The sequence below is a fragment of the Amblyraja radiata genome, chromosome 4, assembly GCF_010909765.2.
Source record: "Amblyraja radiata isolate CabotCenter1 chromosome 4, sAmbRad1.1.pri, whole genome shotgun sequence".
Lineage (NCBI taxonomy): Eukaryota > Metazoa > Chordata > Chondrichthyes > Rajiformes > Rajidae > Amblyraja > Amblyraja radiata.
Genome location: NC_045959.1, coordinates 56,751,289 through 56,863,309, shown reverse-complemented (window position 1 = coordinate 56,863,309; position 112,021 = coordinate 56,751,289). Strand labels below are relative to the sequence as shown.

The window sequence follows — 112,021 nt, the reverse complement described above, 5'->3', positions numbered from 1 at the left end:
GTTAATTGGCATCAGTAAAATTGTAAGATGTCCCTAGTGTGTGTAGAAACCCAGAAACCCACACGTCTTTGGGATGTGGGAGGAAACCCACACGGTCACAGGGCAAACGTGCAAACTCCACACAGACAGCACTTGGGTTTTCTTCGGCACTCCAGTTTCTCCCACACCTGAGGTCAGGATTGAACCCGGGTCTCTGGTGCCGTGAGGCAGCAACTGGACTGGTTGTTACACTGTGCGGCGTTGGACCTTCATTAGGTGTCTCTGGGCAATGTATAAACAGGCACAGTCTACAATGTGCTGTTTGTTCCATGTTTGATATTCACAAGGGTTCACATGGATGTGAATTTCAAAGTAATTTCACTGATAATGGGTGGATGGTTGTAAGCTTGACTGAATAAATTGTAGAATTTTTCTATGGCATAGAAAGAGGGTGCAAGTGTGATATCTGGGGTAGATCTTGCCTGTGGTGGAAATGAATTGCCTTCCCTGGAGGCAAGGATGTTGATGGGAACATCAAAGAGAGCTATACAAAATTGTGAGGGCCATATAAAGCAGCGCTGCCAACTCTCACGCATTGAGCGTGAGAATCACCCATTTGGCCAAATTCTCACACTCTCACACTGATCACAAATTTCTCACGCTCTGTCGTGAGAAATCCTGTTATCAACGAAAATTAAAAAATGCCTATTAACTGCATGAGCCGCGGATGTTGGAGAGCTGGGGCTGAGGGAGGGATGGAAGCAGAAGCAGCGGCAGGGGGCAGATGCGGACGGGGAGCCGGGGCTGACGAGTGTTTGCCGGGCTGGTGAGTCGCTCGCTGCAGCTCCGGCCATGGAGCAGCCTCAGTGCAAGAGTCTCGGACCGTCTGAGGCGTCGGAAGCGTTGCGCCGCTGTCGTGAGAGTCTCTGTGCCGAATTCGCCCTGGTGACCGGCATGGATCAGGCTGTGGCTCGGTGCATCATGGAGGACAACCAGTGGCTGCTGGAAGTAAGTACCAAGCACTGGGTAGAAAAACGGTGGAAGATAGTGGCCTTCAAATGGGGGTAGTTGGTGAAAGCATCCTGCTTACCTGCTAGATTTTCACTTACTGTAACTGCAGGAAAAATGTTCCCGATGTTGGGTGAATTCAGAACCAGGGGTCACAGTTTAAAAATAAAGGGGAGGCCATTTAGGACTGAGATGAGGACAAACTTTCTTCACCCAGAAAGTTGTGAATCTGTGGAATTCTCTGCCACAGAAGGCAGTGAAGGCCAATTCAATGTATGTTTTCAAGAGAGAGTTAGATTTAGCTCTTGGGGCTAGCGAAATTAAGGGATATGGGGAAAAAACAGGAAAGGTACAGCCTTTTAGCTGAACAGCCATGACCGCATTGAATGGCAGTGCTGACTCGAAGGGCCGAATGGCCTATTCCTGCACCTATTTTCTATGTTTCTATGCTTGAGTATATAAATATATATTGAGCAATAAAATTTGACCACTTGATTTTGAAGCATTCATGCATGGTGGAGGTATAATGTAGTCATAGAGTGAAACAGTGTGAAAACAGGCCCTTCAGCCCAACTTGCCCACACCCACCAAACATGTCCCAGCTACACTACCTGCTTTTGCTCCATATCCCTCCAAACCTGTCCTATCCATGTATCAGTCTAACTGTTTCTTAAATGTTGGGATAGTCGCTGCCTCAACTACCTCCTCTGGCAGCTTGTTCCATACACCCACCACCCGTTGTGTGGAAAAAGTTATCCCTTAAAAAGTTACCTTGAAAATACTTCAAACAAAAAACATTGAAATCATACTTCTACAATACACTAAAACATGATTTTAATACATCAAATTTGAAAATGTCGCTACCTCCCCTCACTCGGTCACTCCACTCCACTCCCTCGCTGGGTATCCCCAAGGCCAGTGATCAGTGATCGCTGGGCCTCCCCACTTTCAAAAGTGCTCTATGGCCCTTGGTTCAGACAGAGAACACTGCCACATGTGAGCGGGGAACTGAGGCCAGTTGTCCGTGATGTCTGAATCCCAATGCTCAGCGCTTCGTGTTTCGGAGTTGGCTAATGTTATTGATTTGTAATTAGCCTGATTTGTAATTTGTTGACAAAACTGTAATTTATTAATCTGGAATATCCATGGGGAATGGGATAGGTGTAATATTAAAATGACATGCAAGGTGTCAGGCTGTCTGTCACAACATACAGTCCCGATAACCCATTATTTCCTTCAGTTAAATATTGGGAAGGTAGCACTATTGTCATTTGTAACTCAACTATTATGTTTGTTTACCTCATTGGCTATTTCTAGCCCCCCCCCCCCCTCAAATTCCTTTGACAGGTTGAATAGAAATGTTCCCAATCTCATTGTTTTATTAATTGAACACGTAGATGAACATCCTCAAGGAGTGTAATCAGATGGAAATGCTATGTTTAAGAGCTTGTTCAAAGAAGGGGCATATTTTAAAGGAGTGACAGAGATACTTGCAGGGGAATGTGTGAGGAGGTTATTATTTGTCTTTAGTTTTAGCTTGAACCAGGACATCTGAAGATTCGAAGTTTAATATAGTAATTGTGCTGATACTGACTCCAACCAACCACGTAATGAATATCATCCATTCCGGAGGTTTTATTTTTCTGATGCCATTTAAACTTCAATTGGATTTAATTCACTTCAATGTAAAAGTAATTGGGAATGGGGAGCATTGGAATGAAAATTTGTCCTCGGTACATATTAACTGTAATATAATAATGTACAGTGGCTTGCAAAAGTATTCATACCCCTTGAACTTTTCCACATTTTGTCACGTTACAACCACAAACGTAAATGTATTTTATTGGGATTTTATGTGATAGAGCTACACAAAGTGGTGCATAATTGTGAAGTGGAAGGAAAATGATACATGGTTTTCAAATTTTTTTACAAATAAAAAACTGAAAAGTGTGGCATGCAGAAGTATTCAGCCCCCCTGAGTCAATACTTTGTAGAACCACCTTTCGCTGCAATTACAGCTGCAAGTCTTTTGGGGTATGTCTCTACCAGCTTTGCACATCTAGAGACTGAAATTTTTGCCCATTCTTCTTTGCAAAATAGCTCAAGCTCAGTCAGATTGGATGAAGAGCATCTGTGAACAGCAATTTTCAAGTCTTGCCAGAGATTCTCAATTGGATTTAGGTCTGGACTTTGACTGGGCCATTCTAACACATGAATATGCTTTGATCTAAACCATTCCATTGTAGCTCTGGCTGTATGTTTAGGGTCGTTGTCCTGCTGGAAGGTGAACCTCCGCCCCAGTCTCAAGTCTTTTGCAGACTCTAACAGGTTTTCTTCCAAGATTGCCCTGTATTTGGCTCCATCCATCTTCCCATCAACTCTGACCAGCTTCCCTGTCCCTGCTGAAGAAAAGCATCCCCACAGCATGATGCTGCCACCACCATGTTCACAGTGGGAATGGTGTGTTCAGGGTGATGTGCAGTGTTAGTTTTCCACCACACATAGCGTTTTGCATTTAGGCCAATAACTTCAATTTTGGTCTCATCTGACTAGAGCACCTTCCTCCACATGTTTGCTGTGTCCCCCACATGGCTTGTGGCAAACTGCAAACGGGACTTCTTATGGCTTTTTTTCAACAATGGCTTTCTTCTTGCCACTCTTCCATAAAGGCCCGATTTGTGGAGTGCACGATTAATAGTTGTCCTGTGGACAGATTCTCCCACCTGAGCTGTGGATCTCTGCAGCTCCTCCAGAGTTACCATGGCCTTGGCTGCTTCTCTGATCAATGCTCTCCTTGCCCAGCCTGTCAGTTTAGGTGGACGGCCATGTCTTGGTAGGTTTGCAGTTGTGCCATACTCTTTCCATTTTCGGATGATGGATTGAACAGTGCTCCGTGAGATGTTCAAAGCTTGGGATATTTTTTTATAACCTAACCCTGTTTTAAACTTCTCCACAACTTTATCCCTGACCTGTCTGGTGTGTTCCTTGGGCTTCATGATGCTGTTTGTTCACTAATGTTCTCTAACAAACCTCTGAGGCCTTCACAGAACAGCTGTATTTATACTGAGATTAGGTGACTGAGATTTACTAATTAGGTGACTTCTGAAGGCAATTGGTTGCACTGGATTTTATTTAGGGGTATCAGAGTAAAGGGGGCTGAATACTTTTGCACGCCACACTTTTCAGTTTTTTATTTGTAAAAAAATTTGAAAACCATGTATCATTTTCCTTCCACTTCACAATTATGCGCCACTTTGTGTTGGTCTATCACATAAAATCCCAATAAAATACATTTACGTTTGTGGTTGTAACGTCACAAAATGTGGTAAAGTTCAAGGGGTATGAAAACTTTTGCAAGCCACTGTATGCATGTTGATAGGTGCAATCAAAACAAATATATTTTTATCATTATTGTTTGATGAATACCACAGAAAATATGATGCACTCTCAAGATCACATTTAATAGAATAATATTGCTTAAATATATATTGTTATTGGACTTTGCATTTCGGAAAAGTCCCAGCTGAGAGGAAGACAACAAAATACTGAAAATATTGGGGGTGAAAATGACTTCAGGACAGTTTGTTAGGAAAATGAAGGAAATGGTAACAGAATACATACAGCTGAGTGAGTATAATTTTATGGATGAGAAATTGTGTTCAACCAATTGATGACTTCTTTGACAAAGTAACTAGCATGTTAGATAACAAGGAAGCCAATGGATGTAGCAAATTTTGTTCTACATAATTTGGTCCGTGAAGTGCCCCATAAATGATTACCGCATTAGATAAGCACCTATGGACTAGGTTAAGTCCAGGGGGTCAGATATGGGGCTTTATGTGAGGGCCAGATATATTGTCAGTGCTGAGCAGCTAGGAGCAAAGCCAAGTGTGCATCCAGAGTCAAGGTGTGGAATAGTACTAGGTGTGCAGTCAAAGCTGGGACAATGGGAGTGTTCAGCACTGGGAACCTAAGCAGGTAAGCAACTATGATCAAGGTACAATAGGGGGCCAGGTGTAATGCTGGACTCGGGGTCAAAATGAGAGAAGGTCTGGGTCAGGAGTAGTACCAGGTGTGCAGTGAGACCCAGGTTGGTCAACATGGGCCAAGTGTTTGATTATAATCTGATTTCCATACATGAATACACTAAGATCATTCATGCGCTGCATCTGTTGTTCAGAGTCTGGCTCTACTGTGGAATGTAATTAGGAATGTAATTTAGCCTAATCTTATTCATAGCTAATCCAATTTATAGCATAAATATTGCATTCAAGTGTAAGTTAAAAGACTCGCTATTGTATGCACCAGATTGGCCAATTTCAAACTGAAAAATGCAAAAGCGCCGTACCAATGGGAGGGGGGTGTCCCCCCTCCCCCACCCTCCCCCGCTCCTCGGTTGCTATTCTCCTTCGGGCTTGGTCTCCCGCAACTCTCGCAACTCCTCACTCCCAACCCTCACCCAATATGGCAGCCCTGAACGGAACAAAAAACATTTCATGGTAGTGGTGTCATAGACTGATAAGAGTTATAGATTATACAGATTGTAGGCTGACTGGTTAGCACGCTACAAAAGCTTTTCAAAATGTACCTCATGACAAGAAACTAAACTGAAACTAAACTAAACAACCTGATAATAAATAAACAAAACTGATAAACTAAACTAAACCGAGCACAGAAACAGGCCCCTCAGCCCACTTTGTCTATGTTAACCAAGTTGGCATGCTGGGCTCGTCCATGTGCCTGCATTTGGCCAATAGCCCTCTAATAAAGTCAAGGCATTAGTCTTACAGTGAGGATACAAAGTTGCAACATTACAGAACACTAGTTAAGGGCCTGTCCCACTGAACGAGCTAATTCAAGAGCTCTCCCGAGTTAAAAAAAATAATCAAACTCATGGTAAGTACGTAGAATGTACGTAGCGGGTAAGTCGGAGTTTGGGACGTCTCTTAGCGGCTCATAACACTAACGGCAGGTACTCGGGAAACGCGGTAAGCTCGTGAAGATTTTTCAACATGTTGAAAAATGTCCACGTGAGCCCCGAGTACCTACGAGCGGCTATTACCGTAATTCTCCGAGTTCGAATCAGGGGAAACTCGGGAGAACTCTTGAATTACCTCGTACAGTGGGACAGGCCCTTTAGGCTATTGTGCGCAGTTCTGGTTGCCCCACCGTAGGAAGGATGTTACCAAAGGTAGACACAAAGTGCTGGAGTAACTCAGCGGGTCAGGCAGTGTCTCTGGAGAAAAAGGATGGGTGACGTTTGAGGTCTGAACCCTTCTTCAAAGCCATAAACCAGTTATTTTGAGTTCTTTGTTTCTATAGAGAGCATATTGTTATGCTGTTTAGTATAGTTTACAGATCTAACAGGGAACCAGGATCACATGGCATAGTCATAAAGCATGGAAACGGGCCCTTCGGCCCAACTTGCCCACACTAACCAACATGCCCCATCTACAATAGTCCCACTACCTACATTTGGCCCATTCCCTCTAATCCTATCATGTCCATGTACCTGTCTAAATGTTTCTTAAATGTTGCGAGAGCACCTGCCTCAACCAGAAGCTCATTCCATACACCCAGCACCCTTTGTGTGAAAACGTTACTGCTCCGATTCCTATTAAGTCTTTCCCCCTTCACCTTTAACCTATGTCCTCTGTTCCCTTACTCTGGGCAAGAGACTCTGTGCGTCTACCCCATCTATTCCTATCTGATTTTGTACAACTCTATAAGATCAGCCCTCATCCTCTTGCGCTCCCGGGAAGAGAGTGCCAGCCTGCTCAACCTCTCCCTATAGCTCATGATTACGAGTCCTGGCAACACCCTCGTAAATCTTCTTTGAACCCTTTGCAGCCTGACACCATCTTTCGTATGACATGGTGAACAAAACTGTGCGAGGAAACCGGAGTACCTGGACCGAACCCACGCAGTCACAGGGAGAATAATCGAAACTGAACTAAAGAGCGGCACGATCTTGACTATGGGTGCTGTCTGTACGGAGTTTGTACGTTCTCCCCGGGACCGCGTGGGTTTTCTCCGGGTGCTCCAGTTTTGTCCCGCACTCCAAAGGCGTACAGGTTTGTTGGTGAATTGGTTTCGGTAAAATTGTAAATTGTCCCTGGTGTTTGGGATACTGCTAGTGTACGGGGTGATCGCTGGTCGGCGTGGACTCGGTGGGCCGAAGGGCCTGTTTCCATGTTGTGTCTCTCAACTAAACTAAACTAAACTAAACATAGAAAATAGGTGCAGGAGTAGGCCATTCGGCCCTTCTAGCCTGCACCGCCATTCAATATGATCATGGCTGATCATCCAACTCAGTATCCTGTACCTGCCTTCTCTCCATACCCCCTGATCCCTTTCGCCACAAGGGCCATATCTAACTCCCTCTTAAATATAGCCAATGAACTGGCCTCAACTACCTTCTGCGGCAGAGAATTCCAGAGATTCACCACTCTCTGTGTAAAAAATGTTTTTCTCATCTCAGTCCTAAAAGATTTCCCCCTTATCCTTAAACTGTGACCCCTTGTTCTGGACTTCCCCAACATCGGGAACAATCTTCCTGCATCTAGCCTGTCCAACCCCTTAAGAATTTTGTAAGTTTCTATAAGAAACTATAGAAGTTTCTATAAGAAAATTTCAGAAGAAGGGTCTCGACCCAAAATGTCACCTTTTCATGTTCTCCAGAGATGCGGCCTGACCCCCTGAGTTACTACAGCATTTTGTATCTATCTTCGGTGTAAACCAGCATATGCAGTTCCTTCCTACACATAAACTAATCACTTCAGGAACCTTCTTGAACACTTAGTTGGAGGGTTCAGTCACAAATGAGCCACAGGTCGAAGGCTGTCCATAGACCTCAAGCCCCATCTGCTGGCCAGGGAAAGTTACTGCAGACTCACACCGGAGCTAAATTTGCACAAAGACATTTATCTCACAACCCACAGATAGCAATGGAGCCCCAGAATCAGTAGTGGATTAGTATCCACTTTACAAACCTCCTTCTAAGATATTAGACTTTTCATCACAGAAGGTCCATTAAGTTTACTTTAGAGATACCATGTAGAAACAGGCCCTTCGGCCCACTGTGTCCGTGCCGACCAGCGATCACCCCTCACACACTAGGAACAAGTCACAATTTTTTCCAAAGCCAATTAGCCTACAAACTTGTATATCTGGAGTGTGGGAGGAAACCGGAGCATCCAGAGAAAACCCAGGCAGGTCACCGGGAGAAAGTACAAACTCCGTATAGAGAGCACCGCAGTTAGGATCGAACCCAGGCCTCTGGCGCTGTAAAGCAGCAATTCTATCGCTGTGCACTTTAATCCACTTCGCAGCACTTTCTTCAGCCTTTTTAATGCTTTTCCCACTAAATACAATTACCTGCTGCAAGTTTCCACGACATTTATTCCACAGAACAACAAATCGGAATCTCCAGTAAAACAGGCACCTGTGAAGCCCCCTCAGCCATTTTGTGTGCTAGCCTGAAGCAAAGCGCGTGATTGGCCAACTGGCAGACAACTCAATGTTAAACGTGCTTTGATTGGACTAAAAATTACCCGAAAATGTTCAGGTTTTTCTCTAATTTAATAAAAATGTGCAAGTCTTCTTCATGTCGAGTTTCAGGGGTGATTTATATAATTTTCTTTACACAATATGTGAAAATTTCATGTAGTTTGGTGACTTGGGTCATGAAATCCCATTTCTAGACACATTTTTGATGCTCGGCCCACAGCCTAGTAGTTATAGGAGCAGAATTAGTTGCCTGTAGTCAGGATCAAACCAGGTTTTCTGGCACTGTGAGGCAGCAACTATACTGCTGCACCACTGTGCCGCCCGTGCATTGTACCTGCAACATTTGCTTGATGGAGCCATAGAGACGTATAGCATAGACATCAAAGTTAATTTGTTCGTTTAGTTTATTGTCACGTGTACCAAGGTAAAGTGAAAAGCTTTAGGGTCATAGTGACGTATCCCAGACTATCACACAAACCAACCTCCCTTCCATCGACTCCATCTGCACTTCAACACTGCCTCACAAGGCCACCAGCATAATCAAGAACCAGTCTCACCCTGGTAATCCCCTTTTCTCCCCTCTCCTACCAGGCAAGAGGTACAGAAGTGTGAAACCGCACACCTCCAGATTCAGGTGCAGTTTCTTCCCAGCTGTTATTGAGGCAACTGAACCATCCTATCACTAACAAGTGAGCGTTCCTGACCTACTATCGGTCCTGAACTACATTGGAGACCATCGGACTATCTTTACTTGGACATTAGTGGACTTTATCTTGCACTAAGCATTATTCCCATTATCCTGTATCCGTACACTGTGGATGGCTTGATTGTAATCACGTATAGTCTTTCCGCTGACTGGTTAGCACGCAACAAATGCTTTTCACTGTCCCTCTGTACACTTGACAATAAACTAAACTAAACTATGTTAAAGAAACATGCATACTCAATGCACCAGCTATGTGTATTGGCCTAGTATGGATATGTTAACCTTTAATTATTTGTGTATATAATGATAAATGGCAAAAAAAATCATGAGTTTACTGAAAAACAGTCCCGACCCAAAACTTCACCTATCAGGTTCTCCAGAGATATTGCCTGACCTGCTGATTAAAGGGCCTGTCCCATGTCGTGTAATGTACGTAGCAGGTACGTAGGGGCTCGCACGAGTATTTTTTTACTCGTGGACATTTTTCACAGTGTTGGAAAAACGTCACAAGTTTACCGGATTTCCCGAGTACCCATCGTTACTGGTACGAGCCGCTACGTGACATCCACAAGCCCCTACGTACCCGCTACGTACATTACATGAGCTTGAATCGGGGAGAACTCGGGAGAACTCTTGAATTACCTCGTACAGTGGGACAGGCCCTTTACTCCAGCACTTTGTGTATCTCCTTTTGTGTATCTCCAGCATCTACAGTTCTTTGTTGCTGCAGGAGATAACACTTGACTTTAAGAAGATGTCCTTTATCAGATTTATTTTACAACTAGGTTTAACTGTTTTTAGGTTTATTATTGTCACGTGTACCAAGGTACAGCCAAAAGTTTTGTTTTGCATCCAATCAGATCAGATAATAGATAGGGTGGCACAGTGGTAGAGATGCTGCCTCACAGCGCAAGAGATCCGGGTTCGATCCTGACTATGGGTGCTGTCTGTACGGAGCTTGTACGTCCTCTCTGTGACTGCATGAGTATTCGTCGAGTGCTCCAGTCCCACGCTCCAAAGATGTACAGGTTGGTAGGTTAATTGGCTGCGATAAAATTGTAAATTGTCCCTAGTGTGAAGGTTAGTGCTAGTGTCCGGGTGATCACTGGTCGGCGTGGACTCGGTGGGCCGATTCTGTGCTGTATCTCTACAGACTAAAACCATGCATAAATACAGTCAAGCCAAACTCAATTGTAAATGAGTGATTTAATGGGACCTTGTGTCAAACTTACAATTATAAAGTAAACAATATCCTTACAGCAAAGATAGACACAATATTCTGGAGTTACTCAGCGGGTCAGGCAGCAACTTTGGCTAGAAATGGTATTGAAAGTGGGCATGCAGGTGCAGCAGGCAGTGAAGAAAGCGAATGGTATGTTAGCTTTCATAGCAAAAGGATTTGAGTATAGGAGCAGGGAGGTTCTACTGCAGTTGTACAGGGTCTTGGTGAGACCACACCTGGAGTATTGCGTACAGTTTTGGTCTCCAAATCTGAGGAAGGACATTATTGCCATAGAGGGAGTGCAGAGAAGGTTCACCAGACTGATTCCTGGGATGTCAGGACTGTCTTATGAAGAAAGACTGGATAGACTTGGTTTATACTCTCTAGAATTTAGGAGATTGAGAGGGGATCTTATAGAAACTTACAAAATTCTTAAGGGGTTGGACAGGCTAGATGCAGGAAGATTGCTCCCGATGTTGGGGAAGTCCAGGACAAGGGGTCACAGCTTAAGGATAAGGGGGAAATCCTTTAAAACCGAGATGAGAAAAACTTTTTTCACACAGAGAGTGGTGAATCTCTGGAACTCCCTGCCACAGAGGGTAGTCGAGGCCAGTTCATTGGCTATATTTAAGAGGGAGTTAGATGTGGCCCTTGTGGCTAAGGGGATCAGAGGGTATGGAGAGAAGGCAGGTACGGGATACTGAGTTGGATGATCAGCCATGATCATATTGAATGGCGGTGCAGGCTCGAAGGGCCGAATGGCCTACTCCTGCACCTAATTTCTATGTTTCTATGTTTCTATGAATCATCTGCTGTTACATTTGATCTAAACTAAACTAAACTGGCCTCATATTCAATGGTACTGAGGGCAAAAGGGCAGGTTGGATTATTGTGTCGAAAGGAACTGCAAATGCTGGTATATACTGAAGATAGATACAAAATGCTGGAGCAACTCAGCGGGTCAGGCAACATCTCTGGAGAAAAAGGAAAAGGTAACGTTTCGGGTTGGGACCCTTCTTCATATTGTCATGTATTCCATTCCAAAGTGCTTTCTTTTGCTTCCATTTCTTCAGCCACTAGATGGGAGTATAGAGGTCACAATCAACACCACAGCGATTTAAAGGAACTGCAGATGCTGGAATTTTCTTAAAAGTTAATCGGAATCAGGCCCTTTAACCCACGCTGACCATCCATCACCCTAATGCCATGTTATCCCACTCTCGCATCCATTCCCCACACACTAGGGGGCAAGTTACAGAGGGCCAATTAGCCTAAACACCAGAGGTCAGGGTCGAAGCCAGGTCTCTGGCGCTGTGAGGCAGCAACTCTATCCGCTGTGCCACCGTGCAGTTGTACTTGCGTATGGCTTAATTGTACTCATCCACTCTATCTAGACCGTACATTATTCGATAGTTTTCAATGAGATACCCCCTTCATCAACAAAAGGCTTGGTCATTCTTCTAGACACAATAATCTTAATTCCAGATTTGCTTACACTTTTTACTCTCTCTGATGAGCAGGAGAGAGATTTAAACGTATTACCTCTTGAGGAATGACCTGCGCTTCTAGACAACTAATTGATTCAACATCCCCTCCCCCACCCCTCCCTTCTATAATCAGTCTGAAGAAGCTCCGATTTGAAACGTCGCCTATCCATGTTTTCCAGCGATGCTGCCTGACCCGCTGAGTTACTCCAGCACTTTGTGCTGATTAATATAACCATTGCGTTACTGATTCTTAGGAATATAAAAACAGGGATGTAATGCTGAGGCTTTATAAGGCTGCATTTGGATTATTGTGAGCAGTTTTGGGCCCCATATCTGAGGAAGGATGTGCTGGTGTTGGAGAGGGTCCAGAGGAGGTTTACGAGACTGATCCCGGGGATGATTGGGTTAACATATGATGAGCGTTTGACGGTGCTGGGCCTGTACTCACTGGAGTTTAGTAGGGTGAGGGGGAACCTCATTGAAACTTACTGAATAATGAAAGGCCCGGATAGAATGGATGTGGAGAGGATGTTTCCACTAGTGGGAGAGTCTAGAACCAGAGGCCACAGCCTCAGAATAAAAGGGCGTACCTTTAGAAAGATGAGGAGACATTTCTTTAGAGGGTGGTGAATCGGTGGAATTCATTGCCACAGACGGCTGTGGAGGCCAAGTCAGGCCATTCAGCCCATCGGGTCCACTCTGCCATTCAAACGTGGCTGATCTATCTTTCCCTCTCAATTTCATTCTCCAGCCTTCTCCCCATAACCTGTGACATCCTTACTAACTAACCAAGAATCTGTCTTAATCCGCCTTAAAGATAGCCAATGACAGCCTCCACAGCCGTCTGAGGCGATGAATTCCAGTTCTCCCCTTTGCACGGTACTCGTTAAAGCTCACGGTTGGTGATTTTGGACAATGTCTCCTTGGCCTCGCTCATTATCACAGGAATGTTATGGTCTGCTGCTCCCCAGTTGCATCAGTAGATTTAGTGCATAGGTCCGTGCCTTCACCACTTGGGTCACATTGTTCCTGTCCAGTGAAGCAACATTTTCCTGGATGTGGAATGCTCGGAATGCTTTGTACAACATTCAGTTGGTGACCTGCGTGCCCTCTCCCGTATCCTGCTCCCGATTAGTGTCACTTTACATTATGTTGCCTCTGTACTGCGAGCCTCAACTTCCCTCTCAAACAGGGACTGAAAATCTATGGTAGAGTCACACACACAGTGTTGAAGCAGGCCCTTCGGCCCAACTTGCCTATACCGTCCAACATGTCCCACCTTGCTGCATTTTGTTCATATCCCCCTAAACCTGTCCCACACAAGTACCTGTCCAAATGTTTCTTAAACATCACGATGGTAGTCTGGTTTAGTTTAGTTTGGACTTTAAGCTCATAAGTGATAGGAGAAGAACTAGGCCATTCAGCCCATCAAGTCTACTCTGTCATTCAATCATGGCTGTTCTATCTTCCCCCCTCAATCCCATTCTCCCCAGAGCTCCAGGCACCCGTACCAATCAAAAATCTATCTATCTCTGCCTTAAAGATATTAATTGATAGCCTCCACAGCTGTATGTGGCATAGAATTCTACAGATTCACCACCCTCTGACTAAAGAAATTCCTCCTCATCTTCCTAAAGGAACATCCATTTATTCTGAGGCAATGACCTCTGGTCCTAGACTCTCCCACTAGTGGGTGCATGGAGCTAGTGGGAGTGGCAACATACAGCATGGAAATAGACCCTTCAGCCCACCGAGTCTATGCTGTACACTAGTTCTATCCTACACGCCAGGAACGATTTATCAAAGCCAATTAATGTATTTGTGATTTGGAAGGAAACATGATGCCCAGAACTGAACACAATACTCTAAATGCAGTCCCACCTACGTTTTATACAACTGCAACATGGCCTCCCAACTTCTATACTCAATACTCTGACTGATGAGGGCCAAAGTGCCAAAAGCCTTTTTGACCACCTGATCTACCTGCGACTCGGCCTTCAAGGAACCATGCACCTGCACTCCTAGATCCCTCTGTTCTCAACACTCCCCAGAGGCCTACCATTCACTGTGTAGGTCCTGCCCTTGTTAGACGTCCCAAAATGCAACACCTCACACTTCTCTGTATTAAATTCCATCAACCATTCCTCAGCCCACCTGGCCAATTGATCCAGATCCTGCTGCATTCTTTCACAACCTTCTTCACTATCTGCAAAACCACTCATTTTTGTTTCTTCCTATTGTAGTTGAGTGTGACTTGATTGTATTTATATATACCTGTAGTATTATCTGATCTGATTGGATCTGAGTGCTGGTATTGACATTTAACCTATTTTCTCTGTATGTGACACCCTTTTCATCTCCAACTCCCTCACCTATATCCACCTATCTCTTGCCAGGCCCATTCCTTCTCGCCGGAGATGCTGCCTGTTACTCCAGCATTTTGTGTCTACCTACGATTTAAACCTCCCCGTTGGACTGCAACCTTGTCGTGGTGGGGGAGCTTATGTGTCTCAGTGACCCCCAGAGCTATGCCAGTGGGAGATTCGTCTCCTGTTAGGGTCTCCCATGCTGGACATATCGAAGGGTAGAGGCAAAACGAAGAGCGATCCACTGATCCTCCAGGTTGGGGGTTGAGCACTGGGCTAACAACCCTGTCTCGTGAAACAAATATGTTACGGAAATAGCAACTGAAGGAATCAACACTATTGAGTGGAGAACCTTCGTTGCTGCCCTACACGCCAGGTGGCTTAATAGGCAGTAAGTAAGTAAGTAAGTAAGTTTGATTTAAACCAGCATCTGTAGTACTTTCCTATCTTGCCAGACTTTGTCCCATCCTGACCTCTCTCTTCCAGCTTTCTCCCCCCCCCCCCCCCCCCCCCACTCCATTCAGTCCGAAGATGGGTCCCAACCCAAAATGTCTCCTATCCAGGTTCTCCAGAGATGCTATCGGACCCGCTGAGTTCCTCCAGCACTTTGTGTCTTCTTTTGCACCACTGTGTTGCCAGTTACAAGGATAGATTGTACCTGAAGGTTGAGAGGTGATCTTATAGAGAATGAGGAGAACATGAGGAGAATAGATCAGGTGAATGCACACAGTCTTTTACCCAGACTCTGGGTAATTTGGGGCAATCAAGAACTGGAGGGCAAATGTTTAAGGGGAGAGGGGAAGGTGTTGATTGGGACCTAAGGAGTAACGTTTTCACTTGGATGTGTTGGGTATGTGTGACGAGCTGCCAGAGGAGTTAGTTGAGACAGGTACTGTAACAACGTTTAATAGGCACATGGAAAGGAGAGTTTTGGGCGGATATGGACCAAACACAGGCGAAGATGTTTAGAAGGGATAAGTTGGTCAGCATGGTGGAGTTGGGATGAAGGGCCAGTTTCTGTGTAATACGGCTCTATGAGTGGGGCAGGATTAGCGTAAATGAATGGCTGATGGTCTGAAGATGGGTCTCGATCGAAAACATCACCTATTCCTTTACTCCAGAGATGCTGCCTGACCCGCAGCTGAGTTGCTCCAGCTTTTTGTATCTATCTTTGGTCAACACAGACTCATTGGGCCGAATGGCCTGTTTCTGCACTGTAGAACAGTGAATCCGTGAGTCTTCACTCAACCCATTGCACTTGAGTTTGGATTGATTGTATTTATGCAAAGTGTTATCTGATTTGATTGGATAGCATGCAAAATAAAGCTTTTCGCTATATACACCTCGATACAGGTGACAATAATAAACCTAAATCTAAACTTAATTCACAGCCACCGACTAATCTAGCCAAATCACATTTTCTGTGAAGAAATCGGACTACAAAGGGAAAAACATGTGATAACATGCAAACTCCACACAGGCAGCGGCCGAGGTCAGGATTGAACCCGGGCCTCTGTTTGCTCGACCAGCTGTGCCACTACGCCCCCAATGTGGACCAAACACCCTTCGATCATGTCAACGCATGATTCCATCTCGTTCCTTTCAAGTTGTGCCGCCAAGATTGGGACTGGGCAAGGGTTGAGTTTGTGAAGGGGGCAGATCGTATCTCGTGCTAGTCCTTGGGTAGTACATTAATATTGTCCTTACAATGGATTAATCCGTGTTCAAGGCGTGAAAGAGTTACGGAGTGCTGTACGTTTATAATAGATCAGTTTCCTTGATAGGAACAACGTCGACAACCAAAGTTTCACAAGTCATCTCTCCGTTCCTCCTTCCCTTTGCTAGTCATACAGGCATCAACAGTTCTTCAGTCTTGTCTTTCTTCTTTGCTTCAACGTTAAACCCATCCACGGAACGAGAGCTTCCTGGTGTCACAGCCAGCTCCACACACTCAATGGTTTGGCCCTTTCCCTCTTCCGCATCGGAATATTTATCCCCAGGAGCCTGCGTTGGCCTTAAGGTATCTTTGAAATGGTTCTTCATTTCCTTGTCTGGACAGAAGAGGTACTTGTAGAAGGCAGCTGCCACAACTCCACCCATTGTTGGCCCGACCCAGTAAACCTGAAACAGATAAAGAAAAATAGGAGCTACTCAACAGGGAACAGCGACAAATGACAGTTTTGTTTAATTAACTTTAGAGATACAGCGCGGAAACAGACCCTTCAGCGCACCGTGTCGGCGCCGACCAGCAATCCCCGCACACTAACACTATCCTACACAGACTAGGGTCAATGTACAATTATATCAAGCCAATTAACCTAAAAACCTGTACGTCTTTTGAGAGTGGGAGGAAACCAGAGCACCTGGAGAAAACGCACATGGCCACAGGGAGAACGTACAAACTCCGTACAGACAGCACCCATAGTCAGGATCGAACCTGGGTCTCTGGCGCTGTAAGGTAGCAACTCTACCGCAGCGTCACCATGCCGTTTTCTCAACATTTTCCCCGGAATGCCGGAGGTTGCCCCGGTCACTCCTTCTTCTCCCTTCTCCCATCAGGCAAGAGGTACAGAAGTGCGAAAACCCATACATAAGTTCTAGGAGCAGGATTAGGCCATTCGGCCCATCAAGTCTACATCATCATTCGTTCATGGCTGATCTATCTTCCCTCTCAAACCCATTCTCCTGCCTTCTCCCCATAACCCTGGACATCCGGACTAATCAGAAATCTTCCAATTTCCACCCTAAATATATCCATTGACTTGGCCTCCACAATAAATTCCACAGATTCACCACCCTCTGACTAAAGATATACCTCCTCATCTCCTTTCTAACGGTACATCCTTTTATTCTGAGGCTGTGGCCTCTGGTTCTAGACTCTCCCACTGGTGGAAACATCCTCTCCACATACACTCTATCCAGGCCTTTCACTATCCGGTAAGTTTCAACGATGGACCCCCTCATCCTTCTAAACTCCAGCGAGTACAGGCCCAGAGCTGTCAAACGCTCCTCATGTTATGTTAACCCAATCATTCCTGAGATCGTTCTCATAAACCTCCTCTGGGCCCTCTTCATGCCAAGACCTTCTTCACAGAAACATAGAAACATAGAAAATAGGTGCAGGAGGATGCCATTCGGCCCTTCGAGCCAGCACCACCATTCATTGTGATCATGGCTGATCGTCCCCAATCAATAACCCGTGCCTGCCTTCTCCCCATATCCCTTGACTCCACTAGCCCCTAGAGCTCTATCTAACTCTCTCTTAAATCCATCCAGTGATTTGGACTCCACTGCCCTCTGTGGCAGGGAATTCCATAAATTCACAACTCTCTGGGTGAAAAAGTTTTTTCTCACCTCCGTCTTAAATGACCTCCCCTTTATTCTAAGATATGGGGCCCAAAACTGCTCACAAAATTCCAAATGTGGCCTAACCTCCAGATGCGGGGACAGTTTCTTCCCAGCTGCCATCAGGCAACTGATCAATCCTATCACCACCTCGAGAGCAGTGCTGACCAACCATCTAGCTCATTGGAGACCCTTGGACTATCTTTAATCGGACCCTCGCTCGATCTGTAACTAAACAGTGCAATGATGTTGATTGGGTAGTCTACCAGAGCTACCACTGATAAAACTGGCCAAATGGCCTCCTTCCAAGTTATACCATTCAATGAACCAGATAAAAAGAACATAGAACAGTACAGCAGGAATGGACTTCATGTCGAACATGATGCCAGGATCAACTGCTATCTGCCTGTACATAATCCATATCCCTCCGTTCCCTGCATATCCATGTGCCTATCTAAAAGTCTCTTAAACCTCGCTATTGTATATATTTCAACCACCGCCCCTAAGTGTGAAAACAAGCCCTTCGGCCCAACTTGCCCACACCGACTAAAATATCCCACCTACACTAGTTTCACTTGCCTGCATTTGGCCCATATCCATTTAATCCACCTATACATGTCCTATCCATGTACCTGTCTAATTGCTTCTTAAACATTGCGATAGTGCCTCCCAACGTCTTATATAACTGCAACATGACAGCCCAACTTCTATACTCATTAATCCGACTGATGGAGGCCAATGTGCCAAAAGCCTTTTTGACCATCCCATCTACCTGTGACGCCACCTTCAAGGAACACCTGTCCCATATTTAACATCCTGAAGCTCGCTGTCCCTGTTTAGGGACCGATTTCAGGAACTCCAACCCGCAGGAGTTTCGACTGCCCTGATGAGGGAGCTCGATCACCGGCTGTGGATGGTTCGACTCCCCCGACCGCGGGTGGAAAGGTGGAAAGAAGATAAGACTTTATTGCTTTCCATCACAGTGAGGAACGTGGAGGAGCCGCTGTGGTAGATGATTACATCAATTTTTATGTAGTTGTGTGTCTTGTTGATTTTTTGTTATGACTTTATGGCAAACCAAATTCCTCGTATGTTGCAAAACATACTTGGCTAATAAATTACGAATATGATTATGATTATGATATTCTCTAATTGTGTAATTAATAATTACCCAGTGGTTGGCCCATTTCCCCATAATAACTGCAGGTCCAAACGATCTGGCAGGATTCATGCCGGCACCTGTGTAGTTAATCTGAAACACAAGAGTAAGGTTTGCATGACCTACAAATCAATGGGGACTTAAAGTCCATCTCAACCTTTGTGGTCGGCACAATGGTGCAGCGGGTAGAGCTGCTGCCTCACAGCGCCAGAGAGCCGGGTTCAATCCTGACATCGGGTGCTGTCTGCGTGGAGTTTGCACGTTCTCACAGTGACCGCGTGGGTTTTTTCCAGGTGCTCCGGTTTCCTCCCACATCCCAAAGATGTGCCGGTTTGCAGGTTTTTCTTTGTCCTCTGAAAATTGTCCCACAAGCGAGTGTGTAGGGGTGGATGAGAAAGTGGGATAACATAGAACTAGTGTGAACGGGTAATCGATGGTCGTCATCGGCTCAGTGGACTAAAGGGTCTGTTTCAATGCTGTATATCTAAACTAAACTAAACTAAACTAAAATCGATATTTCAAGGGATGAGAGGGAATCTCATTGAAACTTACCGAATAGTTAAAGGCCTGGATAGAGTGGATGTGAAGAGGATGTTTCCACTAGTGGGAGAGTCTAGGACCAGAGGGCACAGTCCTTGAATAACAGGACTAGGGTTGCCAACTTTCTCACTCCTAAATAAGGGACAAAAGGTCAAAATAAGGGGCAAATTCCCGACGCCAATTCGTTGACTGACTCGGCCCTGGCTGGGTGAATGAGGAGTTAGCCCGGGTGCTGGACTGCACACAAAGCCCAGCTGGCGGGCCAGCTGAGGAGTTTTGGCCTGGGCGCCGGACTTGGCGCCTCTTTAAAACTCCTCAGCTAGCCCACCGGCTGTACTTTGTGTTCTGCTGCACGCAAAGTCCAGCACCCCATCCAACACATGAACTGATGATCGGCCATGAGAAGGAGGGGTGGTGGTGTCAGCGGTAAGCAAAGGTCCGAAGGTCGGACAGCTGGCCGGGCTGCCGACCGACAGGGCCATGGGCGAGGTGCTGCTGCCGCACTCCATGGGCTGCACTACGTCGGGACGGGTGAGGTGGGGCCGGACGCGGCGCTCCCCTCGACCCGAGTAGTAGTAGTCAAATACGGGACAAGAACGGTCCTGGCTAATACGGAACAGTTGGCAACCCTAAACAGTACACACCTTTATAAAGGAGGAGGAATTTTGTTTGTCAGAGGCTGGTGAATCTGTGGAATTCATTGCCACAGGCGGCTGTGGAGGCCGAGTCATTGGGTATTTTTAAAGTGGAGTTTAACAGGTTTTTGATTAGTAAGGGTGTCAAAGGTTTGGGGAAGAAAGCAGGAGAATGGGATTGAGAGGGAAAGATCAATCAGCCATGATTAAATGGTGGCGTAGACTTGATGGGCCAAATGGCCTAATTCTGCTCCAATGACATATGAATTTATGATATTGTACTAACTAAACTAAACTAGTCACAGTGCTTGCTGATACCTCTGTTGACCATAGAGGGCGGTATAGTCTGTGATGACTTGTGTTCAATTTGTGAACACCGTATTTTCATCTGTGATAGACACAGGCAGCATCTCTGGAGAGAAGGGAAGGGTGACCTTTTGGGTCGAGATCCTTCTTCATATTTTCATCTGTGTGTCATTATCATTTGCATTACCTAATGAGTTTCCTATGTAAATGCCGATTTGTTTTAGTTAAGAGATACAGCATGGAAAGAGACCCTTTGGCCCACCTAGTCCACGCTGACCAGCAATCACTCCTTACACGGACAATTTGCATCTTTTACCAAAGCCAAATTAACCTACAAACCTATACGTCTTTGGAGTGTGGAAGGAAATTGGAGCACCCGGAGAAAACCCACGCGGTCACGGGGAGAACCTACAAACTCCGTACAGACAGCACCCTAGTGGGTATGGAGTGGATGAGAAAATGGGATAACGTAGAACTTGTGTGAATGGATGATCGATGGTCGGCGCGGACACAGTGGGCCGAAGGGCCTGTTTCCATGCTGTATCTCTAAACTAAACTAGTTTCTATGCTGTATCTCTGAACTAAAGTAAACTCAAGCTGTATCTAATGATAGACATAAAGTGTTGGGGTAACTCAGCGAGCCGGGCAGCATCTGTGGAGAACATGCACAGGTGATGATAGGATTTTCTTCAGAGAGTCTGAAGAAGGGTCTCAACCCAAAACATCTCCTGTCCATGTTCTCCAGAGATGCTGCTGGACCCCTTGAGTTACTGCAGCACTCCAGTGTCTCCCTTGGATGTAAACCAGCATCTGCAAATCATGAAACTTGTTGCACTTTCCTACTGCAGTTTCTCTTTATTACATTCCAGCTGAATCTAGCAGGGTTCAGGAGACTTCCACTGACTCCATTTACACCTCATCTTGCCTCAGCAAGGCCACCAGCATAATCGAGGGCCAGTCTCACCCTCTCCCTCTTCTCCCCTCTCCCATTAGGCAAGAAGTACGGAACTGTGAAAACGCACTGGGCAAGTGTGAAAACACACCTCCAGATTCAGGGATAATTTCTTCCCAGCTGCTGTCAGGCAATTGAACCAGCCTATCATCAACTAGAGAGCAATCCTTAGTTACTATCTACCTCACTGGAGACCCTCGGACTATCCTTGATCAGAGTTTACTGGACTTTATCTTGCACAACGCTATTCTCTTTATCATGTCTCTGTACACTGTGGACGGCTCGATTGTAATCATGTATTGTCTTTCCGCTGACTGGTTAGCACACAACAAAAGCTTTTCACTGTTCCTCGGTACATGTGACAATGATCTAAACTCAACACTAGCACTATCTGGCACCCTCAGCAATCCACAACAGATTTAATAGGAATCTGAGGGACAACTTTTTAAATTGTCCCTTGTGTGTGTAGGATAGTGCTATAGTGTGCGGGGATAGTGCTATAGTGTGCTATAGTGAGCGCAGACTCTGTGGGCCGAAGGGCCTGTGTCCGCGCAGGATCACTAAACTAAACTAACCTAAACTAGAGAATAGTCCTGAGCTACGATCTACCCCACTGGAGACCCTCAGACTATCTTTGATTGGACTTTAATGGACTCTATCTTCCATTAAACGTTATTCCATTTATCATGTATCTTTACACTGTGCATGGCTCGATTGTAATCATGTATTGGCCTTCCGCTGACTGGAGAGAACGCAATAAAAAGCTAACAATGAACCATTGTACATTTCCTTGATCATCGTCTGCTATGATCTGTCCTTTTCACAGCTTACATGCTCTTTGTACCCTTCCATACCTCTAGTTTCCCTCTCCCCTGATTCTCAGTCTGAAAAAGGGTCTTGACCCAAAATGTCACCCATTGCTTTTCTCCAGGGCTGCTGGTTGACCAGCTGAGTTACTGCGGCATTTAGTGTCAATTTGCGGTGTAGACCGGTGCCTGCAGTTCCTTCTTGCACACAAAGCTTTTCACTGTACCTCGGTACACGTGACAATTAACTAAACTGAGCTGAACTTACGGCAAACATGTGTCCAATGGCGACCGAGAGACCAATGGCCAACGCTGATGAGCCTTTGAGGTCGTCGCGTCTGGAATCGCACGTGGCATAGATGGTAAACAGCAGCTGGAACGTGATGAGCATTTCCACCAACAGCCCGTGGCCAGCGGAGAGGTTCTCGTCAATCTGAAACGGAAAAGAGCAGCGAGCATCACGACTTGCAGCTGAGTCCGCAGGTTCCGGCAGTCTGTAGACGTTAGAGATACAGCACAGAAACAACGAGTCCGCTCCGATTAGCCATCATCCCATACTCTAACACTATCCTACGCACAAGGGACAGTTTACCATTTACCAACGCCAAATAATCTACAAACCTTTAGTTTGAAGACCTTAGTCTGAAGAAGGGTCCCGACCCAAAATGTCACCTATTCCTTTTCTCCAGAAATGTGGCCTGACCCGCTGTGTTACTCCAGCTTTTTATGCCTGTCTTCGGTTTAAGCTAGCATCTGCAGTTCCTTCCTACACATCATTTTTAATCAAGTTTGGTTTGGTTTGGTTTAGTTCGGTTTCGAGATATAGTGCGGAAACTGGCCCTTCTGCCCACCGAGTCCGCACTGACCAGTGAACACCCCGTATGCTCGCACTATCCTTCACACCAGGGACAACTTACAATTATACAGCAGCCAATTAGCCTGCAAACCTGCTTGTCTTTGGAGTGTGGGAAGAAACCAGAGCACCCGGAGAAAACCCACGTGGTCACAGGGAGAAGGTACAAACTCCGTACAAAGAACATTCGTAGTCAGGATTGAACCTGGGTCTCCGGCGCTGTAAGGCAGCGACTCTACTGCTGCGTCACCGTGCCTCCCCAATGCTGGGATACGGATTACGTGCAAGCAGAGATTAGTTTAACTTGGTATCATGTTCGGCACAGACATTGTGAGCCGAAGGGCTAGTTCCCGTGATGTGGCATTCCATGGTCTTAGTTAATATTATTTTTGCCAAAATAAGGTGATGTTCCACAACTCACTGTCTGTGGGAGATGTCAAAATAGTCTATCAGAGACTTCGGATAGGATTGAATCAACCCTCGCAAATAAAGAATTAGCAGGTCCATGGGGAGAACGCAGAGAAGGTGAGAATTGTGAGATTATTCTCTTCCCCTTAGCTCTACCTGTTGGACTTGCGTTTGTAGGAAGGAACCGCAGATGCTGGTTTAAACCGAAGATAGACACAAAAAGCCAGAGTAGCCCATTGTGGACTGTGGGGTAGGTGGTAACGAGTTATAGACAGTGAACCCTAGTCATAGCACTAGTTTCACTGTCGACCTGCTGCGTTTCACTGTCTGTATAACTCGTTATTACCTACCCCACAGCCAACAATGGACCATTGTAGGCTCCACCTTTTGTTGATCATCAGTGCTTTTTGCAAATCTTTCATTCATTTGTTCTATGTACCATCTATATCTCTTGTTTCCCTTTCCCCGACACTCAGTCTGAAGAGGGGTCTCAACCCGAAACGTCAACTATTCCTTTTCTCCAGAGATGCTGCCTGGCCCGCTGAGTTACACCTGCTTTTTGTGTCTATCTTCTAACTTGAGTTTGACTTGATTGTATTTGTCAATAGTATTATCTGATTTGATCGGATAGCAGACGAAACAAAGCTTTTCACTGTACCTCGGTACCTGAATCTAAACCTAAATATTTCATTTTTTTATCCAGATATCGCTCAAGTAACTGCAGGTACTAATTTACAAAAAAAGACACAAAGTGCTGAAGGAACTCAGCGGGTCAGGCCGCAGTTAGATGACATTGTTATGAAGGGTCCTCACTGAAACGCCACCTATCCATGCCCTCCAGAGATGCTACCCGACCCGCTGAGTTACTCCAGCACCTTGTATCTTTTTTTTATAGTACAGTGTATTACTATTTTTGATAGTATTATGCACAATAAATATTTTCCCTGTACCTGTACACGTGACAATAATCAACCAAAACCACAACTTAATCTTAAACCTAATCCTAAAATTGAACGTTGAACCTTATGCCCCTGTCCCACTTTGGAAACCTGAACGGAAACCTCTGGAGACTTTGTGCCCCACCCAAGGTTTCCGTGCGGTTCCCGGAGGTTTTAGTCAATCTCCCTACCTGCTTCCACTACCTGCAACCTCCGTCAACCATCTGCAACCTCCGGGAACCGCACGGAAACCTTGGGTGGGGCGCAAAGTCTCCAGAGGTTTCCGTTCAGGTTTCCTAAATGGGACAGGAGCCTAAGCTTCAACCTAAATCTAAACTATACAAAACTAAACTCAAAGCTGATCCTAAACCTGATCCTAACCCAAACCTAATTCTAAACCTGAATCGAAACCTCACTATAAACCTACTCCTAAAAGTAATCCTAATCCTAAATTAAACCGAAAACCTCATCCCAAACTTATTCTTAAACCTAATCCTAAACCTCACCCTAAATTTCGTGCCAAACCTGACCCTAAACCTAATCCAGAACCTATTCCTGATCCTAATCCTACTTATACTAAAGCTCATCCTAAACCTCAAATCTAATCTTAAACCTAATCCTAAACTTTACCCTAAATCTCGTCCTAAACCTCACACTAAACCTATTCCCGAATCCTAAACCGAATCCTGAACCTCATCTTATACCTCACCCCAAACCTAGCCTTAAACCCAATCCTGCACAGGGATGTTGGTGGCCACGTTGGACCAGATGCTGAGTGTGTGCATTACCGAGGTGACTCCGAGAGTGCCCCTGACGCTGGCAGGGGTGACGAGGTAGAGGATGCCTGCCCCAGCGATGGCGCCCAGGCATTGGGCTAGGATGTAGAAGAAGCCCTTGGCCAGATTGAGATCCCTGGAGCAGACCATGGCGGCAGTCACGGCTGGGTTAAGGTGCCCGCCGCTGATGTGGCCAAAGCCCTGGACCATGGTGGCTATGCTGAAGCCAAAGCATAGGGAGATGAGCAGGACATCCGTGGGTCCCGTCACCCCTCCCCACCCCACGGAGGAGCCGATGCTGAAGAGCACGAAGAAGAGGGTGGCCAAAAACTCGCCCGCTACCGCTCTCCAGAACGCCTTGGTCCAGATGCCTTTGCAAGCCGCCATCACCCCCTTCAGGCTGCACAGTGCCACACGTTTGCTTGAGAGAAGGAAGAGAAGAGGAAGAATTAGGATTCAATGGTGGTTTAGTTTAGTTTAAAGATGCAGCATGGAAACAGGCCCTTCGGTCTACTGAGTCCGTGCCGACCAGCGATCACCCCCTACACTAGCACTATCCCACACACACCAGGGACAATTTATCAATTATACCAAGACAATTAACCTACAAACTTGTACGTCCTTGGAGTGTGAGGGGAAACCGGAGCACCCGGAGAGAACCCACAAAGTCACGGGGAAAACGTACAAACTCCGTACAGACAGCACCTGTAGTCAGGATCGAACCGGGGTCTCTGGCGCTGTAAGATAGCAACTCTACAGCTGTGCCACCACGCTGCACCACTATGTTTTATGATCCTATGTGACAATAAAGTGTGGCACGGTGGAGCAGCGGGAGAGTTGCTGCCTCACAGCGCCAGAGACCCGGGTTCCATCCTGACTACGGATGCTGTCTGTACGGAGTTTGCAGGTTCTTCCCATTAAAAGTAAATTAAATTTCTTTATTTATATAGCACATTTTTAGTCAACTTGCATTGACCCCAAAGTGCTTCACATAATTACATCCACACACACAGGCAAAGGTGGGTGAAGTGTCTTGCCCAAGGACACACACAGGCAAAGGTGGGTGAAGTGTCTTGCCCAAGGACACAACGACAGTATGCACTCCAAGCGGGATTCGAACCGGCTACCTTCCGGTTGCCAGCCGAACACTTAGCCCATTGTGCTATCTGTCGCCATCTGTCGTCCATGACCTGCATGGGTTTTCTCTGGGTGCTCCGGTTTCCTCCCACACCCCAAAGACATACAGGTGTGTAGGTTAATTGGCTTGTTAACATTGTAAATTGTCCCCAGTGTGGAGGGTAGTGCTAGTGAACGCTGGTCGGCACAGACTCGGTGGGCCGAAGGGCCTGTTTCCATGCTGTATCTCTAAACTAAACTAAAAGCTATAGCATGGAAACAGCTCCACAGAAAACAATCCAAATTTGTCCAGAGATAGACACAACATTTTGGAGTAACTCAGCTGGTCAGGCATCATATCTGGAGAAAAGGAATCAGTGATGTTTCGGGTCAGAAGAAGAGTTCCCACCCGAAACATCACCTATTCCTTTTCTCCAGAGATGTTGCCTGACCCCTTGAGTTACTCCATCATTTTGTCCAACTTCAATGTAAACAATTATCGGCAGTTCCTTCCTACACGTACAAAGTTTGTGCATCCTCTCCTTATAACTAATGAGTCAGGCATGTTTATCAGTAACACAATGGTTACATTAGTTTAATTTAAAGTTACAACATGAAAACAGGCCCCTTGGCCTAACCGAGTCCTCCCCAACTATCGATCACCCGTACACACTAGTTCTACCCTACACACTTGTGGCAATTTATCAAAGCCAATTACACGACAAGCCTGTACGTCTTTTGAATGTGGGAGGATACCGGAGTACCAGGAGAAAACCCACGCGGTCACAGGGAGAACGTACAAACTCCGTACAGACAGCGCCCGGGGTCAGGATCGAACCTGGGTCTCTGGCGCTGTGAGGCAGCAACTCTACCGCTGCACCACTGTGCTGTATTTTATTCACACATAAGATTATAAGACAATAAGACACGGTCACACACGGGGCAGTGCACTGGCGCAGCGGTAGATTTGCAGCCTCGCAGCGCCAGAGACCCAGGTTTGATCCTGACCTCGGGTGTTGTCTGTACGGAGTTTGTACGTTTGCCCTGTGACCTCGTGCGTTTTGTCTGGGTGCTCCAGTTTCAATAGTTAACAGTGTCACAGAGTCATACAATCCAGAAATAGACCCTTCGGCCCAATTTGCCAATGCCGACCATCTACACTAGTCCCACCGGCCCGCGTTTGGTTCATATCCCACAAAACCTTTCCTATCCATGTACTTCTCCAAAAGTCTTTTAAATGTTATGATAGTACCTGACTCAACTACCTCCTCCTGCAGTTCCTTCCATACACCCACCACCCTCTGTGTGAAAATGTTGCCCCTCAGTTTCCTATTAAATCTTTCCCCCTCACATTATGGTGGTTGAACAAGAATCTGAATACATTAAGCAAACTGTGCCAGCATTTTGATACTGTCGACTTTACCCTGAAGGATTAAAGCACTTAATGTCAAGAGTCACTCAGTCCTTCTGGAGCCCCGACATTTAGACTTTAGAGATAGAGCATGGAAACAGGCCCTTTGGATCACCCATCACCCCGTATACTAACACTATCCTACACACTAGGGACAATTTACAATTTTACCAAAGCCAATTAATTTACTAACCTGTATGTCTTTGGAGTGTGGGAGGAAACCGGAGCACTCGGACAAAACCCACGCGGTCACAGGGAGACGTACAAGCTCCGTACAGACAGCATCCGTTGTCAGGGTCGAACCCGGGTCTCCGGCTGTGAGGCAGCAACTCTACCTCCTTCGCCACCGTGCCGCCCTGCAGTTTCTGCAGCTTGCAACCCTCCCAAAGTTTGCAAAAGTTAGCAGCTGCCTACATTATGTTCCCTCGTTTGCACCGACTAGTTATCAAATGCACTAAATGACCTTAGTTCAGAGAGGAACGAAAGAGAGTTAAATACCTTGGAGTTGATGGGTGTATGGAGGAGTCTGGAAAGGCGATGGAGAGAGACTGGAAGGAGTGCTGCCGTCCTTGTTGCGAGCCCTGCATGCTCACACTCCTTAATAAGCTGAGAGAGTGAGAGAAAGTGTGTGTGAGAGAGAGAGAGAGAGAGAAAGAGAAAGAGAGAGAGAGAGGGAGCAACAGTAAGCAACCTGTGAATAAATAAGGCGGATCTCACTTACCCTGTGACAAACACTCCCCTGCTCAGGGTCTCTGTGTGTAAAATAACACAGAGTTCTGTTCAAGAGTTACACACACTGCACATACATGATGGGTTTATTATGTGTACTGAGACGGCATAAAAAGCTTTGCAGGCCAAATCATACTATACACGAGTACAGGCACCTCTCGTGTTAGGCAGGTTTAGTTTAGTTTAGAGATACAGCACGGAAACAGGCCCTTCGCCCAGCGAGTCCACGCCGACCAGCGATCCCCACACACTAACACTATCCTACACGCACACGGGACAATTTACAATGAACCCAAGCCAATTAACCTACAAACCTGCGTGTCTTTGGAGTGTGGGAGGAAACCGGAGATCCCGGGGAAAACCCACGCAGGTCACGGGGAGAACCTACAAACTCCACACAGACAGCACCCGTAGTCAGGATGCCATGTCTCCGGCGCTGTGAGGCAGCAACTCAACCGCTGCGCCACTGTGCCGCCCTGTTCTATGCAAGAGATATACACACCACGCACATTATCAGCTTATTATTGTCACGTCTGCTGAGATTCAGTGAAAGGTTTTGCCAGTGAAATCACACCATGCATAAGTACAGGCGCCTCACATTTAGGCGAGTTTTTGAAATAACGAGTTTGGTTTACGCTGACATGGCAGTCACGTATATCTTTTGTTTTTGAATTACGTGCTGCTTTTTAAGCACGATTCCCGTACCATCAGAACAACATGATCGAGCAAGGAGCAAAATACCAGAGCAGCAGAATCTCAGCCCACTCGGCCCATCGAGTCTACTCCGCCATTCAGTCATGGCTGATCTATCTTCCCCTCTCAACCCCATTCTCCTGCCTTCTCCCCGTAACCCCAGACACCCGCACTCATCAAGAAACTGTCAATCTCTGCTTTGAAAAGTGGCCAGGCATCGACTAACGTTCAAGAGGGTTTCCCTCCGAGATGACGGCTATTTTCAGTGTTGCTTGGAAGCCGACACTCTCTGTCGGGCACAGGGGTGACGGGTTACCAAAGAGCGAAACTTGAGGAGCTGTGTTTGGGAAAGTACGTTGAATCATGCAGAACGTGTGAAGCAGAAATGAGTGACGACGAAGCCAGAATACTTACTGCTTTATTTCCACAGTTAGGAGTCTGGATATTTTCTGGTATACTCAACCCTGGAGGGTTTTAAACATGACCTTTGAGTTGGATATTTTCACAATGTGAATACTGACTGGCACTCTGTTTTGGAACATTATATTCTAGCAGTTTCAGGGCCTGTGACCTCCATGCCATGGAAAGGCAAGGGCAGCCCGTGTTTGACAACCCTACCGCTCTCAGTGTCCCCTCCAGCACACACACACCATGACCACTGGCTTCAAAAACAGCTTGACCCCATCAGTCCTTTCAGGTGAAGCAGAGATTCACTTGCACCTCCTCCAACCTCATCTACTGTATCCGCTGTTCCAGGTGTGGACTCCGACATATCGGCGAGACCAAGCACAGACTGGCCAATTGTTTCGCTGAACAGCTCCGCTCAGTCCACCTGGACCTACACCAAACATTTCAACATTCCCATTCCCACACTGGCCACTCTGTCCTGGGCCTCCTCCACTGTCGGAGCGAGGCCAAACACAAATTGGAGGAACAGCACCTCATATTTCGCTTGGGCAGCTTACACCCCAGTGGTACGAGGGTTGATTTCTCTAATTTCAAGTAACCCTCGCATTCCCCCTCTCTCCATCCGTCCCCCACCCTAGTCGGCCTGCCAGTTCCACTGTTCGCATCCATATATCCCTTCGTGATCACCTCTTCCACAGCCAACAATGGACCATTGTGGGCTCCACCTTTCCATGGTCATCAGTGTTGTCTCTGGTTTGTTCTGAATCTTTTCACACTTTTGGTTTCCCTCTCCCCTGACTCTCAATCTGAAGAAGGCTTTCGCCCCCGAAACATCACCTATTCCTTTTCTCCAGAGATGCTGCCTGTCCCGCTGAGTTACTCCAGCACTTTATTTCTTTTTTCCCAGCAACATCAGGTTCTTAAGGTGAGATGGAAAAAATTTGAAAGAGATGTGTGGGGCAAGTTTTTTTACACAGAGGGTTGTGGGTGCCGGGAACAAGCTGACCAGGGTAATGTTGGAATAATGTCGCCAACAACTCTCACCAACTTCTACAGATGCGGCGTAGAAAGCATTTTATCCAGTGGTTTGGGAACAGCTCCATCCAAGACCACAGGAAATTGCAGAGAATTGTGGAAGTAGCCCAGACCATCACACAAACCAACCTCACTTTCATTGAAGAAGGGTTTCGACCTGAAACGTTGCCCATTTCCTTCGCTCCATAGATGCTGCCTCACCCGCTTAGTTTCTCCAGCTTTTTTGTCTATCTCCCTTTCATTAACTCCATTTGTACTACAAGCTGCCTCGGCAAGGCCACCAGCATAATCGAGGAGGAATCGCACCCCACTCATTCCCTCTTCTCCCCTCTCCCATCAGGCACGAGGTACAGAAGTGTGAAAACGCACACCTACAAACTGGAGGAGGCCCAGGACAGTGGTCAGTGTGGGAATGGGGAGTTGAAATGTTTGGCGTAGGTCCAGGCAGACTGAGCTGAGGTGTTCAGCGAATAGTATAGTCTTTTCTTTGACTGGATCGTACGCAACAGAAAGCTTTTCACTGTACCTCGGTACAGGATCCTCTAACAAGGGACATAGAAACATATAAAATTCTTAAAGGATTGGACAGGCTAGATGCAGGAATAATGTTCCTGATGTCCAGAACCAGGGGTCACAGTTTAGGAATAAGGAACAGGCCATTTAGCACTGAGATGAGGAAAAATAATTTCAACCAGAGAGTTGTGAATCTGTGGAATTCTCTGCCACAGAAGGCAGTGGAAGCCAATTCACTGGATGTTTTCAAGAGCGAGTTAGATTTAGCTCTTAGAGCTAAAGGAATCAAGGGATATGGGGAAAAAGCAGGAATAGGGGTACTGATTTTAGATGATCAGCCATGATCATATAGAATGGCGGTGCTGGCTCGAAGGGCCAAATGGCCTACTCCTGCATCTATTTTTCTATGTTCTATGTTTCTATACGTGGCAATTATAAACTAAACTAATCTAAACAAAATTAAAGATGAGATAGTGATGTTCAAGAGGCTTTTGGATAGGCACATGGATATTGAGGGAACTCAGCAAAAAGAACTGAAGATGCTGGTTAATACACAAACGGACACAAAGTAACTCAGCAGGTCAGGCAGCATCTCTGGAGAATACGGAGAGGTGATGTTTAGGGTCGGGACTCTTTTTCAAACTGTCTGTGAGGGTGGGGAAGAAAGCTGGAAAAGGGGAGAGTGGTGAGTCCGAGTTAAAACATGGTCGTAGTGCTGCAGTGGAAGTCACAGTGGGGGAGCAGCGAGAGAGGGTCCCACAGAACTGCCGTCAGAGAGAGGAGAACATCTTCAAAGTAAGCATACCTTGAATGTAGAAACAAAGAACTGCAGATGCTGCTTATTACACAAAAGGACACAAAGCGCTGGAGTAACTCAGTGGGTCGGGTAGCATCACAAACGCTGGAGTAACTCAGTGTGTCGGGAAGCATCACAAAGCGCTGGAGTAACTCAGTGGGTCGGGTAGCATCACAAACGCTGGAGTAACTCAGTGTGTCGGGAAGCATCACAAACGCTGGAGTAACACAACAGGGCAGGCATTAGGGTTAGCGTCAGTGTTGGGTGCCGACCCGAAACATCACAAGTCCATGTTCTCCATGTATTGTTACAGCCATAGAGTCACACAGCGTGGAAACAGGCCCTTCGGCCCAAGTTGCCTACACCGACCAACATGCTTCATCTACACTAGTCCCACCTGCCTACATTTGGTCCATATCCCTCTAAACCTGTCGTATACATGTACCTGTTTAAATGCTTCTTAAACATTGGGATATTCCCAGCCTCAACTACCAGCTCCGGCAACTCGTTTCCTACACCCACCGAACTTTGTGCAAAAAGTTACCCCTTAGGATTCCATTAGATCTTTCCCCCCTCACCTTAAACCTATGTCCTCTGGTTCTCGATCCCCCTACTCTGGGCAAGAGACTCTGCATGTCTACCTGATCTATTCCTCTCATGATCATATACACCTCTGTAAGGTTATCCCTGATTCTCCTGCGCTCCAAGGAATACTGTCCCAGGCCCAGCCTGCTGAACCTCTCTCGATAGCTCAGCCCCTTGAGTCCTGGTAAATCTTCTCTGAATCCTTTCAAGCTTGACTACATCTTTCCTATAACATGGTGACCAGAACCGAACACAATACAATATTCGATGTTCCATGTACCCGATCAGCTCTAGTGTAGCTGAGAATAATGTTATCAAGACACAAGAGACTGCAGATGCTGGATTCTTGAGCTAAACACAAAGTGCTGGAGGAACTCAGCGGGTCAGGCAGCATCTGTGGAAGGGAGTGGACGGGCGACGTTTTGGATCGGCAGTAGGTTACTAACATTTCTTGAATTATGAGCCAACAATGGATAATTCTGTTGTCACAAGCCCAGTTATAGTCATGTAGCATGGAAACAGGCCCTTCGGCCCAACTTGTCCATGCCGACCAAGTGGCACGGAGTGGTGGAGCAGCGGTACAGGACATCGACAGTACAGACATTTTGGACTTGAAGGGTACAAGATGGCGCCTAAAACGTGACGACTCCTATATACCGCATGGGTCAGGCAGCGTCTGTGGAGAAGTTTCTCCAAAGGGCAACACGGTAGCACAGCGGTAGAGTTGCTGCCTCACAGAGACCCATGTTCGATCCTGACTATGGGTACTGTCTGTACAGAGTTTGTACGGATCCCGTGACCGCCTGGGATTTCTCCGGGTACTTTGGTTTCCTCCCACACTCCAACGACATATAGGTTCATAGGTTAATTGGCTTTGGTAAGGATTGTAGATTGTCTCTAGTGGGTAGATTAGTGCTGTAGCATGGGGTGATCGATGGACATCGCGGACGAAGGGCCTGTTTCTGTGTTGTATCCCTGAATGAAACTAAACTAAATCTCTTTGCCAGACGGCTGAGGAAAGTTTTTTAGTTTTAGAGACACAGCACGGAGACGGACCACGCGGCCCACTGCGTCCGCGCCAACCAGCGATCCCCGCACACTAACACTATCCTACACACTAGGGACAAGTTTTTATCAAGCCAATTAGCCTACAAACCCATATATCTTTGGAATGTGCGAGGGAACCGGAGCACCCAGAGAAAACCCGCACGTTCACTGGGAAAACGTGCAAACTCCATGCAGACAGCACCCATGGTCAGGATCGAAATCGGATCTCTGGCACCGATTGTCCGCGGAAGTCCCGATGAGGTTGAGATCAACTGCCTCACCAGGTCTGGGCACATTTTCGGGGAACCTCAGGGGAGGGGGGATAATATGTACGGGGAGATTAGAGGGGTCAGACTTTACTATCTTTAATCATAATCATACTTTATTAGCTAAGTAGGTTTTGCAACATACGAGGAATTTGATTTGCCATACAGTCATACCAATAAAAAGCAACAGAACACACAAAATCCACATTCCTCACTGGGATGCAAGATGAAAAAAAGTTCAATCTCTCCCTTCTTTGTCCTCCAGCAGTCGGGGGCCTCTAAACTTCCATTGATGGGACGATCTTACTCCCGTAGCTGGTGGCGGGCCTCCTCGTCGAGGCGATCAAACTCCTGGATTGGGGGAGAATCTCAGCTCCCCCCGCGCTGGGCGATCTACCCCGGGTCGGGGCTAGTCGAACGTCGTGCGGCTTCTGGAGCTTCGTGACGTCGGTCTCAACCCGAGACTGAGAGCGCTCCTTGATGTTAAAGTCCACAGGGCGCGGTTGGATCGTCGATGCCAGGCAAGGAATCGGCTCCGATGGTAAGTCCACACCATCGCGGTGGGGCTCAAAGTCAGTCCCGAGCAAGGCCTCCAGCTCCATAATCAGACTTTACTGGATTTTATCTAAACGTCACCCCCTTGATCCTGTATCCGTATGCTGTAGACTGATCAATTGTAATCATGTATAGTCTTTTCTTTGACTGCATCGCGCGCAACAAAAGCTTTTCACTACGGTAATACTGAATAATAAACTAAACTAAAATAAATTTAACTAACCAATAGTATTAACATTGATTGCTCCAATTTGAGGTAATCTCTAACAATTCCCTTTCCCTCCCCCTCATCTGTGCTCCACCTGGACTTGCACCTATTTCTCTCCTCCCCCTACATTCCTTCCTCTAGCTTCACAATGCGCAACTCCTCTATGTTTTTGTTCGTCTGTTTTCATCTCTGGCCTTTGTCCAACCATCTGTCTAGCAAACCTTCCCTTGCCTGTATCTGCCTGTTACTTGCCACACTCGATACTTGTTTCCTGACCCGAAACGTCTCCTATCCATGTTCTCCAGAGATGCTGCCTGACCCGCTGAGTTACCCTTGTATCGGTTAGTAAACCAGCATCTGCATTTTATTTTAGCATTTAATCCATATCCTGGTTTAATGAACACCTCACCTGGTATCCCAGTCATTTATCTCTGCGCAGATACAACGAACAGTAGATGGTGGTTTACAAAAAAGCTTGTCCCATTTTCCCATGTTTGGCCCATAATCTCCCTAAACATTTCCTATCCATACCTGTCCAAATGTATTTTAAATGCTTTTATAGTACCTGCCTCAACTATCTCCTCTGGCAGCTCGATCCTTACACCCACCACCCACTGTGTGAAAACGTTGTCCCTTGGTTTTGCACTAAATCTTGTCCCTCTCACCTTACACATGGGTCCTGATGTTTTTGGTTCGCCTATCCCCGTGTAAAAGATGGTGTCTTCACTCTTGGTTCGGCAAATCAAGGCCAGCTGTCGGAATGAAATGATAAAAGATGCCATTTAAACCGTGCGTCTAAATTTCAAGTTTCAGGCCGGCACAGCGGTGCAGCGGTGGACTCGCTGCCTCACGGCGCCAGACACCCAAGGTCGATCCTGACCACAGGTGCTGTCTGTGTGGAGTTTGTACGTTCTCCCTGTGACCACGTGGGTTTTCTCCGGGAGCTCCGGTTTCGTCCCACACTCCAAAGAAATGCAGGTTTGTAGGTTAATTGGCTTTCATAAATTGTCCATAGTGTGCAGTGAAGAAAGCTAATAGAATGTTGGCCTTCATAACAAGAGGATTTCAGTATAGGAGTAAAGAGGTTCTTTTGCAGTTGTATAGGACTCTGGTGAGACCACATCTGGAGTACTGTGTACAGTTTTGGTCTCCTAATTTGAGGAAGGACATCCTTGTGATTGAAGCAGTGCAGCGTAGGTTCATGAGATTGATCCCTGGGATGGCGGGACTGTCATATGAGGAAAGATTGAAAAGACTAGGCTTGTATTCACTGGAGTTTAGAAGGATGAGGGGTTATCTTATAGAAACATATAAAATAGTAAGATTAAACGAGAGCTTACCAGTTTAAAGTTTGATCTGTATTTTATGAGGAGTTACGATGAGGGATTACGTGAAGAACCGGCTCAGTGCGCAGGCGCGGCATACTTCCAAGCAGCGGTGTGGAATCACAGATAGACACAGTTATTTTGAAGTAAACATAGTAAAGATAAGGAGACATCAATTTATTAGTTTGATCCATATAATGAGGGTGGGAGCGGAGGGCACGTAATCCCTCATCGTAACTCCTCATAAAATACAGATCAAACTTCAAACTGGTAAACTCTCGTTTAATCTTACTATTTTACTTCGGAGTCACGTGAGTGACTACGTGAAGATTTCAAAGCTCTGTGATTTCAAACCATGTAACAGTTTCATTTCACTCACTGCCGAAGTTCTTGAGGGAGGAAGTGTTATCGTAATCAACCAATGAGTCTATTTGTAGAAAAAGACAATGGTATTTTTTAAACAATAACAACAAAGAATTAAGTTGCTCCCCTGGGCTTAAATTAAATATTTGCAGTTCATAAATCTTTACTGCAAATAAACCAGGTTTTGCCAACGGCTTATTATAAAATTTCTGAACGGTCTTCCCCCCCCCCACCATCCTGCTGTAGCCAGGATGTGGTCTATAGGCATGTCCGTTCTTTGGCCGTCGACATGGATGCTGCCCTGGTGGAATAAAATTTGTACATGTTAGTGTTTATCCCAGCAGTTTCTAGCACCTGCTTGAGCCATCTCGCAATGGTTTGGCTCGTCACCCGACCATAAGGTTTTTGTGACTGACCCACAAGGCTTTTCATCTCCCTCGAATATTTTGGTTGTGTCTATGTAGGATAGTAGGTGGGTCATGGCACATAACCGTGGTTCTGGTGGGTAAGCCATGACTGGATTAGGTGTTCCTGGTCTGCTCTGTTTGACCAGTCGCTGGATAACGACAGATCTGGTCTGGAGCTGTGATCATGTTGTCCAGTCGCAATAGTGTAGTGACTGGACCCTCTGAGCGGATACAAGTGCCATCAACATGAGCGTCTTTAGTGTAGCTTGCTCGAGGCCGGGGGATCTGGCTGGTGGCCATTCCCTGAGATATGTCAGGACCACACTGATATCCCAAATATGGGTATACCTGGGCTTAGGGCTTGATATTGTAAATGCCCTTCATCAGTTTTACCACCAGTGGATGGGATCCCATCGCCTGTTGTCCTGGCGCTGGTTTGAGATAAGCAGAAAGAGCACTCTGCGCTGTGTTGATGGCACTGTAGCTGATCCCTACATCGTGGTGTAGATAGGCCAGGAACTCCAGTATGTTGGTGGCTGTAGCTGTTGCGTATGTTGTCCCTGTTTCCTGGCAGTACTTCTCCCTTTTTTGATGCTGGTTAAGTACTGCCTCTTAGTGGATGTTCGAAGGGATGCCGACATGGTGGTGATGATTTGTTTGGACAATCCCAGTTCCAGGTAAGGTCTGTTCAAACTTGCAACCTAGGCGTTTAATTTTCTCATGGCATGGGTGTTTAGCTTACCTGGTAGGTAAGTAGCTGATAGCCAAATATGTCTTTCGACACACCATTGCCAAATCATGTTGACCAATTTGTCGCATGATAATGATTTTATGCCACCTATATGGTTAATATAAGCCATCACCGTAGTATTTATCAATTTGAACCGAACATGCAAGTGCTGCATATTAGATACATATGCTTTTAAACCATAAAAGGCGCCCAACATCTCTAGATAGTTAATGCCCAGTGTAAGTAGTAATGATGACTCTAGGTTAGTCCATCTACCACCTGTGCTGGACATGGAGTTAGTCACTCCCCAGCCTTGAGCACTGGCATCTGTTTGAGTAACTAAAGTAGGGTTAGTGATAAAGATAGGGCTGAAACTATGCCAAACGTTTTCTGCCCACCACTGTAGCTTTGATATTGCTTCAGTGGGTAAGTTCATGACACGATCATAGTGACCTGTATGTCGTTTTATTGCCTGTACCTTTGCTCTCTGTAAATTTTTTGATAGTGCAAAGGTCCGAATTGTGTAGCCGGAAATGCTGCTACCATTTCCCCAATTACTCTTGCTACTTGTCGAATAGTTGGTCGCTCGTTGACCATTAAATTGTTGCATGATTGTGCTAATTCAACCATTTTTGCCTTTGGCAAGGTAACAGTCATATGGACTGAGTTAATTGTGAAGCCCAGGTAGTCCATGATAGTGGATGGCTTCAACAGATTTATCTGGATGTAGGACGAACCCCAGAGTTTCGAGGAGCTGTTTTGTAGCTGCTACTGCTGCCACAGCCAATTCCATCGTTTTCCCTACAATCAGAATATCATCCAGATATGCCATGACAATATGTTTTTGTTTTCTTAGTATTGCCATGGCTGGGTTCAATATTTTGGTGAATAATCTTGGGGCTGAAGTTAGCCCATAGGGCAATGCTTTGTACCATCCAGATAAATTTTAGGTATCTGCGATGATCCTTGTATATGGGTACTAGATAGTAAGCATCTTTAAGATAAATGCTTGCCATGAAGTGTCCTTTGGAATTCAGTTGTTTGGCAGTAACATATGTCTCCATTTTGAAATGTATATACTTAACAAATTTGTTTAGTGATGTTAAGTCAATGATGATGCAACAGCCACCATCTTTTTTTGTTTTTTTGTGAATATATTCGATACAAATTCCAAAGGTTCATGTTTGGTCTTTTCGATGACCCCCTTTGTGATAAGTCTCACCAGTTCAGCTTGTCCCTCACGTTTCTCTTTGACGGAGGGAGAAATACCCTTTGGGGCCATTGTTGAACTGGCGGCGTTTTTTTCTGACATGAATTGTATTTTATATCCACTAATGCTGTTGAGTATATACTTGTCACTCGTGACCATACCCCATGCTTCTTTAAACAAGTGTAATCTCCCCCCTGTTAATAAAGCACCCTTATTCTCTATATGCTGGTAGGGACCAGACCCACCTACCTCCATGGTTATTGGCGATTCTGTTTCTTCATTTTCCTGAAGATTTTGTTCTGACGTGCTGGCGATGTTGGGGGGAGGCGCATTTTCCAGAGGGTCCGCTGCGGGCCCTGATCTAAAAAGATCTTTGGGGATAATGTGCGGACCCCAAGCGTTCACCAATCCCATATTGCGGACGTCGACTGGTGGATGCCGTGGGGTGCTGCCGCTTGGGTATCGGAGGTCTTGGTTTGCTCGTCCCGGGGCCTGCCCTCATTAGGCCGAAGGTTTTTGATGCTTCCTCCATCTCCTTCAGTTTTTTATTGAGATCTTTCCCAAATAGCAGCGCGTCCGTCTCCGCAGCTGGGGCTTTATACAAGCCAGCAAATTTGGGATTTCTTATGTTTCCCTCCGGAGATTGTTGATCTCAAATTGTGTGGTACACATTAATGCCAGCACATCCTGCTGGCAGGTATCCATCTCCGTGGTCTCCACGGAACGAGCAAAGGCTGTGATGGCCGACGTCAGGAGCCTTAGGATCCGCTGTAGCTTGAGTTCTTGGGTCCGGATGTGTGACCCCACATGCCCCCAGATTTGGCTGTTGACACTTTTTACTTTGAGGGCCTCACAGTTTTCTGGTGCTGTGTGTTGTTTCAGCACCTCAGCGAGCACCTTTTCCAGTAATGGTTTATTGGATAGATGGTTGATGCTGGCCGCCATTCTTGGTTCCAGCGGTGCTCCAGCCCGTGGGGTTGCTACAAAGCGGTCCATCACACCCAACAGCTCTTCCTGTTCCTGCACCCCTGGCATACTCCCAAATTCGTCCGCCTGCCCCTGTTCCAGACCAGCCCAGCCCTGGTCACCAATGCTAGCCTCCAGTAATGAGGGAGCAGAGGGCAGTGCATGAAACACTGTGGAGGGGGTGCCTGACCTCCCTCCGCGAGAGCGCTCTTTCTGCGCATCTCGCTGGAGCTGCTCCAATAGCTGTTGGATGCAGCTCAGGCAGCTGTCTCTCCTCCATTTAGGTGGAGACATGTCCCCGTCCGATGAATCGGACGCCACCGGCCGGATGCCTGTTCGGATGGCTAGACATCCAGCCCGCAGTTCAGGCACTAGCGGGACTGGGCTCGGCGCGGTGATGGGGATAGCGGAGCGCCCGGTAATTGTTCCTACCGCCTTCTTCTGGAGCTTTTGTGCCTTGTAGTAGCGAGAGCGCCCCTCAAGCAGCGCGTCTCGCAGGCACCTGCTCCGTGAGCCGCTCCAGCGGCTCAGGCGGCTCTCTCTCCCCCCGTGCGGGTGGAGAGACGTCCCGTCCGAAATCGGGAACACCTGCCGGATGCCTCTTCGGGTGGCTATGCATCCAGCCCGCTGCTCAGGTGCTAGCGGGCTGGGCTCGGCACGGTGTCGGGGAATAGAGGAACACCGGGTCGTTCCTACCGCCTTTTGCTGCCCCCCTCCCCGACGGGAAACGTTCCTCCTTGAACGGGGGACAGTTTTGTTCCAGAGCCTTTTTCTCTGCCTGTAAAAACACAAGCAGAAAAAAGGCTCACCTGTAAAAGAAACCCGACCTCAGGGTACTCACCTGACGGTCCGTTTCATTCTGTAGCGGGAGCGCCTAACTCCCGTTGCAGCCGCTGTTGCACTGCTGGCGTAATGCCGCGCCTGCGCACTGAGCGGGTTCTTCACGTAGTCACTCACGTGACTCCGAAGTAAAATTATAAAAGGACTGGACAAGCTAGATGCAGGAAAAATGTTCCTAATGTTGGGTGAGTCCAGAACCAGGGGCCGCAGTCTTAGAATAAAGGGGAGGTCATTTAAGACTGAGGTGAGAAAAAACTTTTTCACCCAAAGAGTTGTGAATTTATGGAATTCCCTGCCATGGAGGGCAGTGGAGGCCAAGTCACTGGATGGATTTAAGAGAGAGTTAGATAGAGCTCTAGGTGCTAGTGGAGTCAAGGGATATGGGGAGAAGGCAGGCACGGGTTATTGATAGGGGATGATCAGCCATGATCACAATGAATGGCGGTGCTGGCTCGAAGAGCCGAATGGCATCCTCCTGCACTTATTTTCTATGTTTCTATGTGCAGTATACAACTAGTGTATGGGGTGATCGATGGTCGCCATGGACTCAGTGGGCCGAAGGAACTAAACTGATCTAAACCCTGTATTCACTGTCTATTTTTGATTCCCCAATCCTGGGTAAAAGAATCTGTGCCTTCACTCTGTATCGCTTCTTTGCTGTGCTTTGAATCAATGTGTCAGGTTGGACAAATGTCAGGACTCATTTCAACATGGTATGATGTGAGTGATTGATTCTTCGAGCTGCTGCTCGGGTAGGTCAGAGTCATGGATTAAATAGTGACCTTTCACCATTGCCGTTTGAGTTCAGATGCAGTCTGGAAGGATGGAATAACACTTGTGACCTTCTGATCATCCCCAAATACCAACCGCCATCCTGTGGCAGCCCTGTGTCCAATGTCAGTGCCCTTGGGATCCACAATTCCACTCGCACACATCTGATCTCTCCAAATTACTCCCCCCTTCAAGACAGTGATTCTATAACAACGGTTAACGGTACTATAACAACAATAAACTGTACAATAACAGTTAAAGATACTAGAAGAATAGTTAAAGGTACTAGAACAACATTTAAAGGTACTAGAAGGATATTTAAAGGTACTATAACAATAGGTACAAGGATAGGAAAATGCCTTGAATCTTTTACCCAGCGTAGGGGAATCAAGAACCAGAGCACATAGGTTTAAGGTGAGGGGAGGAAAGATTTAATAGGAACTTGAGGGGGAATCTTTTCATGGAGAGTGTGGTGGCTGTATGGAATGAGCAGCTGGAGGAGGTTGTTGAGGCAGGTACTATAACAACATTGAAAAGACATTTGGACAGGTTTAGATGGGTATGGGCCAAATATGGGCAGGTGGGTCTAGCGTAAATGGGGCATCTTGATCGGCATGGACGAATTGGGCTGATTGATTCTACCTATTCTGACATTGCTGTGCTAAAATATGTTTGACAGCGTTTCTGCATACTGGGCTCAACTTATATTTGGTGAAGATATAGACACAAAATGCTGGAGTAACTCAGCGGGTCAGGCAGCATCACTGTAGAAAAGGAAGAGGTGATATTTTGGGTCAGAACCCTTCTTGAGTGTGAAGAAGGATTCCCACTCGAAATGTCAACTATACCTTTTATACAGAGATGCTGTCTGACCCGCTAAGTTACTCCAGCATTTTGTGTCTAACTTCGGTAGAAACTGGCACCTGCAGTTCCTTCATACATTTGGTGAACTGCATTTCGAATAATGTATTCAGCTTTGTCAAGTCAAGTCAAGTTTATTCGTCACATACACATACGAGATGTGCAGTGAAATGAAAAGTGGCAATGCTCACGGACTTTGTGCAAAAAGACAAACAAACAAACAATCAAACAAACTACAAACAGAATGGAACAGAATCACATATTCTTTTACATATTAAATATTGTGGGTGGAAGGAAAAAGGGACTGCTTGCGGAAAGATCGCATAAAACTGGAAAGCGAGCAGAGAAGATTTACAAGGACGATGCCAGGCCTCGAGGGCCTGAGCGAATGGGACAGGTCGTGCACACTTTAATAAATGGAGTACAGGAGGCTGAGTGGTGATATTATAGTCATAGAGTCATAGAGCGTGGAAACAGGTCCTTCAGCCCAACTTGCCCACACAGACCAACATGTCACATCTATACTATTCCCACCTGCTTACCTTTGGCCGATATCCTTATAAACCTGTCCCATGTACCTGTACAAATGGTTCTTAAATATTGGGATAGTCCCTGCCTCAACTACCTCCTCTGGCAGCTCGTTCCATACACCCACCACCCTTTGTGTAAAAAAGTTAGCCCTCAGGTTCTTAGGTAATAATCTTTCAAAACTCTTTAGATTCTGGAGTAGTTCCTGAGGATTGGCGGGTTGCAAACGTAACCCCACTTTTTAAGAAGGGAGGGAGAGAGAAAACGGGGAATTACAGACCAGTTAGTCTAACATCGGTAGTGGGGAAACTGCTAGAGTGCTATATAAAAGTGGTGAAATCATTGGACAAAGTCAGCAATGATTTACAAAAGGTAAATCATGTCTGACGAATCTTATAGAATTTTTCGAGGATGTAACTAGTAGCGTGGATAGGGGAGAACCAGTGGATGTGGTGTATCTGGACTTCCAGAAGGCTTTCGACAAGGTCCCACATAAGAGATTAGTTTACAAACTTAAAGCACACGGCATTGGAGGTTCAGTATTGATGTGGATAGAGAACTGGCTGGCAAACAGGAAGCAAAGAGTAGGAGTAAACGGGTCCTTTTCATAATGGCAGGCAGTGACTAGTGGGGTACCGCAAGGCTCAGTGCTGGGACCCCAGCTATTTACAATATATATTAATGATCTGGATGAGGGAATTGAAGGCAATATCTCCAAGTTTGCGGATGACACTAAGCTGGGGGGCAGTGTTAGCTGTGAGGAGGATGCTAGGAGACTGCAAGGTGACTTGGATAGGCTGGGTGAGTGGGCAAATGTTTGGCAGATGCAGTATAATGTGGATACATGTGAGGTTCTCCATTTTGGTGGCAAAAACAGGAAAGCAGACTATTATCTAAATGGTGGCCGACTAGGAAAAGGGGAGATGCAGCGAGACCTGGGTGTCATGGTACACCAGTCATTGAAAGTGGGCATGCAGGTGCAGCAGGCAGTGAAGAAAGCGAATGGTATGTTAGCTTTCATAGCAAAAGGATTTGAGTATAGGAGCAGGGAGGTTCTACTGCAGTTGTACAGGGTCTTGGTGAGACCACACCTGGAGTATTGCGTACAGTTTTGGTCTCCAAATCTGAGGAAGGACATTATTGCCATAGAGGGAGTGCAGAGAAGGTTCACCAGACTGATTCCTGGGATGTCAGGACTGTCTTATGAAGAAAGACTGGATAGACTTGGTTTATACTCTCTAGAATTTAGGAGATTGAGAGGGGATCTTATAGAAACTTACAAAATTCTTAAGGGGTTGGACAGGCTAGATGCAGGAAGATTGCTCCCGATGTTGGGGAAGTCCAGGACAAGGGGTCACAGCTTAAGGATAAGGGGGAAATCCTTTAAAAACGAGATGAGAAGAACTTTTTTCACACAGAGAGTGGTGAATCTCTGGAACTCCCTGCCACAGAGGGTAGTCGAGGCCAGTTCATTGGCTATATTTAAGAGGGAGTTAGATGTGGCCCTTGTGGCTAAGGGAATCAGAGGGTATGGAGAGAAGGCAGGTACGGGATACTGAGTTGGATGATCAGCCATGATCATATTGAATGGCGGTGCAGGCTCGAAGGGCCGAATGGCCTACTCCTGCACCTAATTTCTATGTTTCTATGTTCCTATAAATCTTTCCCACCTCTGGTTCTCAATTATCCTACTCTGGGCAAGAGACTCTATAGAGGAGTATAAAATCACAAGCAGTTAATAGTGACATTTAAGAGGTGATGCACGAGTTGGAGAGATATGGACCATGTACAGGAAGATATGATGGGTTTATCTAGGCATCATGTTCGGCACAGACATTGTGGGCTGAAGGGCCTGTTCCTGCTCTGTACTGTTCATATTCTATGAGGGACCGGGTAAATGCACGGAGCCTTTTTCCCAGTCAGGGAATGAAGAGCTAAAGGGGCATATGTTTAAATCTTTCCCCTCTCACCTTAAACCCATTCCCTCTGGTTCTGACTCCCCTGCTATGGTTAAAAGACTCTGTGTATTCACCCAATCTAATCCCCTCATAATCTTAGTGGTATGGTTCGATCTTGACCGCGGGTGCTGTCTATATGGAGTTTGTAAGTTTTCCTTGAGACCACATGGGTTTTCTCCGGGTGCTCCGGCTTCCTCTCACACTCCAAAGGACGTACAGGTTTGTAGGTTAATTTGCTTCGGTAAATTGTAAATTGTCCCTAGTGTGTGGAGGATAATGCTAGTGTATGCTGTGGTGATCGCTGGTCTGCGCAGACTCGATGGACTTAAGAGCCTGTTTCTGCGCTGTATCTCTAAAGTTTAAAATCTTATATATCTCAATAAGATCACTCCTCAGCCTCCTGCACTCCAAGGAATAAAGTCCCACAAAATGTAACTCCGCGACTGAACGGACAACCTCTCAAGTCAGGAAATTTTACAAGAAACTCAACGTGATCTTAGAACATGAAGAAGGGTCTTGACCTGAAACGTCACCCATTCTTTCTCTCCAGAGATGTTGCCTGTCCCGCTGAGTTAACTCCAGCATTTTGTGTCAATGATCTTAGAACAACTAGTTCAAGAACAGCTTCTTCCTAGCAACCATATTGAACATTCCACAACACTAACCTCAGCAACTATGACCTTCGTTGTGTCTATAGCTGCATTATGGATTTGGGGATTTTTTGCACTAGAACTACAGTTGTGAATTTGTTGAATTTTGATTGTTTTATTTGTTTGTGTGTACTGCTGTTATAGTCCAAATATTGCTGAGGGCAGTAAGAATGTAATTGTTCTGTTGTTAGCACAGATAACAGTTCAACACTGTAGAGCACTGCAGAGACTGGAGCAGCTGGGCTTGTACACTCTGGAGTTTAGGATGAGAGGGGATCTCATTGAAACATATAAGATTATAAAGGGTTTGGACATGCTAGAGGCAGGGAACATGTTCCCGATGATGGGGGGAGTCCAGAAACAGGGGCCACAGTTTAAGAATAAGGAGTAAGCCATTTAGAAGGGAAATGAGAAAACACTTTTTCTCAGAGTTGTGAGTCTGTGGAATTCTCTGCCTCAGAGTGCGGTGGAGGCCGGTTCTCTGGATACTTTCAAGAGAGAGCTAGATAGGGCTCTTAAAGATAGTGGAGTCAGGGAATATGGGGAGAAGGCAGGAACGGGGTACTGATTGGGGATGATCAGCCATGGAAAGGGGTACTGATTGGGGATGATCAGCTGGCTCTAAGGACTAAATGGCCTACTCCTGCACCTATTGCCTATTGTCTATTGACTTGCTTTGTTTAGTACAGAGATTACTTTGGTTTAGTGATACAGCGTGGAAACAGGCCCGTTGGCCCACCAAATCCACACAGACCAGCGAGCAACCGGCTGAGAAGGACGCACACGACAGCCGATGAGAACAAAGACCCGGCGGGCTGCTGCCAACAAGCGGGAAGCTCGGAAGCCCCGCAGACCGGTGAGTTGAGGAGGGAGGGAGGGATGGAAGGGAGGAGTGGGCTGGTAGGAGAGGGAATTGACTCCAACACCTTCAAAGTCGTGTGCAGGAGGCTCCGGGGCACAAAGATGGTCGGGTGAGGAGAGGGACGTCAGGTCACGGGGCTGCAGCAGCCTGGGGCTTACCTGCCTCAGAGTCGCTCCAGTACTTCCAGCATGTGGACCGGACTTTGGGCTTTTTCTTTGCAAATGGCGCCAGAATATGGCAAGTGTGCATTTGTGGGTTGTGCAAAAGAATTTCACTGTGCTGAGCATACATGACAAAAAAGAACCATCGAACCTATCCACACTAGTTCTATGTTATCACACTTTAGCATCCACTCCCTACACACTGGAGGCAATTTAGAGAAACCAATTAACATACAATGCACGTCTTTGGAAAATGTGGGAGGAACCAGGAGGAAACCCATGCGCCTGAGGTCAGGAACCCAGTTATCTGGGACACAGGGAGAACGTGCAAACTCCGTACAGACAGCACCCAAGGTCAGGATCAAACCCGGGTCTCTGGCGTCAACTCTACCAGCTGTGCCACTGTGCTGCCCTGAACCTTGAAATTTAGGCAGTGTTTAATGGCATCTTTTTATCAACCATTCCAAAGCCCTGGGTGGCGTTTCTGGTCAAGACCCTTCTTCAGACCCATTCCTTCTCTCAAGAGATGCTGCCTCTCCTGCTGAGTTACTCCAGCATTTTGTGTCTATCTTCGGTGTAAACCAGCATCTGCAGTTCAGTCCGTCACATTCCGAAAGCTTGCCTAGATTTCTTCCTTATTTACTCTCTCACAATTGGTATTTAAAACAACCAATGTGGATATTATATTAGTGAGGAAAACATACAGATCCCATCATCAATTCCTCCATAATTGTCCCCCTTCCCATTGGTACGGAACTTTTGCATTTTTCAGCTTGAAATTGAGCAATCTGGTGCATACTGTAGCAAGTCTTTTAACTTACCCTTGAATGCAATATTTATGCTTTAAATTGGATTAGCTATGAATAAGGTTAGGCTAAATTACATTCCTAATTTCATTCCACAGTCGAGCCAGGCTCTGATCAACAGGTGCAGCACATGAATGACCTTGGTATATTCATGTATGGAAATCAGATTATAATCAAACACTTGGCCCATTTTGAAGACTTTGGATACGGAGGGCACATAGGGATATGGATCACGTGCAGGCAGATAAGAGTTGGGCTTGGCATCTTGTTTTACACAGACATTGTGGGCCGAAAGGCCTGTTCCAGTGCTGTACTGGTCTATGTTTGATCCTGGAAGTACTGAGCAGCTGATGAAAGCTCATTTACTTGAAACGTTAACTCTACTTCCCCCTCCACAGATGCTGCCCATGCCATTGAGCATTTTCAGTTTTTAATGGTTTTATTCCAGTTTTCCAGTGAAAAAATCCAAGTGAAATGAAAACATAAAATTATCCAGAGCAACTTGAGAACATCTTAAAACTTACTCCTGTATTATTCAGCACATTTTACCCAGAATATATGTTATTGATAGCACTCGGTAATATCACAAAAGGTTTGAATTGAATTGAATTAAGAGATACAGCATAGAAACAGGCCCTTCAGCCCACCGATCCTACGCCAACCATCAATCACCTGTTCACACTAGTTCTTTGTTATCTCACTTTCTCATCCACTCCCTACACACTAAGGGACAATTCACAGAGGGTCAATTAACCTACACACCCGCACATCTTTAGGATGTGGGAGGAAACAGAAGCGTCCAAAGGAAACTCATGCTGTTGTGGGGAGAACGTGCAAACTCCGCACAGATATCACCTGTAGTCAGGATCGAATGTGTTGAATAAGCGTGGCACGGTGGCCCAACATTAGAGTTGCTGCCTTATGCCCCTGTCCCACTTAGGCGTTTTTTTAGGTGACTACAGGCGACTAGGCTGTCGCCACATGGTTGCCGGGGTCTCGCCTGTATGGTCGTGAGCAGTCTCTTCAGTCGCCCAAAGAATTGTAGCGTTTTTCTGGTCGCCGCTGGATTTTGATATGTTCAAAACCTTTCAGCGACAGTCGGGGACAGTTGGCTTGATGCCAATGTGTGTAGCTTGACTTCTCCTGACGTAGGTGCTGTCGTAGGTTGTCGCCAGGATGTCGTAGGTTCTCGCCAGGATGACGAAGGTTGTTGCCGTTGCTGACTTCGGTGAATTCCATTGGCCACTACCTACGTCAACCTATGTTAACCGGCGACAGAATTGCCACTGAATTGTCTTACCTTGTCGTAGCTTGTCGCGGGTGGACATAGGTTGTCCCAGGTGTGTTCGTAGGTGGACGTCTTAATGGGTCGCCGATTGTCGGTAGCTTGACGTCCACTAGGTGGCAGGTTGTTATAGACATTGTCGTAGGAGAGTTCAGTCGCCGTTTTTTTGGCGACCTGCTATGACTATGATAGTCGCCGGCAGTCGCAGAAAAAAATCGCCTAGGTGGGACAGGCCCATTACAGTGTCAGAGACCCGGGTTCGAGCCAAACGGAAGTGTATCAGAAACTTAGGGAGGGAAATCAGATTGTTCATATAACTATATCCCCTCTACACCACAACTACCCCAAAGTGCAGACTGTGTTCTCTATTACTTTGCAAGTTGCTCATTGTACAATAATGGAATTGTCGAAGACTAGGATTCTTACAGTGATCTTAGGTGTATCGCAGGGTTCATTCAAAAATACCACAGAAAGCCCTGGAAACACCCAATACTTAGAAATGTTGTCAATGTTTTAGCAAAAAACAACCTTCATCAGTAGTAATGGGGGGGGGGGGGGGGGGGGGTGGCTGAGAACAGAGAGGGACCAATATGGCTCGGATAAGTTCTTTCAAACCCAGAAACGTGGCAACTCTTTGCGTACTTTGTGTTATATGCAAAAACGAAAGGATTTCATTGTACCTAGGTATATGTGGCCATAAAATATAATTGAACTGAATTGAATTAGCTTGGTACACAGTGCCCAAGTTCATGAAACACTCAGCTCAGGAAATACCCCATTTCCTCTTGGCCACGAGCTAAAGCAACTCATACGCCAACTCAAAACATTGGAACATTACTCCAAATCCATAGGAAAGTACTCGCCATCGGGTCACACAGCATGGAAGCAGGCCCTTCAGCCCAACGCCCACACTGACCAACATGCCCCATCTACATTAGTCCCACTTGCCTGCTTTTGGCCCATATCCCTCTGTCCTATTAATGTACCTGTCTAAATGTTTCTTGAATGTTGCGATAGTCCCTGCCTCAACTACCTCCTCCGGCGGCTCGTTCCGTACACCCACCACCCTTTGTGTGAAAAGGTTGTCCCTCAGCTTCCTATTAAATCATTCCCCCTTCATCTTAAACCTATGTCCTCTGGTTAGGTGCCAAAGGAAATAGGTTCTGCATGGGGTGGAAGATTGCAACCTTCACGTGGTCCGCCCTGTTTCAACGAATGCAATCAACCTGGCGTGCACAATCAAATAAGATCAAATAGAACAAGTTGTCCTTCAACCTTCAGCTGTGCACGCCATACGCAAGAAGAAGAAGGTTCTGCATCACAAAATATATTAAAGATCTCTTGTTGATAATTACACTCCCAATCCAAACTCCGCGCTAAAGATGTGGCTTGGAATAGTTAAACATCAGGTAGTCCATGTTATAGAAGTTGTATAGCTGCTGTCTTTCAAAGGGGGTTATTTGGACGAGGTATTGATTGACCACAGTGGAGGTAGTTCTCTCATCCGCGGAATGCCTGTCCTTGAAACTCGGGAAGCGTAGACCCTGAGGGGCGCCGATCAGCTTCAGGAAGTAGTTAGCGTCTTGCTCCAAGCTCTCGAACTTTCCAATGAAGTCATAGTTGATGAGGCAGGGTGAGCACAGCTTGCTGATTTGCTCCCAGTGAATGTCCATGCCGATGGGTTTATGGGGATCCAAGAGGTAGCGGACAAACTCGCTGAACCTCACCCCCGAGCCCGTTTTGAGGGCTTCCTCACTGGCGTTGGCCCGGTACTTTTTCAAGATGGCTTTGCCGAAGACCGGGTGGTAGTAGTTGTTGGGGTGCTCGAACTTGTCCCGGAAAGCAGACACCAGTCTTTCCATGGGGTCCCTCACGAACAAGACCTTGGTGAAGCCGTTGAGAAGCTCGTTGGCCTCCCTCAGGTTGTAGCTGTCCAAACGCCTCAGCTTCTTGCTGGTGTGCACAAAGTCGTGCGAGATGTTGTGTGGGGAGGAGGCCTCTCCGCTCAATACCATCAGGATACGTTTCCAGTTGGAGCAGCCGGCCTTGGGAACCTCACAGTACAGGAGCTTGTGCCTCTCCTCCACGTAGACCTGGGACACTAGGCGGATGAGGGAACGGCGGTGCTTGTTGATGTAGAACGTCTTGCAGAAGCTGGCCAGGAACCTCCTGCGTTGCTCGTGGACCGCGCCCACCGCCAGGGACCAGGTTGAGAGCTGCAAGGAGGTCAGGTTGCTCCTCGGCTCCATGAACCTCTTCAACAGAAGGGTCCTCATCCTCCTCTGCTGGAAGAGCCTCCGCTTCACCAGATCCTGGGCCATGCTGGAAGTAGACATCAAGCTCTCTGAGGCAATCTCATCGCTGACCCTCTCTGCACCGTCACCCACAACACTCCCGCTCTGGAAAACTGTCCGATCTTTCCTTGGGCTCTTGGATGGATCTTTCCACAACTGTAACGAAACGAAAATCAGATTAACTGAATGGTCAGTAGTTTTCCTTTGGAGATGCAGCACAGAAACAGGCCCTTCAGCCCACTGAGTCCACACAGAGCAGCGAACCGCACATACCAACACTCTCCTACACACTAGGGACAATTTAAAATGTTACAAAGCCAATTAACCCTACAAACCCGTACATCTTTGGAGTTGCTTAACAGAATGTAGACTTTCCCCCAATACACAGTCTTTTACCCAGAGTAGGGGAATTAAGAACCAGAGGAAATAGGTCTTGTGTGAGGGGAGAAATATGTGATAGGAACCTGAGGGGCAACCTTTTCACTCAGAGAGTAGTGGGTCTATCGATCGAGCTGCCATAGGAGGTAGCTGAGGCAGGGACTAAAACAGCATTTCAAGAGTCAAGTGTTTTATTGTTATATAGTATGTCCCTAAACAGAACAATGAAATTCTTACTTGCAGCAGCACAACTGAAGATGTAAACATAGTACTCTGTAAACAATATAATAAACAGAAAAGAAAGTTATAAAGCCCTAGCCTGCTCAAACGTTCCCTATAGCTCAGACCCTTGAGTCCAGGCAACATCCCCCTAAATCTTCTCTGCACCCTCTATGTCAGGCAGCATCTGTGGAGGGAAAAGGACAGACGATGTTTTGGGTCGGGGCCACAAGCTGGTGGACATGGTTTTCAGATTCCTGTACCTTATTGCTGATGGTAGCAGCGAGATGAGAGCGTGGCCAGGGTGGTGTGTGATGATAGATCATACTGTGAGGGTCAGATGTTAAGGTGTTCACTTTCTTATTGCCTGCCGCATCCATATAGTTACAGTGTGCCATATCATTGTGGATTGTGTTTTTGGATTAAATTACCTTTGTAATCCGGTCCTGACGAATCTTCAACACTGGAAAAGAAAACAGTATCAATGTAAAACTGCAATGAAGAAAGACAAAATCTTAAAGAACAGAAGTGAATTCATCAAACTGTGGACACAAATATCAGACGTTGGTGAGGTCACATTTAGACTATTGTGTTCAGTTCTGGGCACCATGCTAGAGGAACCATGTTGTCAAGCTGGTATGGACACAGGGAAGATTTACAAGGATGTTGCCAGGACGAGGGTCTGAGCTATAGGGAGAGGTTGAGCAGGCTGGGACTCTATTCCTTGGAGCGCAGGAGGATGAGGGGTGATCTTGTAGAGGTGTACAAAATCATGACGGATACTATAGATCGGTTGGATGCACAGTAAACTCATCGCAAACCAGATGACACAGGTTTAAGGTGAGGGGAGAACCTGAGGGGTAACTGTTTAACACTAAGGGTGGTGGGTGTATGGAATGAGCTGCCAGTTGAGGCAGATATTACCAAAACATTTAAAAACATTTAAACAGGTACATCGATAGGACAGGTTTAGAGGGATATGGGCCAAATGCAGGCAGGTGGGACATGTTGGTCGATGTGGGCAAGTTGGGCTGAAGGACCTGTTTCTACGCTGTATGACTCTGACTGTAATATCACCACTCAGTCTCCTGTTTTCCACTAATTAAAGTCCTTGTGTTCCCAACCTCTCGTCGTGGGCAAGTTGGGTCGAAGGGCCTGTTTCTGTTTCTCTGAGACTCTACAACAGAGCGGCACATTGGTACTGCTGGGAGATCTGCTGCCTAACACGCAGGAGACCTGGGTTCGTCGCTGAGCTCGGGCACTGTCTGTTTGGAGTTTGCACGTTTTCCCTGTGACGGCATGGGTTTCCTCATACTGGTTCTGGTTTCCTCCCACATCCCAAAGATGTTCAGGTTTGTAGGTTAATTGGCCCTTTGTAAATTGCCCCGAGCGTGGAGGTAGTGGATGAAAAAATGGGATAACATAGAACCAGTGTGAACGGGGATCGCGGGTTGGGGTAGACTTGGTGGGCTGAAGGGCCTGTTTCCATGCTGTATCTCTAAACTGAACTAAAGAACATAGAAAATAGGTGCAGGAGCAGGCCATTCGGCCCCTTGAGCCTGCACCGCCATTCAATATGTTCATGGCTGATCATCTAACTCAGTATCCCATACCTGCCTTCTCTCCATACCCCCTGATCCCTTTAGACACAAGGGCCACATCTAACCCTCTTAAATATAGCCAATGAACTGGCCTCAACTACCTTCTGTGGCAGAGAATTCCAGAGATTCTCCACTCTGTGTGTGAAAAATGTCCTAAAAGATTTCCCCTTTATCCTTAAACTGTGACCCCTTGCCCTGGACTTCCCCAACATCAGGAACAATCTTCCTGCATCTAGTCTGTCCAACCCCTTAAGAATGTTGTACGTTTCTATAAGATCCCCCCTCAATCTTCTAAATTCTAGCGAGTACACGCCGAGTAGAAACAAATAGTGTACAGAGAAAATATAGTGTTACAGCAATAGGGTGGATTGGAAGTTCATGTATTGCACATGCGAGGATTATTCTGTGTAACAGTCTGTGTAACAGTGGGGAAGAAGGTGTTCCTGGTATGTGTTTTCAAATCTTCCTATCTTCCGCCCGATGGAAGAGTTGAGAAGAAGGAATGACAGGGGTGTGATGGGTCCTTGGTTATAAAAACAAGGACTCGCAGATGCTGGTTCAAACAGTGGTGCAACAATTTTATGGCGCCTCTCAGCGGCAGAGACCCGGGTTCCATCCTGGCTATGGATGGTGGTCGTGCGCAGTTTGTACCGTCTCTCTGCAACCACGTGGATTTTCCCCAATTGCTCTGGTTTCCTCCCACATTCCAAAGACGTACAGGTCTGTAGGTTAATTGGCTTCAGTAACATTGTAAATGGTTCCCAGTGTGTAGGATAGTGTTAAGGGCCTGTCCCACTTTCCCGAGCTGCTCACAAATTCTCCCGAGTTTTTCCCTTGATTCAAAGTCGGAGAATGTACGTAACAGGTCCGTAGGAGTCCGTAGATATATCGTAGCGGTCTCCTAATTTGAGGAAGGAAATCCTTGTGATTGAGGCAGTGCAGCGTAGGTTCACGAGATTGATCCCTGGGATGGCGGGACTGTCATATGAGGAAAGATTGAAAAGACTAGGCTTGTATTCACTGGAGTTTAGAAGGATGAGGGGGCTCTTATAGAAACATATAAAATTATAAAAGGACAAGCTAGATGCAGGAAAAATTTTCCCAATGTTGGGCGAGTCCAGAACCAGGGGCCACAGTCTTAGAATAAAGGGGAGGCCATTTAAGACTGAGATGAGAAAAAAAACGTTTTCACCCAGAGCGTTGTGAATTTGTGGATTTCGGTGAAGGCATTCGTGGCCAAAACACTGGATGGATTTAAGAGAGAGTTAGATAGAGCTCTAGGGGCTAGTGGAATCAAGGGTTATGGGGAGAAGGCAGGCAAGGGTTATTGATTGGGGACGATCAGCCATGATCACAATGAATGGTGGTGCTGGCTCGAAGGGCCGAATGACCTCCTCCTGCACCTACTTTCTATGTTTCCATGTTATGTCAGCCCGAGGTACTCGGGGCATCAGGTAAGTCGGGATGTTTTTTCCAGCATGACAAAAAATGTCCACGAGTAAAAAGATAGTCGGGAGGAGAAAAATTGCAACATTTAATGCCCCGAGTGCCTACGGCTGACATAACGAGCCGCTACGATATATCCACGGACCCGTTACGAACATTCTCCGAGTTTGAATCAAGGAGAAAACTCGGGGGAATTCGTGAGCAGCTCGGGAAAGTGGAACAGGTCCTTTAGTGTAAGAGGTGATCGCCGGTCGGCGTGGACCCGTGGGCCGAAGGGCCTGTTTCCACAGTTGTATCTCTAAAGTCTGTCTCCCCATCTCCCCAGGCCCGCAACCTTGGCGTGATCTTTGATTCCACCCTCTCCCTTGAGCCTCACATCCGCCATGTCATTAAAACCTCCTTCTTTCATCTCCGCAACATCGCCAAACTCAGACCCTCTCTCACACCGCCTGCTGCTGAAAGACTCATCCATGCCTTCATTTCCTCCCGACTGGACTATTGCAACTCACTTCTCCTTGGCATCAGCTCCACCTACATCAACCGACTCCAACTGGTCCAGAACGCAGCCGCCCGACTCATCACCCACACCAAATCCTGGCATCACATCACTCCAGTCCTCAAAAAACTTCACTGGCTTCCCATCTCCCACCGGATCACCTACAAAATCCTGGTCCTCACCTACAAAGCCCTCCACCATCTGGCCCCCCCATATCTCACTGACCTCCTCTCCCCCTACCAACCCTCACGGTCCCTCAGATCCACATCAGCCGGTCTCCTCTCCATCCACAAGTCCAACCTCCGCAGTTTTGGCGACAGAGCCTTCTCCAGGGCAGCTCCCAGGCTTTGGAACTCCCTCCCCCAACTGATCCGCAATTCCGTGTCCCTCACCATCTTCCAGTCCCGCCTCAAGACCCATCTCTTCACCTCTGCCTATCCTTAGCCCCACGTCCCCGTCCCTTTTCATCTGTGCATTAATTGCCTCATACTGTGTTTTGTATTGAATTCTGTCTTTACTTTGTGTACTAGTCATGTCTCTACTATTTATTTCATTCCCCTTACATGTTTTTCCTCTACATGCTCAATTTTTGTAAGGTGTCCTTGAGACTCTTGAAAGGCGCCCATAAATAAAATTTATTATTATTATTATTATTAAAGTCTACAAGTCTAAAGACACAAAGTGCTGGAGTGACTCCGCAGGTCAGACCGCATTTCAGGAGAACATGGATTGGCCACATTTCGGGTCAGGACCCTTTCTCCAGAACCTTTCAGGTCAGACCCTTTTTCAATCGACGACGTTTTGGGCGGGGTCGTTGATTTTGGAGAAGGACCCCGACCTGAAACGTCGCCTATCCATTTTCTTCTGAGGTGCTGCCTGGCCCGCTGAGTTACTCCAGTCTTCTTAGGTCGTTGTTTGTGTTGGCCGCTTTCCTGTGGCAGCGTGATGTGTAAATAGAGTCAGTGGTGGGAAGTCATAAAAGCGTCTGCATTCTTCCCTCTGTGTTGGGAGCTTTTGAATTTGTCCCACTGCAGTAGGCAGGCAGAGATTACCACTGCCAGGGGAGGTGCTGCTCAAATGCAGCACAGATAGACAATAGATGCAGGAGTAGGCCATTCGGCCCTTAAAGCCAGCACCACCATTCAATGTGATAATGGCTGATCATCCCCAATCAGTACCCCATTCCTGCCTTCTCCCCATATCCCGACTCCGCTATCTTTGAGCCCTATCTAGCTCTCTCTTGAAAGTATCCAGAGAACCGGCCTCCACCGCCCTCTGGGGCAGAGAATTCTATAGAGCTGGAGCTACAGTTTTCAAAAGAGATGTAATACCAAGGCCACATAACTTGAAAGTAAAAGATATCAGGGCAATATGTTGGAGAGTAACCGTAGAGTGTTCTTTGGCACCCTGACGTCATAGAGTCAAACAGTGTGAAACAGGCCCTTCACCCCAACTTGCCCACACTGACCAACATACCCATCTACACTAGTCCCACCTGTCTGTGTTTGGCCCATATCCCTCTAAACCTGTCCTATCCATGTACCTGTCTAAATGTTTCTTAAACATTGCAATGGTCCCTGCCTCCTTCCCGGGCAGCTCGTTCCATACACCCACCACCCTTTGTGTGAGAAAGTTACCCGTCAGGTTCCTATTAAATCTTTCCCCCCTCACCTTAAACCTATGCCCTCTGGTTCTTGATTCTCGTACTCTGGGCAAGAGACTCTGTGCGTCCACAAAATCTATTCCTCTCCTGATTTTGTACATCTCTATAAGATCACCCCTCACTTTTCTGCACTCCAAGGAATAGACTGGCAGCCTCTCCCTGTAGTTCAGGCTCTCGAGTCTGGCAACACCCTCGTAAATCTTCTCTGTACACCTTTCTAGTTTGACAGCATCTTTCATATAACATGGTGCCCAAAACTGAACACAATACGCTAAATGTAGCCTCACCAGCGTCTTGTGCAACTGCAACATTATCTCTCAACTTCTATACTCAGTACTATGATTGTTGTTGAGCATCCATCCATCCATGATGTAGTATCCATCATACAGTCAAAAGCTCTGGCTGTGCTGCATTTGAGCAGAAGGGCCATTCATCCCACCTCGTCCATGCCGACCAAGATGTCTACACTGAAACAATTGGAGTTACATGGATAGGATAGATTTGGAGAAAAACGTGCCAAGCGCAGGCAGGTGGGATTAGTGTAGATGGGGCATGTTGGTCAGTGTGGTCAAGTTAGGTCTAAGGGCCTGTTTCCACACTATATGATTCTATGACTAGTCCCATATGCCTGAATTTGGCCCAATATTCCTCTATCCATTTATCTACCCAAATTACTTTTAAATATTACATAGGAAAAAAAACATATAAAAAAGATGCAGGAGGAGGCCATTCGGCCCTTCGAGCCAGCACCGCTACATTGTTACTGTTGTATTATTGCTGGAAAGTATTGATACCAATCCCATCTCCTGGTACATGCACCATAGAAAGCACCTTTTGACGATGCATCACAACTTGGTTTGGCAAACCCTGCCTAATGCCGCAAGAAATTGCAGAGAGTTGTGGATGTAGCCCTGTCCTTTACACGGTCCAGACTCCCTACCATTGACTCCATCTATACTTCACGCTGCCTCGGGAAAGCAGCCAACATAATCGAGGACCACTCACACCCCGGTCATTCCCTCTTCTCCACTCTCCCATCGGGCAGAGGATACAAAGGATTAAAGCACGTACCACCAGATGCAGGAACAGTTTCTTCCCCGCTGTTATCAGACTTGAATGGAACTCTCAGCTAAGGGTGTAACCCTGATCTCCCAACCTACCCCATTGCGGCTTTTATTTACCTGCACTTTCTCCGTAAATGTAACACCATAACGCTGTAACTCTGGATTCTACACGCTGGTGTTTTTCTCTTTGCACTACCTGTTGTTCTTGTGTATAGTATGATTCTCTTGAATAGTACAGCAACAATGTTTCTCATTGTATCTTGGTACACCTGACAATAATAAATCAATACCAATATCGATAGTATCTGAAATATTGCACTAAATTTTATTCCCGTTATTCACTTTATCCTGTATCCGTACACTGTGGACGGCTTGATTGTAATCATGTACAGACTTTCCACTGACTGGATAGCACGCAATAAAAAAAGCTTTTCACTGGACCCCACACACATATAGACTAAAGAGTCCCTGGGCAGGGTCCGGATCGTTCTTGGTCAGTTTAGGTTTTAATTTTATACAGATAGACAACCATAAAGCAGACCAAAGAGACATCAGAGATCAAAGACCCCAATGAAATACCCCAGTGGAACCCAATGGTGTGCCTTAGGAATCAGTGCTGGGCCCATTGTATTTGTCATCTCTATCAATCATTTGGATGGGAATGTACAAGGCATGATTTGCAAGTTTGCAAATTATACTAAAGTGAAAGGCCTTACCGAATATTGAAAGGCCTGGATAGAGGGACGTGGAGAGGATGTTTCCACTAGTGGGAGAGTCTAGGAGCAGAGGCCACAGCCCCAGAATAAAAGGATGCAGATTTAGAAAGTAGATGAAAAGGAATTTCTTTAGCCAGAGGGTGGTGAATCTGTGGAATTCATTGCCACAGACGGTGTGGAAGCCAAGTCATTGAGTATTTGTAAAGCAGCGAATGGCAGATTCTTGATTGGTAAGGGTGTCAAAGGTTACAGGGAGAAGGCAGGAGAATAGGGTTAAGAGGGAAAGATAGATCAGCCATAATTGAATGGCGGAGTAGACTTGATGGGCCGAATGGCCTAATTCTGCTCCTAGAACTTATGAACATGAATTCTCCCACGTGTAGAAACAGCCTCTCCACATCCACTATATCTGGGCCTTTCTTCTGGGGATATATTTTGCAATATATTCTCCTGGGGGAAAAAAAACATTGTATTAAATGTGAGCGGCAATGGAAATGATTGCACTGCAAACATTTCAGGAGGTTTTTACAGTTTATGTATGAGTAACGATTCATTTTTCTGTTGATCACCTTTACAGCTTCAAGACCAGGTGTCTGTGAAAACGGGTGAATAATCAAAACAAAATTGCTCACTTCAACCATAACTTCAATTTACAGAGCACAGATCTGGAAGAAGAGGTGAAAATAATTCTGTTAATAATGGTATTTGTTCTCCTTAAAGACGAGGTTTTGTATCAAGATTGAGAAGATTCGGTATGTTGATGAGTACTCTTGTCGTAGTTCATAGGACCACGGTGGTGCAGCGACAGAGCTGCCGCCTTACACTCCAGAGTTCGATCCTGACTACGGGTGCTGTCTGTATGGAGTATGTATGTTCTCCCCGTGACCTGCGTGCATTTTCCCCGGGTGCTCCGGTTTCATCCCGCACTCCAAAGACGTACAGGTTTGAAGATTAATTGGCTTGGGGAAATTGTGTGTGTACGATAGTGTTCATGTGCGGGGATCGCTGGTCGGCACGGACTCGTTGGGCCGAGGGGCTTGTATCCGTGCTGTTTTTCTAAATTAAAAACGAAATTAAACATAGGAGGAGAATTAGGTCATTCAGTCCATTGAGTCTACTCTGCCATTCAATTACGGCTGATCTAACTTTCCCTCTCAACCCCATTCTCCTCCCTTTTTCCCATAATCCTTGACACCCTTACTGCTCAAGAACCTGGCAATCTCCGCTTTCAAAATACCCAATGACTTGGCTTCCATAGGTGTGTGGAACATCTACAGGTGTACTGTAGAGAGCATGGAAGAACAAGGTTTAAATACAAGCAAACAGGACTAGCCCAGAACGCTTGACAAGGTGGGCTGAAGGGCCTGTTTCTGCACTGTATAGGTCTATGAATCTAGACTTTCTATGGAGTTACATATGGGAAATAATAGTTTAGTTTAGTTTATTGAAACGTGTAGCAAGGTGCTGTGAAAAGCTTTTTTGTTGCGTGCTATCCAGTCAGCGAAAAGACTTGAAATCATTACAATCAAGCTGTCCACAGTGTAAAGATACAGGATAAACTTCTGTACCACTCGCCTGATGGAAGAGGGGAGAAGAGGGAGTGTCCAGGGTGAGACTGGTCTTTCATAAGCTCATAAGTTCTAGGAGAAGGAGAAGGCCATTCAACCCATCAAGCCTACCTCTATTCAATCATGGCTGGTCTATTTTTCCCTCTCAACCCCATTCTCTTGCCTTCTCCCCATAATACATAAGATATGTGAAGAGAAAAAGATTGGTTAAAACAAATGTAGGTCCCTTGCAGTCAGAAACAGGTGATTGATCATGGGGAACAAGGACATGGCAGACCAATTGAATAACTACTTTGGTTCTGTCTTCACTAAGGAAGACATAAATAATCTGCCGGAAATAGCAGGGGACCGGGGGTCAAATGAGATGGGGGAACTGAGTGAAATCCAGGTTAGCCGGGAAGTGGTGTTAGGTAAATTGAATGGATTAAAAGCCGATAAATCCCCAGGGCCAGATAGGCTGCATCCCAGAGTACCTAAGGAAGTAGCCCCAGAAAATAGTGGATGCATTAGTGATAATTTTTCAAACTCTTTAGATTCTGGAGTAGTTCCTGAGGATTGGAGGGTAGCTAATGTAACCCCGCTTTTTAAAAAGGGAGGGAGAGAGAAAACGGGGAATTACAGACGTTAGTCTAACGTCGGTAGTGGGGAAACTGCTAGAATCAGTTATTAAAGATGGGATAGCAGCACATTTGGAAAGTGGTGAAATCATTGGACAAAGTCAGCATGGATTTATGAAAGGTAAATCATGTCTGACGAATCTTATAGAATTTTTCGAGGATGTAACTAGTAGAGTGGATAAGGGAGAACCAGTGGATGTGTTATATCTGGACTTTCAGAAGGCTTTCGACAAGGTCCCACATAAGAGATTAGTATACAAACTTAAAGCACACGGTATTGGGGGTTCAGTATTGATGTGGATAGAGAACTGGCTGGCAGACAGGAAGCAAAGAGTAGGAGTAAACAGGTCCTTTTCACAATAGCAGGCAGTGACTAGTGGGGTACCGCAAGGCTCAGTGCTGGGACCCCAGCTATTTACGATATATATTAATGATTTGGACGAAGGAATTGAATGCAACATCTCCAAATTTGCGGATGACACAAAACTGGCGGGCAGTGTTAGCTGTGTGGAGGATGCTAGGAGGCTGCAAGGTGACTTGGATAGGCTGGGTGAGTGGGCAAATGCATGGCAGATGCAGTATAATGTGGATAAATGTGAGGTTATCCACTTTGGTGGCAAAAACAGGAAAGTAGACTATTATCTGAATGGTGGCCGATTCGGAAAGGGGGAGATGCAACGAGACCTGGGTGTCATGGTACACCAGTCAATAAAAGTAGGCATGCAGGTGCAGCAGGCAGTGAAGAAGGCGAATGGTATGTTAGCATTCATAGCAAAAGGATTTGAGTATAGGAGCAGGGAGTTGTACAGGGTCTTGGTGTACTGCAGTTGTACAGGGTCTTGGTGAGACCACACCTGGAGTATTGCGTACAGTTTTGGTCTCCTAATCTGAGGAAGGACATTCTTGCCATAGAGGGAGTATAGAGAAGGTTCACCAGACTGATTCCTGGGATGTCAGGACTTTCATATGAAGAAAGACTGAATAGACTCGGTTTGTACTCGCTAGAATTTAGAAGATTGAGGGGGGATCTTATAGAAACTTACAAAATTCTTAAGGGGTTGGACAGGCTAGATGCAGGAAGATTGTTCCCGATGTTGGGGAAGTCCAGAACAAGGGGTCACAGTTTAAGGATAAGGGGGAAATCTTTTAGGACCGAGATGAGAAAATCATTTTTTACACAGAGAGTGGTGAATCTCTGGAATTCTCTGGCACAGAAGGTAGTTGAGGCCAGTTCATTGGCTATATTTAAGAGGGAGTTAGATGTGGCCCTTGTGGCTAAAGGGATCAGGGGGTATGGAGAGAAGGCAGGTACAGGATACTGAGTTGGATGATCAGCCATGATCATATTGAATGGCGGTGCAGGCTCGAAGGGCGGAATGGCCTACTCCTGCACCTATTTTCTATGTTTCTAACACCTGATATCCTTTACTAATCAAGAACCTCTCAATCTTTGCCTTAAAAATGTCCACTGCTTTGGTCTCCACAGCCGTCTGTGGCACTGAATTCCACAGATTCACCACCCTCTGACTAAATAAATTCCTCCTTATTTCCTTTCTAAATGTGCACCCTTTTATTGTGAGGCAATGGCCTCATCCTCTCCACATTCACTCTATCCAGGCCTTTCACTATTCGGTAAGTTTCCATGAGGTCCTCCCCTCCTTGATTATGCGAGGCAAGGAATGGTGTCAGTGGAAGTGGTACGGGGCCTCATTTTAACGTTTACCCTTCATGATCTGGAATCCACAGCAAGTATGTTTGTGACCTTAGCAGAGTTGACTTGGTTGTGGAAATTTCCATGATGCAGTTTGCACTGTTGACAGCTGACCTTTGTGTATTTGCCTTCATTGTTTCTGCATCTGAGCTCAAAGCTGTACTGGGACACTGTTTCCATATACACCAGAAATCTAGGCGAAGGTATTAACGCAACTGTTTTGGTCCCCTTGACAATCCGGATGGAACATGAAAGAGAAATCTTGAGTTGATACTGATTGAACAAAATTAAGCAAGGCCAGTCACAACGCCATGTGCATTTCTCGCAGTGTGAAGCAGCTAATATTTAGCAATTATACTTGTTACTGAAACAGAACTGTAATTGTTCGGGGCTGGTAAGGTTGTTAATAAGATGCATGGTGAACCTCAATCGGTGCTGGAGAAGTTCATACTTTACGTGATTAATACGATGCCCGTTGTTTCAATATTACTTTGAGTTCTCCTTGTAAATTCAGATGAAAAGAAACCCTTTCTTAACCACATCACTGAAGCTGAAACAAAGACTGATACAAAATAAAAAGGACATTCAATCTATTGATCATTTCACCAACATAGGGAGCAGTCCTGATTACCTCATTGGAGACCTTCGGACTATCTTTTATCGGACTTTACTGTACTGTATCTTGAACTAAACGTTATTCCCTTTATCCTGTATCTGTACACTGTGGACAGCTTGATTGTAATCATGTACAGTAATTTCGCTGATTTCATAGCATGCAACAAGATAACTTTTAACTGCACTTTACAATATTAAAGTGACAATAATAAACTAAACAAAATGGTGTAGCCATAGGGAAATGCAGATGCTAGCTTACAAAAAAACACACGCACAAAGTGCTGGAGTAACTCAGCTGATCAGGCAGCATCTCTGGAGGACTTGGATAGGTACATTTCAGGTCGGGATCCTTCTTTGGTGTTGGGCCGAAGGGATTGTTTCCACGCTGTATGACTCTCTGATGCGATGAATATAGGGGACAAAAAGCACGACCTGGAGACTAACTGGAGAGTCTGTACTAGGGGCTGGCATGGGCATGATTTGTCGAATGGTATTTTACATCCTATAACTTTCATGATAACATTGGTCAAATTAACCATACACTGAAATAAATCATTTTATTGATATTTCTATGGAAGAATTAGTTAAATAATTATATCATATGATGGTCTGAGTGTATTTTGGCACCGACAGCTCAGGTTAGGGATGAGATTTTAAACAAGGTCGACATTGTGTGTCTATCCATATCAGTTTAGTGTATGCACTAGTTTAGTTTAGTTTAGAGACACAGCGTGGAAACAGGCCCTTCGGCCCAGCGAGTCCGCACCGACCAGCGATCACCCCTACACTAACACAATCCTACACACACTTGGTGGCAACTTACGATTTTTACCGAAGCCAATTAACCTACAAACCTGTACGTCTTTGGAATGTGGGAGGAAACTGGAGCACCCGGGGGAAATCCCCTAGTCACAGGGAGAACGTGCAAACTCCGTACAGACAGCACACATAGACAGGATCGGACACGGGTCTCTGACGCTGTAAGGCAACAACTCTACCGATGCACCGCCGTGCCGTCCTGGGAGGGAACTGATTAAATGGTCTGCTTACTCCTCGACAATGGACCACAGTGGCAAAGCTGTAGAGTTACTGCCAACTCCACACAGACAGCAACCGAGATCAGGATCGAACCCGGGTCTCTAGCATTGTGAAGCAGCGCCTCTACCAGCTGTGCCACTGTGCCGCCCATGACAATATTCCATAATTCTATATCTAATGCTGAAATTAAAATTGATCTTGTTTTTGCTGTTCTGAAAGATTCTGTAAAGTGTCAGAGAAGCAGTAGTAACATTCTTTGCCACTAGAGGGAGCATCATTGACAAGCATTGATAATTCTGCAATAAACCTACAACTAATCCTTCTTAAAACGAAACAGCAATAAGGCAGAGATTTTGAGAGTGAGATAAAGTGATTTGGTTCTTGGTAACTGAAGTGCTTAAACAAGGTATTGATTGCACCGACCAAGATTTTGCGATGTTTCAGCTGACGAAGGATCCCGACCAGAAACGTCACTTATCCATGTCCTCCTGAGATGCTGCCTGACCCGTTGAGTTACTCCAGCACTCTATGTCTTCTTCTTACTTCCACACTAATGTTTAGGTTGTTTATTATTGTCACGTGTACCGAGGTACAGTGAGCAGCTTTATTTTGCATGCTATCCAATCAGATCAGATTTGGCCATTTGGCCAATCGTCGACTCTGCCATTCAATCATGGCTGATCCATCTTTCCCTTTCAACCCCATTCTATACAATACTATAATACTGTACATAAATACAATCAACTCAAGTACAATAAGTAGAACAAAGGGGAAGAATGCAGAATATAGCTCAGTATTGGTGCATCAGTTCCATAAAATAAATTTTGAAATGAAAGGCGCTTAACAGTCATTTAATTTAATTTATTGGCATGTGGGTCTCGACCCGAAACGTCACCTATTCCTTCACTCCGTAGATGCTGCCTCACCCGCTGTGTTTCTCCAGCATTTTTGTCTACCTACAGTGAAAATTTAAATTTTGTTGTACACATGACAATTTTGTTGTTTGTTATCCAATCAGCGAAAAGGCTAGACATGATTATAATCAAACCCTGACCATCACATAGTGATGTTACAATACTTACCTTCAGTGGCGCTGCAGTTCTGCCACTGGCCGGGTGCGCAACTTTGGCGCCTTTGAGGGGGGGGGAGGGGATTAAAATGCCGTTTTTTCCTGCCTGTCGGAAGCGAACTCCCTCGGCTGCTAGCTGCTGCAGAACAATCGACCGGACATCCTTTCTCAGAAATTTACAAAAACAAAAATGCTGGACAATTTAATCGCTGGAGTAAAATAAAAAGCTACTTCTAATGCCCTCAACGCCTACAACGGGATGGATCTCATAATGTAAGTCGTTTATTTTACATATAAACTTGCTTCTTAGGATGACTTTAATCCAAATTTAATTGGCGAAAATGTGATTTTGGCCCCACACGAAGTGGCAGTGTTTTTACTGCCGATATGGTGTTCCAATCGATCGCGTTCCACAAAAACCCACTCGCAAGATGATTTAAATGCCCATTAATTCACGGGAATTAAACACTAAATTCCTTCCATTTGGCCTATAAATTCATGACAATGAGATTTAAAAATCATGTTATATTGTGAATTCTTGTGTGAATGTTATTTGGACACTTAGGCTATTTAAAAATGTTAACCTTTTCTTAAGAAATGGATAGATGTTAAGATCTAGTAATTGAGTTTTGTAATTAGCTACAATTAGGTAACTAACTAATTATATGCTTTAATTTCAGGTCATCCAAGTAAGATTGTTTCATATTTGTTTCAGAATGCTTCGGTCTATAATAACTGAAAATTTCATTCAGTTCCCTTAATTTTTAAGAAAGTTATGGGCTTTTGACTGTCCTCGATCACAGCTTTTGAGTTAAGTCAATGGAAAAGCAATAGGGAACAAGATGCTAATTTCCGAGTATGAAAATAGCCATAACATTTTAAATACTGAAAATATGAAAGTGCATTAGGTGTCAAATTAAACTTCTTTTTATGCTTTATCTGATGGGATAAATTGCAGACTTGATTTTTTAAATCTCAAAATTTTGTAACATTGCTACATCACACAAACCGACCTCCCTTCCATTGACTCCATCTCAGGCACGTGCCGTCAGGGTAGGCAAGGTAGGCACTGCCTACCCTGACTAAAATTATAACATGGTAATTACTAAATATAAATAGTAAAGGCACGGGAGAATGATGCCTATCTAAGAGATCGATCTCTTAGGTAGGCATAATTCTCCGTGCCTTTCATCCACAGCGCTTGTAACCCTTGAAGGTCTGTGCAGCCCACGTGCCGTCAGCGCTGCTGGAAGCCGTCAATTTCAAGCGGGGCTGAAGGCAGCAGAAATTCTGCCTTTGCAGCACTGCGCAGATGCAGCAGCCTACTGCACATGTGCAGCGCTAATTTCTTGGCGGGGTTTTCAAATATGGATTGTCATTATTTTAAGTGTATCTTAGGAAACGGAGAGAAGAATGGAGCTTGTGTACCAATGATGTGGTAAGTACATTTCTTGGTGATGTTTGAAATACCGTATTTCCCGGGGTGTGGGGGTGGGGGGAGAGCTCCGCTCACCTCTGGCAGCTCTCCGTCTAAAAACCTCTCGCCTGCCGCGCTCATGTCAGCCGCTTCTTGCGAATCCTTAAATTCCGAGCCGATTACCCTCAATCACGCTGTCGGAATTTGAGAGGTGTTCAGACGGAGAGCACTGCCAGAGGTGAGCGGGCCGGCAGAAGGCGCTGAAGTGGCGGCCAGTTCTGCTTCTATCCCCGGCTACAGTGCGGTGGCTTCGCGCCCGGAGAGCTGCGGCAGCGGTGGGTGAGTGAGCTACTGGCATTATCCCCGACCCCCTCCTTCTCAACGCTCCTGCCCTCCCCACAACTTTACCCCTGGCACAGACTCTCCACACGCTGTGAAAGGAACTCTCCCCCCAATTGGTCCCTTGAACAAGTGTTGTCGTTCAATTAGATGACAACTAATTCAACTTTTCCCTGTGCTCACGTTTTTCCCACCATCTCTCCACCTGCCATCACCCTTCACCCCCCCACCCATTCAGTAATTCAGAATAAAGGAGACTAGGAAGCCTTGGGCAAATTGAATTGTTACTGTTTTTATTTTTATTTTTTATTTTTACAGGTAGAACCTGCACATTCGCGGTTTAAGTTTTTTTTAAAAGCCGACTGACTGCCTACCCAGAGTAATTACTCACGGCACGTGCCTGCTCCATCTACACCTCACGCTGCCTCGGCAAGGTCACCACCATAATCAAGGTCCAGTCTCACCATGGTCCCTCCCTCTTCTCCCCTCTCACATCAGGCAAGAGGTGCAGAACCAGCCCTACGTAAATGAAAAGCAATGGTAACTGGGCACTGTAAGTGTCAGTATGTAATTTTGGAGATACAAGGAGACATAGGGACTGGGAGATTCTTGCTCTGTACTACCACCAGAGGGAGCCCCTGATTTCAACATCACTCTATTCTGTCTGATAAAGAGCTGGCTCGTCCATTCAATATTTATAACACAGCAACACGCCACAGCTATCTTGTTCACCTCATCATCCTATCACGCCACTCCCCTCTCCCTACAGTTTATTCTCCTCAAAGCATTTTGTGGAGTTCAACTAAAGTAGAACGCACTGTACACAGTGCATGTCACGGCTCTGGGGGAGTATTATACAAGAGAGACATGGAACATAGAACAGGAACTGCAGTTGCTGGTTTACACCGAAGATAGACACAAAATGCTGGAGTAACTCAGAGGGTCAGGCAGCAAGTCAAGTCAAGAGAGTTTATTGTCATGTGTCCCAGATAGGACAATGAAATTCTTGCTTGCTGCAGCACAACAGAATATTGCAAACATAAATACAGAACAGTTCAGTTCAATATACACATCAATAAACAGATAAAGTGCAATCGGCTGTTACAGTTCAGAGTCTGTTTGTTGGTGAGTTTAATAGCCAGATGGCTGTGGGGAAGTAGCTGTTCCTGAACCTGGATGTAACAGAAGCCTCCTGTACGTTCTGCCCAATGGTAGCGGAGGGATGAGTGTGTGGCCAGGATGGTGTGGGTCCTTGATGATGTTGGCTACCTTTTGGAGGCATCTCTGGAGAAAAGGGATAAGGTGATGTTTCAGGTCAAGACCCTTCTTCAGACTGAGAATCAGGGGAGAGGGAAACTTGAGGCATGAAAGGTACAATACTAGTTTGGGGTGGGGGTAAGAAAGATGTTCTTTAGAGATGCTGCCTGACCCACTGTGTGACTCCAGCACTTTGTTTTTTTTTGTAAAACAGCATCTATCAGTCTGAAGATGGGTCCTGACCCGAAAAGTCACATATCCATGTTCCCCAGAAATGCTGCCTGAGCTTCCGAATTCATAAATTCATGTTATACAGTAGGAGCAGAATTAGGCCATTCGGTCCATCAAGCCTACTCTGCCATATAATCATGTCTGATTTATCCCTCTCAACCCCATTCTCCTGCCTTCTCCCTTTAACCTCTGACACCCGTACTAATCAAGAACCTGTCAATCTCCGCCTTATATTAATATCCATTGACTTGGCCTCCACAGCCGCCTGTGGCAATGAATTCCACATATTCACCACCCTCTAGTTACTCCAGTACTTCAAGTCAAGTCAAGTTTATTCGTCACATACATACGAGATGTGCAGTGAAATGAAAAGTGGCAATGCTCGCGGACTTTGTGCAAAAAGACAAACAAACAAACTACAAACTGAATGGAATAGAATCACATATTCTTTTACATATTAAATATTGTGGGCGGAAGGAAAAAGGGAAAAAAACATCAATTTAAAAAAAAGCAGTAGAGTGGTACAGTAAAGTTAGGCCCTGGTGAGATAGGAGATTAGTCCTAATGGCCTCTGGGAAGAAACTCCTTCTCAACCTCTCCGTTCTCACAGCATGGCAACGGAGGCGTTTGCCTGACCGTAGCAGCTGGAACAGTCCGTTGCAGGGGTGGAAGGGGTCTCCCATGATCTTATTGGCTCTGGAGTTGCACCTCCTGATGTATAGTTCCTGCAGGAGGGCGAGTGAAGTTCCCATAGTGCGTTCGGCCGAACGCACTACTCTCTGCAAAGCCTTCTTGTCCTGGGCAGAGCAATTCCCAAACCAGATTGTAATATTTCCGGACAAGATGCTTTCCACAGCCGCTGAGTAGAAGCACTGGAGGATCCTCTGAGACGCTCTGAATTTCATCAATTGCCTGAGGTGGTAAAGGCGCTGCCTTGCCTTACTCACGAGTGCTGCGGCATGTGATGTCCATGTCATATCCTCAGAGATGTGGACTCCCAGGTATTTAAAACAGCTCACCCTATCCACAATATCCCCATATATCCTCAATGGAGTGTACGTCCTCGGATGATGTGCCCTCCGAAAATCCACGATCAGCTCCTTAGATTTTTTTGATGTTCAAGAGGAGGCTGTTGTCCTGACACCAGAGTGCCAGATCAGCCACCTCCTCCCGGTAGGCCTTCTCATCGTTGTCTGAGATCAGGCCCACCACCACAGTGTCATCAGAAAACTTGATTCTTGAGTTGGAGCTGAACCTAGCCACACAGTCATGTGTGTACAGGGAGTACAATAGGGGGCTGAGGACGCAACCCTGGGGTGTTCCTGTGCTCAGGGTGAGGGACTTCGATGTATTCCCTCCCATCTTGACTACCTGAGGCCTGGCGGTGAGAAAGTCCAGGGCCCAGGCACACAGGGAGGTGTTGAGCCCTAATTCCAGTAGCTTCTCGGCCAGTCTAGTGGGGACTATCGTGTTGAAGGCTTACTTTGTGTCTGTTTTTTGTAAACCAGCATCTAACAGTGTGAAGAAGGGCCCCGACCCGAAATGTCACATGTCCATGATCCCCAGAGATGCTGCCTGACCCTCTGAGTTACTCCAGCGCTTTGTGTCGATTTTTCTACATTCAGAAAGCAAATGCAAAGGGCTGCTCGTTGCATTTTTACTGCATTACTGCCATTTGTCACCTATGTGCACATCTTTTCCCCAGAGGTCTGTTACACTGTGCGTGAGTACTGGCCAGATGAGTTGAACGGCTGCCTTAGTCAGCTGTGCATTAAACAGGCTATCACAGGCTTAGTGTGTAGGAAAGAACTGCAGATGCTGGTTTATACCGAAGATAGACACAAAGCTCAAAACAACTGAGTGAGTCAGGCAGCATCTTAGTTTAGTTTAGTTAGAAACATCGAAAATAGGTGCAGGAGGAGGCTATTTGGTCCTTCGAGCCTGCACCGCCTTTCATTATGATCATGGCTGATCATCCACAATCAGTAACCCGTGCCTGCCTTCTTCCCATATCCCTTGATTCCGCTAGCCCCTAGAGCTCTATCTAACTCTTTTAAATTCATACAGTGAATTGGCCTCCGCTGCCCTCTGTGGCAGAGAATTCCACAAAATTCACAACTCTCAGGGCGAAATTTTTTTTCTCATCTCATGGCCTCCCCTTTATTCTTAGACTGTGGCCCCTGGTTCTGGACTACCTGGGAACATTTTTCCTGCATCTAGCTGGATACAGTTTAGAGATACAGCACGGAAACAGGCCCTTCAGCCCACCGCATTCGTGCCGACCAGCGATCCCCGCACACTAGTGCTATCCTATACACACTGGAGAAATTTTACAATTTTACTGAAGCCAATTAACCTACAAACCTGAGCAGCTGGAGAAAACCGACTCTGTCACAGAAATGAGCAAACCCCACAAAAACAGCAACCGAGGGCAGGATTGAACCGGGGTCTCTGATGCTGTGAAGCATCAACTCTACCGCTGCGCCACTGTGCCACTACCCTGCTGGTGAAGCACACCACACATATCAGCTTCAAATACTCCTCTAATAGCATCCCAGCCCACTATATCACAGGTTATAGAATAGAACTGCAGAGGCTGATTAATACACAAAAAGACACAAAGTGCTGGAGTAACTCAGCAGGTCAGCTAGCATCTCTAGAAACACGGATGGGTGACATTTTGGGTCATTTGGGCCTGACCTTGCACCTGCACCTTTAGACTTTAGAGACACAGTGCAAAAACAGGCCCTTCGGCCCACCAAGTCCGTGCCGACCTGCGATCACCCCCTACACTGATACTATCCTTCACATTAGGGACAATTTACATTTTATTTTACCAAAGCTAATTAACGTCCAAACCTGCACGTTTTTGGAGTGTGGGAGGAAACCGGAGCATCCAGAGAAAACCCACGTGGTCACAAGGAGAAGGGTTCTCAACCCAATATGTCACCTATCCACATTTTTCAGAGATGCTGCCTGACTCACAGAGTTACTCCAGCACTTGGTGTCCTTATGTGATATTCCCTGCACCTCTAGACTTTAGAGATACAGCACCCAAACAGACCCTTTCTCTCATCGAGTCCGCGCCGACTGATTCCTGGGATGGCAGGACTTTCATATGAAGAAAGACTGGATAGACTCGGCTTGTACTCGCTGGAATTTAGGAGATTGAGGGGGGATCTTATAGAAACATACAGAATTCTTAAGGGGTTGGACAGGCTAGATGCAGGAAGATTGTTCCCGATGTTGGGGAAGTCCAGAACAAGGGGTCACAGTTTAAGGATAAGGGGGAAATCTTTTAGGACCGAGATGAGAAAAACATTTTTCACACAGAGAGTGGTGAATCTCTGGAATTTTCTGCCACAGAAGGTAGTTGAGGCCAGTTCATTGGCTATATTTAAGAGGGAGTTAGATGTGGCCCTTGTGGCTAAAGGGATCAGGGGGTATGGAGAGAAGGCAGGCGCAGGATACTGAGTTGGATGATCAGCCATGATCTTATTGATTGGCAGTGTAGGCTTGAAGGGCCGAATGGCCTACTCCTGCACCTATTTTCTATGTTTCTATGACCAGCGACACTAGCACTATCCTACACAATAGGGACAATTTACGATTTTTCTGTCTTCTTCACTCAAACTTTAATCAAACACCTAAAGCTACATGGGACATTGTTTGTACATGTAGGTCAGATTACTGATGGTGATGCCAGAATACAGAAGGGAGATCGATCAACATGATCAGCACAACAACCTTTGCTCTCAATGTCAATCTTCTTCTTTGACGCAGAGACACCAACATGGCTGCTCAACACCCGGCTTGAGATCTAACTATTTCTTAGGTTTATGTTTCATTCCCAAGAAGAAGAATGTCAATAAGACCTAGGAACTGATTGTGGACTTTGGAAAAGGAAGGATGAGGACCCCTAAAACTGTCTTCCTCGACGGGACAGTGGTGGAGAGTCAAATGGATCACATTTCTGGGCATGCATATCGCTGAAGATCTGTCCTGGACCCAGCACTTTGATGCAATCATAAAGAAAGCCTGTAAACTCTTCTGCTTCATGAAAGGATTACGGAGATTTGGTACGTCAGAGTGGATACTTGAATTCTACAGGTGCCCTGTAGAGGGCGTATTGCCTGGTTCGGCAATGACCAGGAGCGAAGAAGACCTCAAAAAGTGAACACTGCCCAGTCCTTCCCCTCCATCGAAGGAATCTACACTTGTCGCTGCCTCAAAAAGGCAGCCAGCATCATCAGATACCCACACCACCCTGGCCATGCTCTCATTTCACTCCTTCCATCAGGAAGAAGGTATAGGAACCTGAAAACTGCAACAGTAACATCCAGATACAGGGCTGCCAACTCTCACGCTTTGAGCGCAAGAATCACTCATTAGGACAAATTCTCACGCTCTCACGCTGAGCACAAATTTCTCATGCTCTGTCGTAATTACTCTCTGAGTAATCAACGAAAATTTCAAAACTCATATAAACTGCATGGGCCGCGGGTGTTGGAGAGCCGGGGCTGAAGCAGCGGCGGGGACAGATGCCGGGAGCCGGGGCTGGCGAGTGTTTGCCGGGCTGGCGAGTCGCTCGCTGCAGCTCTGGCCATGGAGCAGCCTCAGTGCAAGAGTTCCCGGACCGTCGGAGGCGTCGGAAGCGTTGAGCCACTGCCGTGGGGGGGGGGTGAGAGAGGTGGAGAAAGAGGGGGAGAGAATGGGGAGAGGGAGGAGGGAGAGCGGGGAGAGAGAGGAGAGAGAGGGGGGGGGAGAGAGGTAGGGAGGGAGAGAGCATAGGGAGCTCTCTGCTTTTAGGGGGGAGAGTGAGGTGGGAGAGAGAGAGGGGGTGAGAGGGTAGGAGAGAAGGGGAGAGGGAGTGGGGAGAGAGGGTGGTAAAAGAGAGAGGGGAAGAGGGAGAGAGGGGGAAGAGGGAGAGAGGGGGAAATTCTGTGATCAACAAAAATGTCAAAACTCATATCAACTGCATGGGCCACGGGTGTTGGAAGCAGAAGCAGCGGCGGGGACAGATGCGGACAGGGAGCGGGGCTGGCGAATGTTTGCCGGGCTGGCGAGTCGCTCACTGCAGCTCCGGCCATGGAGCAGCCTCAGTGCAAGAGTCCCGGGCTGTCGGAGGCGTCGAAGCGTTGCGCCGCTGCCGAGAGAGTCTCTGTTCCAAATTCGCCCAGGTGACCGGCATGGATCAGGCTGCGGCTCGGTGCATCCTGGAGGACAACCAGTGGCTTCTGGAAGTAAGTACCAAGCACTGGGTAGAAATGGTGGAAGATAGTGGACTTCAAATAGGAGTGGTTGGATAAAGCAAGAAAAATGTTCCCGATGTTGGGGGAGTTCAGAACCAGGGGTCACAGTTTAAGAATAAAGGGTAGGCCAGTTAGGACTGAGATGAGGACAAACTTTCTTCACGCAGAGAGTTATGAATCTGTGGAATTCTCTGCCACAGAAGGCAGTGGAGGCCAATTCACTGGATGTTTTCAGGAGAGAGTTACATTTAGTTCTTGAGGCTAATGAAATCAAGGGATATTGGGAAAAAACCAGGAAAGAGTTACTGATTTTAGATGAACAGCCATGATCATATTGAAGGCAGTGCTGGCTCGAAGGGCGAATGGCCTATTCCTGCACTTATTTTCTATGTTTCTATGCTTGAGTATATGGCAATAAAACTTGATCACTTGATTTTGAAGCATTCATGCATGGTGGAGGTATAATGTAGTCATAGAGTGATACAGTGTGTAAACAGGCCCTTCGGCGAAATTGCCCACACCCGCCAACATGTCCCAGCTACACTACCTGCTCCTGGTCCATATTCCCCCAAACCTGTCCTATCCATGTATCAGTCTAACTGTTTCTTAAATGTTGGGATAGTCCCTGCCTCAACTACCTCCTTTGGCAGCTTGTTCCATACACCCATCACCCTTTGTGTGGATAAAGTTACCCCTTAAAAAGTTACCTCTTAAGAATACTTCATATAAAAAACATTGAAATTATACTTCTACAATGCACTAAAACATGATTTTAATACATCAAATTTCAAAAAGTCCCTACCCTGGGAGGGGGGATACCCCCCTTCCACACCCTTTCCCCACTTGGTTGCTCCATTCCCTCACCGGGTACCCCCAAGGCCAGTGATCGCGCAGCCCCCCCACTTTCAAAAACGCTCTGCGGCCCCTGTTTCAGACGGAGAACACTGCCAGATGTGAGCGGGGAACTGAGGCCAGTTGTCCGTGATGTCTGGATCCCAATGCTCAGCGCTTCATGTTTCGGAGTTGGCTAATGTTATTGATTTGTAATTAGCCTGATTTGTAATTAGTTGACAAAACCTTAATTTATTAATCTGGAATATCCAGGGAGATGGGATAAGTGTAATATTAAAATGACATGCAAGGTGTCAGGCTGTCTGTCACAACATACAACCCCAATACCCCATTATTTCCTTCAGTTAAATATTTGGAAGGCAGCACTATTGTCATTTGCCACTCAACTATTATGTTTGTTTACCTCACTGTGAGGGCCAGATATACTGTCAGTGCAGAGGAGCTAGGAGCAAGGCCAAGTGTGCATCCAGAGTCAAGGTCTGGAATAGTACTAGGTGTACAGTCAAAGCTGGGACAATGGGAGTGTTCAGCACTGGGAACCTAAGCAAATAAGCAGCTATGATCAGGGTAGAATAGGGGGCCAGGTGTAAGGCTGGACAGAGTCAGGAATGAGAGAAGGTATGCAACTGGAGTCAGGGTCAGGAATAGTACCAGGCATGCAGTGAGACCCAGGTTGGTCAACATGGGCCAAGTGTTTGATTATAATCTGATTTCCATACATGAATATACTAAGATCATTCATGTGCTGCACGTGTTGATCAGAGCCTGGGCTCTACTGGAATGTAATTAGGAATGTAATTTAGTCTAACCTTATTCACAGCTAATCGATTTTAAAGCATATATATTGCATTCAAGTGTAAGTTAAAAGACTCGCTACAGTAGGGAACCATATTGCACAATTTAAAGCTGAAAAATGCAAAAGCTCCATAGCAATGGGAGGGGGGGGGGGGAGGAGGAGGGTGTCCCCCACCCCCTCCCATTGCTATGGAGCTTTTGCATTTTTCAGCTTTTTAAATTGTGCAATATGGTGCATACTGTAGCGAGTCTTAAAGTCCCCCCCCCCACTCCCCCCAGTCGCTACGCTCCCTCGGGCTTGGTCTCTCGCAATTTCTCACTCCCAACTCTCACCCAATGTTGGCAGGACTGAGATACAGGAGCAGATTCTGACCCTACAGCCATCAGGCTACAACCAAATATGCTCTGAACTGCATGGACTTGGGGGCTTTGGTTTTGAATTTCTGCACTATTATTTGTTTGTTTGTTTCTATGTGTGTGTATGTATATGCATATATGCGTGTGTGTGCATGTGTGTGTGTGCAACATAATGTGTCTAGATAGCACGCAAACAAACTTTTGTATCTTGGTACACGTGATAATATGACGCAAATACCAACGCTGTTAGCGACACTCAAGGAACTTTAGGTGCTGGAATCTTGAACAAAACACAAAGTGTTGCAGGGGCTGAAAAGGACATAGTGCTGGTGGGCAAATGTAGTGTAGATGGGGCCTCTTGGTCGGTGTGGGAAAGCTGGGCCGAGTGGCCTGTTTTCACGCTGTGTGACCCTGCTGAACCAAGCTCCAGGAGCAAACTGTTCAGGGAATGTGGACATCACTGGCATTTGTAATCTGGCTGACGGTGCCCCTGGCCAGAGGTGAAGGGGGAAAGATTTAACACATGCACAAAGGGCAACTTTTTCCACACAGAGTGTGATGGGTATATGGAACAAGCTGCCAGAGGAGGTAGTTACAATGACAGTAGAATGGAATGGAAAGGTTTAGAGGGATGTGGTCAAATGCAGGCAGGTGGGACGTGTAGATGGGGCATGTTGGTCGGCGTGGGCAAATTGGGCCCGAATGGCCTTTCAACACTCTATGACTCTGTAGTAGCTTAACACTTGATACCGATGAGTCCACTGCTGCAGAATGCTAGCAAGTACCAGAGGGAGTTGCAAAAACTAGAAACACTATTTTCTTAATTTTTGTTTAAAACAAGGAGCACATTCTTGTGATTTTTCATTCCATTAATGCTATGAGACCTGGTTAGTACATTAATCTCCAGCACTTTGGGAAGAGACAGAGTCATAGAGTGATACATCACGGAAACAGGCCCTTTGCCCAACTTCTCCACACTAACACATGCGGTTGCAGGCTTTTGGTGGTGGGTCTGCCACTTGAGAACAATTTGTCGAGTTACTGAGGTGGCAAATCAAATACGTTTTATTTTTGTTCACAGTGGAACAGACTTGCAGTGTTCTCCAAATATATTGATCACAAGCTATTCATAATAAACGTTGTGTAGATTTGCCAAGATACACATAAAATCTCTGCTGTATCGCCAGTGAAAACACTGCTGTGCATATTGATACCACGGTACAATGTTCCCAGACTCGCTACACACCACTGGGTTTCTTTGGTGCTTGCCTGCACCTCCATCATCTTCCAGAGATACTGCCTGTCCCGCTGAGATACTCCAGCATTTTGTGTCAATCTGCAGTTCCTTCCTGCACATTTTGTCTGCTCCACTGCAAAATCTTCTCAAGGAACACCTACTTTTAAGAGGTTCTCCTCCTCTCTCTGATGAGAAATCTGCAACATCCTCTCTCTAGATGGAGTGAATGTGGAGAGGATGTTTCCACTAGTGGGAGCGTCTAGGAATAAAAGGACATATCTCTAGAAAGGAGATGAGAGGGAATTTCTTTAGTCAGAGGGTGGTAAATCTGAGGAATTCATTGCCGCAGATGGCTGTGGAGGACAATTCAATGGATATTTTTATGGCGGAGATTGATAGATTGTTGATCAGTTATGCACCTGTCCCATAATGCCCCTGTCGCACTTAGGAAACCTGAATGGAAACCTCTGGAGACTTTGCGCCCCACCCAAGGTTTCCGTGCAGTTCCCGGAGGTTGCAGGTGGTTGCAGGCAGTGGAAGCAGGTAGGGAGACTGACAAAAACCTCCGGGAACCACACGGAAACCTTGGGTGGGGCGCAAAGTCTCCAGAGGTTTCCGTTCAGGTTTCCTAAGTGGGACACGGGCATAAGGGTGTCAGGATGTATGGGGAGAAGGCAGAAGAATGGGATTGAGAGGGAAAGATAGATCTGCCATGATTGAATGGCAGAGTAGACTTGATGGGCCGAATGGCCTAATTCTGCTCCTATAACCTAAGAATGTCCTGCTCTCTGGCTCCACAACCTCTTTAAACCCGGATTGCTACCACCGCCACATGAGTTCCTGCAGTGCTTGCCTTCGCCTCTATTTCTCTATTTTCTACCAGAGATGCTGCCTGACCCGCTGAGTTACTCTGGCACTTTGTGTCTATCTTTGATGTAAACCAGCATCTGTAGTTCCTTCCTTCACCTTTTATATTAGCTTAGAACAGTACAGCACAGGAACGGGCCCTTCTGCCCACAATGTTTGTGCCAAACATGATACCAGGTTCCCCATCTCCACCATAGATGAGGCTCGCACCAGGGTCTCTTCCATACCCCGCAACACTGCTCTCTCTCCCCATCCCCCCCTCGCAACAAGGGCAGAGTCCCCCTAGTCCTCACCTTTCACCCCACCAGCCGTCACATACAACAAGTAATCCTCCGTCAGTTTCGCCACCTGCAACGTGACCCCACCACTCGCCACATCTTCCCATCTCACCCCATGTCTGCCTTCCGCAAAGAACGCTCCCTCCGCAACTCCCTTGTCAATTCTTCCCTTCCCTCCCGTACCACCCCCTCCCCGGGCACCTTCCCTTGCAACCGCAAGAGATGCAACACTTGTCCCTTTACCTCCCCCTTGACTCCACACATTACTGGACTTTATCCTGCACTAAATGTTATCCCCTTCACCTTGCATCTATACACTGCAGACGGAATGATTGTAATCATGTATATTCTTTACGCTGACTGAATAGCAAGCAACAAATAAGCTTTTTACTGTACCTCGTGACAATAATAAATTAAACCATAACTTTGGGCAGCACGGTGGCGCAGCGGTAGAGTTACTGCCTTACAGTGCCCAGAGACTCGGGTTCGATCCCGACTACAGGTGCTGTCTGTACGGAGTTTGTACATGCTCCCCGTGACTGCGGGGATTTTCACCGTGTGCTTCAGTTTCTTCCCACATCCCAACAATATGTGAGTTTGTAGGTTAATTGGCTTTGGAAAAAAATGTAATTTGTCCCTGGTGTGTACGATAGTGTTAGTGTACAAAGATTGCTGGTCGGCGTGGACTCGATGGGTCGGAGGGCCTGTTTCCATAATGTACCTCTAAACTAAACTAAAGCTGCGTGAAATAAAAATCCCCACAGCTTTCAGGCACTGGACTTCTCACAAGCAAAACAGACCAAAATGTGTTCAGCAACCTCTCAGGCAGAGCTGCCAAGTTTTGTCAGAGCATTCCAGTAGTCTAGTACCTGAAAATCAGTATTTTGCTGAGGAAATCAGTATTTTAACGCGGTCCCATTTTGCTGAAAAAAATGTTGTTTTTCATGTGCGGTCATACCCATGTAAGAGTACAAGAATGCATAACTTTGCTACCAATTGACATGTCTTTTACGCACCTTACTTGACAGTGCATTCATTGCCATCTCTTCGTATACTTCTGTTTGAATGGCTGCTTCCCGCTTTTAGCACCAGATAATGATGTGGAAGCCATTTTGGAAGCCTTCCTCTTCCTCCCTCCCTCTCTCTCCCTCCCTCTCTCTCTCTCCCTCCCTCTCTCCTTCCTTTTTTTCTCCCTCCCTCTCTTATTCCCTCTCTCCCTCTCGCTCGCTCTCTCCTTCTCCCTGTGGCCATAGCACTAAGTGTAAAGGCAATAGCGCTCCAGGTGGTAGCGCTATAATTAGAACCCATAGCAATGTTCGTTTAAATTCCCACGGGCTAAACTGACAGCGCTGTTTAAACCTGGACCGGGACAGGCATATCAAAGCTTACAAAAATAATCATCCAGATCTTGCAATTTAAAACACTAATAGATTTAATCTGCTATAATTTTTAGAGTTGCAGTATGACTTTTTATATCCTTGCATTTTTTAAGCAGCAAGATGAAACAGGAAGTCGGGCCAATTTTTTAAAACTCCGTATTTTACAAAGCAATTTCGTACATCCGTATTCTTATCACATTTCCGTACAAAATATGGAAAATCCGTACTACTTGTCAGCTCTGCTCAGGCATCGTCAGAAACAGCTCATGGGACAAGTTGCAGTGGGAGGGGGACACACAGCTCGATCTGAGCGAGGTCTAGATGGTGAGCCACTCAGTGAAGACTGATATTCTGTTGGGGCCACTTCAGGCAGGCAGGGGTACAGGGCTCAACAACACTCCCCTCACCTCTGGGACTATACAAATGTTTGCATTCATAGATTTCATCTTACATTTCATGCAATTAAAGGTTGACAATGGAAAGGTGTTGTCAAGCTGGAAAGGGTTCAGAGAAAATTTACGACGATGTTGCTAGGACTCAAGGGCTTGAGCTACAGGGCGAGGCTGAGCAGGTTGGGACTCGATACCTCAGAGCGCAGGAGGATAACAGGTGATCTTATGGAGAGGAATGATGAGAGGAATAATGTACAGAGTCTCTTGCCCAGAGAATCGGGGACCAGAGGACATTGGTTTAAGGCGAGCCAGAATTTCTTTCCAGCATTTTCCCAGTTTTTCTGCCATTTCACATCTTTTTATTACAGTAAAGACCCAGTCAGCTGTGACATTATGGGACAAACCAAGTCTTGCAATCAATAGATTAAATATTACATTCAGTGCGATCAATGGTTGAAAATCCGGCTTCTATTTTTAGTGAACGAGCCCAGAGCCCTGGATTTCAGAATGTAATTACCAAACCCACATTAGATTATTCTCCTCACATCACGGTGCAATGAAATTCTAAAACATGATCATGAAAAATGCAACCGATGACACAATTAAGGAGAAATAAAACTGGGGTGGTGCATAATCATTCAGTTTAGTTTATTGTCACATGTAGTGAGGTACAGGCAGGGTTAGAGAGAGGGCAGGAGGTTGGGCAAACAGCAAGTACAGTAGTTCGCACTTATGACAACACTCTCCCCAACACTCGATCATTACCCAGCTGCAGGATTGGCAGGGTACAGTTTACTTTTTGTCCTCAGACCAGTGAATGAAGAATGGACGAATTGTTCTAAAAGTAGAAACTGTGGGGAAAAGGAGTTAGCTGTATAGAGAGGTTGGACAAACATTGACTTGTTTTCTCAGGAGTGTCGATGTCGAGGGGAGACCAAATAGAAGTAAATAAAATTATGAAAATCATGGACAGGATTATACAGTCAGAACCTTTCTCCCAGACTGGGAAAATCAGGTTGGTGTTGGACCCCAAGAAAGGAAGTTTGTGGAGTGCCTCCGTGATGGATTCTTAGAGCAACTTGAACTGGAGCCTACCAGGGAGAAGGCAATTCTGGATTTAGTGTTGTAATGAACCGGATTTGTTAAGGGAACTCGAGGTAAAGGAATTTGAGAGGGAGAAGGGAATATCGGAAGTGTATTACAGTTGAACAAAGGGGACTATGGAGTCATGAGGGAGGAGCTGGTCAAAGTTGACTGGAAAGAGACCCTAGCAGGGATGACAGTAGAACAACAATGGCAGGTATTTCTGGGAATAATACAGAAGGTGCAGGATCAGTTCATTCCAAAGAGGAAGAAAGATTCCAAGGGGAGTAAGGGGCGACTGTGTCTGACAAAGGAACGTAAAAGAGAAGTATAACGTAGCAAAGATGAGCAGGAAGCCAGAGGATTGGGTAACTTTTAAAGGGCAACAGAAGATAACTGAAAATACAATATGGGGAGAAAAGATGAGGTACGAAGGTAAGCTAGCCAAGAATATAAAGGAGGATAGGAAAAGCTTCTTTAGGTATGTGAAGAGGAAAACATTAGTCAAGACCAAAGTTGGACCCTTGAAGACTGAAACAGGTGAATTTATAATGGGGAACAAGGAAATGGCACATGTTCCCCATAATTGTTTGTGTCTTCCCTAAGGGGGACACAAACAATTTTCCTGATGTACTAGTGGCCAGAGGATTTAGGGTGACAGAGGAACTGAAGGAAATCCACATTAGGCAGAAAATGGTGCTGGGTAGACGGATGGGACTGAAGGCTGATAAATCCCCAGGGCCTGATGGTCTGCATCCCGGGTACATAAGGAAGTGGGGGGGGGGGGGGGTGGTTAGAGGGGGGGGGGGATGGGGTGAGTGGTTAGAGGGGGGTGGTTAGTGTGTGTGTGACGCGGCAGGCTGCTCCCCTGAATTCCATAGAGCTGCCGACAGCTTTCGTGCATGAGACGTGCACACTTCATTTCCAGAACGTTCTGAACGCGTGACGCATGGTTGCATTTTGCTCTCTCTGTCTCTCCCCATCTCTCTCTCCCTCTCTTACCCCCCCTCTCTCTCACTCCCCATTTCCTCTCCCCCACCCCCCTGCCCTCTCCCACCCTCCCTCCCCTAAACCCCCTTCCCCCCTCCCCTCCCCCCTTCGCTCCACCCCATCCCCTCCCCACCCTCCCTCTCCTCCTCCCTTCCCTGTCCCTTCCCCCCTCTCTCCCTCAATCTCCTCCCCTCTCTCTGTCCTCCCATCTCTCTCATCCCTCCTCCCCCCCCCTCACCCACCCTCCACCTCCTCCTCCCCTCCACACCCCTCTCCCTCTGTCTCTTGCCCTTCTGTCTCTGCCCCTTTCTCTCTGTCTCTCCCCATTCTCTCTCTGCCCTCACTCTAGACGCGCCTGCGAGTTGGGGGCTATGCGTCAGTGGATAGGGCAGTTATGGGGTAAAAGGAGCAAATTAATAATATTAATATAATATCAAGGGGGGTAGCTAGCATGTGTGCGGGGGGGGGGGGGGGAGTTAGTGTGTGTGACGCCGCATGCCTCCCCCCCCACCCCCCCCTCCCCGCAACCACACTTTGGGGGAACAGACCCAACGGGTCTGCACTTGGTCTAGTGTGCTATTAAAGTTGCCGGGGGTAAACGGGACGAAAAAGGTTGGGAACCCCTGGTTTAAGGCGATCCAGAACTTTTTGCAGCATTGTCTCTGTTGTTCCACCATTTAACATCTTTTTATTAAAGTGCAGACCCAGACAGCTGTGACATTATAAAGGGACAAAACAAATTTTGCATTCAATAGACTTAATATTATATTTCAGTGCAATTAAAGGTTGAAGCACCTGCTTCTATTTTTAGTTAATGCTAAATGGCATGTTGGCTTTCATAGCGAGAGGATTTGAGTATAGGAGTCTCTCTGTAGTTGTACAGGGCCTTGGTGAGACCACATCTGGAGTATTTTGTGCAGTTTTGGTCTCCTAATTTGCTATTGAGGCGGTGCAGCGTAGATTCACGAGGTTAATCCCCGGGGTGTCAAATGAGGAAAGATTGGAAAGAGTGGTCTTGTATTCACTGGAATTTAGGATGAGAGGGAACTTTATAGAAGTGTATAAAATTATAAAAGGACGGGACAAGCTAGATGCAGGAAAAATGTTCCCAATGATCAGGGAGTCCAGAACCAGGGGCCACGAAGACTGCAACGACCAGGGTCAGGAATAGCTACTTCCCCACAGCCATCAGGCTATTAAAACTGGCTCGGACAAAACTCTGAACATTAATAACCCATTATCTGTTATTTGCACTTTATCAGTTTATTTATTCATGTGTTTTGTAGTCAATGCCTATTATGTTCTGTGTGGCGAAGCAAAGCAAGAATTTCATTGTCCTATCAGGGACACATGACAATAAACTCACTTGAACTTGAACTTGAGGTCAATGGCTGGGGAGGCACTGGCTAGTATCAGTGGCCCGGCCCTCCCTGTATTGATCACCGCGTCTCCCCGAGGAGAGAGAGGGGTGGAGCCGTGGCTGGGAGGGAGGGATAAAGAGAAGGGAGGGAGAGAGAGAGAAGGGAGGGGAGAGAGAGAGAGAGAGAAGGGAGAGAGAGAGAGATTCAGATTCAGATTCAGATTCAATTTTAATTGTCATTGTCAGTGTGCAATACAGAGACAACGAAATGCAGAGGAGAGAAGGGAGGGGAGAGAGAGAGAAGGGAGAGAGAAAGGAGAGAGAGAGAAAGGAGAGAGAGAGAAAGGAGAGAGAGAGAGAAAGGAGAGAGAGAGAAAGGAGAGAGAGAGAAAATGAGAGAGAGAATGGAGGAGAGAGAGAAGGGAGAGAGATAGAGGGGAGAGAGATAGAGGGGAGAGAGAGAGAAAGGAGAGAGAGAGAGAGAATGGGGAGAGAGAGAATGGGGAGAGAGAGAGAAGGGAGAGAGGAACGATGGCACGTTATAACCCGCAGTCGTCCCATTCTGACCGCCGCCTAACCCCCTCCCCCCCACTGCACCATTGCACCCTTCTTCATGGCGGCCCAGTGATATCTCGGTTCTGACAATTCGAGAGATCTAACCGGTAACAACACGAAGAGCAGCCCCGGGCCGCCGTGCTCCCCGACTCGAATCTGAGCTAGAAAAATCAGGTGGTGGGCCTGATGTGTCCCGCGGGCCATATTTTGGAGACTCCTGCCTTACATGAACTAAACAAAAATGTACAGAAGTTCAAAAATTGATGACTTTATTATTGTGATAAGTATAGATCTATTTTAAAAAAATCTAATAACTTTCTAATGTACCGACAAAGTCTACCTTCCCAAGTGGCGTATCTTGTTCTTTGGTCTGTGCTGCCACTGCTGAAGCTCGCTAACGTGGAGGGAGAGTGAGGTAGCGTCAATTACGTGAGCATACGTAATTGACGCTCGCTCTTCCTCCACTGGGCTTAAGATACACCCCCTTGTGAGGCAGATGTGATCGCTGCCTCCCCTGGTGCTTTTTCATCGCAGTTTTATGTGAGACCAGCGAGCACAAATTTAATATCTTTTTATGTGAAATACGTTACCTGGACTATGGAAGGTGAGGACATGTAATGAAGGGGTTTACACACATTACATTGGTGACATACATGGAGATAGTAACAGGCACACACTTATTGCCCATGCTCCATGCAGTTTCTAAGGGGTTGCGCAATCAGAGGAGAGGCTCAGCTCGTTGCTGCCTCACCTCTCATCTCTCCATGTATTTGCAGCAGAGCTGCAAAAATTTTGCGATTTTTACTATAAAAAAGATTAGATTCATATAGAAATGACATTTATAACACAGATCAGTGGAAAAATCTTTATATTTATTTTATTTTATCATTATTTTTCTTTACTTTTCTTAACAGCTATTTTAATTGGGAGTATGACAGGTGAGGCCCTGCCTCCCCTGACCGCACGTCCCTGCCACAGTCCAAGAATAAAGTGAAGGCCATTTAAAACAGAGATGAGAAAAAACGTTTTCACCCAGAGAGTTGTGAATTTGTGGAATTCTCTGCCACAGAAGGCAGTAGAGGCCAGTTCACTGGATTAATTTAAAAGAGAGTTAGATAGAGCTCTAGGGGCTAGCGGAATCAAGAGATATGGGGAGAAGGCAGGCACGGGTTACTGATTGTGGTTGATCAGCCATGATAACAATGAATGGCGGTGCATGCTCGAAGGGCTAAATGGCCTGCTCCTGCACCAATTTTCTATGTTTCTACTTTTCTATGTTAACGAGCCCAGAGCCCTGGATTTCAGAATGTAATTACCAAACCCAAATTAGATTATTCTCCTCACATCAGGGTGCAATGAAATTCCTTGTTCCCATGAAACTTGTAAACACTAAACATGATCATGATAAATGGAACCGATGATACAATTAAGGAGAAATAATACTGAGTTAGTGCAAAAATATTCAGTTTAGTTTATTGTCATGTGTACCAAGGTACTGTGAAAAATGAGTGCACATGCATGATAGCTGCGTGGATTACATGTGTATGGAGTAACTGCAGATGTTGGTTTAAACTGAAGACAGACACAAAGTGCTTGAATAATTCAGCGGGTCAAGCAGCATCTCGGGAGAAAAGGAATAGGTGACGTTTCGGGTCGAGACACTTTGATAACAGAATAACGGAATAACGGAAAGTAATGATTTACACCATTAACTCTTTCAAGTGTAAGTTTCAGTCTTTAAATTTTGTTTTGTTTTAGATTCAGCATGGAAACAGGCCCTTTGGCCCACTGAGTCCACGCCAACCATCGATCACCCGTTCACACTAGTTCTATGTTTTCCCACTTTCCCCTATAAATTAGGGGACAATTTACAGAGGGCCAATGAACCTACAAATTTGCAGAAAATATTCTCACTGGTCCTCAGCACATGTGACAATAAAGCACCATGGAATCGCTGTAGGCTCAAGGAGTCGAGTGACTTAACTTCCTGTAGATGGTCCATGCATGCAACCAATAATATAGCTACCTCAGTACCACTAACCACGCCTTAGTTATCAAGTATAATAACTCTCTCTATCTCTCCCTCCCTCTCTTGGTTCCAGCACGGTTATAGACTGCTAGTAGTCAGTGCTGGAATGTGTTTAACTTGAGTGATCATTAAACTATAAGTAAAGTTACAAGTGTGTCAGACTTAACATCTTTACATGGTGTCAGAAAGTTAAAACGCACGCCTCCTGTTCATCGGATTTTATTTCTTTATAAGTGTTGCTTTATCGGAGTTTTTTTCTCGCACCCCTCTACCACCATGGCCTCCTCGTGCCGCAAGCCCTCGCCCCTTGTCTTTGATGCCGACATAGCGGAGCGCTGGGCGACTTTTGAGTTGGATTTCACACACTACATGAATATCGTTCACCGTAACGATCCCGACGCTGTCAAAGCATCTCTCCTGTTGAACCTTGCCGGTCCTGATGCCATGAGGAGAGCACTTGCTTTTGCCTACAATCCTGCGGTCCAGGATGATAACGATCAGGTTCTAATACCTGCGGAGTCTGCCAACGATCCGGTATGTTTGCTACGGAGGTTTGCTGAAATTTGTGACTTGCCCTCTAACCGCATTTTAGAGCGAGCCAAGTTCTTTACGCGGAAACAACAGCCTGATGAGCCAGTCGAGTGTTTTATTGCTGATCTGCGCTATCTTGCCCAGAGGTGCCGATTTGAAAATATGACTGACCAGCTTACTAGGGACATTTTAGTAACGGGGATGCTGGATCAGAAGTTGCGATCGGAGCTGCTGAGAAAGCCAGATCTTACTCTGACCGAGGCCATGCACGCATGCAGGTTGGCCGAAGTTGTTGACCCGCAGTTCGGACAGCGGGAGTCTGATAGCCGAGCTATCAATCTAACGGTTTTCAACAGACCGCGTCCCAAAATAGACTACAATAGACCTGTGCCGCGGACGAGCTACCCCCCCGGCGCTCACATTGTTACAAAGTGCCCCAATTGCAATTATGTGCATTCGATGCAGTCGCAGTGCCTGGCTTACGGAAAATCCTGCAATTTCTGCAAGAAATTCAACCATTTCTCTGCTGCCTGCCGGTCCCGTGGGAAACTTCCCCCAGCTTCTAGACAAGTATTAACCAACCTGGTACAAGTCGATAACGAGTTTGGTTCCCAGTCCTCTCTCGACACTGCCCACGACTCTGAGCCAATTAGTTCTCAAGGAGATGCTAGTGTATTCACACTCCTACACGCACCTGTTCTACTCCCTGATCCATCGGTCCTCGTTACTGTCAACAATCATTCTTTCTCCGCTAAGCTCGATACTGGGGCAAAAGCCAATGTTATGTCAACAAGCCTGTTCAAGAAGATTAGACTTAATGAGCTGCTGACTGCAGACCGTTCGACTTTACATGCTTATGGGGGTGAGGTGCTGAGACCTGTGGGAAAGGCCACTTTCAATTGTGTGCTGCAGCAGTTATCGCGGCCTCTCCTGTTCTATGTTCTCGACTATGACTGTGTGACTCTGTTGGGCAACCAGGCATGACAGGACCTAGGACTGGTGTCCTTCGACCGCACCGTCAACGAAGTGCAGGTGTTGCTGAATCCGATGTCTGAGTACCCAGACCTGTTCGACAATGAGCTGGGCAAGCTACCTCTCGTTTACAAAATCGCCACCGACCCGAAAGTGGTGCCAGTGGTCCGTGCACCACACAGAGTGTCCCTCGCTATGAAGGATAAAGTTGAGTCTATGCTGAAGAGCATGGTCGCGATGGGAGTGCTGGAAGCGGTTAGCGAACCCACCGACTGGGTCTCCACCATGGTCGCCACCCTGAAAAAGGACAAGAACGAGATACGGGTGTGCATCAATCCGAAGGACCTGAACCTCGCGATAAGGCGACCACACTACCCCATGAGGACCGTGGAAGACGTTGCAGCTCAAGTCGGCCAGGCCACGGTCTTCTCTGTCCTTGATGCCAAGAGCTCTTTCTGGCAAATACCTCTCGACAAACGCTCCTCCGACCTGACAACGTTTGCCACTCCATATGGCAGATTCAAGTTCTTACGGATGCCATTTGGTATCAGCTCCGCCAGCGAGGTGTTTCAGCGGTCCATGGAACAGCTGTTCGCTGGCATGCCGTGTGCCATCATCGTGGATGATATCCTAGTCTACGGGAAGAACGCCGCCGAACATGACAAGAACCTCCGCCGGGTCCTGGACCGGGCCCGACAGATCAATTTGAAACTGAACAAAAAAAAATGCAGGTTCCGCGTCTCCGAAGTGCCTTACGTCGGGCATATCTTCACTTCTAACGGTCTGAAGCCCGACCCGCAAAAGACAAATGCAATCTCCCAGATGTCAGCCCCCACCGACGTCCTCGGTTTGCAGCGATTCCTGGGCATGGTCAACTACCTGGGGAAGTTCATCCCCAATCTCAGTGAACTGAGCTCGTCCCTGAGACAGCTAACAAAAAAGGACACTGCCTGGTCCTGGTTTCCACAACACCAGCAGGCTTTTGAACGGCTGAAGTCTATGTTGACCCGTACCCCGACCTTAAAATTCTTCGACCTGCGCCGTCCCATTGTTGTTACCTGCGATGCCTCTCGTTTTGGACTAGGTGCTGCCTGCCTGCAGCTCTACGACGACGGATCGCTGCTACCGGTCTCGTATGCCTCTCGGACCATGACCGACACGGAGCAACGGTATGCTCAGATCGAGAAGGAGCTTCTGGCGGTGGTGTTCGCCTGCTCCAAGTTCAAAGACTTCCTCTTCGGCAGCAAATTCACAGTCGAAATGGACCACCAGCCATTAGTGACCATCCTCAACAAACCGATACATATTGCCCCCGCCAGGCTTCAGCGCATGATGCTGCAGCTCCAGCGTTTTGATTTCAACATCGTTTACAAGAAGGGCACTGAGATGCATGTGGCTGACACCCTGTCTCGTGCCCCACTAGCCTCCTGCGACCGCCACCCCTACGAGCAGGAGGACCTGCTGGTACTGAACGTCAACTTCGTCCCAACCAAGCAGCTACAGTGCCTGACCGAGCACACCGCCGCTGACCCTGCATTGCAGCAGCTCGCAGCCGTTATCAAGCGCGGGTGGCCCGACAGGCGCACCTCTTTGCCGTCGGGTGCCCAGCCTTTCTTCCTAGTCCGTGATGAACTGGTGATCCAAGACGGTGTCATCGTCAAGGGCCACAAGGTCGTGGTTCCTGCCTCCCTCTACGATCTATACTTCAATGCTGCCCACAGCGGTCATCCTGGGGTCGATGCTACCATTTCTCATGCCCAAGCACAATTTTACTGGCCCGGTATGGCCAAATACATCAGGGACAGAGTGTCCTCCTGTCCCTCCTGCAACAACCTTGCCCCACACCAGCAGCGCCAGCCTCTTTTGCAGCAGCCGGCTCCTACCATGCCCTGGACATCGCTGGCTGCCGACATATTCGAATGGCGGGGCAAGCAGTTCCTCGTCCTGGTCGACTCGTACTCCAACTGGTTCGAGGTGGACATACTTCCCTCCATCACCTCCGAGATGGTCATCAGCAAGCTGCGCAGGCACTTCGCCACTTTCGGTGCCCCTGTACGCTTGCAGACCGACAACGGCCGGCAATTCACTAGCGCCGAATTCAAGGCTTTCGCTGCCAGGTGGAACTTTCATCACTACACCAGCAGCCCTGAGTATCCACAGAGTAATGGCCTGGCCGAACGGGCTGTGCGGAGTGCTAAGGCTCTGCTGGAGCAGTCGCGCCTGTCCAACTGCGATTTCTACCTGGGCTTACTAAACCTTCGAAACATCTCCCGGGACCCAGCCATGGGTTCCCCTGCCCAGCGTCTGATGTCGAGGATGACAAGACCACCCATGCCAGTCGCCCAACAGGCCCTGATACCCAAAGTGCTCGAGCGTGCCACTGTCCAACAGCGGATTGACCAGAAGCATGAAAGCCAACGACGTTCGCACGATAAGTCCTGCCGCCCCCCGTCTCCTCTACTGCCCGGCCAAGTCGTTCGAATGCAGACTACCACCGGCTACTCCCGCCTCGCGACCGTGGTCGGTATGGCTGACTCCCCAAGATCTTACTTGGTGGACTATGAAGAGACTGTCTATCGTCGGAGCCGTCAACACCTACTCCTCCGTTGCCGTTCCAGCCTGCCACTGCCGATCTCCCTGCTGTTCCCCGCATGCCGCGCACCCCTCCGCTGCTGCTGTCTCCTCCTCCTTTGCGTTCTCCTCCTCCTCCTCGACCGCCTGGTTTTGGCCGGGTTTCCTCACCTCCTCTGAGCCCACCTCCCCCTCCTGCCTTTCCAGCTTCTACTGCGCTCGATCCTGCTTTAACTTTCTCGCCTGCTTCCGATACGCCTTCTCTTCTTTCCGATGGGGGAGGAGGGGGGGAAGGTATTGTACGCACGCGTTCGGGTCGCATTGTCAAGCCGCCTGTTCGCTACAGCGACTTTGCTTAAACTCGCATGCCCTGTGCTGTTACATTGCCACGGCTCTAATTCTGTTTGATTTCTAAGGGGAAGGATGTAGATGGTCCATGCATGCAACCAATAATATAGCTACCTCAGTACCACTAACCACGCCTTAGTTATCAAGTATAATAACTCTCTCTCTATCTCTCCCTCCCTCTCTTGGTTCCAGAACGGTTATAGACTGCTAGTAGTCAGTGCTGGAATGTGTTTAACTTGAGTGATCATTAAACTATAAGTAAAGTTACAAGTGTGTCAGACTTAACTTCTTTACACTTCCTAAGAGTTAGTGAACGAGGAGAACTAGTTCATTCTACAAGTTAGTTTAGAGATACAGCGTGGAAATAGGCTTGTCAGCCCCTGTGTCTACGTCGACCAATAATCACCCGCATATATCTCTTCTATCAACGCATTATGGACAATGTACAGATGGCCAATGAACCTACAAACCTGGGAGGAAACCGGAGCACCCAGAGGAACCCCTAGGTTTCACAGGGAGAACGTGCAAACTCTAGGTTGTCAGCCACTCTGGGAAAAGGGTATGAAAGAGGTTATTAGCTCAGGATTCGGATATCATTGGGAAAGAAGATTTTCTTGTCTGGAAATCTGCACTTTCAAGGTCCTGAGAGAAGGTAGAAGAGAGGAAAGGGAATGGCTAGAGAGGCAGGCATGCTAGTGTTTGCACATTCTCCATGTGACCGCATGGGTTTCCCCCAGATGCTCCAGTTTCATCCTACATAACAAAGACGTGCAGCTTTGTAGGTTAATTGGCTTCTGTAAATGGTTTGTGGTGTGTAGGATACTGTTCGTGTACGGGGTGACTGCTGGTCGGCGCGAACTCAGTTGGCCGAAGGGCCTATTTCCTCACTGTATCTCTGACGTCTAAAGTCTAAACAGTTTGGAACAGGAACAGGCTCTTTGGCCCACAATGTCTGTGCCAAATATGATGCCACCCCAGCTCTTATCTGCCTGTACGTCATGGAAAGATCTGTATCTCTAAAGTCGAAAGACTCCATGGTATCACATGGAAATGTGGCACCATCAAATCCTAAAAAAGATTCAAACCCCAGTGTCTGACCTGTGGGTTGCTCCTCCATCCATATGTGAAGGTACGTGATGAACAGGAGACCGGCCGATCCGAAAAACAGAACAGAAAGGAAGATGTGTCTCATTTTCATGACGTTAGCCAAGTCTTTAGGGTGACATCGTCCTCTAGGCATTCTCGTCATGCATCCTGCCACCTCATCTTCAGTACTTCAGTCCTGGCAATTCCTGGAGAAATGGACATGGTGCTTACTCAACAAACATCAGATGCAAAGTTTAGTTTAGTTTAGAAATACAACACAGAAACAGGCCATTCGGCCCACCGAGTATGCGCCAACAAGCAATCACCCCGTGTACTAACCACCACTATCCTACATGCTAGGGACAACTTTACAAATTTACCGAAGCCAATTAACCTACAAACCTGTACGTCTTTGGAGTGTTAGAAGAAACCGGAGCACCCGGACAAAACCTAAGCGGTCACAGGGAGAATGTATAAACTCCGTACAGACAGCACCCGTTGTCAGGGTCAAACCCGGGTCTCCAGCGCTGTGAGGCAGCAACTCTACCTGCTCCGCACCGTGCCGCCCTGCAGTTTCTGCAGCTTGCAACCCTCCCAAAGTTTGCACCAAGACTAGTTATCAAATGCAAGAAATGACCTTAGCTCCGAGCGGAATGAAAGAGAGTGAAATACATTGGAGTTGATGGGTGTAAGTCATCAACTCTACTGTGAGGCAGTAAATCAAAGCTTTGGAAAGATGTTGCAGAAAACATTTAGGACAGAGCATCCCGCTGGATTTTGTGGCAATCAATGAGACCATGAGACTTCAAGAACCTAAGATACAGGAGCAGAAATAACACCATTCGGCCCATCGAGTCCGCTTCACCAGTCAATCATGGCTGATCTATCTTTCCCTCTCAACCCCATTCTCCTGCCATCTTCCCGTAACCTTTGACACCCTTACTGATCACGAACCTATCAATCTCCGCTTTAAATATACCACCCAATGACTTGATCTCCAATGATTTTCACATATTCACCACCATTTCAAATCTATGCCTTTCATGATATTATACACTTCTATAAGATCTCAGTCTCCAGCGCCCAACAAATAAAGGATTTACAAGGAATTACATTTTCAGATACCAACAACATTTAAAAGACATTTGGACAAGTACATGCATAGAGCCATAGAAACATAGAAAGTATGTGCAGGAGTAGGCCATTCGGCCCTTCGAGCCTGCACCGCCATTCAATATGATCATGGCTGATCATCCAACTCAGTATCCTGTACCTGCCCTCTCTCCATACCACCTGATCCCTTTAGCCACAAGGGCCACATCTAACTCCCTCTTAAATATAGCCAATGAACTGGCCTCAACTACATTCTGTGGTAGAGAATTCCAGAGATTCACCACTCTCTGTTTTTCTCATCTCAGTCCTAAAAGATTTCCCCCTTTATCCTTAAACTGTGACCCCTTGTTCTGGACTTCCCCAACATCGGGAACAATCTTCCTGCATCTAGCCTGTCCAACCCCTTAAGAATTTTGTAAGTTTCTATAAGATCCCCCCTCAATCTTCTAAATTCTAGCGAGTACAAGCCAAGTCTATCCAGTCTTTCTTCATATGAAAGTCCTGACATCCCAGGAATCAGTCTGGTGAACCTTCTCTGTACTCCCTCTATGGCAAGAATGTCCTTCCTCAGAGAAACCCCCCAGGTTTCCTAGAGTACAGAAACGGGCCCAACCTGTCCATGCTGATTAAGGCGGTCCTATACCTCTATAAGATCAACCCTCAGCCTTTTGTATCACGTCCTAGCCTGCCCAACTGAAAAAAAAATGTTTAGATGGATAAACGCAGGCAAATAGGACTAACTTACATGGGCATCTTAGTGAGTTTGGACAAGTTGGGCAGAAGGATCTGTTTTGTGCTGCATGACTCCATGAGGTTGTAGGATATTTAGCAGCTCATTTTGGGGACAGCTGTCACCCACTATGTGATAATGGTTAAGTTGGAAAAGAGTGCAGAGAAGATTCATGATGGGGTTGCCAGGACTCGAGAGGTACAGGGAGAGGTCAGGCAGGCTAGGACTTTATTCGTTGGAGCGCAGGAGGCTGAGGAGTGATCTTACAGAAGTGTACAAAATCATGAAAGGGCAAATGCATAATCTTATTTCCCAGAGTCAATAACGAGAGGATATAGGTTTAAGGTGAGAGGGAAAAGATTTAATGAGAACCTGAGGGACAACTTTTTCACAGAGGGTGGTGGGGACATGGAATGAGCTGCCAGTGGAAGTAGTTGAGCCAGGTTCAATAAGAGTCAGGAGTGTTTAACAGCATTTTAAGGACACTCATACAGGTGCATTTTAAGGACACTTAGACAGGTGCACGAATAGGAATGGTTGAGAGGGATATGGGCCAAATGCAGACTAGCAGACAGTAGATGGGGCATCTTTAGACTTCAGAGATGCAGCGCGGAAACAGGCCCTTTGACCCACTGAGTCTGTGTCGACCAGCGATCCCTGAACATTATCCTACACACGAGGAACAATTTACAATCTTTACCAAAGTCATTTAACCTACAAACCTGTCCGTCTTTGGAGTGTGGGAGGAAACCAGAGCACCCGGAGAAAAGCTACACGATCACGGGGCGAACGTACACACTCCACACTGACAGCACCCGTAGTCAGGATTGAACCTGGGTCTCTGCAACTCTGCCACTGCGCCACCACGCCGCCCTATGCTGAACTTTGTGTTCCTTTTACTGATTTATAGAACGGCCTTGAGGGCCCATTCCTACTCCTAAAGGCGCGTCAATTCAATTAGCATTAAAGATCGTGTTACTGGAAATTACAACACCCTTCGCTCACAGTGGCGATGCTTTATCTAATTGCAGGTGAGGAGTATAATATTACTGCCACTTTAGAAGTTAATGTGTTTTCCATTTCAATGGAATTCCTTTAGAGCCACACAATGAAAGGCTCGAATGTGATCAGATGTCACCCGTGTAAATGCTGAACGTGTGTTTCTCTCCCCCTGGATACTGACATACTTTAATGTCGCATGTACCTCGAGTCGGCACAGTAACATTCTCTGTCTTTGCAACACAATGCACAAAGTACGCAAAGAGTCACCAGCAAAAATACAAAGTACTCACAGTCCTGATGCTCCCAATTTGTTAACCCCCCCTCCTCCCCCCACCAGCCAGGTTGCTCCCTCCCACCATACAGTTCGCCAGCAAGCTGTCCCTCTCCTCTCCTCTCCAGCCTATATGGGAGGGGGGTGCGCCTCCCGCGGCCAACCTTGAAGGCGGGGGATGTTAAACCTCCCCCCCCAACGAATGTATGATCATACAGGGCATCAGATTCAAAAGGCATATCTATACCTTGCAGGAATTTTGCAGGAATATAGTCATCAGCTAAAGGCTCCAGCAAGTCTTCACAGTATACCTGATGAGAAGGAAAGGATGACGTTTCGGGCCGAGACGGAAGAAGGGTCTCTACCTGAAACGTCACCCATTCCTTCTCTCCACAGATGCTGCCTGTCCCGCTGAGTTACTCCAGCTTTTTGTGTCTATCAGCTAAAAAACCATCTATTTTAGACTTAAATATATTTAACGTTTCTGCTTCCACTGCTCCCTGGGGCAGTGAATTCCATAAATTAACCACCCTCTGGGTGAAGAAGTTCTTCCTCATCTCAGTTTTAAAAGAGCCCCCCCTTATTCTGCAACTATGTCCCCTAGTTCTAGTTTCCCCGATCATTGGGAACATCCTCGGTGCATCCACCCGATCAAAGCCCCTCACGATCTTATATGTTTCAATGAGATCGCCTCTCATTCTTCTAAACTCCAAAGAGTAGAGTTCCAGCTTACTTAACCTTTCCTCATATGTCAATCCCCTCATTGCAGGAATTAATCTTGTAAACCTTCGCTGCACTGCCTCCAGGGCTAGTACATCCTTTCTTAAGTATGGACCCCAGAACTGTACACAGTATTCCAAATGTGGTCTCACTAATACTGTGTACAGCTGCAGCAAGACCTCCGTGTTTTTATACTCAATCCCCCTAGCAATAAAGGCCAAAACTCCATTGGCCTTCCTGATTGCTTGCTGCACCTGCATACTGACTTTTAGTGATTCATGTACTAATACCCCTAGATCCCTTTGCGTTGCATTACAACGCAGCTCCTCCTCATTTAGAAAATAACTTGCCCTATCATTTTTTTTCCCAAAGTGAATGACTTCACATTTATTAGTATTAAATTTCATCTGCCAAGTTGTTGCCCACTCACCTAGCTTATCTATATCCTTTTGCAGACTCTTCCTATCCTCCTCATCCCCTACTTTTCCTCCCATTTTTGTATCGTCCGCAAATTTTGATATATTACACTTGGTTCCCTCCTCCAAATCATTTATATAAATTGTGAACAACTGGGGTCCCAGCACCGACCCTTGCGGAACCCCGCTAGTTACCGGTTGCCATCCCGAGTATGAACCATTTATCCCCACTCTCTGCTTCCTATTTGTTAGCCAATCCTCTACCCATGCTAATATATTACCCCCAATCCCATAATTTTTATTTTTAGCAATAGTCTCTTATGTGGCACCTTGTCAAAAGCCTTTTGGAAGTCCAAGTATACCACATCCACCGGTTCCCCTTTATCCACCCGGGTTGTTACTTCCTCAAAGAATTCGAGCAGATTCGTTAAACAGGATTTCCCCTTCACAAAACCATGCTGGTTCTGTCCGATGAAGTCATGTTTATCCAAGTGCCCCGTTAGTGTTTCTTTAATAATTGTCTCTAACATTTTACCCACCACCGATGTTAGACTAACCGGTCTATAGTTACCCGCCTTCTGTTTACTTCCTTTTTTAAATATAGGTGTTACATTGGCCATTTTCCAATCCACTGGGACCGTTCCTGCCTCCAGGGAGTTTTGGAAAATTATCACCAATGCATCCACAATCCCCACCGCTATCTCCCTCAAGACCCTTGGATGTAATCCATCAGGCCCAGGGGATTTATCCTCCTTCAGTCTCATTAATTTCCCTAATACCACCTCCTTGGTGATCTTAATAGTTCGGTTTAAACCAGCATCTGCAGTTCCTTCTTGCTCATACAGAAAGTACGGGTTAGTGTCATACAGCACATAAGCAGGCCCTTCGGCCCAAATCAGCCATGTCGACCAAGATGCCCCATCTAAGCTAGTCCCACCTGCCCGCATTTCTAAGCTACTCACATTCGGCACATATCCCTCTAAACCTTTCCTATCCATGTACCTATCCATGTCTTATAAATGCTGTAATTGTACCTGCCTCAACTACCTCCTCTAGCAGCTCGTTCATGTAACCACCTCCATCTGAGTGCAAATATTGCCCCTCAGGTTTGTATTAAATCATGTCCCACTCACCTTAAATCTATGTCTACTGGTTTTTGATTCCTTTACCTTATTTATATCTTAACATATTTATTAATTGCGTTGTGGCGGTAAATGGACAGGTAGCGCTGACGTAAGTAAAAATGTAATTGGAGACACAGGATCTGCAGATATTGGAATCTTGAGCTAAACAAACAAACGCTGGAAGAACTGAGCGGGTCAGGCAGCATCTGTGGAGGGAATGGACAAGCGACGTTTTGGGTCGGTCAGGGACCATTTTCAAACTGAAGGGCCTGTTTCTATGCTGTGTGACTATAATTAGGATTGATTCCCAAAGACCAAGATGCAAAGACAAGAGAGCATAGTTTAGTTTAGTTACTTTAGAGATACAGAGCGGAAACAGACCCTTTGGCCCACCATGTCCACGCCGACCAGCGATTCCCGCATATTAACACTATCCAAATGCACTCTGGACATTTTTTACATTTATACAAAGCCAATTAACCTACAAACCTGTATGTCTTTGGAGTGTGGAAGGAAACCGAAAATCTCGGAGAAAACCCAAGCGGTCACGGGGAGAACGTAGACCGAGCCAGAGTCAGGATCGAACTCGGGTCTCTGGCACTGAAAGAAATGTAAGGCCAGCAACTCTACCGCTGTGCCCACCTTGCATTAAGGTGTGAGGGGCGAAGTTTAGAGGTGTGCAGGGTAAGTTTATATTTGTAGGAAGGAACTGCAGATGCAGGTTTACACCGAAGGTAGACACAAATTGCTGGAGTAACTCAGCGGGTCAGGCAGTATCTCTGGAGAAAATTAATATAGGTGATGTTTTGGGTCGAGATCCCTCTTCAGATTGTGAGTCAGGGGAGGTGGAAACTATAGGTTTGAAAAGGTATAGAACAAAGTAGAGCACCGATGGTCAAGGTGCCCATGCTTGTTTGTTTATTATTAGCAACACTACACACAGAGGGCGGTGGGTGCTTGGAACGAGCTGCCAGGGGTGGTGGTGGAGGCTGATACGAGAGTGGTGTTTAAGAGGCTTTCAGATAGACACATGGATAACCAGGGAATGGAGTGGCATGGATCACCTGCAGGCAGAGGAGATAAGTTTAACTTGGCATCATGTTTGGCACGGACATTACGGGCCGAAGGGCCTGTTCCTGTGCTGTACTCCTCTGTGTAAAAAGCTGGAATTTTGACGAACTCAATGAAGCAGAATTTTTCAGTGCTGTGTTTGAAAGCTGAACAAATAACAAAGTGTAAAGCACAGCTGGGAATACAAGCACGTGTCAAAAACAAATCTTGGGTCGATGGTACCAAGGAACATTAACTGGGCTGAATAAGATTGTGATGGTAATTAAGAGAGAAATTGCACAATTATTGCTCACATGTTATTGGAATAAAGTCAAATGGTCCTTTCCTTTTGATTTATTTTTAAGATTGTACAGACTGTACAAGATCGGTGCACTGATTTTCCTGCACTCTTGGTTCCGGAGCATTGCTGTATTATTCGTTTTGTCGGAGCGACATAGGTCACGGCCTTAGGGGAGGGGGGGTTGGGGAGATGAGTTGTCTGAAATGACGGCCTCGGAAGTCGGCCATGGGAGCGGATCTACCGGCTCGGGCCAGGCCGGAGTTTGTGAACTCTGTTCACAAGAGACAAATTTGTCCCATCAATCGGCCGCGGACGTGCCGATGAGGTCAAGATCGGCCGCCTCATCCGGCCTGTGCTCCACATTTACGGGGGGGGGGGGGGGGATTTCAACTGCGCTCATAATTTTGTCTGGATTAAAGGTGGTGTCGGACCACCAGTTGTTGGAAAATCGGTGGTGGACCTGTATCTCAAATTGATGTTGTTTATAGGAATATGGGCCAGACACAGACAGATAGAACTGACTTGGATGGGGCATTTTGGTCAGCATGGACGAGTTGGGCCGAAGGGCCTGGTTCCATGCTGTATAACTCCATGACTGAAGACAGAAAACAGAAGAAGCTTCATTTAAAACGAAATAGCAGCAAAATGGTGCTGTGGGTAGTGCCATAGTAATATAGCATGGAAAAGATCCTACAGTCCAACTCGTCCACGTTGACAAAGATGCCCCATTTAAGTTTAGTTTTATTGTCACGTGTACAGTGAAAAGCTTTTGTTGCGTGCTAACCAGTCAGCGGAAAGACTATACATGATTAACATCAAGCCGTTCACAGTGTACAGATGCATGATAAAGAGAATAAGGTTTAGTGTAAGATAAAGTACAGTGAAGTCCGATTAAAGATAGTCTGGATTTGCCAACATTTCGCCCATATCCGTCTAATCTTTGTTTAAGAAAGAACTGCAGATGCTGGTGAAATCGAAGGTAGACACCAAATGCTGGAGAAACTCAGCGGGTGAGGCAGCATCTATGGATAGAAGGAATTGGCGACGTTTCGGGTCAGTCTGAAGAAGGGACTCGACCTGAAACGTCGATCAGTCTGAAGAAGGGTCTCGACCGGAAACGTCGCCAATTCCTTCTCGCCATAGATGCTGCCTCACCCGCTGAGTTACTCCAGCATTTTGTGTCCATCTAATCTTTTTCTATCCATGTATTATAAATGTTGATTAGTGAACCTGCCTCAACTACCTTCTGTGGCAGTTTGTTCCACATACTCACCCACCCAAAAAGCCATTGTCACACCGTGAAAACTGATCCCTCAGCCAAATTCCTCCATGCCAACCAAGATGCAACACCGTGCATTTGCAACGCAGGTGCATTTGGCCATGCATTTTGTGCCAATCTGCTAGAGATTAATGTACTAGCCAGGTCTGAAAGTAATATTGAAATGAAAAAACTGAAGACTTACTCCTTTTATATTAAAAAAAAAAGAGGGCAGTAGAGCTGCTGCCTTACACCGCCAGAGACCCGGGTTCGATCCTGACTTTGGGTGCTGTCTGTACAGCATTTGTACGTTTTCCCTGTGACCATGTGGGTTTTCTCCGGGTACCCCGGTTTCGCCCCACACTCCAAAGACGTACAGGTTTGTGGGTTAATTGGCTTCTGTAAATTGGACTTCTGTAAAATGTACTGGGATCGCTGGGCAGTGCAGACCCGATGGGCCGAAGAGCCTGTTTCACGCTGTATCTCTAAACTAAACTAAATAATTGTAGCTGTTTCAACTCCCTCTGGTACGCGTCAGGGCTCTGCAACAGAAGAATCGACTTTATCATGAATCAGGCTACGAGGAAAGGGATTTTTGACACTGAATCGAATGTGTCACATAGTTTTCCGCTGACAGTCAGCAAGGACACCGGCTGTCCCGACGCGTCCAAAACCTTCGTCACCTCTCAATAGACAATAGACAATAGGTGCAGGAGTAGGCCATTCGGCCCTTCGAGCCAGCACCGCCATTCAATGTGATCATGGCTGATCATCCCCAATCAGTACCTCGTTCCTGCCTTCTCCCCATATACCCTGACTACGCTATCTTTAAGAGCCCTATCTAGCTCGATCTTGAAAGTATCCAGAGAACCGGCCTCCACTGCCCTCTGGGGAAGAGAATTCCACAGACTCACAATTCTCTGTGTGAAAAAGTGTTTCCTCATCTCCGTTCTAAATGGCTTACCCCTTATTCTTAAACTGTGGCCCCTGGTTCTGGATGCCCCCAACATCTGGAACATGTTTCCTGCCTCTAGCGTGTACAAACCCTTAATAATCATATATGTTTCAATAAGATACCCTCTCATCCTTCTAAACTCCAGAGTGTACAAGCCCAGCCGCTCCATTCTCTCAGCATATGACAGTCCCGTCATCCCTGAAATTAACCTTGTAAACCTACGCTGCACTTCCTCAATAGCAAGAATGCCCTTCCTCAAATTAGGGGACCAAAACTGCACACAATACTCCAGATGTGGTCTCACTAGGGCCCTGTACAACTGCAGAAGGACTTCTTTGCTCCTACACGCCTCTTGTTATAAAGGCCAACATGCCATTCGCTTTCTTCACTGCCTACTGTACCTGCATGCTTACTTTCATAGACTGATGAACAAGGACCCCCAGATCCCATTGTACTTCCCCTTTTCCCAACTTGACGCCATTTAGATAGTAATCTGCCTTCCAGTTTTTGATACCAAAGTGGATAACCTCACATTTATCCACATTAAACTTCATCTGCCATGCATCTGCCCACTCCACCAACCTGTCCAAGTCACCCTGCATTCTCATAGCATCCCCCTCACAGTTCACACTGCCACCCAGCTTTGTGTCATCTGCAAATCCAGGTACACTACATCCATTGACTCTCCCTTGTCCATTTTCCTAGGTACATCCTCAAAAAATTCCAAAAGATTAGTCAAGCATGATTTCCCCTTCGTAAATCCATGCTGACTCGGACCGATTCTGTTACTGCTATCCAAATGTGCGGCTATTTAATCTTTTATAATTGACTCCAGCATCTTCCCTACCACCGATGCCAGGCTAACTGGTCTATAATACCCTGCTTTCTCTCTACCCTCTTCCTTAAAAAGTTGGATAACATTAGCTACCCTCCAATCCACAGGAACTGATTCTGAGTCTATAGAACATTGGAACATTATCACCAATGCACTCTCGTCTTCTTGGAGCTGAATTAGGCCATTCTTCCACTAGTGGAAACATCCTCTCCACATCCACTCCATCCAGGCCTTTCACTATTTGGTAAGTTTCAATGAGGTTCCCCCCATCCTTCAAAACTCCAGTGAGTATAGAGTATATGGGACTAGGGGAGAATACGTGTTCGGCACGGACTAGAAGGGTCGAGATGGCCTGTTTCCGTGCTGTCATTGTTATATGGTTATAGTATAGGTCCAGCGCCATCAAATTCTTCCCTCTGGTCCTAGACTCTCCCACTAGTGGAAGCATAGTCTTCACATCCACGCTATCCAGGCCTTTCGCTATTCGGCAAGTATCAATGTGGTTCCCTCTCCCTCTCATCCTTCTAAACTGTAGCGGGTACAGGTCCAGTGCCGTCAAACGCTCACAATGCAAGATGTGGTGTGAATGGAAGTCCTTTATCCCTCTTGCAACAAACAATCCAGTTTCCTGGTGTTTATATCGGTCGTAATAATCATTGATTCATTAGAAAAAGGTCAGCAGTTATCTAAACTGAATCACTCTGAGGGCAGCTCTCTGCACCACTTCGAGTCTAACTTGGAAAAAAACTCCATCTAAAAATTGGAAAATACTGCTCACATTAATCTGCGACTGAATTGGAATCTAAATATGCCTGACGGCATTTCTGATTAATAAGTAAACAATGATAAATTGGTGCCAGAGTTTGGCTTGCATCTTTAAATGAACTCACTGATCATTCTGTGTAGAGAGGAACTGCAGTTGCTGGTTTAAACCAACGACTGGAGTACCATCTTGGTACCATCCCTGAGCTACCATCTACCTTATTGTAGACCCTCGGACTGTCTTTAATCGGCATTTATCTTGCACTAAACTTTTATTCCCTTTATCTGTATCTGTGTACTGTGGGCGGCTCGATTGTAATTTTCGTTTCTGGTTTAGTTAGAGATACAGCGCGTAACAGGTCTTACACCCACAGAGTCGGCGCCCACCAGCGATCCCCGCACACTAACACTACCCTATACACACTTGGGACAATTTACAATTTTACTGACCTGTAGATCTTTGGGGAGTGTGGGAGGAAACCGGAGCACCCGGAGAAAACCCATGCAAGTCACTGGGAGAACGTGCAAACACCGTACAGACAGCGCGTTGTTAAGAAAGAACTGCAGGTGCTGGAAACATCGAAGGTGGACAAAAAATGCTGGTGAGGCAGCATCTGTGGAGAGAAGGTATTGGCGACGTTTCGGGTCGAGACCCTTCTTCAGACTGAAGTCGGGGCGGGAAAAAGGAAGTAGGCTAGGCAGAGGTCCCTCCATACAGACAGCACTCGGAGTTAGGATCGAACCCAGGTCTCCGCCTTTGCAAACTCTACCGATGCGCCACCGTGAACGTCCCTGGTATTTGCCGAGGTGTACACGGGGGGAGGGGTTGGATGGTGGGGAGGAAGTGGAAGAGGTAGATGGTAGGAGGAGGAAGGTGAGAGCGGTTAAATGCAACCACGCTGTTATTGTATTTCCTCCCCCCCCCCCCCTATGAAACAGCCGAGACCTTGCTTGCAACTTGCAGCTTGCAGGGGGCTCTGGGTCTGAGTTACTGAACTCCATTTCATGGAGAACCTTTGACACTGGAGACGGCTCAAAGCTCCCCGCACATGCAGCCCTGTGTGTGTCGCCGGGAGGACGCAGGCAGGCAAGATAAGCTGCTTTGTTCAATGAAAAGGGGAAAGAAACGACTGCAAATACTCACCCAGACTAGGAGCGTTGTGTCACAGAGGTTGTTGGGTGAACTAACCTCTTCTTCAAAAAGAAAAGATTGCCTCCAATATATTTCCAGCGCTCGTGCCTACTCTCTCTTGCTTTGAGACGTGACTGAGAAGGAGGGGGAGATGGTTATCTGCGGTGTGGCTGCGAGCTGAGTTACCGCTCGGGCGGGCAGGCGGGCGATCACATCTTGTCCCAGCGTCGGTCCCGCGTCAATCAGCGGCCCGGGCCGCTCCCACTCCCAGCCCCACCATCCCCTCCCCCCTCCTAGCCCCCTCCCCCCTCCAGCCCCCTCCCCCCTCCCAGCCCCCTCCCCCCTCCCAGCCCCCTCCCCCCTCCCAGCCCCCTCCCCCCTCCAGCCCCCCTCCCCCCTCCCAGCCCCCTCCCCCCTCCTAGCCCCCTCCCCCCTCCTAGCCCCCCTCCCCCCTCCTAGCCCCCTCCCCCCCTCCCAGTTCCCCTCCCCCCTCCCAGCCCCCTCCCCCCTCCAGCCCCCTCCCCCTCCCAGTCCCCCCCCTCCCAGCCCCTTCCCAGTCCCCTCCCCCCTCCCAGCCCCCTCCCCCCTCCCCCTCCCAGCCCCACCATCCCCTCCCCCCTCCCAGCCCCACCCATCCCCCTCCCCCCTCCCCCCTCCCAGCCCCACCATCCCCAGCCCCCCTCCCCCCTCCCAGCCCCACCATCCCCTCCCCCCTCCCAGCCCCAACCATCCCCTCCCCCCTCCCCCCCACATCCCGCCCCTCCCCCCTCCCAGTCCCCCATCCCTATCTCCCTCCCCCCTCCCAGCCCCCAGCCGCCCCTCCCATCCCCCCTCCCCCTCCCATCCCACCCCCATCCCCTCCCAGCCCCCACCCCCTACCCCTCCCCCTTCCCAGCCACCACCATCCCCTCATCCCTCACAAGCCCAAGCCATCCCTCCCCCTCCAGCCACACCATCCCCCTCCCCCTCCCAGCCCACCCACCCCCTCGCCCCTCCCAGCCCCACCATCCCCTCCCCCCTCCCAGCCCCACCATCCCCTCCCCCCTCTCAGCCCCCCACCCCCCACCCCCTTCTCTCCATCCCTCAGCGAACAAGCTCCTGCACTCTCTCACAAAGAGGAGGAGAGGCAGGGCCATACCCCCTCCCTCTTCCTTCCCCAACCCTCCCCTCTTTCCTTTCCCTCCCTACTCACCCCTTCCCTCAGAGACAGGGACCCTCTCCCCCTCCCTCTTTCCCCCCCCCCCCTCCCCCTCCACGAACAAGCTCCTGCACTCACTCGCAGAGGGGGGGGGGGGGGGGTGTAGACGGGGACATACCCCTCTCCACCTCCCTCCCTTCCTTCCTTCCCTCCCTCCCTGCAGCCCACCTGTCCAGGTAGCCATGGATCAGGGTGCTTTGTTCACTGTGAGAGAGAGATGGACGGAGAATGGGAGGGAGGGATGAGGAGAGATAGTTCGAGAGGGGGGGGGGAGAATAGCAGGGGGGTAGGAAGAGATAGGGGGCGGAGAGAGATAGAAAGAATATAAGAGACAGGGTGAAAGAAAGGTGGGAGAGTAAAAATAGAACACGAGTGAAGGGTGAGAGAGAGGGTGGAGAGGGGGAGAGAAAGTACAAGATAGAACACAAGTGAAGGGTGAGAGAGAGAGAGTGGGAAAGATACAGAGGAAGACAGAATAGATGGGAGGGGAAGAGAAAGAGAGAGAGAGAGAGCAAGAATGAGAGTGAGGGTGGAGCGAGGGAGAGAAAGAATACAGGAGAGTGGGTGGAGAGAGAAAGTCAGAGAATGCGAGAGAGAAGGTGACAGCGAGAGAATGGGAGGGAGGGTGGAGAGAGAGATGTTGAAAGAATTGGAAAGGGAAAGAGGGAGAGAGAGAGAGAGGTGGATAGGGAGGGAGAGTGAGGGCAGGGGAGAAGACACATTATAATTGCCAAGAGACAACAGTGCAAGGCAGATAGGAGATCAATGTTCAGCAAAGGCTGGATTAACAAATTCCATAATACCTCGAACAGGATTAAGGCAAATTCAGCTCCCAGATCTGACCCATTTTTTAAAAACATGCTTATTAGTGTCCTCTAGCAAATTAATTTAAGGTATGTTCTGATTCTGTCAAACACGAGGTTAATGAGTCACCCTCTATCAATCCACAGTCTAAAGGAGGATTTTCATTTGTTTTTGAGTTTCATTGTCCACTGTAAATTGCCTCTAGTGTGTAGGGGAATGGTGGAATCTAGGTGTAGTCAATGGGAATATGGGATGAATTAAAATGGATGCCTGATGGTCAACGTAGACGCTGGGCCAAAGGGCCTGTTTCCCTGCCGTGACTTCATGCCGTCAGAGGATGGATGCCGGTATGGTACGTTATTTGTCACATGTACGAGGTACAGTGCAATTCATTTTTGTGCACTGTTCCCTACAAGTATCACTCTACATAACACTTTATTAGTTAAGCATCTCAGATACAGTACAAGTGTGCAGCAGTAGTTCCCTGAGACAGTAAACAGAGTCGCCAGTCTGCCGCCATTTTCAAGTCGTCGTTGTTGGAAGTGCAGGGTTGGGTCCCTGGAACAAGCTGGTGGTAGAGGCAGATACGTAAGTGGCGTTTAAGAGACTTTTGGATGGGCCCATGGATATGCATGGAATGGAGGGATATGGATCACGTGAAGACAAAGGAGATTAGTTTAACATGGCATCAGGCTCGGCACAGACAATGTGGGCCGAAGTGTTGTACTGTACTGTTCTATGTTCTATAACTCTTCTCCGTGTTCCCTCCACCCAAACATATGAAGCTACAAGTCCAGTCCAGCTCAGATGTGCAGTGGCTGCCTCACAATGCAGAAACCCTTAATGCCACTTAGAAGAGTTGCTCCCATGTCTTTCTCAAGGAACAAGATGGCGCCCAGGCCAGGCGACTCTGCATGCTGGTCCCAGAAGTGGAGCTGCAATCAATCATTACAATCACTCCACTTTTTTAAACCTCTACTCCAACAGCAACTTTTCTTAACTCTAACCATGCTGTCTGTACACTGTGGATGGCTTGATTGTAATCATGATTAGGCCTTCTCCTGTCAGGCCAGCATGCAACAAAAAAAGCTTTTCACTGTACCTCAGTACACGTGACAATAAACTAAACTAAACTAAAAAAAACATAAAGAATCCTCAAAACAAACTAAACTAAAGAATATTTATTCCTCAACGTATCCACTAAACCTTTTGGAACTACTTAGAACTTGTTGAGCTGTTGATAGTGAATCGAAGCTCACTTACCAAACGCTGCAAACGCTTTAGGCTGTGCGGGCGGAGCTGATGAAAAGTGGTATGGAAATAATTCTGATTTTAGAAAGGAGGCCCAAAATAAAAACGGAGCATGTATCTAAATCCCGCAAAGAGCAGCTGCAAGATATAAATGTAGTTACCATCATGGACAAAGACCGTCACTTGATTGACACCACCGCCACCATCTTTGAGTCATGCTCTACATACAGTCTTAGAGTAACCCAGCAGAGGCCTATGGAAGGTGGGAGATTTATAAACATTAGCTAGTAAGTCCCAATTCTGCATGTTCGAGTTTAGCTTGAGTTTAGCTTATTGTCACGTGTACCGAGGTACAGTGAAAAGCTTTTGTTGCGTGCTATCCAGTCAGCGGAAAGACAATACGTGATTACAATCGTGCTGTCCACAGTGTACAGATACAGGATAAAGGGAATGATGTGAATAACACTTAGCACAGGTTCAGCAAGTCAGCAACTCTAGCGCTTTGCCACTGTGCTGCCCCTTTGTTGGTATAAAGTACATTTGGACAGGTAGATGGATAGGAAAGATTTAGGTGATGGGTCAAATGACGAGTGACCCATGGGACCAGTTTAGCTGGGCTATTAGATCGGTATGGACAAGTTGTGCCAAAGTGCCCATTTCCATGTTGTATGACTCTATGACCTTCTCAAGGACATTCGGGCATGGATAATTAATGTTGGCCTTGCCAACAACATCCTGACAGATTAATAAATAAAAGACATACAGCTTTTTATTCCACGTTTATTTATCAGAGCCAATGCCCTGGAAATTATCAGATTGTTGCAAAACTCCATCTTGTTCAGAGATTATACTTCAGACTGAAGAGATACAGGGCATTCGGCCCACCGAATCCGTGCTAACCAGTGATCACCCTGTACACTAGCACTAGGATCAGTTTACAATTTTTTACTGAAGCCAATTAACCTGCAAACCTGTATGCCTCTGGAGTGTGGGAGGAAACCGGAGCAGCTGGGGAAATCCCATGCAGTCATGGGGAGAACGTTTAAACTCTGTACAGACAGCATCCAAGGTCAGGATCAAATCTGGGACTCTGGGGCTGTAAGGCAGCAACTCTCGCACTGCGCCACTGTGCCACCCTGCACTAAAATACAGATGTTGCTTCTAAAATGAAATGTGTCGCTGTCATATGGTTTGCCCTGTCCTGAAAAGCCCTCAGTGAATTTGAAGAGTTTATACACCACCCTAGTGCAGGATAGCTTTTCATTACATATTATATTTAAACTCCTCGGCTCCATTGGAAGGATTTCTATTTACATTCCTGGATATTTAATCCAAATCTCTGGACTACCAGCCCAGTAAATCAAACATTACACCCTTATTCCCATGGGATGAACCAGCTGTTCACAGTTGAACAACATAAACAAGCCAACTTGTTCGTTTAATGTGTGGGAAGGAACTGCAGATGCTGGTTTACACTGAAGATAGAAACAAAAAGCTGGAGCAACTCAATGGATCAGGCAGCATCTCTGGAGAAAAGGACTCGCGCTATAAATTTGCCCCCTCATCCTGCTGAGCTCCAAGGAATAGAGTCCCAGCCTACTCAACCTCTCCCGATAGCTCAGACCATCTAGTCCTGGCAACATCCTTGTAAATCTTCTCTGCACCCTTTCCAGCTTGACAACATCTTTCCTATAACATGGTGCCTGGAACTGATCACAGTACTCTAAATCAGGGGTTCCCAACCTTTTTCGCACCGTTTACCCCCGGCAACTTTAATAGCACATGACAATATTATTTCACTCATTTATGAACAACTAACGATGAATAGATACCGGTATACCAGAACCAAACACAGTCAGTCAATGAGAAAAAATATGTACAAATCCAGAATCAACAAATTTACCCCAAGTTACGAACCTTTGCTCAAAATGCAGCCTCACCAACTTCTTCTTCTATACTCAATACATCTTCTATACTCAATATTACTGATGAAGGCCAATGTGCTAAATGCCTTTTTGACCACCCGATCTACCTGTATCTCCACCTTCAAGGAACCATGCACCTGCATGCCTCACAGCGCCAGAGACCCGGGTCCGATCGTGCCTACGGGTACTGTCTGTACGGAGTTTGTACGTTCTCCCCGTGACAGTGTGGGTTTCAGAGAGCTGGGATAAAGTGCAGCATACTTGAGTTCATCACGGCTGTCATGGGTTTGGGCGTTGTGAGCTTGTTCCTTTCCCTGCGGTTTAACATCTGAGTTGAGATCACTCACAGGGGAAGTGTCTGTGACTCTGACCGCTCACGGCTGTCCCTCACAGCCAGTGTGTTGACGCACACCCAGAACCCAGATGCTGTGCGTGGCTGGGAAAGGCACAAAGGGCCTCTTTGTTCCGGCAAAAGAATCAGTTTGAAATGCTAAATTCCCCCAAATCAAAGAAAGAGGAGGAAACAGCCGGAACAGAGCAATTTCATTTTAAATCCCATGGGCAAGGAGGGGAAGTCATGAAGTCATGGAGTCTAGGAGTCACAGAGCAAAGAAAGAAGTCATGGAATCTTAGAATGGGGCGGCACAGTGGTGCAGTGGTAGAGTTGCTGCCTTACAGCGCCCGAGACCAGGGTTCGATCCTGACCTCGGATGCTGTCTGTACGGAGTTTGTACGTTCTCCCTGTGACTGCGTGTGTTTTCTCCGGGTGCTCTGGTTTCCTCCCATATCCCAAAGACGTGCACTTTATTGGAATGCATCACAGCACGGTTTGGGAAGAACTCCATTCAAGACCGCAAGACATTGCGGAGAATTGTCGATGCAGCCCAGACCATAACGCAAACCAACCCCTTTCCATTGACTCTATCTACACTTCACGCTGCCTCGGCAAGGCCACCAGCACAATCAAGGACCAGTCTCACCCCGGGCACTCCCTCTTCTCCCCTCTCCCATCAGGCAAGAGGTACAGAAGTGTGAAAACGCACACCTCCAGATTCGGGGACAGTTTCTTCCCAGCTGTTATCAGGCAACTGAACCATCCTATCACCAACTAGAGACCGGTCCTGAGCTACTATCTACCTCGTTGGATTCCCTTGGATTATCTTTATTCACACTTTACTGGACTTTTATCTTGCACTAAACGTTACACGTGACAATAATAAACCTACATTTTCCCGTTGTCCCCAGCGAACAACGTGGTAAAATGGACTAATCTGGGTCTTTACAATTGTTCTCTCCGGGTGCTCCGGTTTCCTCCGACACCCCAAAGACGTACAGGTTTGTAGGTTAATTAGCTTCCATAAAAAACCTGTAAATTGTGCCTAGTGTGTGGGATAGTGCTAGTGTAAGAGTGATTGCTGGTCGGCGCGGACCCGGTAGGCCAAAGGGCCTGTTTCCATGTTGTATCTCTAAAGTGTATAGAATTTGATTCTGAGAACTATATTCTGCACTCTGTATCTTCCCCTTTGCCCTAGATATTGTACTTGAGTTTGAACTGATTGTATTTATGTACAGTATCATCTGATCTGATTGAACAGCATGAAAAACAAAGCTTTTAACTATGCCGTGGTACATGTGACAATAAGAAGCCTAAATCAAAACTTAAACCATAGAAGTCCGAGGACAACAAAGCTTGTTCATAAATTCTAGGAGCAGAATGAGGCCATTCGGCCCATCAAGTCTACTCCGCCATCCAATCGTGGCTGATCTATCTTTCCCTCTCAACCCCATTCTCCTGCCTTCGTCCCACAACTGACACCCTTGATGATCGAGAATCAGTCAATCTCCTCCTAGAACATATGAACATGAATTTATGTAGACTGTAAGGCAGCTCATTTATATAAGAGTAGAAATGGTTGAAACTAAGACACTGCCCTGAGCAATAGGACTGCCTCGCATTCTTCTAAGCTTTCATGAATACAATGCAATAACTCATTTATCAGTTCTATCTGCACTCCCTTTCTGACAAGTATGCTCTTTCTAGTATGAGAGAATCAGAGGCATGCACAATACTCACTGAGCTATCACAAAGCACTGTACAATTGCAGTCAATATAACAGTTCACTGGATTCCAAAATAACAATCTTCTGCTTCTTTCATGTGGCGTGCACAGCCTAAAGTTGTTGGACAACTTGTTTTATTTGATCTTCTGTTTGTGCACGTCAAGTTGATTGCATTAGTCGAAACAGGGCGGACCACGTGAAGGTTGCAATCTTCCACCCCCAAAATAACAATGTAATGATCTTATTTAATGACCTAGAGAACTAACCATTGTATTAAATGTCAACATCTAATTTTAAACCTTTATGAATAATCCATTCAATCATTCAGTGAGCTCATGGTCACATATAAATAGTATTCCATCTTCATAGTCTGAAGAAGGGTTCTGACCCGAAACATCACCTATCTTTTTTCTCCAGAGATGCTGCCTGTCCTGCTAAGGGGCTCCAGCATTTTGTATCTATCTTTGGTATAATCCAGCATTTGTAGTTCCTTGTTTCTTCATAAATTAAAGCTCTTATGGATTGAAAGATACAGCATGGAAACAGGCCCTTCGACCCACCGAGTCCAGACCGACCATCGCTCACCCGTTCACACTAGTTCTATGTTATCCCATTTTCTGCTCCCCACGTACTAGGGGCACTTTCTCGGCAGCACAGTGACACTTCGGTAGAGTTGCTGCCTCACAGCGTCAGAGACCCAGGTTTGATCCTGACTATGGGTGCTGTCTGTGTGTGGGGTTTGTGCGTTCTCCCTGTCACTGGATTTTTTCTCTGGGTGCGCCAGTTTCCTCCCACACTCCAAAGACTTGTGGGTTTGTGGGTTAATGGACTTCTGTAAATTGAAAATTGCGCCTAGTGTGTAGGATGGTGCTAGTGTACGAATGATCGCTGGTGGATGCGGACTCGAAGAGGGCCCAAGAGCCTGTTTCCACGTTGCATCTCTAAAGTCTTAAAGGCCTGTCCCACGAGCATGCGACTGCATGCAGCAAGCGCGACCAAACCAGAAGCGGGGGCCGCGCGGAGGTCGAGTGAGTGACATGAAGTTCGAGCGAAGTCCGCGGGAAGTTCACGCGTGACGTACGGCGTCGAGGCGGCTGCGGGTCGGCAGGCCGTTGCCGCGCGGAATTTTTTAACACGGTCAGTTTTTCGGAGCCCCGCGCGATGTCGGGACCAGCTCCGCACAACTCCATACGGCTCCGGCGATCGAAGTGGGACCGGCCCCGCGAGGCCGTACGGCTCAAGCGACCACGTTAGGTCGCGCTTGCCGCATGGAGTCGCATGCTGGTGGGACAGGCCCTTTAGTTCACGCTTGCCGCATGGAGTCGCATGCTCGTGGGACAGGCCCTTAAGTGATGTGGGAGGAAACCGGAGCACCTGGAGATAACCAACGTGGTCACTGGGAGAACGAGCAAACTCCACACACAGACAGCTCCTGTAGTCAGGATCGAACCCAGATCTCTGGTGCTGTGAGGCACAAACTCTCCCAATTGTTCCTTTCTGTGGGCAAGTTACCACAGTTGGAAATCCCCACACTACTTAATGAAATAAAATGTTTTATCCACATTCTCCAGAGATGCTGCCTGACCTGCTGAGATACTCCAGCACTTTATGTTTTTTGTTGTACAGTATAAACGTAGGTTGGTCTGTTATTATTGTGTTTTTTTGTGTGTTTTGTGTATTATTAATTTTTTTAAAAGGACACATAGTGCGGGTCAGGCAGCATCTCTGGAGAACATGGATGAGTGACGTTTCAGGTCAGGACATTTCTTCAGCCACTAGCTGCGTGCGTTTCACTTTGTGTTAGGTGGAAGCTGGAACGAGTGCAGAGAAACAAGGAACTGCAGATGCCAGTTAGTACACAAAAAAGACACAAAGTGCTGGAGCAAGCTAGTGGGTCAGGCTGCATATCTGGAGAAGATGGATAGATGACGTTTCAGGTCTGGACCCTTCTTCAAACTGGTTGTTGTTTGGAGGGTTTGGGGAAATCTGGGAGAGGATGTTCTCCTGAGATGTTGCCTGATGTACTGACCCACTCCTGCACTTTATGTACTTTTGTGCACCAACCAGCATAGACAATGTTTCGTGTCAGGACCCTTCTTCTGACAGCGTGTGTTTTTATGTATTAACCAGTCTCTGAATAGAGCTAAGCAGCATGGAAACAGGCCAGTTTCTTCCAGCTTTCATGCAGTGTAGAAACACTGGCCCTTCTGCCCAACTTACCCACACTGACCAACATGTCCCATCAACACTGGTTCCACCTGCTTGCATTTAGTCCATATCCCTCTAAACCTGCATTATCCATGTACCTGTCTAAATGTTTCTTGAACGTTGCGATAGTACGTGCCTCAACTACTTCCTCCG

The 112,021-nt window shown here is 46.8% G+C and overlaps 2 protein-coding genes across 3 annotated transcripts; both read right to left on the bottom strand.

The window, feature by feature from the left end:
• Window positions 1-16,011: 16,011 nt before the first annotated feature.
• Window positions 16,012-28,398, bottom strand: aqp4 (aquaporin 4). Its single transcript, XM_033019493.1, has 5 exons — window positions 28,021-28,398; window positions 25,008-25,416; window positions 22,289-22,453; window positions 18,794-18,874; window positions 16,012-16,398 (listed from the first exon to the last, which is right to left on the bottom strand). Exons 1-5 carry the CDS (start codon window positions 28,107-28,109, stop codon window positions 16,123-16,125), a joined length of 1,020 nt encoding a protein of 339 aa, XP_032875384.1. The 5' UTR covers window positions 28,110-28,398; the 3' UTR covers window positions 16,012-16,122.
• A 20,713-nt stretch (window positions 28,399-49,111) lies between these two features.
• chst9 (carbohydrate sulfotransferase 9) lies at window positions 49,112-102,670 on the bottom strand. Of its 2 annotated transcripts, none has more exons than XM_033019491.1 (4): window positions 102,435-102,670; window positions 90,766-90,959; window positions 51,403-51,434; window positions 49,112-50,530 (listed from the first exon to the last, which is right to left on the bottom strand). In XM_033019491.1, exons 2-4 carry the CDS (start codon window positions 90,914-90,916, stop codon window positions 49,457-49,459), a joined length of 1,257 nt encoding a protein of 418 aa, XP_032875382.1. In that variant the 5' UTR covers window positions 90,917-90,959; window positions 102,435-102,670; the 3' UTR covers window positions 49,112-49,456. The 2 variants fall into 2 exon arrangements, with proteins under 2 accessions (XP_032875382.1, XP_032875383.1); XM_033019492.1 differs by lacking the exon at window positions 102,435-102,670 and adding an exon at window positions 92,480-92,504.
• Window positions 102,671-112,021: the final 9,351 nt, after the last annotated feature.

Excerpts from the sequence above, each read along its gene's own strand:
- aqp4 (XM_033019493.1), bottom strand. The coding sequence starts at position 28,109 with ATGCAGGGCTCGCAACAAGGACGGCAGCACTCCTTCCAGTCTCTCTCC. Across the intron at positions 25,417-28,020 it reads ATACACCCATCAACTCCAAG|CAAACGTGTGGCACTGTGCA; the intron begins GTATTTAACTCT and ends CCTTCTCTCAAG. Across the intron at positions 22,454-25,007 it reads GCACTCTCGGAGTCACCTCG|ATTGACGAGAACCTCTCCGC; the intron begins GTAATGCACACA and ends TTTCCGTTTCAG.
- chst9 (XM_033019491.1), bottom strand. The coding sequence starts at position 90,916 with ATGACGAGAATGCCTAGAGGACGATGTCACCCTAAAGACTTGGCTAAC. Across the intron at positions 51,435-90,765 it reads GATGGAGGAGCAACCCACAG|TGTTGAAGATTCGTCAGGAC; the intron begins GTCAGACACTGG and ends TTTCTTTTCCAG. Across the intron at positions 50,531-51,402 it reads GTCAGGACCGGATTACAAAG|TTGTGGAAAGATCCATCCAA; the intron begins GTAATTTAATCC and ends GTTTCGTTACAG.